This window comes from Taudactylus pleione, unplaced genomic scaffold (genome assembly GCF_031769625.1).
Source record: "Taudactylus pleione unplaced genomic scaffold, aTauple2 ptg000352l, whole genome shotgun sequence".
Taxonomy (NCBI): Eukaryota; Metazoa; Chordata; class Amphibia; order Anura; family Myobatrachidae; genus Taudactylus; species Taudactylus pleione.
Window position 1 is genome coordinate 13,321,432 of NW_028284753.1, and position 144,179 is coordinate 13,465,610.

Consider the following 144,179-nt stretch of genomic DNA (forward strand, 5'->3'; position numbering starts at 1 on the left):
GTATGCAGTGTGAAAGCTACAGCGCTGACAGGTAACGGAACACAGAGGCAGCTGGATGGCAGATCTGTATGCAGCGTGGAAGCTGTGGTGTCGGCAGGTGATGATACTCAGAGCAGATGGTAAATAGTGAGAATCCACAAGTAGCACATAGTCATGGAGGACATGATCACAGGATACAGGAGTAAGCCTAGAGCCTAGAACTATCCTGGGTAGGAACACATTGTTCATGCAATGGGCTGCTCACAGGAACTGGTTTAAATTAGGGGTGAGCGGGTTCGGATTTCTGAAATCCGAACCCCCCCGAGCCCCCCCGATCCGAGTCCGATCCGAGTCAGGCTCGACTTTTCCCGCCTGACTCGGATCTGAAATCGAGGCAAAACGTCATCAACCCGCCTTCCGAGTCTCACGGGTTTTGGATCCTATATAAGGTACCCACGTCGGCGCCATTTTCTCACTCGGCTGTGGACAGTGAAGAGGGAGGGTGGGAGTTAGGGCTGTGTAGTGTAGTGTAGTGTAGTGCTGCTGTTGTCCACTACTTCAAAGTCCATAGGGGCTGGCTGTGTTGTGCTGTGCTGCTGTTGTTAATAGGGGCTGTGTCCACTACTTCAAAGTCCATAGGGGCTGGCTGGACTGTGTTGTGCAGTCAGTTCTCCATAGGGGCTGTGTCCACTCCAAAGTCCTGTGCAGTGTCCCAGTCCTAAAGAGGTGCTGTAGTGTTGTCCAGGGGGTGCTCTGTCCATCAGGGGTGCTCCCACCAAGTGCTAAAAAAATAATATATTTTCTGTGTTTGTGAATTGTGTGCGCAGTAGCCGCACGTGCATCAACAAAGTAGTGCCAAGCGTGCGCCTGTGTCATAAGTAAAGGGCCGGCTGGCTTGACCGTTAAAGGGTGCTGTAACCCCCAAAGTACACTCCAGTCCAAACAAAAAAAAATTATTTTCTGTGTTTGTGAATTGTGTGCGCAGTAGCCGCACGTGCATCAACAAAGTAGTGCCAAGCGTGCGCCTGTGTCATAAGTAAAGGGCCGGCTGGCTTGACCGTTAAAGGGTGCTGTAACCCCCAAAGTACACTCCAGTCCAAACCAAAAAAAAAATTATTTTCTGTGTTTGTGAATTGTGTGCGCAGTAGCCGCATGTGCATCAACAAAGTAGTGCCAAGCGTGCGCCTGTGTCATAAGTAAAGAGCCGGCTGGCTTGACCGTTAAGGGTGCTGTAACCCCCGAAAGTACACTCCAGTCCAAACAAAAAAAAAAATTATTTTCTGTGTTTGTGAATTGTGTGCGCAGTAGCCGCACGTGCATCAACAAAGTAGTGCCAAGTGTGCGCCTGTGTCATAAGTAAAGGGCCGGCTGGCTTGACCGTTAAAGGGTGCTGTAACCCCCGAAAGTACAGTCCAGTCCAAACCAAAAAAAAAAATATTTTCTGTGTTTGTGAATTGTGTGCGCAGTAGCCGCACGTGCATCAACAAAGTAGTGCCAAGCGTGCGCCTGTGTCATAAGTAAAGGGCCGGCTGGCTTGACCGTTAAAGGGTGCTGTAACCCCCGAAAGTACAGTCCAGTCCAAACCAAAAAAAAAAATATTTTCTGTGTTTGTGAATTGTGTGCGCAGTAGCCGCACGTGCATCAACAAAGTAGTGCCAAGTGTGCGCCTGTGTCATAAGTAAAGAGCCGGCTGGCTTGACCGTTAAGGGTGCTGTAACCCCCGAAAGTACACTCCAGTCCAAACAAAAAAAAAAATTATTTTCTGTGTTTGTGAATTGTGTGCGCAGTAGCCGCACGTGCATCAACAAAGTAGTGCCAAGCGTGCGCCTGTGTCATAAGTAAAGGGCCGGCTGGCTTGACCGTTAAAGGGTGCTGTAACCCCCGAAAGTACACTCCAGTCCAAACCAAAAAAAAAATTATTTTCTGTGTTTGTGAATTGTGTGCGCAGTAGCCGCACGTGCATCAACAAAGTAGTGCCAAGCGTGCGCCTGTGTCATAAGTAAAGAGCCGGCTGGCTTGACCGTTAAGGGTGCTGTAACCCCCGAAAGTACACTCCAGTCCAAACCAAAAAAAAAATTATTTTCTGTGTTTGTGAATTGTGTGCGCAGTAGCCGCACGTGCATCAACAAAGTAGTGCCAAGCGTGCGCCTGTGTCATAAGTAAAGGGCCGGCTGGCTTGACCGTTAAGGGTGCTGTAACCCCCGAAAGTACACTCCAGTCCAAACCAAAAAAAAAAATATTTTCTGTGTTTGTGAATTGTGTGCGCAGTAGCCGCACGTGCATCAACAAAGTAGTGCCAAGCGTGCGCCTGTGTCATAAGTAAAGGGCCGGCTGGCTTGACCGTTAAAGGGTGCTGTAACCCCCAAAGTACACTCCAGTCCAAACCAAAAAAAAAATTATTTTCTGTGTTTGTGAATTGTGTGCGCAGTAGCCGCATGTGCATCAACAAAGTAGTGCCAAGCGTGCGCCTGTGTCATAAGTAAAGGGCCGGCTGGCTTGACCGTTAAGGGTGCTGTAACCCCCGAAAGTACACTCAAGTCCAAACCAAAAAAAAAATTATTTTCTGTGTTTGTGAATTGTGTGCGCAGTAGCCGCACGTGCATCAACAAAGTAGTGCCAAGTGTGCGCCTGTGTCATAAGTAAAGGGCCGGCTGGCTTGACCGTTAAAGGGTGCTGTAACCCCCGAAAGTACAGTCCAGTCCAAACCAAAAAAAATAATATTTTCTGTGTTTGTGAATTGTGTGCGCAGTAGCCGCACGTGCATCAACAAAGTAGTGCCAAGCGTGCGCCTGTGTCATAAGTAAAGGGCCGGCTGGCTTGACCGTTAAAGGGTGCTGTAACCCCCGAAAGTACAGTCCAGTCCAAACCAAAAAAAAAATATTTTCTGTGTTTGTGAATTGTGTGCGCAGTAGCCGAACGTGCATCAACAAAGTAGTGCCAAGTGTGCGCCTGTGTCATAAGTAAAGGGCCGGCTGGCTTGACCGTTAAAGGGTGCTGTAACCCACGAAAGTACAGTCCAGTCCAAACCAAAAAAAAAATTATTTTCTGTGTTTGTGAATTGTGTGCGCAGTAGCCGCACGTGCATCAACAAAGTAGTGCCAAGCGTGCGCCTGTGTCATAAGTAAAGGGCCGGCTGGCTTGACCGTTAAGGGTGCTGTAACCCCCAAAGTACACTCCAGTCCAAACCAAAAAAAAAATTATTTTCTGTGTTTGTGAATTGTGTGCGCAGTAGCCGCACGTGCATCAACAAAGTAGTGCCAAGTGTGCGCCTGTGTCATAAGTAAAGGGCCGGCTGGCTTGACCGTTAAAGGGTGCTGTAACCCCCGAAAGTACAGTCCAGTCCAAACCAAAAAAAAAATTATTTTCTGTGTTTGTGAATTGTGTGCGCAGTAGCCGCACGTGCATCAAGAAAGTAGTGCCAAGTGTGCGCCTGTGTCATAAGTAAAGGGCCGGCTGGCTTGACCGTTAAAGGGTGCTGTAACCCCCGAAAGTACAGTCCAGTCCAAACCAAAAAAAAAATTATTTTCTGTGTTTGTGAATTGTGTGCGCAGTAGCCGCACGTGCATCAACAAAGTAGTGCCAAGCGTGCGCCTGTGTCATAAGTAAAGGGCCGGCTGGCTTGACCGTTAAGGGTGCTGTAACCCCCGAAAGTACACTCCAGTCCAAACCAAAAAAAAAATTATTTTCTGTGTTTGTGAATTGTGTGCGCAGTAGCCGCACGTGCATCAACAAAGTAGTGCCAAGCGTGCGCCTGTGTCATAAGTAAAGGGCCGGCTGGCTTGACCGTTAAAGGGTGCTGTAACCCCCGAAAGTACAGTCCAGTCCAAACCAAAAAAAAAAATTTTTTCTGTGTTTGTGAATTGTGTGCGCAGTAGCCGCACGTGCATCAACAAAGTAGTGCCAAGCGTGCGCCTGTGTCATAAGTAAAGGGCCGGCTGGCTTGACCGTTAAGGGTGCTGTAACCCCCGAAAGTACACTCCAGTCCAAACCAAAAAAAAAATTATTTTCTGTGTTTGTGAATTGTGTGCGCAGTAGCCGCACGTGCATCAACAAAGTAGTGCCAAGCGTGCGCCTGTGTCATAAGTAAAGGGCCAGCTGGCTTGACCGTTAAAGGGTGCTGTAACCCCCAAAGTACACTCCAGTCCAAACCAAAAAAAAAATTATTTTCTGTGTTTGTGAATTGTGTGCGCAGTAGCCGCACGTGCATCAACAAAGTAGTGCCAAGCGTGCGCCTGTGTCATAAGTAAAGAGCCGGCTGGCTTGACCGTTAAGGGTGCTGTAACCCCCGAAAGTACACTCCAGTCCAAACCAAAAAAAAAATTATTTTCTGTGTTTGTGAATTGTGTGCGCAGTAGCCGCACGTGCATCAACAAAGTAGTGCCAAGCGTGCGCCTGTGTCATAAGTAAAGGGCCGGCTGGCTTGACCGTTAAGGGTGCTGTAACCCCCGAAAGTACACTCCAGTCCAAACCAAAAAAAAAATTATTTTCTGTGTTTGTGAATTGTGTGCGCAGTAGCCGCACGTGCATCAACAAATTAGTGCCAAGTGTGCGCCTGTGTCATAAGTAAAGGGCCGGCTGGCTTGACCGTTAAAGGGTGCTGTAACCCCCGAAAGTACAGTCCAGTCCAAACCAAAAAAAAAATTATTTTCTGTGTTTAGCCGCACGTATATATCAAATCGATATAACATAAATGGAGGACCAAACTTTCTCCGATAAAAATAAAATAGAGAAAGATCAAGAACCACTTCCTCCTAGTGCTGAAGCTGCTGCCACTAGTCATGACATAGACGATAACATGCCATCAACGTCGTCTGCCAAGGCCGATGCCCAATGTCATAGTAGAGGGCACATACAATCCCAAATGGCAAAGTTCAGGAAAATGACCTTGAAAAAGACATTTAAATCAGCTGAAGAGAAACGTAAACTTGCCAATATGCCATTTACGACACGGAGTGGCAAGGAACAGCTAAGGTCGATCCCTAGTATGTTCATGACTAGTGGTTCAGCTTCACATGACGATGGAAGCCCTCCTCCCACTAAAAAAATCAAAAGAGTTAAGCTGGCAAAAGCACAGCGAAGAACTGTGCTTTCTAAGAAGATATCACAAATCCCCAAGGAGAGTCCAAGTGTGGTGGTGGTTGCGATGCCTGACCTTCCCAGCACTGGACGGGAAGAGGTGGCTCTTTCCACCATTTGCACGCCCCCTGCAAGTGCTGAAAGGAGCACCCACAGTCCACTTGCTGATATGCAAATTGAAGATATCACTGTTGAAGTACAACAGGATGAGGATACTGGTGTAGCTGGCGCTGAGGAGGAAGTTGGCGAGGAGGATTCTGATGGTGATGTGGTTTGTTTAAATCAGGCTCCGGGGGAGACAGTTGTTGTCCGTGGGATGAAAAAGCCCATCACGGTCATGCCTGGGCAGAAGACCAAACATTCCACCTCTTTGGTCTGGCAATATTTCTATCCAAACCCGGACAACAACTGTCTTGCCATATGTACCATATGTAAAGGTGAAATAAGTAGGGGTAGGGACGTCAACCACCTAGGAACATCCTCCCTTATACGGCACCTGCAGCGCGTTCATAAAAAGTTACTGTCAAGTTCAGAAACTTTGGCTAAGACCGTAAGCAGTCCAGGGACACCTAAATCCCGTTGTCCTGTTGTATCCAAGCGCCTGCAAACCACACCGTCAACTCCCTCCTCGTCAATTTCCTCCTTAGTCAGGATCGGAAGTAGTCCTGCAGGCCATGTCACTGGCATGACTGACTCTCCTATCCGGGATTCCTCTGGAGGATCCTGCATTGCTACGCCTACTGCTGCCGCTGCTGCTGTTGCTGCTGCTGGGAGTCGTTCATCATCCCAGAGAGGAAGTAGGAACACCACTACTTTTACTAAACAATTGACCCTCCAACAGTCCTTAGCGAGGAGGATGAAGTACGACAGCAGTCATCCTGAAGCAAAACGTATAACTGAGGCCTTGACTGCTATGTTGGTGTTAGACGTGCGTCCGGTATCCGCCATTAGTGCAGTGGGATTTAGACAATTGATGGAGGTAGTGTGTCCCCGGTTCCAAATCCCGTCTAGATTCCACTTCACTAGGCAGGCGATACCGAGACTGTACAGAAACGTCAGAAAAAGTGTCCTCAGTGTCCTGAAAAATGCCGTTGTACACAATGTCCACTTAACCACGGACATGTGGACAAGTGGAACAGGGCAGACTAAGGACTATATGACTGTGACAGCCCACTGGGTAGATGTATCACCTTACGCAGCAACAGCAGCAGCGTCACCAGTAGCAGCATCTCAGAAATGCCAGCTCGTTACAAGGCAGGCTACGCTGTGTATCACCGGTTTCAGTAAGAGGCACACCGCCGACAACCTCTTAGAGAAACTGAGGGAAATCATCGCCCAGTGGCTTACCCCACTTAGACTCTCCTGGGGATTTGTGATATCTGACAACGCCACCAATATTGTGCGGGCATTACATCTGGGCAAATTCCAGCACGTCCCATGTTTTGCTCACACAATAAACTTGGTGGTGCAGAATTTTCTGAAAAGCGACAGGGGCGTGCAGGAGACGCTTTGGGTGGCCCGAAAAATTTCTGGCCACTTTCGCCATTCAGCGACTGCGTGCCGAAGACTGGAGCGCCAGCAAACACTCTTGAACCTGCCCCGCCATCACCTGAAGCAAGAGGTTGTGACGCGGTGGAACTCAACCCTCTATATGCTTCAGAGGATGGAGGAGCAGCAAAAGGCCATACAAGCCTATACATCCACCTATGACATAGGCAAAGGAGGGGGTATGCACCTGACTCAAGCGCAGTGGAGAATGATTTCCGTGTTGTGCAAGGTTCTCCAGCCCTTCGAACTTGCCACACGTGAAGTCAGTTCAGACACTGCCAGCTTGAGTCAGGTCATTCCCCTCATCAGGCTTTTGCAGAAGCAGCTGGAGAAAGTGAAGGAGGAGCTAAGACGGAGCGATTCCGCTCGGCATGTGGGACTTGTGGATGAAGCCCTTCATTCGCTTTGCCAGGATTCCAGGGTGGTCAATCTGTTGAAATCAGACCACTACGTTTTGGCCACCATGCTCGATCCTAGGTTTAAAGCCTATGTGGTGTCTCTCTTTCCGGCCGACACAAGCCTGCAGAGGTGCAAAGACCTGCTGGTGAACACACTGTCAGCTGAAGCGGAACGTGACACGTCAACGGCTCCTTCTTCATTTTCTCCTGCAACTGGGGCTGCCAGGAAAAAACTTAGGTATCCTAAGCAACCCGCTGGCGGTGATGCAGGGCAGGCAGGACCAAGTTTGGACATCTGGTCCGGACTGAAGGACCTGGCAACAATTTCTGACATGTCTACTGTCACTGCATATGATACTGTCACCATTGACAGAATGGTGGAGGATTACATCGGTGACAGCATCCAAGTAGGCATGGCAGACAGTACATACCTGTACTGGCAGGAAAAAGAGGCAATTTGGAGGCCCCTGTACAAACTGGCTCTATTTTACCTGAGTTGCCCCCCCTCCAGTGTGTACTCCGAAAGAGTGTTTAGTGCAGCCGGGAACCTTGTCAGCGAAAGGCGTAGGAGGTTGCTTCCACAGAATGTGGAGAAGATGATGTTCATCAAAATGAATTATCAGCTCTTCCAGGGAGACCAGCCTCCAGAAGGTACAGAGGGACCTGTGGTGGTGGATTCAAGTGGGGACGAGTTAATACTTTGTGAGGATGAGGATGTACACACTGAAGAGGGTGAGGAATCGGTGGATGAGGAGGATGAGGATGACATCTTGCCTCCATAGAGCCAGTTTGTGCAGGGACACATTAATTGCCAGCTTGTTTTGTGGGGGCCCAAACGAACCAATCATTTCAGCCACAGTTGTGTGGCAGACCCTGGCGCTGAAATGATTGGTTTGTTAAAGTGTGCATGTCCTGTTTATACAACATAAGGGTGGGTGGGAGGGCCCAAGGACAATTCCATCTTGCACCTCTTTTATTTCTTTGCATTATGTACAGTTTGGGGCCTAGTTTTTCAAACTGCCATCCTGTCTGCCACTGCAGTTTCACGCCTAGATGGGTCACGTGTTTGTGCCGCCCACTCGTGTCGCTTAGCATAGTCATCCAGCTACCTCGGTGCAACGTTTTGGACATAAAAACACTATTGTGAGGTGTGAGGTGTTCAGAATAGACTGGAAATGAGTGGAAATTAAGGTTATTGAGGTTAATAATAGCATAGGAGCAGAAAAACCTACAAATTCTGTGATTTTAGCTGTTTTTATGCTTTTTTAAAAAAAATACAGATCCAAAACACAAAACCCAGAACCCAAAACACGGAAGGGTGGTTTTGGCAAAACCAATCCAGATCCAAAACACGAAGAAAGATCCAGATCCAAAACCAAAACACAAAACACGAAAAGTGGCCGGTGCACACCCCTAGTTTAAATAGGAAGTGGTCAATAGCCATTGGTCTAGCTGATCTGGTGAGCACACAGGTGTATTAGTAAATCACAGGAAGGAGTCCCTGTGATGTCATGGAAACTGAAATAAATGAATGTCCTCCTCTACAAGAAATGGTAGGATCCAGATTCGTGACACCCTGGCAGGTTACATTGGTTACAGTGTCACTAATCTGGCATCTCTTTGTGTCTTATTCTCAAAGGGGAGACTGAGTTGCGCTCAGGTATCCCGTTTGGAGCATCCAGTCAATCTACTTTTACAGTCAGCAGATCATCGCTATAACAGTTGAATTGCCACAAGTAATCTGCAAACTTGTCACTTTGGTCTAGGGGCTCTGTATAATTTTCTAAACCCTTCAACTTTTGACAAAGCCGGATTAAAGGGGGGGCATGGGGGTAGGTTCCCTGGGCTTCCCCAGCTTTGATTACAGCTGCAGTGCAAAAGTGCTCTGCAGGCTGCAGAAATTGAAAAGGAGAGGGAGGGTGGATACCGAGCAAGGGGGCGGGGCTAGATGGCACTGTAAAGTCAGTGCCTGCAGCATGGGAGAGAGGATAGGAGGAGAGGAGCCAGGAGCAGCTGCATCGCAGACAGTGTACTAAGTGATGATGTAAGGTAAGAGGGAGGAGGAGGGAACACTATATGGGTAAGCATTCAGCATCCCGGCGTTTGGGATGCCGACGCTTACATTAGTGGCACCAGAATACTGATGAGGGTCAGAATCCTGGTGTATCGGGATTAGGGGGAGTGTTAGGTTTAGGGGTTAGGGTTAGGCACTAGGGGGAGGGTTAGGCGCTAAGGGTGGAGGGTTAGGGTGCAGGGAGGGGTAGGTTAGGTTCAGGATTAGGGTTAGGGTAGGGAGAGGGGGAGGGTTATCATACCGACCAGCAATTGTCGGTATGTTAACCTTATCGGGATCCCGGCATCTGGATTCTGACTGCCAGGATCTCGACTGTCTGTATTTATGTGTATGTGTATAAGTGTGTGACTGTATCTATGAATGTATTGTGGTGAGACGGGTTGTCTCTCATCGGAATTGCCCACATTCTGGTGGGATCAGCTCCTTCCAATGCAGAGGAAAACAAAACCGACACATTCTGCACCTGCAATGAAGTTTGGAATTCCAGGTTTTCTAGGCTGCACAGCTCAAAGTGGAGATATGGAACTCTTTCTTTTCCAGTTCGCCCTGAGCCAGCAGGAAGTCATCAGCACAGGAAGGGTTTAAAACTCTCACACACCTGTTGCTCATTGCCCTGATGTTGACTAGTGGCCAGGTAGTAGCTACAGTGTTGTAGTGCCAGGGTCCAAGGGCTATGTTGGGAGAGCATGGCCAATTGCTGACTGTTAAGAACAAGGATTGCTGGGACATTTACTTTAGTTTGCTTATTTTCTGTTATGTGCCTGTGTGTGTCCAGGCGTATGCTCACGTATGCTAAGGTGCAGTGTCTGCTGCCATTAAAAGACACTGCATTACCAAGTAGCGGCCTGTCTGAATTCATTTCTATACCTCATGTTACATTATATGTTTTTGACTGTGTGTGACAGTATGTATATATGATAATTAGTGTGTGACTGTGTGGGAAAGTATGCATATTAGAGATGTGCGCCGACCCTCATGTTTTGGTTTTGGATCTGGATCTCCCCTGGTTTTGGATCTGAATCTGGTTTTGGATATTTTTCCTTGGTATTTTGTTTTCATGTTTTAGTTTTGGATCTGGATTTTTTTCTTAAAAAATAAAAAAAAACAGCTAAAATCACATAAAATGTGCCTTTTTTTTGTTCCTACAGTATTAATAACTTCAATAATATTTATTTCCACTCGTTTCATGTCAATTTTGGTTACCTCACAGCTCACAATATTGATTTTTTTTCATCTAGTTAAAGGGCCAAAAGGTTGCATCCAGCTTGCTGGCTTAAAACTGATTGATATAATTATTAATAGAGTTGAGGACTATGCGAAGATGATGGTTGGGATACCCTTGAGGATTGAAGGCATGGGCCTTCATAGAGGACAAGGAAGTTGACGGCCTTGCATTATCACGATGACTGCTGGCGGCAGCTACAACATGTGGTTCTTGGCCTTGCTCTCATGTCATGTGACAGCTCTCCATATTTTCTGCAGTCTTGAAGCAGTGTCACAAGCACCAATAGTGTAGCCAAGGTGCGGTTACAAAATTCACACACGTGCAGTCGTGCACACACAGAAAAAAAATATACAAAAGACACTATTTTTTGGGGGGTCTAGAACTTGGGCACAGAGCACAGATTGGTGACGACTGGAGTCGGGCAGCACTAGTTTGCGTTACTGTAGCTTGTGTGGCTAAGCCTAACATGCACACACACACAGAAAATAAATAGACAAAAGACACTATTTTTTGGGGGGGTTTCGGGTCCAGAACTTTGACCCAGAGCACAGATTGATGTTGACTGGAGTCGGGCAGAGCTAGCTTGCAACTTGCGTTGCAGGCTTGATCTTGTGTGGTACTGCGGTTAAGCCTAACACGCACGCGCACACACACACACACACACACACACACACACACACACACACAGAAAAATCTAGAAGACACTTTGATTTTTTTTGTTTTTAGCACGACTGGAGTTGGGCTGGATCTTGTGCGGTACTGCTGTGAAGCCTAACAAGCACACGCACACACACACAGAAAAATATAAAAGACACTTTGATTGATTTTTTTTTTTACTATATGTATATATTAAAAAAAATATATATATATATATATATTTTTTTTTTTGGAGTCCAGAACTTGGGCCCAGATGGACACAGCACAAACCCAGATGTATCTGCAGTTCTGCACCAGCCCAGATGGACACAGCAGACATGGAAAACACCAGCCCAGAATGGATCAGCAGCACCAGTCCAGGACACAGCAGACAGCCAAGATGGATCAGCAGATAGCAGTTACAGTGACAGCACCATGACCAGAGACCATAACGGATCAGCAGTCACCAGCCCAGGATACAGCAGATAGCACCAGCACCTCTCCCAGCCCTACACTACCCACCCTCCCTGTTCAGTCTCCACAGCCGGAGTGAAATGGCGTCCGTCTCGTGGTCCCTTATGTACTACATTGATCATAGAGACAAAAGGCAAGATTGCGAACCGCGAGATTTCGTCTCTATGGTTCTGCTTCGATTTGAGAGATCCGAGTAAAGCGGGAATATCCGAGCCTGCTTGGATCCGACTCGATTATGCTAAATTCGGGTGGGTTCGGATCTCTGTAAACCGAACCCACTCATCTCTAATGTATATATGATTATAAGTATGTGACTGTGTGTGACAGTTTGTATGTGTGTGACTGTAAATATGTATATGTCTGTGACTATGTTTATGACAGTATGTATGTGTATAAGTCTGTGACTGTATGTATGGGTATATCCAGGGCAGTTTCTGGCCAATTTGGCTCCCAGTGCGAGCATTCAAAATGCGCCCCCCCCCCCATTATAATATTTTCACTAAAACCTCTGTTGTGTGATTTTGTCAAAATTGTTGAAAAATAATGTAATAGAATTTGAAATATAGTTTATTCAAAACAGTCAAAAGCCTTTAGTTGCAAATAAAACATTTATAATCTTTATTCAAGTTCACTTGGTATATATTATATAGTTTACCTTTATTAATATATACTTCTTAAATTAAAATAAAAAGTCAACATGTTTCACTTGTATTAAATGCACATTAAGAATTACATTATGCAAGCACCCAGGACAAAATTTGTTCATCTTTTATCATGTTCAAAATTAAATAACTTTATTCACAAAAAAGAGGTCAAGAACCTCTATAGTGCACTATAAGACAAAAAAGTCCACAGACATCACTTGCCCTAAGTGCTCCAAAAAAAACCCTCAGTTCAAAACCAAGATAAATGTTGTAGTACTTAAGAGGTAATTTAAGACAAACACTTTAATCACAAAAAAAGAGGTCAAGAACTTCTATAGTGCACCATAAGACAAAAAGGTCCACAGACATCACTTGCACTAAGTGCTCCAAATAAACCCTCAGTTCAAAACCAAGATAAATGTTGTAGTACTTAAGAGGTAATTTAAGACAAAAACACTAATCCCAAGAAAGAGGTCAAGAACTTCTATAGTGCACCATAAGACAAAAAGGTCCACAGATATCACTTGCACTGAGTGCTCCAAATAAACCCTCAGTTCAAAACCAAGATAAATGTTGTAGTACTTAAGAGGTAATTTAAGACAAAAACACTTTAATCCCAAGAAAGAGGTCAAGAACTTCTATAGTGCACCATAAGACAAAAAGGTCCACAGACATCACTTGCACTAAGTGCTCCAAATAAACCCTCAGTTCAAAACCAAGATAAATGTTGCAGTACTTAAGAGGTAATTTAAGACAAAAACACTAATCACAAGAAAGAGAACTTCTATAGTGCACCATAAGACAAAAAGGTCCACAGACATCACTTGCACTAAGTGCTCCAAATAAACCCTCAGTTCAAAACCAAGATAAATGTTGTAGTACTTAAGAGGTAATTTAAGACAAAAACACTAATCCCAAGAAAGAGGTCAAGAACTTCTATAGTGCACCATAAGACAAAAAGGTCCACAGATATCACTTGCACTAAGTGCTCCAAATAAACCCTCAGTTCAAAACCAAGATAAATGTTGTAGTACGTAAGAGGTAATTTAAGACAAAAACACTTTAATCCCAAGAAAGAGGTCAAGAACTTCTATAGTGCACCATAAGACAAAAAGGTCCACAGACATCACTTGCACTAAGTGTTCCAAATAAACCCTCAGTTCAAAACCAAGATAAATGTTGTAGTACTTAAGAGGTAATTTAAGACAAAAACACTAATCACAAGAAAGAGAACTTCTATAGTGCACCATAAGACAAAAAGGTCCACAGTCATCACTTGCACTAAGTGCTCCAAATAAACCCTCAGTTCAAAACCAAGATAAATGTTGTAGTACTTAAGAGGTAATTTAAGACAAAAACACTTTAATCCCAAGAAAGAGGTCAAGAACTTCTATAGTGCACCATAAGACACAAAGGTCCACAGACATCACTTGCACTAAGTGCTCCAAATAAACCCTCAGTTCAAAACCAAGATAAATGTTGTAGTACTTAAGAGGTAATTTAAGACAAAAACACTAATCCCAAGAAAGAGGTCAAGAACTTCTATATTGAAATCTTAAGACTAAAAAGTTCCAAAGACATCACTTGCACTAAGTGCTCCAAATCTAAAAATGGTCAAAGGGCAATCATTTGGATTGAAATTTAATTTTTTCTTACACAAATGGCACTTTTCTAGACTTTGCAGCTGCAAAACTTTGTATTGCCTTAGTATAATCTATATTATCTACCATGTCGCTCTCAATAGACAATATAGCAAGAGCTGATAGTCTCTCCTCAGACATTGTGGACCGTAAATATGTCTTTATCAATTTTAATTTACTAAAGCTTCTTTCACCACTAGCAACTGTAATTGGAATGGTCAGTAAGATTCTTAGCGCAACCCATACATTTGGAAATAACCCCTGAGTCTCTGTTTGATAAATGTGATGCAGCACTTCAAGAGGTGTGATAGAATTTTGCACAATTGTAGGCTGAATGTGTCTTAGTTCCTCTGACAACTGAAAGCCATCAATATCAGAATCTTGTGTTGAATCATTAATGCTCAACATATGCTCCAAGTGCTTGCACCGTTTAAGCAGCTCTTCCTTTGCAGGTAACATCTTGATGTTGTAGAGAAAGCTCCATGTTTTGTTGTGTTTGGACAGTTGAACAAAACGCCTTTCAAGAGAAGTAGTTATGTTGTCAATCAGTGGGTAAAATACTGTTGATTTGAAATGAGCTTCATCATCTTGAGGAGTCTCATCATGGGCCTCATACTCAAACATTCTTTTCTTTGTTCTCTGTCTTTGTAGCATATTTATCTTTGGCTCAACCCCTAAAACTGTGGCTATTTCTTTTGCAGTAATCATAGCAGATATGTAGCCAGAACTTCTATACTTTTTCACAAAGTTGATGCAGACCTCAAGTAGGTTGTTGCAAAGTGGAAGATCAATAGACTTAGACTGCATGGATTTGCTTACAATGTTTACTTGGAAGAGAAGGTCATACCAAATAATAAGCGTCAGAATAAAACTGAAGTCTTCCAAATGTAAAGCAAGTGACTTGGCCTCTGATGATAATGATGGATCATCAATCTTTTCTTCCATGTTCAAGAGAGCCCCATGTATCTCAGTTAACTGGTACCGGACTGCTTTCAAGCTTTCAATTCTGCATTCCCATCGGGTTTCACATAGTTTTTTCAACGAAATTTTTGTGACGTGTTCCCTCAGAATGTTCCATCGTTTTGTTGATGATGCAAACAAATTAAACAGTCTCTGAAGTACTCCAAAAAGAGAAATGGATTTCACCGAAGATTTTGCAGCATCGCAGATTACCAAATTTAAGCTGTGGCAGCCACATGGGCTAAAAAAAGCTCGAGGATATTGCTCAAGTACTCGCTTTTGGACACCTTTGTTAATTCCAATCATGTTGGCTCCATTGTCATACCCCTGTCCACGGCAATTGTCCATGTCGAGACCACATGCTGAGATTTCACAGTAAAGAAGATCGACAAGTCCTTTGCCAGAAGTGTAATTTGCTGGACAATAAGATAAAAAATGTTCCTTAACAGAGATGTCTTCTCGTGCAATATGTACAAATCGGATGGTGAGTGACAACTGTTCTGTATGGCTAACATCTGGAGTACAATCCAAAATAACTGAAAAATATTTTGCCTCTTTGGCCCTATCAATAATTGCATTTTTCACTTGACTCCCCATTAAATTGATGAGTTCGTTCTGAATGAGATTGCCACAATAATGACTATGGATGTCTTCAGATGTCACTCTGCGTAAATGATCCAACATAACTGGGTCAAATTTACCTAATAATTCTATTAGGCTTAAAAAGTTTCCATTATTGGATGTGAATAATTTATTGGATTTGCCACGAAAAGCCAAATTATTTTTTGCCAGAAATACCACGACTGCCATGATTCTCTCCAGTACAGCCTTCCAGCGACTGGTCTCTGATTGTATTTGAACTTGCATGTCTTTATCTATGCCTTTGTTTCTAGTTAGGTATCTTTCTGCAGAAAGCCACTTTTCACTAGATTGAAAGTGCTCTGGAGATCCTTCATGCATTTTCAAATATGCACCAATATGTTGCCAGTTATTAACCCCATCAATTACAAGTTTGGATTTGGGTTTTGAAACAAACAATTTACAGCAAAAGCAGTATACTTTGTCAGACAATACGGAATATTGAAGCCATCGCCTGGTTACTTTTTCTTTATTTTGTAGTATACGTATTCCATGGGAAGTTGAAAAGTGCCTATTTTTTTTATCCTTAGGATAGCAAAAATTTGAGGATGGAAGAGGTTGTGGTCCTTCCATAACAATGTGGTCACGTATATTACTATCTATTGACTTGGGCCAGAAAGAGATTTCTTTGTACCTATTTACAAATTGGTTATCAATTTTCAAAACCACTTGACTACATGAGACTTGTGGCGCAATCGATACATTCAACACAGCCTCTTCGGTCATATTAGCCACATAATTTTCACCAGATAATTGACTACATGAGACTTGCGGTTCACAGGACATGTTCAATTCATTTTCCATAGAAGTGTCAGCTACATCATCTTCACCAGGAAACGGACTACCCGATACATGTGGCTCATTCACATGCAAGTCAGCTTCATCAGTAATATATGTTGCATCAGCATCCCCAGGTAATCTACTACATGAGACTTGTGGCTCAATCGACACATTCAGCTCTGCTTCCACAGTAGTACAAGCTGCATCATCTTCACCAGAAAACTGACTTCCTGAGACTAGTGGCTTAATCGACACATTCAACACATCTCTCTCAGTAATATCCACTGTAATATCCTCAACAGGTAATTGACTACCTGAGAATTGTGGCTCAATCAACACATGTAAGTCAGCCTCATTAGTAATATCTGCTGCATCATCATCCCCAGGTATTAGTCTACCTGAGACTAGTGGCTCAATCGACACATCCAACACAGCTTTCTCAGTAATATCAGCTGTAATATCCTCAACATGTAATCTACTACTAGGCAAGTCTGCCTCATCAGTAATATCTGCTGCATCAGCATTCCCAGGTAATGTACTACATGAGACTTGTGGCACAATCATCACATGCAAATCAGCTTCCTCAGTAATATCCACTACATCATCTTCACCAGGCGACATTTTCTGCTGTTCGAGTAATTTTGGTGTAATCTTTTTATCCTTCCTTAAGAACAAAGCTATTGTTTTTGAACTTTGAAGGTCCTGGAGCATTTCCTTCTTTTTTCTTTTTTCGATTTTGTGCCCCAGATTTTTTAGGCAACATTTCTAGAGTTTGACACACCTGTTAGAAAGAGACTTATATGAGGATTCTATTCTAAAACAAGCCTCATGCACTTTTAAATATATAGTATCATACTATATAGTATATCAGATCTGTGGATACAATTTTGATTAGACATATCTTTTAATTACTTGATTAGATTACATACTATTAGTATGTAATCTAATCGAGTTATTAAAAGATATGTCTAATCAAAATTGTATCCACAGATCTGATACACTAAAGTACATAAAATAATTATAGAAAGGATTATAATTTCATTATTCCAAATGGTCCCCATCAAATATAAAAAAAGAAAAAAAAAAAGAGACAGTGTGCGGATAGTCAATTTATGCCAATTTTCACACTGATCGTGCCCAAAAAGTCTCACAGGTTTAGCCAAGTAAAACTGCTAAACATAAAGTACTGAGAGCCATTGCAACATGTTCATCCAAACAGGTAGTTTTTAGCACATTTAAGCTGTCAACCCCCAGGGGCTGAGTTAAAATGCCAGCGCCGGCACCTGTTTGTGCCCGACAGTAGCAAAAATTGAATAGCTCAGTCTGCAACAAAGGGGAGTCAGCTGCCAGTGCGAAAAAATAATTTCCGCTTTGTGAAGAAACAATCATCAGATACATACCTAAAGAAAAATTAAAACTGTGTAGACACTGAATGTAAAGAACATAAACTGTGGTGAGTACTCACAGTCTGTGAAATTGGAAACACAATGATTGGATCCTCAAGGCAAACGTCTGTTCTGCTCTGAATGTGCAGACCTTTTGTAACACAGCAAAGAATACAATGCTTAAGCCATTTTAGTGAGGAAAACCACTACTTACTGCATATCTAACATACCAGCATTAAGGTGTCCATCCACTTACAACATCGTAATCATGCAATCACTCAATAATCGTCTGCAAATCAGGTAGTAAAATGTTAAAAACGACCAGCGATGCACATGCCCGCTGGTCATTTTTAACATCTATCATCGCCCGAACATGCTGGACAACCTGACGACCGTCGTCAGGTTGCCGTGTTCGGTGATTATTGATTGTGCATACAGTGAACGTCTGAACATTCAGTGTATGCACATCACCCCGAGTGAGATGACAGCACGATTACGATGTCGTAATCGTGCTATCGTCCCCACATCTAGTAATGGATGGGCACCTTAACATGGCCTTAAAGAATGGTAGATGAAATATGATTTGGTTTGGGGATATATAAGAATACTGGTTTTTACTGACTGGATGTTTGGGGTGATGACAGCCTTGTTGCTGGGTAATTTACTATCAGTGATGAGTGCGGTCAGCTGGTTCAAGGGGCCAATGATATAGTTTGGGGGAGTATTTTGCATGGGATCAGCCTCTTTGCAGGATTTTCGTTACCCACCATCCCTCCCATTATTTTGTTGTGTATTAACCTGTTATTTTTCCCCAATTTAGTGGCTTTATGTGGCGCAAGATAATTTTGTGGGGGCACTTGCCCTCAATGTCTATGGCGATTTTGTCCTGCTCCGTGCAAGGGGGCCCGGGCGCTTTTGTCCGAAGCGCCTCGGATTGGCCCAGGAGGGAAGTGGGACCCTTGTAGCGTTAGTGCGTCTAGAGGGGGGATGTGTTAGTTGTCCCCCGAGTATTTGAGCAAGGTGAAAGCTAGAACTGAGTCTGCAGCATCTCTGCCACCCTGGTTAGGTTAATACATTCAATTATAAATAAAAAGCTGTGACCTTTTAGCCAAGCTCTGGTGTCTGTGTCTTTATTTGTAGTTTAAGTTAAGTAAGCTAATCAAGGTTGTTAAAGGTTTGGAGGTAATAAACCAATGTAGATCTTATTGAGCATATTCCTTTGTGCACTTTACAAATTAGGAATAATATAGCTATATGAGGACAATGGGTATTAACTAATAACAGACAGATGCAGACCATATGCCAAAATCATACATTTCACAGGAGACCCATCTGTTATGCTGGGCATACACTATACAATTATCTGTCAGATATCTGTCCAATCTGAACATATACAGTCAGTAACTCTGGGTGGGGCTACTGGGAGTGGAGCTATAGAAAACAATTATATATATATAATAGATATATACATACACATATAGTATTTAGAAAAGAACACAATCAAAAGAGTCTTTAAAATACAACTTTTCATATGGAAAATACATTTTGGCCCAGTATAGTTAATGAGAGGTTCAGGAACTGAGTTCTGCGGAAAAATAGCACTGTGTCCCCACCTATTTGCTACGTATCCCCCTTCCTTGTCTGTGTGTTCTTATCTAGATGTTTTCCCCTTCATATGCTTTACACCCTATCATAATATGCTCCAGTCCAGACATCCCTCTCCTATCATAATATGCTCCAGACACCCCATCATAATTATATGCTCCAGGCACCCCTAATCTAGTATACTTTAACATCCCCCCTGGTATAAGATGCTCCACATCCCCCTGGCATAGCATGCTCCACACACTCATGGCATAGATAGCATGCACCATTCCCCCCTGACACTGTGACACAGCATGCTGTACACACACCCTGATTGTAATAACATGCTTCACCTCACCCTACTGACATTACACACACATGCTGCAGGCCTGCAGCCTGCCCCCCCAACTATTACACACATGCTGCAGCCTGCCCCCCCCAACTATTACACACATGCTGCAGCCTGCCCCCCCCAACTATTACACACATGCTGCAGACAGCCTGCACCCCCCCAACTGATATTGCGCACCCACATGCTGCAGACAGCCTGCACCCCCCCAACTGATATTGCGCGCACACACGCTGCAGACAGCCTGCACCCCCCCCAACTGATATTGCGCAGTGCGCACACACAAGCAGCCTACACCCCCTCCCCCTTCGCGGAGGTTACCTTACCTGGTGAAGCTGCTTGTCCCAGCCAGTCCGGACTCCGGAGTGCGGCACTGCAGCAGATGGGAGCTGTCGGACAGCTGGGGCCCCTGCTACCACCATGTGACTCACTGTGTAGGGCTGAGACCTGAATGAGGCGGCGGCTGCGCCCGCCGCGGGACACACAATCTGAAGCGGCAGGCGGCAGCAGACGGAGTGGAGGCAGAGGCCAGACAGGGCAGGGAAGTGGGCCCTCCTTCAGGACTCAGAGTCCGGCTGCAACCCGGGGGGAGTGGTGGAGGACGGATGTCTCTCCCTCTTAGCCGGCGCCCAGAGTGTCAGTGCGGCTGCTGTGAATGCCGAGCGGGAAGAGCGGCTTCCTGTCATGTGACAGTGCCACCCATGACGAGATTAGGGAGGCGGTGATTGGACGTTGGGCGCGTATTTTGAGATCAGTGACAGGGTGGAGCACCCCGTGCGATTGCACGGGTCGCCCGCCCCTAGAAACAGCCCTGGGTATATCTTTATGACTGTGTATGACAGTACAGCCATGGCCAAAAGTTTTGAGAATGACACAAGTTTTGGTTTTCATAAAGTTTGGTGCTTCAATGTTTTAGACCTTTTTGTCAGATGTTACTATGGTATACTGAAGTAAAATTACAAGCATTTCATAAGTGTCAAAGGCTTTTATTGACAATTATATTAAGTTTATGCAAAGAATCAATATTTGCAGTGTTGACCCTTCTTTTTCAAGACCTCTGCAATTCTCCCTGGCATGCTGTCAATCAACTTCTGGGCCACATACTGACTGATGGCCGCCCATTCTTACCTAATCTTGCCTGAGTTTGTCAGAATTTGTGAGTTTTTGTTTGTCCACCTGCCTCATGAGGATTGACCACAATGGCATGAAGGTCTGGGGAGTTTCCTGGCCATGGACCCAAAATTCTGATGTTTTGCTCCTCAAGCTACTTCGTTATCACTTTTGCCTTATGGCAAGGTGCTATAGCATCATGGCATTTTCCAGCATCATGCTAGAATAGGCATTGTTTGACACCAAACTGTTCTTGGATGGTTGGGAGAAGTTGCTTTTGGAAGATGTTTTGGTACCATTCTTTATTCATGGCTGTGTTCTGTAAAAGTCAAATAATTGGATATGATCGCTGTACAATTATTATCTGACACACATACACTGACGCACATAACACACATATATACACACAGATGCTCATATGCGTATTCACATACTTACACATAGACGCTCATATGTATATTCACATACATACACATAGACGCACATTTGCTATTTCAATACACAGACGCACATATGCGAATGCATACATATAAAATGGTTCCCACACATTATAGTTAATAACCAGAGTTATTAAAGGTAGTGTTATCTAATAATTATGATGTAATATGTACTTAAAAGAGATCTAAGGTTCAGAATACAGTGGACATGTCATGTTTGGTATCATACTAAATCCCTGTTTATTTGCAGACATCCGTTTCTATCGGCAAAGAAGTCGCATCATGCGTCCGCTAGTTATGGATGATAGGGAGTTATTGAATAGAATGTCATTACATTGTATTCAGTGTTGTAGCCAGTATTAACCAGTTCTTCGGCAGGAAGCTACACAATGTGACTGTTGGAAGACTGAGCCATACCCCTGATGACACCGTATGAACTGACCAATGATCAGATTGATCAGAAGCAAGAACCAAAGAGAACCTGTCAATTTGTCCCTTTGTTAACTCTTTAACCTGTAAGGTATATAGGCTGTGTCCTCACCTCAGTGTACACACATCTTCTTTGCGACTGCAGACATCTGTACTGATGACTGTAGACTGGTACCAGTGCGCACGCATATGTATTGACTATAATATATAATTGCTTTTTACTCTAATTGTTAACTCTTACAACGTGTTACCCCTTTATACATAAATAACATTTTGTGCTTTGGAACCACATGATTGGACTGGAAAGCAATTCTTTGTTAAGCGACTTGCAGTGCTAAATAGCGACTGAACGGTATTCATAGTTCTTAGGCAAAATTGTGAGTGAGCCCACTCCCTTGGTTGAGAAGCAACCCCCACATGAATGGTCTCAGGATGCTTTACTGTTGGCATGACACAAGACTGATGGTAGCGCTCACGTTTCCTTCTCTGGACAAGCATTTTTCCAGATGCCCCAAACAATCTGAAAGGGGATTCATCAGAGAAAATAACTTTACCCCAGTCTTCAGCAGTCCAATCCCTGTACCTTTTGCAGAATATCAGTCTGTCCCTGATGTTTTTCCTAGAAAGAAGTGGCTTCTTTGCTGGCCTTCTTGACACCAGGCCATCCTCCAAAAGTCTTTGCCTCACTGTGCATGAAGATGCACTCACACCTGCCTGCTGACATTCCTGAGCAAGCTCTGTACTGGTGGTGCCCCGATCAGCTGAATCAACTTTATGAGACGGTCGTGGTGCTTGCTGGATGTTCTTGGGTGCCCTGAAGCCTTCTGCACAACTATTGAACCTCTCTCCCTGAAGTTCTTGATGATCCGATAAATGGTTGATTTAGGTGCAATCTTACTAGCAGCAATATCCTGGCCTGTGAAGCCCTTTTTGTGCAAAACAATGATGACTGCATGTGTTTCCTTGCAAGTAACCATGTTTAACAGAGGAAGAACAATGATTTCAAGCTCACCCTCCTTTTAAAGCTTCCAGTCTGTTATTCTAACTCAATCAGCATGACAGAGTGATCTCCAGCCTTGTCCTCATCAACACTCTTACCTGTGTTTAAGAGAGAATCACTGACATGATGTCAGCTGATCCTTTTTGTGGCAGGGCTGAACTGCAGTGGAAATGTTGTTTTGGTGATTAAGGGCCTAATTCAGACCCGCGAGCGAGCGAAGGACGCTTGCAAGCGGGTCGATGGTGCCCGAATGCGCATGCGCACGACGGAGGGAGCTCCGTCATGCGCATGCGCGAGACCCGGCGAGCGCCGAGGAATACGTCGCTCGGGGTCTCGCACCAAAGGGGGCGTGCTGTCGATGGTGACTGACAGCACGCCCTCTTTGGTGGGCATGCCTGCCAGACGGAGGCATTCCCATGGGAACGCCTACCATCTGGGGCCGGCCCCACTGACATCAGTAGTGATGTCAGTGGGAGTGATTTTGGCTCTGATAGAGCCAAAATCACTCCAGGGCTTGCGGCAGCGAGACCCTACCGCAGGGTCTCGTCGCAAGTCCGATGGTCACGATGGTCTTGACCATCGCGACCATCATCATGGATGCTCGCATAAGCTGTGGGTGGTAACCCACAGCTATGTGAGCGCCCAAGAGGCCGCTCCATTTTTAGGGAGGAGGGCCCTGATTCAGAGCGAGCACTCTGGTCAGAGCGTTCGGCTCTGAATCAGGCCCTAAGTTCATTGTCATGGCAAAGAGGAACTTTGAAATTAATTGCAATTCATCTGATCACTCTTCATGATATTCTGGAGTATATGCAAATTGCCATCATAAAACCTGAAGCAGCAGAATTTGTGAAAACCATTACTCATGTAATTCTCAAAACTTTAGGCCATGGCTGTTTGTATATATGTTTATAAGTGTGTGACTATGTGTATTGCTGTATGTATGTGTGTGTCTTTGTGTGACTATGTATACATATTCCCCCCAACATCAGGAGTTTGATGAGACAGTCCTCGTTTTAGGTACTGTCCCACCTGGGTGCTGGAGGGAGGGAATGCTCTCACCTGGAGTGTTCGTGTGGCTGGGAGCAACCCAGCAGCTGTGGAAGAAATGTGCACACCCCCAGCATGAAGTGAAATGGGGGCGTGACATGTGGCCATGTCTCCTGCTCATGTGCATGCCTAAGTATTATACACTATGACTTGATCCCAGTGTCCCAGATGTTGGTCTTTAGGGGCCCCCAGTCTTAAGTGCACTGGGCTCCCCAAAGCCTTAATCTAGCTGTGCATGGTGAGGTGATATTGCGTACTTTGGGCCATGTTTAACAATAGATGCTTGATTGTCAAAAGGTCCTTAATTTCTGCTGCTTTAAGAACATTTCCTTCCTTCCATCCAGTAGTTGCAAACTATTTACAGCAAGCTTCTCTATGTCATATGAAACCTTCCACCACTTTTGGTTAGTATCTAGAACTATACTTCAGAGTAACTGCAAAGCATACCAGGAGTGGTGCTTGAATCGCTGCATAATTAAAACATGCTGTTGTACTCCAAGCAGAGTACGCTCATCCCAGCAGGCTTGTACCTTGTTATCAAAGCCACCCGGCCTCCTTGATGCAATTATGGACTAAAAAATTCTGCAGATGCCTATCAATGTCTGTTAAAATATCATTGAACATTGTAATATTGAAAACACAATCCCTCGAACTTCCGGTTCCAGTTACGATGAAGGAGGACGCAGCGCGTAATGCTTTGCTGCTGACATTCCCATATTGAAAGCCTGCCAGCAGCTGATCTCATGATTGTGACCGCAGAGCCCTACCTAACCGGGGAGAGTAATGAGGTCACGGGGACGTGGCTAATGGAGAGTCCTAGTGATGTCAGTGGGGCCTCCCCCAAACAGCAGGCGTTCCCATGGGAATGCCTCCATTTGGGCTGCCACCCCCCGGCCCGTCTTCCAAACGGGGCGAGCTGTCAATCAATATCGACAGCTCGCCCCCTTTGGAAAGAGACCCGCTACGACCGGCGCTGTTGGTCGTAGCGGGTCTCACGCATGCGCACAAAGGAGCCGGCTCCCTCATGCGCATGCGCACTTGACAAACATCGAGGCGGCAGTGCGGTCGTAGACCGTACGGCCGCCTCTGAATGAAGGCCAGATATGGTAAGTTGGTGAAACTGAAGTTGGTGAAGCTGACTAAGGAAAAGGCAAAGGAAAATTCCTCTTACATAAAGGACATATATGTTGATGTCAACAGAGAACATATGATTAAAACTGAGCCTATATTGAGTCCAGAAGAAATATTTAACTGTTCAAAATTGTTAACTATTCAAAATATATGGAAAAATACCTGGGTATGCCGAGAAAACAACAGAAAGCAAAGGTGAATAAAAATGGAAAACCACAGTGAAATCAAAAATGGAAAATTTAAACTCTACACAGATAGGAGAAAAAATACAAAAAGCAGGGTGAATGGATACTAGAGGTATACCTAGCTCGACTCCTACATCGCTAGAAAGCACAGAGGGCTCTCCGCCATTGGCATATGCAGATATTGTACAGGCAATTAAAGAAACAGTAAGTCCACTTTTACAAGAACTAGCTAAAGAACATAGGCCCTCATTCAGAGCTGCTCGTAAGCGGTCATACGCTCGTAGTCATCCGATGTTGTCAAACCACGCATGTGTCGGTTTAACAGTGCGCATGTGCGTACGGCTGATTGCGTTCATTTTTTCAGTCGCTCGTCGAATAGCGAACAGGAAGTGACATGTCAAATGTGATTGACAGAACTGTCCGTTTTGGGGCGGTGACGGGGGTGGAGATGGGAAAACGCAGGCGCGTCCAGGCGTTTTTTTGGGCGTACATAAATTATCTGATGCGAACGGCCAATGTGAACAGAACAAGTGTTACGTCACTGTCTGATCGACTTTCCATTAAAACTGCTCGCTCAGCTTGTGGTCTGGTATTCTCTACCGCAATGACGATGGTCTCTTTGTTCTTCCCGAGGCTCATCGATGGTTTCCCGATTTATCAATTGAGGCCTCAAAAACAATCAGTTTTGAATTGCAAAAATGCTTGTAAGGTGTTTAGCCAATAGCCTTTTTTTACTAGCAAAAAACCGTACGCAGGTGAACTACTCAGCTGCTAATTTTTGGGTTAGACAATCAATTACCTTACAAATTTATTTTACATTTGCGTGTTTTTGCCAAATTTGTTTTTTTTTATTTTTCCGGGCAACAATATTGTACGCAGGTTTGTTGTTTTTCTTCATTTTTTAGGGCCCAAGAAAACAATCGTCCTTTTGTTTTTTGCTAAGTGTTAATTAAAACTTATAAATTGTTTTTAACCCTTGGTTTATTTTTCCCTAAAAAATGTTTACATTTCCGTGGTATTGTTTGTAATGTTGTTTGCGGGATTACCTTTTAACCAGTTTTTGAATAAATTAACAATAGAATTGTGCAGATTTTCAACAGTAGTTTTTCTTTTTTTTGGTTTATTTCTCAACCAATTTTGGGGCAATAAAAAAAACTTGATAACTTAAAAACAAATAAATGATTTTAAAAACACACAAACAAAATAAGTGGCATTTGAAATCCACAAACAAACACAATTAATAAAAAATTCACAAGAAAGGAGAGGGAGGTTTTGGGCATTAAGGAATATGGGGAAAACACTGAGAAGGATTGTGGGAAAATTAGCCAGTGCTGTCATCGCCTTTTGGCCCATTTGGCTGGGGTAGGGAGGGAGCCTGAACGGGTCCGGGATGTCCTTCTGCTGGCCTGGCCAGAGGCAGATGGACTAGGCATAGGGCTAGGCACATTTGGAGGGATGGCTGTTGTTGTGCCAGCGGTGGAGGGTCCTGATGTTCCGGCAGGAAGGGAGGCCGGCTCCAATATGTGCTGGCGAACGAGCTGCTCCAGGGCATTTGCTATTTGCATGTTGGCCCAAGTATTTTCCGCCAGGGCCTTAGCAATGGTCACATTGGCTGCAGCACTTTGCTCCAGGGCGTCCACCACCCGTAGCAGATTGGCGTCCATCCTCAGCAGAATCTCGGTCTGCTGATCCGTTTTAATATTGAGATCACTGAGGAGGCCCACTGCCTGCGAGGGGGAATGCCCTAGACTGTCTGCCACAGGGTCCACAGCCAGATCTACTGCTTCCTCCCCTGCAGAGCCAGCAGAAATTCTGCGGCCAAAGCTCCCCTCTGGAGCAGACTCATCCGCCTGTGTCTCTGTGAAAAAAAAGAGAAAAGAGTAACATTATAATCTAGATATTGTCCCAAACACATTTCTGAGTTGTTAACATTACAACATTTACCTGGGGCAACATGAGGAGCCACAAAGTCTGGCATGTCGGTATCCATGTTCGACACGCCAAACACCTCCTCATCCTGCACACACCCCTGGGCCAGCTCCTCCAAATCCGTGAGCTCCAGTGACACAGGGGTGGGACCCCCACCTGTCCCCCCTGCATGCCTAGCCCTATCAGCCAGTTTTTGCTTAAGACGATATTTGAAGTCGCTCCATCTGTGGGGTAAAAAGTTGGCATTAGTCCTGCAGTATTTGGACCTGTAAACACTTTTTAATAAAATGTAGTTTTTACGTACTGGCGTTTGACCTCCCGGGTTGAACGTTCACAATCACCCACCCTATTGACACCACTGGCTATGACATCCCACATTTTCCATTTCTGGCTTGCACCCATATTCCTTGGTGCCTGTGGCAGGTTGTCATTGCACATTTGCACCAAAACCTCCATCTCCTTTCTTGTGAATTGTGGCTGCCTTTTTTTTTTGGTTTAGTTGGCCTACTAGGCCCAGCAGCCTCTTCCATGGCATCCTCCACTCCTTTTTTTAAAATAGGATTAAAATTTTAAATGTAAAATTTGTCCAAAATTATTGTTAAACATAATCCTTTAGCCCAAAAAAGAGAAATACTTACCTAGCGCCTCTTGGCCAGTGCTTTGCTGCTCTGTAGTAATTTTGGACTTTCAGGTCTTACTACAGCAGACCGATTTGGCTTTTCAGTGATGTTTTTATACATGCGTCAGCATTATTCGGCCGCATCATTGACTGTGCGCTCCTATTGACCGTCCTTAATTTGAGTGGGAAAATAAAGACTATTTATGGCTTGGTGTGACTGGAGTCGATGTGGCATGTTGTTTGTTGGAGGTTTGGTGTAGGCGTATTTTTGAGGTTTTGCTGTTGACTGAGTAGAAGGAAGAAATTTTGGGTTGTTTTTTTTGGTTTATTACTAGCTCCTTTATTTTCCGTTGCTTATTTTTTTTATTGTTTGGCAATTTTTTGGTGATTTTTTGAGTAAGTATTTTAAAAAACCACCGTCAGAAATAATAGTAAATAGTTTACAAATGTTTGTAATATTTTTTTATTTTGCTTTACAGTTATTTTGGCATTGCCCCAGTGACGTTTTTGAACTTTGGGATATTTGTCTGGTTTTGGTAAGTGTTTTTGTTTTCATGATTTTACAAATTAGATGTGTTGTTCTTAGCATATGTTTCGCAAAGTAATGTTTTTCTTTTTCTGGGAACAATCATGTCTTACCACTAAATGTAGCGTACTATTTAACGCACTAATGTGTCTTGTTTTAACTGTCAAAGTAGCGTACTACTTAACGCACTAATGTGTCTTGTTTTAACTGTCAAAGTAACGTACTATTTAGCAAACTAATGTGTCTTGTTTTAACTGTCAAAGTAGCGTACTATTTAGCAAACTAATGTGTCTTGTTTTAACTGTCAAAGTAGCGTACTATTTAGCGAACTAATGTCCCCTTATTTAGCTGTAAAAAATGCGTACTATTTCGTGCACTGTGTTTTTATTTTTTCAGTGTAAAATCATGTTTTACCACTATATGTAGCGTGCTATTTTCCGAACTAATGTGTGCTCCCTTCTTTTTTTTTACCCTAAAAAATGTGTTAACAATCCAAGTTTTCCCAAAAAAAACTAAAATTATTTTCTACTTTTGAAATGTAGCTTATTCTACTCATGACAAGACCCCGTCCTGTAAGCATCTTTGGATTTCTTAAAAAAGATAAGTATATTTTTCTTTACACATTTGTCTAAAACAATAACTACCTGGCTTACCATTTCAGGTTGATGTTGGTCGTATTATATTGGCCATGGTTCCAGAACCCGACCAACCTCAACTTCGTCCCAGGCGTAGGCCTCATAGGCGTGCAAGGCCCCAGATATATAGAACACATGTCACCCTTTTTGGAACGCCAGATGATGAGGTATTAAGACGATACCGTCTTCCTCCACAAATCATCCTAGACACTCTCTCATTAATAGAGAGTGATCTTGAATGGCAAATTGACAGTCCTACAGCAATACCACCACTTACGCAATTAATGTCGGTGTTACATTTCTGTGCCTCAGGATCCTTTCAAACCACTGTGGGAATAGTTGCCGGAATCTCCCAATCCTCCTTTTCAAGGATCCTGAGGGCAGTGATGGAGGCCATTTTTAAACACCTCCGTCATTTTATTAAAATGCCAGTGGATATGGGTTCCCTTATTGTGGCGAAGGCCAATTTTTACCAAATAGCTGGCTTCCCACACATCATAGGGGTTGTGGATGGCACTCACATATCACTTCAGCCTCCAGCAAGGCTGGAGGCTATTTTTAGGAACTGCAAACACTTTCATTCACTGAATGTAATGGTGGTATGTGATGCCTCCCTCCAGATCCTGTCCCTGAATGCCAAATTCCCCGGGAGTGCACATGATTCCTTCGTCATCCGGCAATCAGGGATTTGGCACAAATTAGACCACCTACAAGCTGGTGATGCGTGGCTTCTGGGTAAGTTGACACCTTCTATTGCAACCACTGCAAAGCTTGTTACACACTGGTCCTGATGTTTGTTTTTGTTTTTTGACAGGAGACAGTGGTTACCCTTGCACGCCCTGGCTGCTCATTCCTTATTTGGCTCCCACACCAGGGCCACAAAGTGAGTATAATTCCACACTTACAGCCACCAGGAAGGTGGTGGAGCGCTGTATCGGCCTTTTAAAAGGCCGATTCAGATGCCTCCACCGCTCTGGTGGCGACCGCATGTATTTGCCGGATATGGTTTCGAAAATTGTGGTCCTGTGTGGGATATTTCACAACATCGCCATAAGGAGTGGTGTCCCAATGCAGCCAGAGGATGCCTTGCCTGAGGATGGCCCCCCCGAGGTTGGTTGGAGGTCAGTATGTGGGGGGGCCATACGCGATGATTGGTGGCCAGATATTTTAGGCAATTATTGTAAAAAATTTAGTTAATTGACACAATGTAGACATGTAAGATTTTACTGGCCAATTTTAATTAGTGTTTTTTTTTTGTGTCTTTTATTCCATAAAATTACCCGAAAAAACGATGCCTACTACCTGATCCCAAAAATTGTCTTCATGTGGCCACATTGGATATAACTTCTGGAACAATTATTTCTTTGCCTCGTTGGTGGATTCATGTTGGCCTGCTACTTCTTCAAACCGTTCTTGATTGTTGTTGTTTTTTTTTTTTTTTTTTGGTGTTGGTTGTTTTTTTGGAGTGTGTTTTCACTGTGTGAATTGATTGTCACAATTCACTTTGTGTTTATTATTTGTGTGGATTAAATTTTTGGTTTATGTTAAAAAGACTTTTCCTTGGTAAATTACAAGCAAGTGTAACCTGGTCCAAAAAAGGCAAACTTTCTTAATGGCTAATCCTGTAATGTGTTAAATTGTAAAGTATTTTACAATGCTTTGTGGCTAAAAACAAACACCAAAGGTATTATGGTGAATCAGTATGTTTTCTAATCTAGGCCTAAGCAGGTTTGATTTAATATTTACATTACCCTCCAAAAAAATAAAAAAAAAATGCTGGTAATTCTACAAACCTATTGGTATTGTTAGGTGTTTAATGTGCCAGCTTACATACTTACTTGAGCTTTCTACAATCAAATTTACATTACTTAAAAAAACATGCTCCAATAGTCGACTTATGTAAGGTTAAACAATCTAATATATACAGACAAGGAATGAGACTTTAATAAATCAAAATATATTTTATTTTTAACAACATTTTTAGGGGGGAAAAAACTAAAAAATTAGTGCCGCAGGACCGCCAACATGTGATCCAGGACCACGAGCATCCCTACGACATGGCCCCTCAACATGTGCAAGCCTTCCTGCATTGCTTGCAAATGCCTCTGGTCCTCTGTGGGTTAAAAAAAAGTGTGGATTACTAAACTGACACCTTAATTTATATGTTACCAAACAACTTAAAATTCAGACTATACTTTAAAAAAAGATCTAAAATTAAAAAAAACCCAAAGTAATGGCAAACACAAAGATTGTATAAATACAAACTATAAAAATGACACATAAAAAGACAACCAAAAAAAGGGCAAAGTACGCAAAAACACTACATTTGTTGGTAACGTAAACTAGAAAGACACAAGTATGAGTGTTTGGACATGTGTGATATGTGTAAGGGGAAAACATCCTAGACATTGTTTTGCAAAGATATATATCCAAAACATTGGAAATACTTAACAAATTGGAAATGCTCAGGCAAAAGGACAACATCACCCAAAAACCAAAAAATGCCAAAGCAACCATAGTTTAAAAGGGAAACATACCGGTCATATTGATGCCTGGTCCTGTAGCCCCGACATCGTCCTCCTCTGAGGTGGGCCAGTGCTGGTCCGATGGAGGAGGGGATATTTGACTAGGTGTGGAGGGGGAGGAAAAGAGAGGGGTGGGTGGAGGGGAGGGTGATGAAAAGAGAGGGGGGGTGGAGGGGAGGGTGAATTTTGAGGGATGGGAATATTAGGAGAGGGAGGGGCCTCACAGACTGGCCGGTCTGGAGTGGAGGGGGAATTTGGGGAAGGTTGGGGAGAGGAGGATTGGGTGGGAGTGGGGGATAGGGGACGAGGCCGACGACGTTGTCGGATTAGACGTCGTAGTCTGCGCTCAGCCCCTAAATGATGGATAAAAAATGTTAAGCTTTTTTTTTCTTTTGGTTTGTTAACAATTTACACACCCCAAAATTTAAAATGACAAAAAAAAAGGAAAACATGCACACGCAGGTATGTCCTAAATAAACAAACAGGGCTAGACGGAAAACATGCACACGCAGGTATGTCCTAAATAAACAAACAGGGCTAGACGGAAAACATGCACACGCAGGTATGCTTACATTTAAAATGTTACAAAAAAACACTTTCGCTAATTTGCACCCGCAAATTCGCCAAAAGGCGTGGGGACCTGTGGTGGAGATCCAACCACCGCCTTTCAAGCTGGCCGATATTGCTGCGGAAGCCCAAATTCCGCAGCTGGCGCCGCAGCTCCGCATAGGCGAGCCGCTTGCGGAGGTTTGTGATGGGGGCCGGATGATCAGTGATTCTACAGTCCATTACATCTGTGAGGACCAGGAGTTCTCTACGTGTAAATGCTGCGGCTCTCATGACGGCAATGATTTTTTCAACAAAAAACAGTTTTAATAAAGGTCCCAGAAAAAATTTGATTGGCTAATGTACTTTGAAAAATAACAGAACGCATTGTATTGGTTATTGTATGAGTCATGTGACCTACACCCTCACAAATATAATGTGAATTATGATAGGCTTGATGCAGTGACATGCGTAAGCTAATTTAAATAATATTAATAAAGATGAAAAATCTGCATATAAACTAACGCAAAACAATAGTAGCATTCAAACAAACTATAAAATTTGAAAATCCATCCCCTTGGTACAAACGTACGTATTCTGCGGAAGGAATGACACACACGAACAATAATAAAGTTTATTGACATTGTTAAAAAAAACAGATTGCAAAGATGTGAATACCAATTAAGCGAATGAATATACTGATTGCTATTAATCGATTCAAGTATGTGGGCAGAATGAAATAGCAGGCAATCGAAAACTGACAAGGCCACTTCCGGAATTGACTTGTGCGAGCGTTCCCTGCAACCAAAGAGGAGACGGACGGTCACTATTTCGAACGTTCGCTAGCTAGAGGAGGGGTTGGGAGACTATGGGGCGGAAGATTAGCTGCGAACGAAAATACGAGCGAGCGGTTTAATTTACATTTTCCCACTCGTACGCTGTACGTGCGAACGGCCACTTGCGTCCGGGTCTGAATCAGGCCCATAATGCAATAGTGCATCAGACTCCTAATGAAATAAAAGATCAAATGCAACAGATGAATCAACGATTATTATTAGTGGAGCAAAGAAATGGAGAAAATTTTCAAGATATTGTGCAAGTAAAAGCAGCAACAGCTAGCTTGCAGAAATCTGAAAAACAATTGTGGTCCAAGCTAGATGATATAGAGAATAGATCGCGGAGAAGCAATTTAAGAATAAAAGGACTGCCAGAGTCAATTAAAGGGCCAGCATAAGAAAGATACACTTCTAGAACTAATAAAACTTCAGGAGAGCTGCGTAGACCTAGTAATAGAAGAGCTCATAGATTGGGACCCCCTGAGGACAAGAAGAAAGGAATCTGAGAGTTGTTCTATTTAAATGTCTTAACTATCTCCACAAAGAAGCAATTTGGAATACATCAAAGAAGATTCGGGACATTATGTGGAACAAAGTAAAGCTGATAATATTACAAGATCTCTCACCAGAACCAAGAAGAACCAGGAAAGTATTTACTCCACTATGTACAAAGCTATTTAAAGCTGGTCACAAATTCCCCTTACTATGGGCCTGATTCACTAAGGATCGCAATTCTGCTTATACGCACGCACCGCAGTTGCTAATATCAGTGGTGATATGTAAATGTTTGTATTCATATTGTGATCACAGACTGACATAAGGACGCTCACTTCCCCTTACTCACATCCGTATACTAGGGAACATAGCAAAACAATCAGTAACATTGAGTAACATCGGACCCATAGGCACACTTGCACATGCCCTGACCTCACTCAGAAAATGCTAACAGCCACGAACGCCATCAGTGCTATGGCTGCTTATGGCACACAGTGGATAATTTATGCACACCCCTGCAACAGCAATGAAACGCACTGGCACGCCTGTCTTCACCCGATCACCCCCTATCACCACCTACAAATGTCACTTCCTGTCAATGACTCTGCTCTGGGTCTGCGTAGCCTCTGCAATCGCAGTTCTGATCACAATTGCTAGTTCGCGCACTAGCACTGCAATGCATATGTACGCAACAATCAACCAATTGCATGCGTTTTAGCAACTGTGTTCCTTGCTTATCAGGCCCTATATCCTGCTCGATTCAGAATGTATGAAGGAGACACCTTTAAAGATTTCTTAACGGTCACAGAGGCAGAAGCATACATAGAAACACACTTAAAATAAAGTTAAAGGAAGGGAAGAGAAGGAAAGGGAAAAGAGGAGAAAGGGGAAGAAGATAGGACATTTTCCCTTTAGAAGAAATGAAGTTATAAAATAATGATGATGTGGTTTTCATCCACCTTTTCTCACTTTAGGGTTAGATAAAAGTTTTGCGTGATACACTGGATGATAATGTTTTTTAATGCCACAATGATACACTTTTTGGGAGAAGGTAATATGTAATAATAAAGGCGTTGGTAGCGGTGATGCGCTATTATGATATAGATATAATATTTTTATGTATTAATTGGAAAGCACTAAACAGATAAATTGTTATGTACAGCACAAGATATAATTATATAATAATGCATGTAATAGATTGATGCGTTGTTTAACGAATATGTTAGGAGTATGAACAACTGGAGAAGGGAATTAAATTAAGGGTTGGATAAAGGTTTTGTGTGACACACTGGATAATTATGTTTTATAATGCCACACTGATACACTTTTTGGGAGAAATGTAATAAGTAATTACAATAGCTTTGGTGCGTTATTATGATTTAGATACAATATTTAGCTTTTTCATTGGAAAACACTAAACAGATAAATCTCTATGTAAAGCACAAGATATAGCTATATAATACTGCACGTAACAGATTGATGCGCTGTTTGAAACTGATATGTTGGGAGAATGAACAATTTGAGAAGGGAATTAATTTAAAATATAAATTGACAGGGCAGGAAAAGGAAAATAATTTGGAGAGAAGGAATCATAACGGTATTAGCACATGAATGTATTTTTTATTAGGAGGGAAAAGGGGAGGAAAGATAAAAGGGAGGTGATAAAATAAAGAGTAACATCTGAAAGAAGAAAAAAATTGCCAAATGGACTGTGATAAGCCGGGAGCTATTAAGTAGAAATAATTAAAAGAATAAAAATATCTAGGAAGTCGATAGATAAGAAGTATTTCCTGGGGCGAGAGCTCTAAGGATAATGTTGGATGGATGGGGGAGGGAGGGAAAATGGGAGGTGTAGAAGATGTGTAATGGGATATGATTGGTGTATCACTTACTTCAATGGAAAATACAAGATCATTAAGTTCCTAAAATGTGTAGATGGTAATAAAGTTGAGAACAGAGGAAATATAAATTAATTAGATTAAGATAGGAACGTGGAATGTAGGGGGAATCAATTTGGTTGAAAGAAAAAAAGGTACTAATATATCTCAAAAGGATGTACCTAGATGTACTATTATTACAAGTGCATTTATTACCTCCAGAAATAGAAAACTTGAATATGATGGGATGGAAAGTGCTGGCATCTGCGCCATTTAATACAAAGTCTAGAGTCCTAATCTTAGCAAAAGAAGATGTATAGATATAAATCTTGTCATCTATAATAGATCCGGGGGGGAGGGGGAGATATATAATAGTGGAAAGCAATATAGAATAGAGTGGCCAAATGCAATGTATATGCTCCCAACCTCTATTCAAAAAAGTTTTTTCAATGAATAATAGTGCAATTATACCCGAATAAGATGATTCCCCAATAGTGGGAGGTGACTTTGATCTAATTGCTAATATATATATATATATATATATATATATATATACACAAACTCTGTGAACAGATCTAGAAGAGTATCGCCCAGATTGGGGATACAACATTCTCAACCATCTTGCTCAGCATGAATACTATATAGCTGATGCTTTACTTACATGCTTTTGGGCTACACTAGACAATTGAATTAATATTGTGTGGCAACTTCAACTGGGGGTTCATACCCCATTATAACTGTGAACCATATTACAGTCATTTTGACAGTAGGAACAGATCTCTGGAATAGATTGTGCACACTGATTAGGTGTGACACATTAAGTTCATTGCTGGTTCACAGCGAGCCTTGTCTCATGAATGTGCTCTTGTTGTAATGTTTTAAAGTGTTGGATGTAGTTTTTTTTGCATCCTGACTATTTTATGTGATTTATTCAGTGTGTATTTTAACACTTTACCTCATGTCAAGGCTATTTTTGCCTTTTCTTTTAATTAATCCATTTTATATACAGTATAGTTATTAAATATATTGTACTACATACAGTGGACTCTTTCATCTTTTTTCTACTTACTATTCCTCCCTATTCTGATTTTATCTTTATTTCTCTTTACTGCTCTTATCCTCTACAAGTGTGCGCCAGTAGTGTAACGCCATAAACAATATGGGACCAATAATGCTTGCAATGGACCCAGTGAAAGTCATAATTTGTGAATGTTTCTCTCTTATTAGGCTACAATGTTTAGGGGTTCTTACAATGTAATGAAGCAAATAGTATTTCAACACATTTGCATTTATTAATTTCACGAAACAACGAGGCACAAACAAAGATACTTGTTTTCCATTAACGTTTAACTTACATTAAATGTATACAATTAGGGTATGTCACAAGTAATTGACCCCAAATAACTACAGTTTTATTTTACAGGAACGATTTCACCTCTGGGCTGTGCATCTGTAGGGTCAAAACACGTTATATCACAGCAGGTAAAACATTTCGAAACACATCAGATTAAATACTAATATAACTAACCAACAATTTATCTATACTTTTTAGACTAATTTACTAAAACAGTTTACACGTTGCTGGCCAGATTCTCTGTAAAGGTGGTGCACACTCGCTTTGATGGGATTTTCTACTTTTACTAGTTCACTGTCCTCTCCTCCATGTTCGACTACACCGTGTGGCAATGCTCACTTCCTATTGCCAATAAGGGAGTAATACTTTGGTATTTTTGTTGAAACTCACAGGAATATATGCTGGTAGTCACAGCTTTTTTCCCTAACTAGGGTTACTTTTCTCTCACAATGTCAAACAGGAGCAGGACTAAGGGCCTCATTCAGAGGTGGTCATAGGATGCAAGCGGTCACTCAGAAACAGGGTGGCCGCTTGCATCCTGAATGGCTGCCTCCCTGTCGGTCATTAGGCTGTGGGTTAACACAAGACCATCGCGACCATCAAGACCATCGCGATCATCTCGTCAACCTTAAGCCCCAGGGAGCTTCCTGCTCTGATCGAGCAGGAAGCTCCCCACTGACATCACTGATGATGTCAGTGGGGCCGCCCCCAAACGGCAAGCGTTCCTACTGGAATGCCTCCATTTGGCCAGGCACGCCCCCGGCCCGCCCAGTAAATGGGGCGAGCTGTCACTCAACATCGACAGCTCGCCCCGTCTACGACAAGACCCCTAATGATGGATCACCCATCGTTAGCCAGGTCTCGCGCATGCGCACGATGGAGCTGGCTATCCTTGAAAAAGGGCCAGGAGCCTGAAACGCGTTGGTTTTAGCGCACATCTGACACACAGCGGAGACATAGTGACGTCATCACACTGCACCTTTGCAGCATCGGGCCGTTTACACGGACGAAGAAGACGATCACCCCGTGCAGGGAACCAGCCGGACGGAGCGGAAGCCGTTAAAGGTAGGCAGATATAGGGAGAGACAGTTAGTTTTTCACGTCTGACTCCAGTATCACACCGCACCGCAAGGCATGTTATCGGAACCCTGATGTCAATTATGGACTTTCCTAAATATTAAAAAAGAGTTTTAAACATCTTTTACTAATCCCCTTTTTTTTTTTACAGGTATTGCGTTACATTCATACATGTTTATTCACAGGAGAATATTATAAGATATTAAAGTATAGAATTAGCAATAAAATGGTAGAAGTATTTACCATTATTGTGACGCAATACATTATACAGAGATAGTTTAATGGTGCTACAATCAGAATTATCACAAAACCAGGCAAGAATTTAGAAATACCAAGTTCATATAGACCAATATCTTTGTTAAATATTGACTATAAAATAATAGCTAACCTGAGTAGATCCATTCCGGTGGTGTTACAGGAGATTATAAAGTTTGGTATTTTTACAGAATTTTAAATAAATATATTAAAATCAGAATTTCTTCCGCTAAGTTAAGTAATTAAGTCCCAATTACGCCTGAAATATTGAAAGAAATAAAACCATTTCAAGTAATATCAAATAAAATAAAATATTTGGGAATATATATCACATACCCAATAAATAGAATATATAGAACTAATTATGGGAGCGTAATTGATAAGATAAAATGAATCTGGAGAGTTGGAAAACATTGCCATTGTCATTACTACTGTAGGTAGAGCAACGGTGATAAAAACTGTAATTTTCCCTAAGTTGGCATATGTTATCCAAATGCTTCCAATGAGAATGACAAAAACAGATGTAAATTATTGTACTAAATTGTACTAAATTGTTTTCAGGTTTCTTATGGAAGGGAAAAAAGTTGCGTATATTCATAGCTAAGATACAGATGAAAATACAGGAGGGTGGCTTGGCATTACTGGATATAATGGCTTTTACTAAGCAGTATATTTTAGGTATTTAGCAGATTGGCTATTAAATAAATCGATATATACAAATCTTAAGGTAGAACAAAAAATTGTAAAACTATATGCACTTAGCATTCTAATTCATACTCCAAGAATGTTACTTCCCATGCATTTAGCGACTAATATATTTAAGGATACACATCAATCATGGGGCCATATTCAATTTGATGACGAAAAGTCAGAGGTCTGACTTTTCGCCATCATCGCCATTCTTTCTGGGATAAAGTATCGGGCGCGTGCCTGCTTTATCCCAGTATTCTATTAGGATCTGGCGAAAACGGGACCTGGCAGAAAGGTAAGTATGGAAAAGTGCAAGGAATTTTCAGGAAATCATTCTGGCACCCCCCTAAAGATGTCCAGACATGGGGGATCACTATGGGTACCCCCTGTTTGCGCTGCTGAACGTAGTCAGGGTTTTTAATAGCCACGGCAGGTGCATAAATGTGGCTTTAGAAGAAGGGGTGAGGAATAGCACTTAGGTTTTTTGGGGGGGAAAAATAACTTGTCCCATCAAATTTGGGGTACATGAAAATGGGTGCAAGCATATTTTTACGTCCCTAAACTAATTTTTTAAAATTCCTCAAAAATGTACCTGCAGCTACCAGTCGTATTCTTGAAAACACCTGCCACATACTTGGGAACGCCTCAGGAATCAATTTCACTAGGTTAGAAGTTTGTCCCCCATTTTTTTTGTAAGCCTAAAATTCAACTACCTTTTTTGGGATATACTGAGGTTATTTTTAAATTTTTTATGTTTTTTAATATATGTTTTATTATTCGGATTGTTTTTTTATTTATATGTTTATGCATATATGTATGTATGTGTGTGTATGTGCATATATATATATATATATATGTGTATGTTTATTATTATTATTTTTTAGTTATTATGTTTGATAAATGTTATTATTATATTTGTGTGCCTATTTTTACATTTAAATTTGAGTACTCTAGCCAATTGATAATATAGTGTATGTGTATTTTATTATTAACAAAACAAACCAAGAAGTATTGATTCTTATATGAGTAATGTGACAGCTATGTTTTTGATTTAGGGTTGATAATTGACTAATCATGTCAAGCTGGACATGGAAGTCTACCATTGGTAGCTGTGGATTTTTAATCCCTTCCTTGGAAAGGGGGAACTTATTCTGCCTTTTGAAAAAACCTCACTAAGTGAGGAGAAACGCGTCAAGAAACAGATCCTTCTATTTTGAACTGCTGTTGATGGTGAGCCAAGCAGTCGATTGCCGCTGATAGGAGGAACAACACCGGAGTGTGTATCACCCATTCTAAACCTTAGCGGATCCTGCTGCTTCACCTAATACTTTGCCGCTGACTGATTCCATTTGATCCCAGACCATAGTGGATCCTGCTGCCCTGCTGACCACTCTGCCACTGACTGATCCCAATTTGATCTCAGGTGACGGGGTCAACTGCCATACGCAGCTTTGCTGCATCCCATTGTGGAATCAGCTTGTAATCAGAGATTCTGTGAACGGAAAGGCTGTCACCCGTGGCCGGCTGTGCTCCGGCGATACATATCCCTGGCTGGGTTGATTGCCCACTTGCATCCCCATTTACCGATCCCTGACCTGCTCTGGATTCCACGACGGTGGTGAGTGGCAGTCTATAACAGAGGAGATACGAATATCCAAAGTAAGGGGAAATAGCCATTTGCTATCCATTGAATTATCCTTGATTACCAGCTTTTTGAAGGAGCTATACCATTGATAAAGGAACATATATTTTCATCAGTGACTGTATTGTGTAGGTCATTTGGACTTCATATGGCCTCATGCCCTTACTAATGTGCGGTTACATTCTGTTTTATTGTTCTTATTGTATGGGTAAATCATTGTATGTGAACTGCAGTTCTATAGGCACATTGTTGCTATTTTAATAAATATATTATGTGATTAAATTTTTTGGTTTGTTTTGATAGAGCAGTGATCCTCGGCGCAGACACATTTTTTTGTTTGTATAGGTTGATCTGGGGATTTTCAGGCAGCTATCCCCTAGTGTCAGCTGCCGACAATTCACTGATAATCTCTGTTGCAATAACAGCGCTACACTATTTTTCTACTGATTTGTTTTTTCTGCCTAGTAGTAGCTGCTTTTTATTTCTACAGTGATTTTTTCATATATATATATATTTTTAGATTTGTAAATTTGGTTGGAGTACTCAGTATGTCTCTTAATTGTTGTAATGAAAGAATCAGAAGGAGACAAGATTATTTTAATGATCCGGGCTCTAGCACTGCAGCTAATGAGAATGAAGATCTTTTTAGGTCCTTCTTTAAATTGGAAGACCTATTGAAAACTGAAACAAGGCACTGGCTAGATATGTGCATGTTGGAGAAATATATCTCCAACAATATCATACCTAGAGGATTGAGAGTATTTAAATGATCATCTTTTCAGGATGATCCTGAATTTGGAGAGAAATGGGATCAGATATTAGATCTTTGTTCTATATCCTTGATGAAATTATTGGTAAAATATAGGGAACAAAAAGTAAAGGAAACAGTAGTGGAAATAGAAAAAGAAAGAGCTATAGTAGAAGCTCAGAAAGATCACCCACTCTTTTTAGAAAGGGATATATTAGTTAATCAAAGAGTGGAAAAATTTGAAAAAGATATTATTGATAGAAAAAATGGCAAGTATTTAAGAGATCAGAAAGACTATTTGAATGGGAAAGTGAGAACCTATAATAAGAATGATTTTAATCAATGGAAGAGAGACAAAAGTCGTGTTTTTAGGGATAGGACTTATTCTTTTAGGAAACATATGGAAGTTGCTCATTTGCCTAATAATGGAAACACTTCAAGCAAGGGTGAGGAACCCAGTAGAGGGAACTTTTCCAATACTCCACCCATAGGTGGGGATTCTGTGAGACCTAAACTATTCAAACAGTCTAGAGGGAAACCACAGTTTTTTCAGTACAACAGGGGGAGGGATCTGAATTATCCATCAGTTCACAAAACATCGATACAGAACCGATTCAATGTTTTAAGAACAGATACTCCAAAAAGAAGAAGTTCAGAACTAGAGGTGTCCGAGGAGGACGAGTGGTTTCAAAGAGGAAAAAATCCCAGAAACAAACCAGTTTAACTGGTGTTAATGGTCTCTTTAATTTGTCATCTAAAGAATTGACTGATGATCAAAAGAGATTACTTATGAGAGGTTTAAATTTTGCCCCCTCCTCAAAACCCAATTTTTTTGATCTTTTTGTTGAGTTGAATCGGTTCATTCGCAATCTCTGTCGCAAAAGATATTTTGCTATGAAAAAGTTAAAGAGATCTAAGTTAGTAGCTTCTCCTATTATACTGGATAGTGGGGATGAATTAGCTTTATCTGTTTTGGAGTCTCTGTGTGGTGAAGGGTCTCCTACTGACACTCATGGGAAAATTTATGATGTAAAGCAATCAAGTTCCTTCTCGAAATTCACAAAAAAGTCTCAATTTTATCCAGTGCAGTATAAAAATTCGTGTATTGACACATTTTATAGGTCGACTCTTGATGAATTCAGAGTGATGTGTGAAAAGGAGCAGGATATCTTTCGTTATAAAAATAACCTTTCTATTAATGAAAGAAGGGCAATCAAGGAGTTGACTGGAGATCCTGAAGTCATCATAAAGATGACAGATAAGGGAGGTGCAGTGGTTATTCAGAATACAGATGAATATCTGAGAGAAGCTATGCGGCAACTCTCTGATACATCTTTTTATATTATTCTCGGATCAGATCCAACTAAACATTTCCAGGAGGAATTAAAGATACTTTTGGATGATGCCCTTGAAAATGGAGTCATCTCCAGGAGGGAATTTGATTTTTTGTTCCCTACACACCCAGTCACTCCCGCATATTATCATTTACCTAAAATTCACAAAACTTTGCACAATCCACCGGGACGTCCTATCATTTCTGGTGTAGGTTCTCTCACTGCTAATCTTTCTTTTTATGTTGATCACTTTTTACAGCCACAAGTTGTTTTGCTCAAGTCACATTTAAAAGATACTATGGATTTTTTGAATTTTATTTCCACTATTAAATGGTTACCACATTATAAATTTTTGACGTGTGACGTCAGTTCATTATACACTAATATCCCTCATTTGAAAGGTATTGAAGTGGTAGAATAATTTTTGGCTTTGGACGATACTATCGATAGTTTACAATGTAAGTTCATATCAGATTGTATTCACTTTATACTCACTCACAATAATTTTATTTTTAATCGGGTTCACTATCTACAGCGCACTGGCACAGCTATGGGGACCCGATTCGCGCCGAGTTTCGCGAACCTCTATATGGGCCACTTAGAGGAGCAGCTCATTTGGGGTGGTAAATTCGGCGCGAATCTGGTCCTCTACAAGCGGTTTATAGATGATTTATTTTTCATATGGGATGGGGATGAGCACTCTATTTTAAGTTTTTTGGATCACTTAAATCGGAACGATTATAATTTAACTTTCACGAACACTGTTCATTCTTCAACTATTACTTTTCTGGATGTTAGACTCAATGTTGCCGGGGACATTATACAAACAAGTACCTTTCATAAAGAGGTTGACACAAATAATTATATAGATTTTACTAGCAATCACCATCGGAACTGGCTTGAGAATATTCCATCGGGCCAGTTCAGAAGATTGCGACGGAATTGTTCATCGAGAGACGTATTCACCACACAGGCATCTAAACTGATGGAAGTATTTAAAAATAAAAATTACCCTGAACCTTTATTAAAGGAAGCTTTAAGAGCTGTGGAAGAAATAGATCGTGATACCTTGTTAAAACCCTCTATAAAAAAGACATCAAGGTTTCCGGTAGATAAGTCGAGTCTCTTTATTTCTAAACATAATAGTTGCTCATTTCAGATACGTAAGATTTTTACTAAAAATTATAATATGCTTCTTCATGATCCACTTTTGAGGAATGAATTGGAATCCAAACCCACTATAGTTTTCAAGAAAGCCGATAATTTAAAAAGGCTATTGGCCCCTAGTTTTTTTCGAAATGGGAACAGGATTTCTAGTTCATTATCTGTAACTTCTAGGTGGCCGATGAAAACTATGGGGTGTTTCAAATGTGGTAATATGCGTTGCATTACATGTAAGCATATAGAACATATGAGTACTTCTTTTTCCTCGTTATTTTCTGCTATAGAATACCCGATTAGGTCATTCATTAATTGTAAAAACACATATGTCATATATATGCTTCAATGCCCGTGTCGGCTGAGTTACGTAGGGAGAACTACTAGATCTCTTCAGACTAGATTTATGGAACACCGTAGAAACATTGTTAAGGGCTTCAGAAATTATAGTGTCTCAAGACATTTTACATTGCAACATTCTGGAGACCCAAGTGTTCTGACAGTGGTAGGCATTGAACATATTCCCCCCACCGATAGAGGAGGAGACAGGTTCCGCAGATTGTGTATACGTGAGGCATATTGGATACACACTTTGCGGACCCTTACTCCGGATGGATTGAATGAAACGGTGGATATAGATTTTTAGGGGGATTTTTTTTTTTGGTTTTTTTTGTGTTTTTGTTCCCCATTTTGATTGTGGATTTTATTTTTTATGCAATATCTTTGCTAGATCCTCTTTCAGCTATGGGGATTCATTATTTATTGTTTATTCTATATCACATTATTATTATTTTTTGTTTCTCTTGATTCATTTATATTTACTTTGTCCAATTAATTAATTTATATATATATATTTTTTATTAGTATTAAAAATAAATTTTTATGTTTTTTAATATATGTTTTATTATTCGGATTGTTTTTTTATATATATGTATATGCATATATGTATGTATGTGTGTGTATGTGCATATATATATATATATATATATGTGTATGTTTATTATTATTATTTTTTAGTTATTATGTTTGATAAATGTTATTATTATATTTGTGAGCCTATTTTTACATTTAAATTTGAGTACTCTAGCCAATTGATAATATAGTGTATGTGTATTTTATTATTAACAAAACAAACCAAGAAGTATTGATTCTTATATGGGTAATGTGACAGCTATGTTTTTGATTTAGGGTTGATAATTGACTAATCATGTCAAGCTGGACATGGAAGTCTACCATTGGTAGCTGTGGATTTTTAATCCCTTCCTTGGAAAGGGGGGATTTATTCTACCTTTTGAAAAAACCTCACTAAGTGAGGAGAAACACGTCAAGGAACAGATCCTTCTATTTTGAACTGCTGTTGATGGTGAGCCAAGCAGTCGATTGCCGCTGATAGGAGGAACAACACACCGGAGTGTGTATCACCCATTCTAAACCTTAGCGGATCCTGCTGCTTCACCTAATACTTTGCCGCTGACTGATTCCATTTGATCCCAGACCATAGTGGATCCTGCTGCCCTGCTGACCACTCTGCCGCTGACTGATCCCAATTTGATCTCAGGTGACGGGGTCTACTGCCATACGCAGCTTTGCTGCATCCCATTGTGGAATCAGCTTGTAATCAGAGATTCTGTGAACGGAAAGGCTGTCACCCGTGGCCGGCTGTGCTCCGGCGATACATATCCCTGGCTGGGTTGATTGCCCACTTGCATCCCCATTTACCGATCCCTGACCTGCTCTGGATTCCACGACGGTGGTGAGTGGCAGTCTATAACAGAGGAGATACGAATATCCAAAGTAAGGGGAAATAGCCATTTGCTATCCATTGAATTATCCTTGATTACCAGCTTTTTGAAGGAGCTATACCATTGATAAAGGAACATATATTTTCATCAGTGACTGTATTGTGTAGGTCATTTGGACTTCATATGGCCTCATGCCCTTACTAATGTGCGGTTACATTCTGTTTTATTGTTCTTATTGTATGGGTAAATCATTGTATGTGAACTGCAGTTCTATAGGCACATTGTTGCTATTTTAATAAATATATTATGTGATTCAATTTTGTGGTTTGTTTTGATAGAGCAGTGATCCTCGGCGCAGACACATTTTTTTGTTTGTATAGGTTGATCTGGGGATTTTCAGGCAGCTATCCCCTAGTGTCAGCTGCCGACAATTCACTGATAATCTCTGTTGCAGTAACAGCGCTACACTATTTTTCTTCTATTTTTAAAAAATGTTTGACACAGATTACTGCTAGAGGACACTCCCAGGGCTGCAGGCTATTTTTTTTAAGGCTGCACGCCTAAAATTCCAATTCTGTACTTTTTTTCGCCATGTATTACATGGTGAAAACTTATCCCCAATTTTTAACAGGTGCGAAAAGTCTTTGAAATTGAATACGGGGATAATGGAAACAGGCGAAAACTGACTTTTCGCCTCATGGTGGGATATAAATAAACAGGTACAGGGAAACACTAAACTCACTAAGTATATGGGGATTTGGGGAAATCCATGTGTAGCCCTAGTATACTGTGGGCTAAAAATCTTAGATAAAAGAAGGAAGTTCATGGTTACTTAGTAATTAATAGCTATTTAACCACTTGCCTGGCATGGTCATATAAGATACGACCATACCAGACTGGGCTTTCCATGACATGGCCATATCTGATACGACCAGTCAGAAAAGCTCAGTGGGCGGCTGCTGGAAGATGATCTTCTAGCAGCCGCCTAACTAGGAGGGACCTCCCGGTCCCTCCGCACTTTTCAATAATCCCCGTGTGCCTCCTCTCCCTACCCCAGTCCTGCTAGAGCCCGGCGCCCGCAACTCCAACACCCTAACAGCACGCTTTCAGTGCTGTCATAGTCTCCCTCCCCCTGCCCTGCTGCGAGCGGCAGCACAGCGGGACTCCCCACACCCGGCGGCTGCAAAGATCAGAGCAGCCGCTGACAAAATAAAGAAGAGCACTCGGCGCTGTCAGGCTCCCTCCCTCCCCCTGCCCTGCTATGAGCGGCAGCCCGGCAGAACTCCCCACACCCGACGGCTGTTGCCCTTCTGCTCCACGGGAGGTTTCTGTCCTCCCTGAGCTCGGAAAAATAAATAACACAGCGCTCAGCGCTGACAGGCTCCCTCCCTCCCCCTGCCCTGCTGCGAGCAGCAGCATGATGGCACCCCCCCCCCACACTGCAAGGATCAGCCACGGTCCTCCAGTCCTCTCCCTCCCCCAGCCCTGCTAGAGTGAGGTGGAACAGAAGCAAGCTCCACCCCTAATACAATACTGTGCCTTAAAAAAAAAAAAATAATATATATATATGTATATATATATATATCTATATATAGGTTTTTATATATAAATATATATATATTATATATATAAATAGGTGTATATATATATATCTATATATATAAATATATATCTATATGTAAATATATATACACACACATATATATATATATATATATATATATATATATGATTCATATATGTATGTGTGTACTGTATAAGTTTGTATATATGTCTAATATATATATATATATATATATATACACACACATACACGTATATAGATGGCAGCCCCCAAACCGATGTTAAACATCGGCAGCTGTGGTATCAATTGATGTTACCATTGATTGTTTCTATCGATGGCCATCACTACTATATACCATAAAAATTGCCATTTACATGGTACACGGCGTTTAAAAAAAAGATTTTTTTTTTTTACAAAATAGTGTTGGATAAGTTTTAGATAAGTGTTGGATAAGGTAACATACACAGTATGTGTTTAAAAAAAATGTGCTAATATAGGAATTGTTATTGTAGGTAACTACAGTACTATGCATGTAATTGAAATGAGGTATTGTAATGGCTGGGCAGATGTTAATGCAGGGGGGCTGGAGCATGCAGGGTAATGTAGGGGTTAAACTGTAGGAGGGAGGCATGCAGCAATCAAGGGATATATAAGCCAGGGTTGTTAGTTGTGCAGCCAGTGAGCGGTTCCCCCATTCAGAGCACACCAAGCTGGCTTGCCGGCGTTGCTTAGATAGAGATGTAATCAGCGGCATCAGGGAGCCAGGCAGCGTGAGGCCAGCAAGGGGTTTGTAGCAGTGCCAGGGTGCTCCATCAGCATTTAGGCAATGCTGATCGGGAGGTGCCGGTGAATTAGAAAAATTGGTTCCCACTAGTGGTGTCTATACTAGGGTGCCAAGGAGGAGCCTGCTTATAATAAACCTCTGGGGCACTGTATTGCCGGGGAAAGGAGAGCCACTCGTTGCTTTAGACAAATATCGCTACTGGATGAGGGGTGTGGCTAATTTGATACCACCGAGTCCAGCCATCGGGTAACAGCAGCAGCGCTGTTACCCCTTGTGAGCAGTGTTAAGCAAATTACCCCTTCACCGCATCACTACTGCTCTATCAGTACAGGGATAATTTCAGTTACCCAGGCATACTAGACACTAGCATATAATATTTACTAAGATACCTACCTAGCCTGTGGAAACATAAATACAGGAGAGCAGAGTACTTCAGCCTATTAGTGCATATGTATATGTTTATATATTTATTGGAAAGGCAGGGGTGTAGGGAGGGCGGTTCCAGTGGAGCGCAAGCTCCAGGCACCGAAGGTGTCCGGAGATGCCGCCCGCTGTGTACCCGGTGGCCCCCGGGCCACAGCTGCCGCATGCGGGCCGTGGGCAGTCTGTGTCTCTGTGACACAGCTGCACCGCGCGTGTAGCGCTGACCAGACGGAGTTCGGTCAGCATTACACAGTGACTGACAAACACACAGCCGCCGGCAGCTGTGTTTGTTTTAATTAGCAGCCAATGAGTGTCTGTCAGACTCTCATTGACTGCTGCTGCACCCACTGCAGGAGCCGCTCCATCTTCTGGCTCCTGCAGTGGGTAATGGGAGAGACGTCATGACATCATGACGTCTCTCCCATAATGCAGAGCAGGCCGGCCCGGGAGGACGGACAGAGCAGCGAATGGCGGTGGAGGGAGCGGGGTAAGAGGTAAGTGGTTTTTTATTATTATTATTATTACGTGTGACTACTGGTGGCACTACAAGGGGGTGACCACTACTGGGGGCCCTACAAGGTGGATGACTACTACTGGGGGCACTACAAGGGGGGGAATACTACTGGGGGCACTACAAGGGGGGACTACTACTAGGGGCACTATAAGGGGGGACTACTACTGGGGCAATACAAGGGGGGCTACTACTAGGGGCACTACAAGGGGAGGGGACTACTACTAGGGGCACTACAAGGGGAGGGGACTACTACTAGTGGCACTACAAGGGGAGGGGACTACTACTAGGGGCACTGCATAGGGAGGAGGGGACTACCACTGGGGGCACTGCATCGGGGGACCAATACTGGGGGCTCTATATAAAGGGAAATACTGGGGGTACTGCATAGGGGGGACTACAACTGGGGCCACTATTTAATGGGCACTCCGGAAGGGTTACCACTAATGGGGGCACTGCAAGGGGGGGACTGCTACTGGGGGCACTATATAAGGGGCACTGCATAGGGGGTACCACTACTGGGGGTACTGCACAGGGGAGACCACTACTGGGGGCACTGCATAAGGGGCACTGCATAGGGGGGATCACTACTGGTGGCACTACTGGAGGCCTGCATAAGGGGGTCCTCTCTTGGGGCACAGGGGGCACTGCATAGGGGCACCACTACAGGGGGATGCCCCTAATCTTTATTTTTACTTTACATTAATCCCATATGGACCCGCCTCCTCTCTGGAACACTTGAGGGAGGGGGGCGCCATAGCACGCATGTGCTCCGGGCATCCTGGCTACACGCTACTCCTCTGTGGAAAGGTATCTGCAAGTGGCTGTAGTAAGAGACCTCACCTGAAGAAACTAATTTATCGAGAGAGGAGGAAAGTTTCTAAAAATCCCTGTGTTCCAGGACTCCATTATTATATACTCAGGATTGTTAAAGAAACTAAGGATCTAATGCACATGGAGGGTAATTTATCGACTAAACCATCTACTTCAGCATCGATGTGTCGTAGGAAACGAAGAGAGGGTTTGGATATTACACTCATATTGTTATTTGTAATATGTGCTACTGTGTTATCTACTCAGGAGAGTAAATGTTAAAAGGACATATTATTTATATTACTAGATAAGTACATAGTGTAATAATTCAGATGGTAAACACTGATATTGTAAAATATAATATACCTTGTAAAGTTACATGTATTCCATATTCATAAAGTATATGAGAAAGTTAAATTGTGTAAAAACATTACTTACCTGCAAAGTATCCGTTATCCCATTCATTCTGGACCTAAGGTGAAAGTAGAAATATATTGTTAGAGAATACCTTATATGTGATGCAGTTTAATATATGAAAGTGACACCAATACTATTATCATAGTTAATACATTCTTATACATATAAATCTATAGGCTTTCCCAAGCTAGCCTATTAATCATATTGCTATTGCATTAAGCTTGGGTGGAGGCACAATATATTAAAATTAATAACCGAAAATTTCATGTTTGAGAAACGGAGAACTAAGGGAATTAGTAAAATCAGGGATGTTTTTGCCCCAGGCAGGAAATGTAATTCCAAGAGTTAGTGAATAAAAAAGGAATAGAGAATAAGCTATTTTATACTTACAATATACTTATATGTACTTATAAGTACGATGTTATATCCAATCAATGGTAAATATAAGAGATATAATGAAAGAATTTGATCCAGTGTTGAGTATACTTTCAATAGAATCTTTTTTACGCTTAACTACAAGAGATCCATATTCGGACAATACATAGAGCATACAGTATATAGCACAGGGGCAGCGTAAGCATATGATAATAGAAGATAAAGGGATAAAACCTAAATGTCGAGCACAAAATGCAATATTTATCCATCATTTTTGGTATTGCCCTAAAATTCAACAGTTTTGGAATAAATTAATGGGATTTGTGAATACAATTTTTAAGCTGAGTTTGAACTTGGACCCTGTAGCGCTATTGTTTGCAAATTTCACATAATGGCAACTACAATTAGGGAATAAACATTTTGAACCAATATTGACAGTCATTGTGATTGGCAATAAAGTGATATCATCAAAGTGGATTGAGAGGAAGCCTCCAATGATAGAACATGTGACATCTGCACTTGTACAAATGTTATATTTAAAAAGACAGATAATGGTAATGGATCCAGAATTAGGGGAAGAAAGGTTCTATGAGAAATGGGAACCTTATATAAGCACGTTATAATTGGCAACTGAGGAAAATTATTGAGATTTTTGAATCTACATACTGGTATGCATATTGCAGATTGGAAAGTTAGAAGATGTTAGGAAGAGATATAAATTTGATGTAAATTATAGAAAATATGAATATGAAAGAATGGAAGATAAAATTAATGAGGGGAAGAAGTAGGGTAAGAATGGGAATATTAAATGTGTGTATTTTATATGGAATGGAATCATATTTGTATAATAAATTTACATGTGTATTAAACGTATGTAATATTAAGTTATAATAAATAAATATATATATTTGAAATGTCTCTATACACCAGGTGAGGCCCCATATGGTGCTGCAGTCTCCTGGACAGCTGGAGAGTGGAAAATAAGCAGAGACTCCGGTGCATACTGTATGGCACAGGTTATTTCTGTTACTGTATCAGGCAGTCCAAGAACCATCACAAGCTCTTTTAGTACTGTGGCAGGGTTGTTGGGATCCTCAAGGCTGGGCACACTCAGGGGGTTTACCACACACCACATACAAACTACTATACCTCAAGCAGTCTTTGTTCATTTTCTTTGATTCTCTTCACTCCTTTACCCACATGGTAGGGACTGAGGGCCTGATTCAGACCAGGTCGCAAGGCTGCGTTCGAACGCAGCCGGCCGATGATTGCAATTTGCGCATGCGTACAAGACGCAGTGCATGTGCGCGAACCAGTCTCTGCGAATGAGAAGCATTTGCAGCCAGTACACAGATTCTCCGCAGGCATGAGTAACAGGACGTGCCGTTTGTGGTAACGGGGGTGTGGTGGTGCGAACGCAGGTGTGTCTGTGCATTGGAACACCATTTCAGGGGCGTGCATAATTAAGACACATCATCAGCATACACGTCACATGGCTGAATTAAACACAGCAGCACTCGCAGTGCTTGCGGTTGAGTATGGTCAAGCACAAGTGGTGCATATGGGTCCGATGTCAGCCGATGTTACTGATTGTTTAATACACTTCCTGGAGATGATGTCTGTTACTAAGGGAAAGTGGGCGTCTTGTGTCAGGCTGGTGGCCATCTAATTTCATACCACGATTGCACGGCAAATCATAGTGGGCATGCTAATGTCTTGCTAGCGATCGCGGGATTTGCATACTTTGACTGCCGACAGCTGCATGCGAACGCAGTTTTGCGACCAAGTCTGAATCAGGCCCTGAGCTCAATGTCTTCCCACTTGTGGCTATATACAGTAGCAAAGTCCAAAAAGACTTCACAAACCACTTGTGGCTGAACCTTTGCCACCCGCTGACTAGTTCAACTGAAGTCATAACCTTGCACCAGCAACTTCCAGGAGATAAAGACCCTCTCTGTCCTGTATCTGTAACTTTTTAAACACCTCTCACATTCCCATGGTGGGTGACTTCAGATGGTTATCACACCAGGAAGGGGAGATGCCCTTGAGCCACCCCCAATCCTCAACTCACTTTGAGGAACCCTGAAGTGTATGGTTTAAGCCTGTCTGCGAAAGGAGGATTCTACTCACTGTGATGCCTGTTGCTTGTGCATTGGATCAATGGCTAGAAGACATACTACACAATTAACAGTGTAGTCAGAAAGCTGAATTGTGTAGATAGACACCTAGGGGTAAGTTTGTTAAGAATCGAGTTTGGTCAAGTTTTTTGTTTTTAAATCTCGATTTGCATCGCCGAAACTCGGGCTGGTTTTTCTTTTTTGGTTCTGCAAATTTACTAAGAAGCGAGTTTAGGTGAAAGTCAGTTTTCCGATGGTGAAGCAAATCGAGATTTCTCGGGTTTGCTTTATATATCTCTTATGTTTGAAATGTGTTTTTGGCAGATTTTTTTTCTGCTTTCGGTCAGTTGCTTCTAATTAAGTGTAATTACTCGCCCGAGAACACCAGATACCTTTTAAAACCGCCTTTCATATTAGTTTTGATTGGTGGAAGTGGTCACATGCTTTGGAATGTTCAGACAGAATATAAATACACCCTGTGACGTCCGGACCTTGTGAGTTTGTGGCAGGAGTTAGAGAAGAGAGGGACAGTGAGGAGTTGGTGGTATATTGTTAGTAATTTCGATTGTTGATTGGTGAGTGAAATTTGTTTTGTGTCTGTTTGTAGTCTAGTTAATTTTTTTGTAAGTGTCTATATTTTTGTCTATTGTCATTTTATGTTCGTCCTGTCAGTGGTCATCTCTGTGTGTGTGTGTGTATGTGTGTGTGTGTGATATAGAGGTAGTGGTGGTTCTTGAGGTGTCATCTGCCCAGCCTGATGTTTATTCCAGTGAGGAGAGTGAGGTTGAGGCACGGCGCAGGGGAAAGACAAAATCAGGCAGGAATATCAAATGTACATTTGATCAGAATATGGCACTTGTCACTGAGCTTCTTAAGCACCAGCACTTGCTGTATGGTAGACTGGCAGTCCGCACATCTGCACGCCATAAAGCTGGTATTTGGGCCGGAGTGGTGAATGCTGTCAATGCAGTGGAGCCCACTAAACGTGATGCCAACCACTGCAAAAAGCGTTATTCTGATATAAAGCGCAATGTTAAGGCCAAAATGGTGGATGAGCTGAGGTATGCCAGTGGTACTGGCGGAGGATCCCCGTATCATGCAATTTATTTAGATTATGAGGAACCTGTCAAGCAGATCACCCCTCCTGAGGTTGTCCGTAAAACATATGTCCGTGACACCGATGCCGCGAAGCAGACCTGTGAGTAGTTTTTTTTAATTTGTTAATTTCAACATGTAAAAAGTTTTTGTTTTCACTTAATGGTCCAGTGTCATTGTTTTTTCTGTTAAAGTTTGTTTACAAAGAATTTACTAATTTGAGTGTGGTAACCAACAGCAACCATTATTGCAGAAAGTATTTGGACCCTACAATCACATGCATTGTGTTCGTTGTTTTCACCCAGCTTGCAGTGTATTTTGCAGTTGGCTGGCTCAAACATGTTTGTCATTTCCTCCAGGATTTGTTCTTGGAACACGCTTTAAAAAACCAAGCACTAAATAAGTCAAACACACATGTTTATTTAGATAATTGAGTTAACAACATAATTATTTTATGTAATAAATGGTCCAAAGTACAATTAATTTAAACAAATGTAAAGGAAATACCCCTGCAACACACATAATGCAACTTGTTTAATTTCGTTAAGGCCCTTTGTCATTAATGTGGCAGCACTAATTTTTGTTGTATGGTACCTTGTTAGCACATACAAATGTCATGCATTTTTGTCTTTTTTGTTTTTATTTTTGTTTAAAACAAATAGCCAAGAAAAAGAGTAAAAAAACACTCCCCCAAAGGGAGCAGCAAACACCCCAGCAACAGCAGAAGCAACAAGACCAGAACCTCCAAATAACATAACAGCATGAAGAGGCCAAGGAGGCTGGTGAGTTGTGGAGCTGGAGTTGTGTGTAGACCCACAGTACTGTAAATGAGACCATGACGATGTTAATGTTGTTCTGTAGGATCATCAAATCTGCCCCCCAAAAAGAGGCGACTGACCCCCCAGTTTTTGCAGCACCAATCAACAACTCCAATATGTGATGAAGTTGCCATGTTTTCTGGTGGCCCCTCTTCACCTCTTCTGGATGGTGAGTTGTTGTGGATCTGTTTTGGATAAAGATATGCATAATTTTTATTAGTCGTGATATAATTTTTTGACTCAAACTTTTTCAAGGTTGACATTGTTAGCTTAAGGTCTAATTTTTTGGGGGTGTTTTCTTGTTTTTTTGTTTGGATGTTTGAAAAAAAAAAAAACAGTTTTAAGGATTTTAGTGTTGTACTTTGAATTCGGCCCATGGAAACACACTGGCGAGGTTTGTTGTGCCTTTCATTTGTAGTATTGTGTTGGTTTCTCAACTTAGTTAGGTACTGAAATGTTAGATCATTCCTGTGATTTTGCATTTTAAAGAGGATAACTTTGTTTTTTTACTTAAAGTTACCCTGTTCATATAATATATTGTCTTTGTCGGTATTTTTATGTAAATTTGGATATGCGTTGGTTTGTTTTATGAGCCATCCACATGTATGCTACAAACATACTTTATGCATTTGTAAAATGTCCGAACCTTAATTGCTGACTTTAGTCCAAACAAAAAAAGGTGATTTTGTAACCTTTCTTTATATACACCTATATTTTGTAGCCTTCTTTTTTACATAATTTTGCTTTGTATGTTGTGTAACCTACATCATCTTTTTGAGGTTTTGTGGCATTGTGTATGTCATGTTGCACCTGTTGTTATTTTGTGTTCTAATTTTTTGCCCATGCTAGGGGCAAATTTACTACAATGAGAGTTTTTTGAAGTGAGTTTTATAAGTGATGTTGCCCATAGCAACCATTCAGATTTTTGCTATTATCTTCTTGAAGGTGCAAGTTAATTGTTATAGAGAATCTGATTGTTTGCTATGGGCAACCTCACTTTTAAAACTCAATAATAAAAACTCTCACTTTAGTAATTTTACCCCCTAGTTTGGTGTTATTTACCAAAACATTAATTTGGTTTGTAATGAAACCCAACATTCTCCTTAATTTGTCATTTTAATGTGTGTAAACCAAGATAATGTGGATCATTATTTAGGTTTGTAGGACAATACCTACTAAAACGGTATTCTTGTGGGTAAAATAGTAGAAATGTGAAGGTGAACTTACACCTTATCGACTGAAGATGGACTTTCTGACCCTGAAAACACAATTACATTAAACATCATACCTCCAACACCAATGATGCCAGCATCAAATTTTAGTCCCTCCACTCCCTCAATTTTTTGGGGTCACCACAAGCTCAACCAGCATCTCAACCTCCACCACCACAGCCAGAAACCACATACTGGCAACAAATGTATGTTTGTCAACAACAACAAATTGACTTATTGCGACAACACATTTCACAAAATCAGACCATAAACAAAATTGGTCATAGGCATATCAAAATCCATATGGCTCAGAGGGTGGAGCTTACACGAATGGCCAACTCTTTAGAACAAATAAGACAGAGCGTTGTGAGATTTGAGGGAGCACAGGTACAACAATCTGAGTTTTCTACTAGGCAAACTACTAATTGCAATACCATCATTGCAAACCAAACCACTGCCTTTTGTGAGTTTGGTGCTTTTTGCAAAATTTAGGCACACAAATGTTAGGTCGCTTACCTGAAACAACACCAAGCCTGACCTCGAGCAGCACTTCACTGGCACCAACACCAATTTACACACCACCTAGATGCACACTGCGAACCAGAGGTGGCAGCAAACCAAGTCAAGGTGGCAGGGGTCACTCTAACTGATTTCTAGACCAAAACACAGATGTAAAAAATATTGTTAATAAACAATTTAAATTTTATGCTTACATACAATTGTAAAGATTTGTTTTTTTTTATTCTTGCTTAAAATTTGGAGATGTTAAGCTACCTCCAAACATCAAAAGGGGATGGTCCTGTTTTGGGTGTTGTGTGTGTTTCAAGTGTATTTTAATACACTTATTCACCCATTTTTGTTGCAAATATGTGTTTGTTTATTTAACAAAGATGTTGTGTAATATTTTTGTACCAAAATACAAGCCAATTGTTTTGTATGAAATGAAACATTTCAAATAAACATATAGGTTATGTTGGTTGCTTTTGACAACCGGAAATTAGAATAAAACTCCAAAATAAAAACTATTTTTGGAATGCCAAAGTCCAGACTTTTTTTTTCTTAGATATCACAAAATGGGTGTAATGACGTGGTGAATATGTATTAAGCTTTGGTTAAAGATGAGAAAGGTACAGATTCCATCAATGGTTGAGCAACAAAACTGAATAACAAATAACAGTAAAAGCAGCAATGATGGCTCAATTATGTGGGAGTAACACACAGACACAACAAATTCATGGGACCAAAACAGCAGGTTAGAAACATACCTTAAAAACCAGCTAGCATAAAACTCTATGGATAAAACATATTGACCAAATATGCAAAATCCGAATTAAATACATAAAAATGTAAAAATTAGGTATTAGAAAAAGGGACAAAAACTTGGACAGCAAAAAAGCGCTTTAAAAAGAGAAAAAACACAATTTGTAACCCTAAAACATAGGAGACATTTAATAAACCAGGTGAGGAATGATACTTACCAGTAAAATGCTCCTCAATCAGATTCTGCCTCACCTGTCTTCCATTTTCTGTGCTCACACTGTCACCTGATGTGTCCAAAAAGCCAGCCTGCTGGATGTCCTCCACATAATCAGCGGTTAAAGGCTGCGGCAAACACATATTATGCAAAAGACAGCAGCAGAGCACAATATCTGACACTTTATTGGGCGCATACAATAAAATTCCACCAGATTTATCTAGACAACGGAATCTAGACTTTAACAGGCCAAATGTATGTTCTATCACACATCTGGTGGACTTATGTGCATCATTATACTTATGCTCATCTGGCGAATTTGGTAGCGACAGTGGAGCCATTAACCAAGAAAAACACCCATAGCCAGAGTCACCTATTGGTCAGAAGAGAGAAATTAGATTTAGAACAATGTGTGTATTTCTAGGTAACTTAGACAAAAACAAAAAATAAAATACTTACCCAGCAGCCATCCTTCCGGCATTTGACCAGCCTCAAATTTGTCATGGAGGGATGACTGACTGAGGACAAAGGAATCATGACATGAGCCAGGGTAGCCGACTACAACACTCATAATTTTGAGTTTTGCATCACAAACCACCTGCACGTTGGTCGAATGGGCATGGTGCCTATTCAAAAACACATGGGCCCTAGCCCGAGGTGGTCTCAGCTCAATGTGTGTGCAGTCTATTGCGCCAAGGACATTTGGCATGCCTGCAATGCCATAAAAAGCTACCTTGACTGCATGCCAGTGTGACTCTTGGTTAGGGAAGCAGATTGAGGCTTGGAGCAGAGGCTGAAATGAGGCCATGACCTGGGTTAAATACCTTGAAAATGTGGCCTGGGAAATTCCAATGACCCTACCAGTGACAGACTGGAAGTTTCCTGTAGCCAAAAAGTGCAACACACTCAAAACTTTGTGCAGTCCTGAGACAGCACATGAGCGACCTGTCTCAGAGTCTAGGTACAGTTTGACAAGATCATACAGATGGAATAAGTTGGCTCTATTGAGCCTGAACATCTGTATGACCTCGGCATCGGCCAATGCGTTCAGGTTCAAACGCCCCCTAAAAAAACACTGCCTGCGCAGCCACCGTTGTACCTGCACAACCTCTTCAGCCTGCTCGGTTTCAAGCTCCAAATCCCCACCAGCCTGGTGGTAGAGCCTCTGGTATCCCAGCCACATACCCGACACACCAGCATTCATAAAAAACACCATAATCACTCACTACAACACTAACCAAAAAACTGGCTCTTTTTATAGTCTGCCTGGGAGTGTCCTCATTACTGGGAGTACAAACACATGCAAAATTGAAAAAAACAGGTGCGAGTTTTGCGTAAAGTTGACATTTTCCCCTAAATTTACAGTGGTCTCGCAAGAACCCGCAGCTCACAGGCACGTCTGTTGGAATCGGGAAATCTCGCGTGAGATAATCAATTTCACGGGCGAGTTTACAAACTCATTTTTTGGTAAATTTGCGGAAAGTATTTCTGACATGTTAAAAAGTACCGATGTTTGCGGAAAGCGAGGTAAGGCGAGATTTAAATCTCGGGCGAGAAAACAGAATCAAACTCAATACAAAAACCAGCACGAGTTTTCCTTCAGTAAATTTGCGAGATGGAAAACATGCCTAAAAACAGGCGAGATTGCAATCTTGACAAAACTCGAATCTTAGTGAATTTACCCCCTAGTCTGGTTCTGATGTTGCTGTGAATGGGACCACATTCACCCTGCAATTATCTCCACTACTGGTTCACAGGGCTATAACAAGGGTGGTGCGGCCGGCGCTGTTGGACAGAGTGCTGAATGCCGTGGGCGGAACTGGCCACCACCACCACCTGTATTTGCCGGGAGCCCTGCTGCAATTTATGTTATGCAGTGGTGCGCCGAGGCGGCCCCTTCTCACACTCCAGAGCTCCGCTTGTCCTGGCTCCTGCACTGTGTGTGGGGAGAGAAGTCATGGTATCTCTCCGCACACTGCCTCCTCTTCTCCATACTGCCTCCTGCTCCATTCTCCTCTCCGTGAAGTCTGTGCTGCCCCCTGCCTCCCTGTGCCTTGTGGCAGCTTGCCTGGGGTAAGCTGGGATTATGCCCCCTGGGCCGGACCTGCATGATTCAGTGCCATTCTCATAATGTAGCCTGAGCTTTCTTAGGATGCTGGCCACTGCTGCCTAGCTCACACAAGCGCACAGGATCTGCTGCCATCTGTAATGCTGGATGGGAAGATAGCAAGTGCAAAGCGAAGAGAGAGAGGAGGCCTCTTAACTGAGGAGGGTACAGTGCTATTTATTTATGAGTGTTAGTCATTAAATATAACAAGTTTGGGAAAAAAATTTGTATTGTGGAAGATAGTCATTTATTTTAATGCATATAAGGACATGGGCTGGTGGCTTGCCCCGGATGCAGACATGGAGGTGTGGGTGCTGGGGATGCAGACATGGAGGTGTAGTTGCTGGGGATGCATACATGGAGGTGTGGGTGCTGGGGATGCATACATGGAGGTGTGGGTGCTGGGGATGCAGACATGGCAGTGTGGTGCCTGGGGATGCATACATGGAGGTGTGGGTGCTGGGGATGCAGACATGGAGGTGTAGTTGCTGGGGATGCAGACATGAGGGTGTGGGTGCTGGGGATGCATACATGGCGGTGTGGGTGCTAAGGATGCATACATGGCGGTGTGGGTGCTGGGGATGCATACATGGAGGTGTGGGTGCTGAGGATGCAGACATGGCGGTGTGGGTGCTGGGGATGCATACATGGAGGTGTGGGTGCTGAGGATGCAGACGTGGAGGTGTGAGTGCTGGGGATGCAGACATGGAGGTGTGGGTGCTGGGGATGCATACATGGTGGTGTAGTTGCTGTGGATGCAGACATGGAGGTGTGGGTGCTGGGGATGCAGACATGGAGGTGTGTGTGCTGGGGATGCATACATGGAGGTGTGGGTGCTGGGGATGCAGACATGGTGGTGTAGTTGCTGTGGATGCAGACATGGAGGTGTGGGTGCTGGGGATGCAGACATGGAGGTGTAGTTGCTGTGGATGCAGACATGGAGGTGTGGGTGCTGGGGATGCATACATGGCGGTGTGGGTGCTGGGGATGCATACATGGAGGTGTGGGTGCTGGGGATGCATATATGGCGGTGTGGGTGCTGGGGATGCATACATTGGAGGTGTGGGTGCTGGGGATGCAGACGTGGAGGTGTGAGTGCTGGGGATGCAGACATGGAGGTGTGGGTGCTGGGGATGCAGACATGGAGGTGTGGGTGCTGGGGATGCAGACATGGAGGTGTAGTTGCTGTGGATGCAGACATGGAGGTGTGGGTGCTGGGGATGCATACATGGAGGTGTGGGTGCTGGGGATGCAGACATGGAGGTGTGAGTGCTGGGGATGCAGACATGGAGGTGTGGGTGCTGAGGATGCAGACGTGGAGGTGTGAGTGCTGGGGATGCAGACATGGAGGTGTGTGTGCTGGGGATGCAGACATGGAGGTTTAGTTGCTGTGGATGCAGACATGGAGGTGTGGGTGCTGGGGATGCAGACATGGAGGTGTAGTTGCTGTGGATGCAGACATGGAGGTGTGGGTGCTGGGGATGCATACATGGAGGTGTGGGTGCTGGGGATGCAGACATGGAGGTGTAAGTGCTGGGGATACAGACATGGAGGTGTGGGTGCTGGGGATGCATACATGGAGGTGTGTGTGCTGGGGATGCAGACATGGAGGTGTGGGTGCTGGGGATGCATACATGGCGGTGTGGGTGCTGGGGATGCATGCATGGAGGTGTGGTGGCTGGGGATGCATACATGGAGGTGTGGGTGCTGGGGATGCAGACATGGAGGTGTGGGTGCTGGGGATGCAGACATGGAGGTGTGTGTGCTGGGGATGCAGACATGGAGGTGTAGGTGCTGGGGATGCAGACATGGAGGTGTAGGTGCTGGGGATACAGACATGGAGGTGTGGGTGCTGGGGATGCAGACATGGAGGTGTGTGTGCTGGGGATGCAGACATGGAGGTGTGGGTGCTGGGGATGCAGACATGGAGGTGTAGTTGCTGGGGATGCAGACATGGAGGTGTAGTTGCTGGGGATACAGACATGGAGGTGTGGGTGCTGAGGATGCAGACGTGGAGGTGTGAGTGCTGGGGATGCAGACATGGAGGTGTGTGTCCTGGGGATGCAGACATGGAGGTTTAGTTGCTGTGGATGCAGACATGGAGGTGTGGGTGCTGGGGATGCAGACATGGAGGTGTAGTTGCTGTGGATGCAGACATGGAGGTGTGGGTGCTGGGGATGCATACATGGAGGTGTAGTTGCTGGGGATGCAGACATGGAGGTGTAGGTGCTGGGGATACAGACATGGAGGTGTAGGTGCTGGGGATGCAGACATGGAGGTGTAGGTGCTGGGGATACAGACATGGAGGTGTGGGTGCTGGGGATGCAGACATGGAGGTGTGTGTGCTGGGGATGCAGACATGGAGGTGTGGGTGCTGGGGATGCAGACATGGAGGTGTAGTTGCTGGGGATGCAGACATGGAGGTGTAGTTGCTGGGGATACAGACATGGAGGTGTGGGTGCTGTGGATGCAGGCATGGAGGTGTAGGTGCTGGGGATACAGACATGGAGGTGTAGTTGCTGGGGATGCAGACATGGAGGTGTGGGTGCTGCGGATGCATACATGAAGGTGTACTTGCTGGGGATGCAGATATGAGGGTTCTGGGGATACAGTCATAATGGTCAAAGGGACAAATGTTGGTGTTTCAATGTGAATAATATTGGCAGATGAGGTTTTCTGGGGTAATGTCTGGTTTCTTGTTTGGTATGCATTACAGGGGAGTGCCGCAAGACCATGCTCTTTGAAGAATGATGGGAGGGTGCCAATGATCTTTCTTCCACAGGGCACCAAAATGTCTAGTTATGTCTCTGCTGGGTCACCAAGAGAAGCCTGTGCAATATGCCCTCAACCCAACCCCTTTCATTACCCCTGGAACTGTTTATTCAGTTTATTATGTAAGTTAGAATAAGAGAGGATGACAGATTCCAGGTAAACTGGCTTTTGGGGTGAAGGTAAAAAATGCACTTCACCTTATTACATACTGCAGATTCACTGCACTTTTTAAAATTGCATTGTTACATAAAATATAGTAGAATAAGAACAGTCAGCAATAGTGACTATTTTCAGTGTATGGAAATAAACGCAAATTTATGCCTGTATTCAAAACCAGTAGCATCTATACAAGTGCACCACCATCCATCTGCTGACAGTTGCTATCATCATTAGCAGCACACATTTGCCCCAGCCCTATCCTTGGTGCATGAGATCAGACAAATATCTATTTATACTCCTTCCATCTACTGTACATGCCAACAGCACACTTATCCTATGTGTGAATAACGCATTGCAACCGAGCTACACCCACTAAGCCACAATTGTCAGAGCCAGATTAAGGTCTGTGGGGGCCTCTGGGCAACAAACTTTTGGGGGCCCCTATCAGTGATCCAAGTATAATATATATGTATTATATATATTATATCCCTATAGATTGTAAGCTTGCGAGCAGGGCCCTCTTACCTTTATGTATGTAGTTTATGTATGTATGTCTTTTACAACCCAGTAAAATGTTAATGTTGATTCAAATTGTAAAGCGCAACGGAATTTGCTGCACTATATAAGAATTTGTTAATAAATAAATAAATAATAAATATATGCATACATACACACACAGATATATATATATACATACATATATATATATTAGGGGTGAGCGGATTCGGTTCTACTCGGTTCCGTTAGTTTTTTTAAACTGAATCTTATTGGCTAACCGCTGTCACGAGTTTTGGATAGCCAATAAGATTTGGTTAAAAAAAACTAACGGAACCGAGTAGAACCGAATCAGCTCACCTATAATATATATATATATATATATACACACAGTGGGCCTGATTCAGAGCCGGACGCTCTGAATCAGGGCGTTTTTTTGTTTTTGTGGGTGTATTGCAAGTGGCCAGGTGATGGTCGCGATGGTCAAGACCATCACGACCATCGGGCTTGCGACGAGACCCTTGGGGTAGGGTCTCGTTGCCGCAAGCCCCAGTCCACTTCCTGCTCTAATAGAGCAGGAAGTCCACCTACTGACATCACGAGTGATGTCAGTAGGGCCGCCCGCAAATGGCAGGCCTTCCTGCAGGAACGCCTCCATTTGCCCAGCCACCCTCCCGCCCCACCTTCCAAATGGATCGAGCTGTCGATCAACATCGGCAGCCGCCCCTTTTGGATGCGAGCACCGGAGCGAGTGATTTTTGAACTTGCTCCGGGGCTCACACGTGCGCACTGCCTAACAATCGACCCGCTTGCGAGCATATAGTGGGTCTGAATCAGGCCCAGTGTGTGTATAATATATATATATATATATATTTAATTTAATAGTGAGCCCCCCCAACCCCACAACCAGCCCACCAGCAGCACCACACGCAAAGAAAAAAAAACATTCATTGACTCCAGGCCAAGGCAATCTCACAGCAGCAGTGTCCCGAGGCAGCAGCTGCAGCTCCTGTTTTCTATTCACCTCCGTGGGCTTCAGACACGGCCGTTGAGGGGGTGGGCTGGCGTGGGGCAGCGCAGCGTGACCTATGATGTCACGCCTGCATTGCCATATAGCCCCACTGCACATCCTGTCCACCGGCCGGAGCAGTGCTGCACTCTGAGCCCAAGTGCTCAGCGAGTGCTGCGCGGCTGCAGTCGCCACAGAAACTATGGTGACGGCCGAGGAGGACCACAGTGGAGACAGCTAAATGCTGTACTCCATCAGTCTTAGTAGTAGTGACAGGGGACAGGGAGTGGGGGCCCCCTATGTGTGGGGGCCCCCTGACGACCTCCCCTGTCGCTCTGCCTATAATCCAGCCCTGACAATTGGAGATACGACCGAGATCCGTATGACTCTGAATCGCCCATAATTGCTCTAAGTTGCGTATGCAGACTCCAACCCATGAGCAGTTTGGAAAAAATTGTGAGATTTGTATGTAGACGAAATTGAGTTGAACTCTGAATCAGGTACAGTGTGATTATTACCCAACAAAACCACTAATATTACTGGACACTTTGCTTGTCTCATCTCTGTTGAGTGTTTATATCCAGTTGCTGACTAGGGAGCAAGAGGCATTTGGAAATTGGTACAGCTGTCCCCCCAGGATTGTGGCATAGCTACTAATCTGCAACAAAAACCTCTTCTGTGGCTCAATCCCTAAATTCCCTGACTCTAGTTCCCACACACTATTAGCTCACATGTTAAATAAATCACGCAGGTAGACACAATTACTTTGTATCCAGCCATTTTTACTCTGATTTCCTAATTTGTGGTATACACAGTTAGTAAATAGTAGATACAGCAGAAAGTATTGTTGTAGACACACCAGCCAGATAGACATAACCAGGAGCTTGGGTTTATAGCAGAGAAAAGGATTTGTATGCACATACTCACATTTACACAGACAAGTAGCAGAGATAGAGCGGAGCATAAAATGGACCATCCGGTCATGCATGTAGGTGGGTATTGCAGGATATTGCAGGGTCCCACATGGAGCTGAGTACTACAAACCTGTGTAGTACTGCGGTGCTCAAATACAGTGCCAAGATGGCACTGCGCATTCTGAAACTAGCTAACGGTGGTCATCTTGGTAAAGGACAGATAGAACATGTAATAGTTATCATGGAGGTAGTACTCCCTATACCAAAGCTCCTCACTGCAAGTTCTCTAAATATTATAAAAACATATAACTTTCCATAACATATCAACATTTCAAAGTATATTCAGTCCACATTTCTTTAGAAAGAAGACCAGTGACTGTGACATAATCCCTTTTGTAAGCATATCAGCAGGATGCTTCTCATTTGCTATATGGACCACAGCAACCGTTCCAAATAAAGTGGTGTTTGATTTCATTGTGCTTGGTGCTATAGGACAGATCAATTGCACCTCTATTGTCACATTCCATGCTGATGGTGTCATCCTTCACAGTACCTAATTCACATAAAGTCTCTTTAAGGTGTAATGCTTCCTTCGCCGGTTCTATTAGTGTCATATATTTTTCACTCCGTAGTAATAAGGACTACAAGTGGATTGTTTCCTACTTGACAAGCTTGTTGCTGCGCATGCCAGTAAAAAATAGATATCCCATATAAGAATGATGATCATCATCATCTGTTCCCCAATCTGCATCACAGAATGATTTCAGTGTAGAATTTCCAGACTTGGTAAATTCCAACTCCACGGAAGATGAGCCTTGTAAATATCTTAAGATTCTCTTAATTGCTTTCCAGTGCTGTCTCCCAGGATTAATGGCAAATTGACTTATTCTGATTACTGAATGCATTATGTCAGGGCAAGTTCCAACATTTGCATATAATAAATACCATCTAGCCTTCTTATAAGGAACCTATTGCATGCACTCTGTTTCCTCTTTGCTCATTGATGACATTGCTTTAGTTAGTTTGACGTCTTTGTCACCAGGAGTGCTTATTAGTTTAGCATCTGACATATCATACTTTGCAAGTATATTTTCAATGTTGGTTTGCTGATCAATGGATATGATTCCTTTTTCTAAATCTTAGGTTATTCTCAGACCTTATATTTGGCAATCAGTATTTATAACAAGTGTTGACAAATAACCACATGACTGTGCATTTTTCCACAAATTGTCTTTGTATTTGCCAATTTAGGCTATATTTTCTGAGCGAAGAGATATATACTATATAGGCTAGAGTTATCTGGCCCCCTTTTTCTTATATTTTATATTTGAAATTAATAAAAGTTAAGTTTTATATTTACTATACTGTACATTTGTCTATATAACTTTTTGAAGTCTGTGCCCCCACACAGGGTTTTTTCTTTCTTGCTGCTCCCATAGACTCTTCTCTTAGATCCCTGTTGGGAATATATACTGTATTTTCCATGTGTTAGTCTCAGACCTAGCAAGTAGCATGTGGGACCTACAGTAGATCCTTCATTTTGAACTTTTATCCTAACAGCTGCTTGATATCTGTGATGTGCTGTTCTTGGCCTGATAGAAATAAATCATCCACAAACAACAATTACAACACGTTTCTCTTCTATGTGTTTGTGGTAGAGGCAATAAGTATTTTAATGCACAAAGTCCATTTCTTGTAGTACAAAATCTAGTTTGATGTGCCAACAATGACTGCTCTGTTTTAGACCACACAAAGCTTTCTTTAAGAGACTGACTTCTCCCACTTGGTACATATTTTCCCAGTAATGCTCTGGAAGTTCCATGTATATCTCTTCTGTTAATTCTCAATTTAAGAATCAAAGTCTAATTGGTAGAACAGCATATTGTTCAAGATAGATATAGCAATGACCAAACTTGGTGTACTGTACCTTGCTACAGGAGAGTAAGTTTCCCCGTAGGCAACAAGACGAGCTTTGTAATAGACAATAGTCCCATCTACATTTATCTGTTTGCAGAAAATCCACTTGCTCTTGACTATTTTGCAGTGACTTGGTTTCTCAACTACTGTCCATGTATTGTTGTCATTGAGTGATGTCATCTCCTTGTCTATTGCAGATTTCCACTCACACCAATCGTTACTTCACTTTACTTCCTGGATATTTTGGGGTTCACAGAATGTGATATTTGCAAACTTCCAATAATTACACTGGAGAGCAAAAAAATATATATTTTTTCTTGCCATGGATTTAAGATCGGTGTGAGAGTACTCGCAGGTCCTATTTTTGCATTAGATCTTTGCAAAAGCTGAATTGGCTCCAGTTTTCAAATTAATGAAAAATATAAAATTCAATTATTTTCTTCATTTGAAGTACCTTACTAGTCTAGGCCTGCTTTACTTAACAGAATCAACTTAGTTTTGCTTTTTTAACAACTACCCTCTTTCAACAATAACAAGAATTTGTTTTATTTGTGATAACGTAGCTGGTAGCCACGTTTGAGATACATAACACATTCAATTCTCCTCACTATCACTGGGACGAGGCGTGGAGGTGCACTGCTGAGCCTGCTGGGACATCCTCAGACCACAGCCACGCCTCCTCCCACCATACAGAGAGGAGTAACACATAACACATTCAAATCTCCTCACTAATGCTGGGAGGAGGTGTGGCAGTGCACTGCTGAGCCTGCTGGGACATCCTCAGACCACAGCCACGCCTCCTCCCACCATACAGAGAGGAGTAACACATAACACATTCAAATCTCCTCACTAATGCTGGGAGGAGGTGTGGCAGTGAACTGCTGAGCCTGCTGGGACATCCTCAGACCACAGCCACACCTCCTCCCACCATACAGAGAGGAGTAACACATAACACATTCAAATCTCCTCACTAATGCTGGGAGGAGGTGTGGCAGTGCACTGCTGAGCCTGCTGGGACATCCTCAGACCACAGCCACGCTCCTACCAGCATACAGAGAGGAGTAACACATAACACATTCATATCTCCTCACTAATGCTGGGAGGAGGCGTGGCAGTGCACTGCTGAGCCTGCTGGGACATCCTCAGACCACAGCCACGCCTCCTCCCAGCATACAGAGAGGAGTAACACATAACACATTCAAATCTCCTCACTAATGCTGGGAGGAGGCATGGCAGTGCACTGCTGAGCCTGCTGGGACATCCTCAGACCACAGCCACGCCTCCTCCCAGTGTGAGCGGGGTCACCAGGGTAGGGGCTGGTCCGGCCCGAAGTCCAGTGACCGCTGGACAAACAGGCGGCGGCGGTTCGGGCAGCGCGGTGCGGTGGCGGGAGACGGGGCTGGACGAGCTTGCATCTGAAAAGATTGAAGCTCGTCCAACCACCAGCGCGGATTTTGAATTTGGCGCCGCTGGCGAGCCAGTAATGGCTCGCGGGCGGACAGCCAATCAGAGTCTGGCACGGCGAGCCAATCGTGGCTCGCCGTGTCATGGCTCCGCCCCCTCGCGGCTCCATATATTAGGCGCCGCTGAGCAGGGCGAGTCAGTCCGTCGGCGGAGAGCAAGCCAGGAAGATCGTCTGCGGAGGAGAAGAGTTCCAGAGGCGCCGGAAGACGCCGTGCTCAACCCCTGATGACGGAGGCGCTGTTGCTGGAGCAGGAAGACGGCGACGGGCGGCGGTCAGCGGAGCTGAAGCTGAGGACCGGAGAGCTCTGCAGTGGAGGGAAGTCAAAGAGCTTATCGAAGTTCCCCACTGCAGGCTCTCCCAACGGACAGGGTAGGAGGCCGTGGGCCACCTTTACTTATATTTAAAGTCAAATCAATAATTTGTTGTCGGGCATAAGGCCCGTGAGTATAAGCAGGCACTAGGCCTGTGGCCACGTAGGAGGGTCACAAGGCCCCGGGGATCGCAGATGGCATTAGGCCCTGAAGGGATTTTTTTAGGTTCTACAGTCAGCAACCTGGGCATTAGGCCCAGGTTGTTCGGGCGCAAGTCAGAGGCAGCCCTGCATATAAGGTGGCCTGGGCATTAGGCCCAGGTCACTAAAACGACCCTTAGAGGCAGCCCTGCATAAAAGGTGGTCTGGGCATTAGGCCCAGGTCACTAAAACGACCCTCAGAGGCAGCCCTGCATATAAGGTGGTCTGGGCATTAGGCCCAGTTCACTAAAACGACCCTTAGAGGCAGCCCTGCATAAAATGTGGTCTGGGCATTAGGCCCAGGTCACTAAAACGACCCTCAGAGGCAGCCCTGCATATAAGGTGGTCTGAGCATTAGGCCCAGTCCACTAAAACATCTCAGGGGCGGCGGACGACTCGTCAAGGTGACAAGGGGTCTAGTGTGAGTATCTCTCAGTGTCTGTGTCTTTCATTGGGGTGTTCAATAGGGGATCTCTCACAACGGTGAGAGATCCGAACAGTCTGTACTTTCTCTTCCTCTGTCTGTTCTTCCCTTAAACACCGGTTAGGGGATCTCGCACAACAGTGTGAGATCCAAATTACACCTGAGTGTGTGAGCACTGTATAGGTGAAAACTGGGTAGCAGAGGCCCCGTGCCAATGATGACCATTCACCCAACCGGTAAAGGTCGCGTGCATCCCTAGCGGTTATTGTATCACCAAGCATAGGAGGATCGTTACTGAATATACCCTTCTTTTACAACCTCAGGCTGGTTTAAACCTGATACTAAAACGGTGAAGAGGATCCGGATCGTAGATCAGTTGGTAATTTGGGAACGAAGGCTCTAGGACTCTGCCGCGGAAGAAACTGGTGAGTGTTGGCTAACGAGTTTTCGCTAGGGTTTTACACTTGGCGTAGTCGGCAGGATGTCAGACGATGAAGAGAATAGGGGGGCAACTGGACGGGTCAACATAGGCCCTGCCCTCGCTCATTTGCCTCGGTACGATGGCCGCAATTTACAGTTGGAGGATTGGAAATCGCGGCTCGAATTAATTGCCCTCCTATATAAGGTGTCTCCGGAGTCAAAACTCCAATTAGCTCTGAACTCTCTCGAAGGGGAAGCCAGACGTACTATCCTTTTGAGACCGGAAGAGGATCGTGATTTCCTGAAAAAGGTGCTGAAGATTCTGTGGGATCTCTATGGGAATACATCATCGGCTGGTACCCTACGACAACGGTTGTTTGCCCGGTTCCAGAGAGAGGATGAGTCCATTCCTCAGTTTGCTAACGCACTTCAAGAATTGATGGGCGAAATTAGAAGGCGCGATCCGGATGGGATGGGTGCACTTCCAAATAGCAGCCAGATGTTGCGGGACCAATTTGCAATGGGGTTGAGGAATATCCCACTGCGACAGATTTTGTTGGATAAAATCACGCAAGACGACAAACTGACTTTTCACCAGATACAGATAGACGCCGTGTCCCGGGACCGAGATGCAAATTTTGGTCCATATGCTGTCACTCCACAGTGGGTACACCCAACGTCTGCTCCCGTGATGGGCCGGGAGGCCAACCCTTTGGAATCATGTGTTCAAGACCTTAAAGCAGCATTTTCTAAGGCAACCCAGGAAATGAAAGAAGAGGTTTCCCGGCTAAGAGAGGAAGTATACCGGCAACGAGGCCGCAAAGCTGAAGAAGAGTACCGACTCAGAGAGTCAGACGGATCCAGAGGAAGAGGTGTTGGAGTTAGACAGGGAGGAACTAGGGGCCCCCGATGCTACCGTTGCAATCGGCTTGGACACATTGCCCGGAATTGTACCGAGGCAATTTCTGAGCCTCAGTTAAACTAGAATCCCTCGCGGTAAGGGGACCACCCGCGGGGGAGTTACGTGGAGTGATAGCCATTGTCAACTCGGCTGAATTGGTAGGGGAGTGTCCCATTGTTGTTGGATGCCTAGGGGGAAAAAATCAGCAATGTTTGTTGGATACAGGATCTCAGGTGACCACCATGTCCGAGGACTGTTTCTTGAAACATTATTCTCACCTGAAGAAATCTGTTTTGGAGAGTTGGGTCACTCTCACCGCAGCTAACAACCTCCCCATTCCGGTGGTAGGGGTTGTCTGGATGGAAATAGAAGTTTGTGGCCGAAAGTTGGGGAAGAAAGGTATCCTTGTGGTCAGTAGCGCAGGTTTGAGTCATGGACCGGTGATCCTTGGTATGAACGTATTGAAAGACCTGGATCAAATTTTGTTTCAAGAGAATGGTCCTCGGTACTGGAGACATTTGGGGGTCCAACGACCGGTTCAACAAGCCTTTCAACAGGTGGGACAGCGATGTGGGGCCCAGGGAAAAGGAAAGGAATCTTTGGGCCTCATTAAAACCAGCCATCGGCAACGAATAGATCTACCCCCTCGTCAGGAGATAGTACTCCCCCTGGAGGTGCATACCCATCAGCGATTGGATGGGTTCGAGGTAATGATAGAACCCACAGGCTTCTTCGGAATAGAGTCCGGAATAGTTCTGGCTAGAACTTTGTCAGTAGTCAAGGAAGGGAAGGTGTTTGTCTGAATTTGTAACTTAGGGGAGCAAAGTCAGCGTGTCCCAGCAGGAGCTATAATTGCCCGGGTGGTAGCTATAGATGGTGATGGTGTTCGCAGAGGCCAAAGTATTTTGCTTCAGTCAGAAGCCACGGAATCATGGACCATGTCGGTACAGGTCGAGCAAGAGGAAGAACCAAGTATAGAGTGGAACGGAGGGATAATAAGGGAGCAGATGGATGTCTCGCTAGCTGACTGTGACTCCGATACTGTGCAGAAATTGGACCAGATGCTGTGGAGACGTCGGAAAGCTTTTTCGAGACATGAGGAAGATTTTGGCTACACGGACGATTTACAACATGAGATTCGTACTGGAGACACTTTACCCATTCGCGAAAGATACCGGCCTATTCCCGCAAAGCTTTATCAGGAGGTCAAGACAATGCTTCGACAGATGCTGGATAACGAAGTGATTCAGGAGAGTAAGAGTCCATGGGCCGCCCCCATAGTGTTGGTTAGGAAGAAGGATGGGAGCATCCGTTTTTGTGTGGACTACCGGAGGCTGAACAGTTGCACCGTACGGGTTGCCTACCCTCTACCGCGGATTGAGGAGTCCCTGGCGGCGTTAGGCGAAGCCAAGTTTTTTTCCACCTTAGACTTGGCCAGCGGATACTGGCAAGTACCGGTTGCCACACAAGATCAAGAAAAGACTGCGTTCATTACGCCCATGGGACTTTTTGAGTTTTGCCGCATGCCATTCGGGCTCACCAACGCCCCGGCAACGTTTCAGAGGATGATGGAGCGGTGTCTGGGAGATTTGAATTTCGAAACCCTCCTGATTTATCTAGACTACATTATTGTGTATTCCGCCACTGTGGATGAACATTTAGCTCGTTTGGAGGTGGTCCTGCAGCGCCTGGAGGGATATGGGTTGAAGGTCAAACCTCGGAAATGTCACCTACTAAAGACTAGTTTGGAGTATTTAGGGCATGTGGTGTCGCATGATGGGGTGCATCCCACACCAAGTAAAATTGCAGCTGTGCAAGAATGGAAGACACCCCGTACAGTGACCGAGTTACGAGCATTCCTAGGGTTGGTTGGTTATTACCGCCGTTTTATCAAGGATTTTGCTAAGATTGCTGAGCCACTCCACGCCCTATTGCGAGGGGTGGCCACAACTCAGAAAACTCAAGCGGTGGCGTGGGGCATTTCCCAAGAAGCGGCTTTTGCGTGCTTAAAGCAGGCTCTCACAGAAGCCCCCGTATTGGCCTATGCCAATTTTGAGACACCATTTGTTTTGTATACTGATGGGAGCTTGCAAGGCCTAGGGGCTGTACTTGCTCAGGTTCAGGATGGCCAGGAGCGAGTGATTGCCTACGGGAGTCGTAGTTTGAGAGAGACAGAGAGAAACCCAGACAACTACAGTTCCTTCAAGTTGGAATTATTGGCCGTAGTCTGGGCTGTGACCGAAAAATTTGCTGAATATCTGACAGCCACCCATGTAGATATCTTTACCGATAATAACCCCCTTGCCTATTTGGGGACTGCCAAGCTTGGGGCCCTGGAGCAATGCTGGGTAGCCCGGTTAGCAAAGTTTTCCTATACCATTCGCTACCGGCCAGGAAAAAATAACGGAAATTCTGATGCTTTATCTCGGTTTCCTGTAGAAGTCTCTGGGACCCAGGGGGATGAAGACTGGGAAGAGGTAGAAGTCCCCGATCTGACACGTGTGAGGAAATCAGGGACGAAGGGTGATCGGAATGTCAAGCAGAGTGCCACGATACTCCGGAATACCGAACAAAACTGGGCGCGTGAACAGCAGGAAGACCCCGGTTTCAGAGCTATTATGCAGTGGAAGGAAGATGGTCACTGGCCTAGCAAATGGGAAAGGAGTAGGCTTACTACTTTCTGTCAGAAGCTGCTGCGTAAGTGGGACCGACTCAAGGTTTGTGCAGGTACTCTTCGGCATCGCACCTACCTTAGTTCGGAGCTTCGGTTTGTAGAGCAGATAGTGGTACCAGAAGCGGTGGTCCGACCACTGATTGAGAATGCACACCAAGAAGGAGCGCACTTGGGCAGTGATAAGACCTATCAATGGTTGCGACGTCAGTATTTTGCACCTCAAATGCAGAACATGGTCGTTCGGGTCTGTCGGGAGTGTAGACGCTGTGGAGTGGTCAAACCTTCGGAACAACATGCGCCTATTCAGACCATCTGTACAGATCGACCATTAGAGTTATTAATGATAGATTATGTGCTGATTGGAGAGTCTGTTAGTGGTCACCAGTACGCTTTGGTAATGACGGACCACTTCACAAAGTTTACTGTGGTAGTGCCAACCCGTGACCAGACGGCTGAGTCGGCTACAAAAGCGATTGTGGAAAATTTTATACGGCAATATGGGTGTCCCGAAAGGATACATTCAGATCAGGGAGCCTGTTTCCAAGGGCGGCTAATGGAACGTCTGTGCCAACTGTACGGGCTACAAAAGTCCCGTACAACTCCATACCACCCTCAGGGTAATGGGGCATGTGAAAGGTTCAACCGGACCTTGCTACAGATGCTCCGCACCCTGGAAGAAACAAAAAAACGGAGGTGGCCTGAACATGTGCAAGAATTGGTTTGGGCCTACAATAATAGGGTGCATAGTACTACCGGGTTTTCTCCTTTCTTTTTGTTGTTCGGTCGGCCAGGCCGGGAAGTTCAGGATTTAGTACTAACCGAGTCCGATGGTAGGGAGGGATCGCTTCCTACATGTTGGGTGGAGGAACATCGGCGGCGTCTGAAAATTGCTCATGATTTGACGGAAAATATGGTAGCCGATCATAGACGTACCCCGGCTGGGGCGTGAGGGGTTGAACCGTTTTCCGTAGGGCAACGGGTCCTGGTCCGCATGACTCGTCCGGGGGGTAAATTGTCTGAGCGTTGGGAAGTCTTACCTTATGTGATCAGATGTCGTTTGTCAGCGGAAGGACCGGTCTATCAGGTGGAATCCACTGATGGTCTGGGGCGATTGCGGACTCTTCATCGAGACCTGTTACGTCCCTGCCTTTTCCCAACTTCAGCAGAAAGGGACCCTATACCTGACGTCGTTCAGAATGACTCGCGTAATGAGGAAATCGCGTTGTCCACTCCGGCCAGAATGGGTAACCTTGAAGAAGAATGGTGGACACCCGCAGGAATTCCTACTGTGAATGAAGTCGACGATGTTCCAGAGGTGGCGGGTGTGACACCTTTACCTAGACGTTCCCAACGATTCAATCGTGGCGTGCCTGGGCCTCGATATGCTGACCCCGACTTTGTCTGGTCTCAGACCTCCTTTGTAGGGACTACAAAGGACACAGGGGGTGGAAATGTGAGCGGGGTCACCAGGGTAGGGGCTGGTCCATCCCGAAGTCCAGTGACCGCTGGACAAACAGGCGGCGGCGGTTCGGGTAGCGCGGTGCGGCGGCGGGAGACAGGGCTGGACGAGCTTGCATCTGAAAAGATTCAAGCTCGTCCAACCACCAGCGCGGATTTTGAATTTGGCGCCGCTGGCGAGCTAGTAATGGCTCGCGGGCGGACAGCCAATCAGAGTCTGGCACGGCGAGCCAATCGTGGCTCGCCGCGTCATGGCACCGCCCCCTCGCGGCTCCATATATTAGGCGCCGCTGAGCGGGGCGAGTCAGTCCGTCGGCAGAGAGCAAGCCAGGAAGATCGTCTGCGGAGGAGAAGAGTTCCAGAGGCGCCGGAAAACGCCGGAAGACGCCGTGCTCAACCCCTGAAGACGGAGGCGCTGTTGCTGGAGCAGGAAGACGGCGACGGGCGGCGGTCAGCGGAGCTGAAGCTGAGGACCGGAGAGCTCTGCAGTGGAGGGAAGTCAAAGAGCTTATCGAAGTTCCCCACTGCAGGCTCTCCCAACGGACAGGGTAGGAGGCCGTGGGCCACCTTTACTTATATTTAAAGTTAAATCAATAATTTGTTGTCGGGCATAAGGCCCGTGGGTATAAGCAGGCACTAGGCCTGTGGCCACGTAGGAGGGGCACAAGGCCCCGGGGATCGCAGGGGGCATTAGGCCCTGAAGGGATTTTTTTAGGTTCTACAGTCAGCAACCTGGGCATTAGGCCCAGGTTGTTCGGGCGCAAGTCAGAGGCAGCCCTGCATATAAGGTGGCCTGGGCATTAGGCCCAGGTCACTAAAACGACCCTTAGAGGCAGCCCTGCATAAAAGGTGGTCTGGGCATTAGGCCCAGGTCACTAAAACGACCTTCAGAGGCAGCCCTGCTTATAAGGTGGTCTGGGCATTAGGCCCAGTTCACTAAAACGACCCTTAGAGGCAGCCCTGCATAAAAGGTGGTCTGGGCATTAGGCCCAGTCCACTAAAACATCCCTCAGAGGCAGCCCTGCATATAAGGTGGTCTGGGCATTGAACCCAGTCCACTAAAACATCACTAGATTTACCAGAGGGCCCAGCTTAAAAGTGATCTGGGCAACCCGGCAGAAAACCGAAGTGATCATTCACAGGTCGGCGGACCTGTGCAGCAGAGTGACCGACGCTGGAGGTTGGTATCACTGAGTACAGAGTGCTGGTAGGTGGTTCGAGGAATAAAGTAATCCGAGTAATAGACCCGGATCACCCGATTTAGCCCCAGCTGGGTAAGGTTGAGTACTGGGCATAGGATTTTGGGTGAGCCCTCTTGGGAGTCAGTGCAAGGGGCTGTGCGGCTCTGGTGCTGAACCCCTGAGGGGGGAATCCTGAAGATTCAGCCTAGTAGATCAAGGCAGCGGTGTGTTCATAGAAGGGCACAGACAGGGCCGGCCGGGAAGAGAAAGGGAGGGACAGCTGAACCGAGAGTGTTTCCGCTAGAGGCGTATTGTTCCCAAGCCTAGTTAATATAATGTGTAAGTTGATGTTTATTTGTTGTTTGCCCTGAATCTTCTCGTTGTTATAGCAGAGAGTTTATGGAGGAAGTTTCTGGAAGTGAAGTTCAAGCTTCCAGGCATACCAAGAGGTAACCCAGTTGGTACAGCATTATTTGCGTGTTTGTCTAGGAGAGAAGGGGGATTGTTTTGTTTAATTCTCAGGGGCGGCGGACGACTCGTCAAGGTGACAAGGGGTCTAGTGTGAGTATCTCTCAGTGTCTGTGTCTTTCATTGGGGCGTTCGATAGGGGATCTCTCACAACGGTGAGAGATCCGAACAGTCTGTACTTTCTCTTCCTCTGTCTGTTCTTCCCTTAAACACCGGTTAGGGGATCTCGCACAACGGTGTGAGATCCAAATTACACCTGAGTGTGTGAGCACTGTATAGGTGAAAACTGGGTAGCTGAGGCCCCGTGTCAATGATGACCATTCACCCAACCGGTGAAGGTCGCGTGCATCCCTAGCGGTTATTGTATCACCAAGCATAGGAGGATCGTTACTGAATATACCCTTCTTTTACAACCTCAGGCTGGTTTAAACCTGATACTAAAACGGTGAAGAGGATCCGGATCGTAGATCAGTTGGTAATTTGGGAACGAAGGCTCTAGGACTCTGCCGCGGAAGAAACTGGTGAGTGTTGGCTAACGAGTTTTCGCTAGGGTTTTACACTAGCATACAGAGAAGAGCAACGGAGAGGACAGTGATGCAGTTAGCACACCTCCTGTTTCTTTGTTCGACCCTCTCTCTGTCCCACCACAACCAAGATCCCATCGTTTGGGCTTGTTTTATTCAGCATGTCCTCGGCTTTTGTTGGGAGTTAGCACTGAATGTGTGAAACAAATCGTTTTTGCCGTTAAAATGAGTTCTTCTCGGAGACGGTGTACTAAGAACACTGATGTTTTTTGTTATATTTGTGACAAATATAGTGTTGCAAAAGAAATAAAAAATATAACTGTATTCATAAAACAAGTGTATCAGGCTTATTTGGACTTCACATAAACCAGCAAGGCAAGATTTGGGTGTCTCACAAAGTTTGTGAAACCTGCGTGGAATCACTCCACAATTGGACTAAAGGTGATCGAAAAGGACTTAATTTCAGTATACCTATAATGTGATCACATGAGTGACTGCTATTTTTGTGCTGTAAATGTGAAGGGTATGAATCGATTTAAGAAATGCAAAAAGGAGCTTTTAGCATCCAGACTTCAAGAAAAGCCGGATGTTACTATAACGTCGTATCGAAATAGAGAGCAAGTCATACTGCTGTTCTTTAGCCAAGATAACAATCTTGTGTATTGCAACAATATTCTGAATCTTCTCCAGATGATGGGTTTACCAGAATATCGAACAGAAGATTGGCGGCTCTTTTTGGATAGTTCTAAAAGGAGCTTAAAATGCATAATGCTGTACAATGGGAATACATTTGTGTCGATTTCTATCGTTCATTCAACAAAACTTAAAGCACAGTATGAATATATCAAGTTAGTCTTAGAAAAAATTGCTTATTCTCAGCTTCAGTGGTCTGTTTGTGTCGATTTAAAAATGGTAAACTTTCTTCTTGGGCAGCAAAGTGGATAGACTTTTCCCCAGTGTTATCTTTAGGTGGTTTTCCACTATCTGGTATTACAGAAGATAACTTACTGTGGTTGGATGTCCAAGCTGGTAGTTTCTGGTTCAGACACGCCTCCCGCTACTGGCAAATTCAATGTCACATACTTGTTCTCAACTCCAATTTTGTCTTTGTTTTAAGTGGTACTGTTGCTTGGAATATAACAACTCTTGATTTTATAAGCTTTCTCCTTTCAGGATTCCAGAGTCTGTATCCTTTCCACTATTGACAGTATCAAAGCATAATACATTTCACAAATTTGGGATCTAACTTATGTATTTTCTCCATGGGAATATTTATAAACGCAATGCACCCAAAGACTCAGAGATGATGAATGCTTGGTTCTCTTCCAGACAATGCCTCCACGCCTTCCAGACTAACTGTCGGTGCACACTTCTTTAGATACACTGCTGTAGATACTGCTTCTGCTCAAAAGCACTTGTTCAGGCCAGAATCTTTTATCATAGATTAAGGTTTCTCCACTATAGTGCGATTTGCACGCTGACTTACACCATTCTGCTCTGGCATATATGCAATGTTTAGTTGACCATTGGTCAATGCCATGCTTCTTTAGGAAGATTTCGATATCTCTGTTTAGATATTTTCCTTCATTGTCAGACTTCAAGACTTTTAATTTGTGACCAGTTTGAGTTCCTACTGATCACTTGTAGTCTGCAATTTTGATCATCACTTCATTCTTTTCTTTGATGAAATAAATGTGCGTCATTCTAGTGAAATCATCAATATATTTTATGAAATTTCTGTATCCAATGATCAATTTCATTTCCATTGGACCACACACATCTGTATGCACCAATTCCATTTGTGCCTCAGCTCTACTTGCCAATTTTGGGAAAAGGCAATGGCGTTGCTTGCCTGTTATACAGCTCTCACACACTGGCCTTTCAGTGTTACTCACAGAAATTCCTTTACCTGTAACTACATCAAGTAGTTTTTGACACTGTCATATTCAAGATGCTCTAGCCTTCTGTGCCAGAGTTCCATAGTCTTTGAGTCAGAAGTCATCATCACATAAAACTCCTCTGTGTCAAGGACATATAGTTGTCGACATCAAGTACCTGTTGCTATTACAGTCCCTCTTTTGTTTTGCATGACATTGGCCCTCATTCAGACCCACTCGCAAGCGGGCGCACATACGTTAGGCGTACGTACAAAAATATTTAAATTCAATGGCTCGCTCGTATTTTCGTTCGCATCTAAAATTCCTCCCTAAACTCTGACGACCCCTCCTCTAACTAACGAGCGTACGAAATAGCGAGCGTACATCCCCGAAATGGCTTGAAAGGAACGCACGCACAAGTATAAACAGGAAGTGGCCTTGTCAGATGTCGATTACCTGCTCCTTTATTCTGCCTACCTCCATCAATCGTATCATGCCAATCAATGTATCAATTAGCTTAATTGTTTGTTTTTTTTCAACACAATGCAAGAAACTTTACTCTTGTCAGTGTTTGTGTTTACCCGCAGAATACGTACGGATGAAACATTCGCTTTTATTGTTCAAAAAACATGTGAACCACAATTAAACAATTGTTCTATTGCTGTGGATCCCCGCATATTTCCCTGGGTTCATTTCTTTATTTAAATTTGCTTACGCATGTCACTGCATCAAGCCTATCATAACTCTCCAGAGATTTCTGGCCCTGTCGAACACATGACTCATACACTAACCAATAAAATTGCTCCTGTTAATTTCCAAAATACATTAGCCAATCAGAAAATTTTTACACACTTTATCAAAAATGATTTTTAAGAAAAACACCATTGTCATCATGAGAGCCTCCGCATTCACCAGGCGCGAGCTGCTGGTGCTTACGGAGGTCATGGATCGCCGGATCACCAGCCAGCCTCCACCCATCAGCAACCGGCAGAAGCGCTCCGCGTATGCGGAGGCACGGTCCCGCCTGCGGTCCTTCGGCTCACGCCGCAACATCGGGCAGCTGGAGCGCAGGTGGTCCGACCTGCAAAGGCGAACGCCCCGCTTGCTGGCATGCTTTCGCATGCAGATACTGGAAAGTAAGTGTTATGTATTGTGGTTTTCATGTTTGTGTTTGTGGGGCAAACTGCGTGTGCATGTTTTCCTGTCTGTCCTATTTATTATTTGTACTCATATCTGCGTGTGCATGTTTTCCTGTCTGTCCTATTTATTATTTGTACTCATATCTGCGTGTGCATGTTTTCCTGTCTGTCCTATTTATTATTTGTACTCATATCTGCGTGTGCATGTTTTCCTGTCTGTCCTATTTATTATTTGTACTCATATCTGCGTGTGCATGTTTTCCTGTCTGTCCTATTTATTATTTGTACTCATATCTGCGTGTGCATGTTTTCCTGTCTGTCCTATTTATTATTTGTACTCATATCTGCGTGTGCATGTTTTCCCTCTATTTCTGATTTATTAATTCTACTCCTATTTGGCTTCTTTTTTGGGTTGTGTTTTTTTTTTAGTTTTGGTCCCCGGATTTGTCCATAAACTAACCGCAATTTCTTTGACATATTTTAGGGGGACAGCCAAGACTCCGCCGTCACCGTCCGTCCAGACGGCGTTCCCGGCCACTATCCCCAACCCCCAGCCAACACTCCACCCCAAATCTTTCCCCTATTCCCCACTCCTCCCCATCCTTCCCAGACCCTCTCCCGGAAATGTCGGGCCTCCTTCCCCTCCGTCCCACTTCCCCCTCTCCTCCACCCACCCCTCTTCCAATTACCCCCTCCCCGGAGTCCATCATAACTCCTCCCCATTCTTTGGGGAATGACGGATCCTCCGAGGAGGATCATGGAGGCATTTCCGGAGCTCCCGTTTTGGCTCCCGGTATGTTTTTATTTTGTTTTTTTTTAAAGCACAAACTGTTTGTATGTAATCATGTGTCGTGCCTTTCTTTGTGTTTTTGTGGCTTGACTTTTGGTGATTTCGCAGTTTGCCTTTACCTCTTCCTGGTGATTTCAACATACACATATCACACCTGTGGGAATTTGTACATAGGCCTTGTATTTTTGGCAGCACCCCCTTTTTTAATTTTTTTTTAGGTTTAGGAGTGATTTCGTTGTGTTTTTGTTTTTTTAATGTGGATTCCCTATTGTTGTATTAACCCACACACTTTTCTCACCCACAGAGGAACAGAGGCGTCGGCAAGAGGTGGCGGATAGTGTTGGCCAGATGCACCAACATGTAATTGGCATTCTTGTGGCCCTCGACCGGCTGTCTGGCCTCCTTCGCCAGTAGTTTTTTTAGTTTTGTTAACTTTTCAAAATACATTTTTTCATACAAATATACGTTCTGGCTCATTTTTTAAATCCAAAACCAAGATAGTTTAGCCTGACATAAGTAGACTGTTCCTTCAAGGATTTCCCTTTTTTAAAAGTTAGATTGGGTTTTGTCTTTGTATGTCAAACAGACACAAGAAACACATAACAGTAACAATGTCATTTCCCTTTTTGGGTGTAGTGTCAATTACATATTTCTACATTTTACAGGTTCCTAGTTGGTGCGCAAGCTGCTTAGGCCAATCTTACAAATCCAAAGGTTGGGCCAGGCTTCCTTTTGGTGTGGGTTGGGAAGCTGAAAACATTTCAGTTTAGCTCAACTGGCGTCAGTACTGGATTACCCCTTAGTCAAATGTAACTTGTGTTAACCTGGTTACACTTGCTGTTAACGTCCCAAAAAGGAAGACCATTTCACTCTCCAAACATTTATTCACAACATAACAGAGAAAACAAAGTGGTCACTCCCAAAAAAAGAACACAGTGATAAATTCAAATACAACACATACCCAGAAATAATTAAATAAAAACAAAAAATCAAGAACTGGTTGACGAAGGACCATGCCAACATGATTCCACAAACATGGCGTTGCGATATGGGTTCCAGAATATATGCCCAAAAGGACCAGATCCAGGTTTGGTAAGGGTAGCAGGAAGTAGTGAGCGTTGGAGTGCCAAAGATTATGTGAACAAACAGAAGATGGTGAGAAAAAAAACACAAAATTAGATGTTCGCAAACAAACACAAACACATTAGGTATAAACACTGTAGTTTTGTTACAACTTACCTAAAAAATCTGGCAACAACATCATCGCGTATGGCCCCCCCACATACTGACCTCCGACCAACCTCGGGGGGGCCATCCTCAGGTAAGGCATCCTCTGGCTGCATTGGGACACCACTCCTTATGGCAATGTTGTGAAATATCCCACACAGGACCACAATTTTAGACACCATATCCGGCACATACATGAGCTCGCCACCAGAGCGGTGGAGGCATCTGAATCGGCCTTTTAAAAGGCCGATACAGCGCTCCACCACTTGCCTGGTGGCTGTAAGTGCGGAATTATACGCACTTTGTGGCCCTGGTGTGGGAGCCAAATAAGGAGTGAGCAGCCAGGACATGCAAGGGTATCCACTGTCTCCTGTGAAAAAAAATAGACAACATCAGGAACACTGTGTATCAAGCTTAACATTGTTATGTACTAAAGGTCTCCACTTACCCAAAAGCCACGCATCACCAGCTTGTAGGTTGGTTAATTTCTGCCATATCCCTGATTGCCGGATGACGAAGGAGTCATGAGCACTTCCTGGTAATTTAGCATTCAGGGACAGGATCTGGAGGGAGGCATCACATACCACCATTACATTCAGGGAGTGATAGTGTTTACGGTTTCTAAATATTGCCTCCAGCCGTGCTGGAGGCTGAAGTGGTATGTGAGTACCATCCACAAACCCTATGATGTGTGGGAAGCCAGCTATTTGGTAAAAATTGGCCTTGCCCACACTAAGGGCACCCATATCCAAAGGCATTTTAATAAAATGATGGAGGTGCTTGAAAAGTGATCCGGGAAAAGGAGGATTGGGAGATGCCCGCCACTATTCCCACCGTTGTTTGAAACGATCCTGAGGCACAGAAATGTAACACCGCCATAAATTGCGTCAGTGGTGGTATTGCTGTTGGACTGTCAATTTGCCGCTCAAGATCACTTTCTATTAATGAGAGAGTGTCTATGATGATTTTGGGAGGTAGACGGTAGCGTCTTAAAACCTCATCATCGGGCATTCCAAAAAGGGTGACACGTGTTCGAAATATCTGGGGCCTTGCATGCCTACGATGCCTACGCCTGGGACGAGTTTGAGGTTGGTCGTCTTCCGGGAGCAGGGCCAGAACAATTCGCCCCAGATCTACCTGAAATTCAAAGTTTACAATGTAAGGCTTTTAAGCCACCCCAAAAGTAACATAAAACAACTTAGCTTTATGATACCATCCATAGCTGCTTACATGCCGGGGTATTGTCATGATATGTATAAACTGTAAAAAAGCCAAAAATGAGACATCAAAAATTTAGAGGGTGATTTTATGTTTGTCAAAGTGGTGCAAGCCAACACATAAAATAGGCGAAACACACATTTGGCCATCGATGAAAACGACATTGCACACCGTACGTCAAATAGGGGTCAAATGGACCCCAAAAATGGAAAAGGGAAAAGCAAAACTGGTTTACATGATGAATAAGCCTCGAAAAATGCGTTAATTAGTTCGCAAATGCAAGTCACTACACCAACAGTCCAAAATGCGTTAATTAGTTCGCAAATGCAAGTCACTACACCAACAGTCCAAAATGCGTTAATTAGTTCGCAAATGCAAGTCACTACACCAACAGTCCAAAATGCGTTAATTAGTTCGCAAATGCAAGTCACTACACCAACAGTCAAAAATGCGTTAATTAGTTCGCAAATGCAAGTCACTACACCAACAGTCAAAAATGCGTTAATTAGTTCGCAAATGCAAGAAAAATAACGGACTTACCAAAATCGAATATATAAGATTTCCCTCAAAAAGGTCTTTGGGTCCGAAAGCCAAAACAAACTAAAATAGATGAAATTAGTGTTAAAAAAAAAATATCAAACAAAAAACCAGAAGTAGACACCAATTGGCCACAAATTAGACTGCACAAAACTTACCAAATCAGGAAACGATGGCAAAAAATAAACCAAAAAAATGCGAACGGAAAACCAAAACAACTGTAGCAAACCAAAAAAAAACCAAACACCGCCAAATCCTCCAACCGCAAACAACAAAATCCAACCAACTTAACCGCCAACAATCCAACAACGCAACCTCGACTCCACACACACCAAGCCATAAATAGTGTTTATTTTCCCGCACAAATTAAGGAGGAATCATAGGGACGCACAATCAATGATGCGGCCGCAAACTAAGGACGCATGTATAAATTAGGGATGTGCAGGCTCGGTTCTACTCGGTTCCGTTCGGTTCTTTTTACCGAATCTTATTGGCTATCCAAAACTCGTGACAGCTGAAACCCAATAAGATCCGGTAAAAAGAACCGAACGGAACCGAGTAGAACCGAGCCTGCACATCCCTAGTATAAATACGACACGAAATCACATTTAATTTCTGGTTGATTTCATTCTGGAAGCAGAGACATGGCTTCAGACCAGGGAAACAATGGCCAAAATTCCGGCGGTAAGGCCTTCATGCATTTTGTCTCAATGATTCTTTTAAAACATAATATTGTGCAAGTTGTGAAGTGGCTAAATCTGCATATTTACCCAAATAGGTGAGGAGGATGACATGGAAGAGACTGCTGGCCCCAGTCAACCCGCCAAAGCTGCCAAAAAAAAAAGGCAGCCACATTTCACAAGCAAGGAGATGGAGGTTTTGATCCAGAAGTGCGTTGACATCCTGCCCCAGGCAGCCAGGAATATGAGCCAAAGCCAGAAGTGGAGAATGTGGGAGGAGGTCGCCGTTGCTGTCAATAGGGTGGGTGATTATGTCCGTCTAGCCCAGGATGTCAAACGGCGGTAAGTAAACACTTTCCCATCCTATAAACAAACCCCATTGTAAAAAAAAGGATAATGGTTCCAATTTCATTCCACAGATGGGCAGACTTCAAATATCGTCTCAAGCAAAAACTTGCCGACAGGGCTAGGCATGCAAGGGGGACAGGTGGGGGTCCCACCCCTGTGTCATTGGAGTTGACAGACTTAGAAGAGCTGGCACAGGGGTGTGTGCAGGCTGTGGAGGTGTTTGGCGTGTCCAACATGGATACGGACATGCCGGACTTTGCGGCTTCTCATGTTGGCCAAGGTAAGTCTTGTGATGTCACCAACTCTGAAATGCTATTGTGCCAATATGTAGATTCTAATGTGAGTCTTTTTGCATTTTTCCTAACAGAGACAGAGGCGGATGAGTCTGCTCCAGAGGGGAGCCTTGGCCGCAGAATTTCTGCTGGCTCTGCAGGGGAGGAACCAGTACATCCGGCTGAGGACCCTGCAGAAGCCAGTCCAGGGCGTGCCCCCTCGCAGGCAGTGGGCCTCCTCACAGAACTCAATTTTAAATCGGATTTCCATACGGAGATTCTGCAGAGGATGGACGCCAGTCTGATACGGGTGGCTGAGGCCCTGGAGCAAAATGCTGCGGCCAACGTGACCATTGCTCAGGCCCTGGCGGAAAATACCAGGGCCAACATCCGCATCGCCGATGCCCTGGAGCAGCTCGTTCGCCAGCACATGGTGGAGCCGACCTCCCTTCCTGCCGGAACATCCGGATCCCCCACCTCTGGCACAACATCAGCCAATCCTCCAAATGTGCCTAGCCCTGTGCCTAGTCCAGAGGCCACAACATCTGCCTCTGGACAGGCCAGCCCGATGGCATCCCGGACCCGGTCTGGCGCCGACCCTCACCCAGCCAAACGGGCGAGAAAACGGTGACAGCAATGGCGACTTTTCCCACACTCCTTCTGTGCTTGGCTCATATTCCTTTCTGGTCAAAACTTCCCTCTCCTTTCTTGTGAAATGTTTTTAATTTTGGTATTTACGTTTATGTTACCAGTTATGGCTTTTTTTTTTTTTTTAACAAATATCTTTGCCACAAAAAAAAGGCAACAAAATATTAGGCCAATTTGTTTGTGTTTAAACAATAAATTTAAAACAAAAAACTGACATTGTATTGTGACATTATTGTCCAAATGGGTTACATTTAATCCTGGCCCTAAAGGCAAAAACTGACCCTCTTAAAAAAAAAAAAAGGCCTCTTTAAGGAACGTTTAAAAAATCACATAGCGATGCAAATTCCACAGTAAACCAAAAAAAAGGGGAGCTAATTAAAACATGATGACATTATTGTTACAATAGGCCATAACCAACAAATTGTGGCCAAAATAAAACACCAAAAATGTACGCTAATTGATTGTGTAATCATGACATTAGCAGCTCTGATTTCCACCTGCGTACGCTTTTGTGCTATCCCAATAAACTGCTTTCCAAACACATACCAAGCCGGTTTTCAATCCAACACTAATTACTTTACTGACCAGCCGCGATTAATCGCAGCACCATCGTTGAGTCCCGGGACGGAGGAGAAGGCCATCGCCAATGTGGTCGAGTAATCCTGACCCTAAGCTGTGCGAGCATTTTGAAGGGAAAGCGGATGTTCCAGTGACGTATGAGACGGTCCGAACACATTTGACGTTCGCATCTGCTAATGTATGTACGCCCCAAAAACGCCTCGCCACGCCTGCGTTTTTTCATCTCCACCCCCGTCAACACCCAAAAACGCCCTGTTCTGTCAATCACATTTGACATGTCACTTCCTGTACGCTATTTTAGGAACGAGAGAAAAAAAGCTCGCAATCTGCCGTACGCACATGCGCAGTGTAACACCGACGCATGCGCGGTTAGTCAACATCGGAACGCAACGAGCGTACTGTTGTTAACGTGCGGCTCTGAATGAGGGCCATTGTTCTTCTGCAAACTGGAATTTAAATCCTTTCCACTCCAGGACAATTCTAGCTATGAGGTTTTTTCCCCGTATATGGTACGTATAATACATGTTGGATTTCTGTGACTTTGGTTTCACCTCCTATTTTCAGCTAGGTTGTGACTGTCCCAACTTGTGTAGCTTTAAGTACTTTATCTTCTGTTCCTCTGACTGTTATAGGATCACACATGCTTAATGTAGTAAACCAGTCTTGATTTGCAACTGAAATGTCTTGTGGCACCTGAGTCAATATACCAGCAATCTCTTCTATGACTGTCTGTGACACTTAACGATGACATTTTTGTGCTTAAACTTCTTTTTCTGTGTAGCTTTCACATTTTTCAGTTGGCATTTAGATGCTTTCTGTTTTGTCTTATGACATACAGTACAGTACATAGCACTTGTGTTATGTGTTGCTGTGTTATTGTCTCAGAATCCATTCCAGATTCTGTTGTTGTGTCTCTGTGTATTTGAGGTTGCTAAGCAAACATGCTCACTTTGCTTTCTGAATGGCAAACCAGGATTTCACATTTGCAGCTGCTTTCTCAGCTCCTGCAAGACTCATCACTATTCCTTACCTAGAAGCAGATCAGTCAACACTCTTTGCTCACATGGTTTCTACCCAGCAAATGATTGGACAGGACCTACATTAACATACTCATTGGCATTATTGCCTTGAGGGTGTTAGGTCTATCTAAACTTCTGTACCATTGTTCCTGAAAGTTTGGTATACTTTCTACTACTGTAGTCAGTGTGTGTGTCCTTGGCTACATTCACTGGACCTTGCTTTGGATCTCTTCCTGTCCTTGAACTCTCTGCTGGTTAATTGTTCCATATCTGCGAGTCTCCTTGACTCTACTTCACTCTCAGCTTTTAACAATTATACACTACTGCAGTGGTTCCCAAACTTTCTTGGTTCATGGCACACTTAGGGCCTTAAGGGGGCAGAGCAGGTAAGTGCCTGGTAACCGTTCTTGGAAACTGAAGCATGTCACCTCTATTTTCCAGGAGGGACAAGGGCAGGGTCTGCGTCAGCGGACACAGATTCCTGGCCTCTTATGTGACCAGTCACTGGCCAGGCTGCAGTAAGCTTAAGCTCCTGCAGCCTGACCAAAGGCGCATCCATCGCAACCATCAGTCACAGTGCTGGGATTCCAAATGCATCAAGGAGGTGTCTGACACCTCCTTCTGCATTTGCATCAGAGATGGACTGATTTGCACACATGCTTGAGTACGGCTCTGCAAATGTGTTGTGCTCTGAATCAGGCACACAATGTCTCAGATGTTTTTTGCTGCACCCCTAGGCGCCAGCTGGGCCAAACTTCAAAAAGCAAAGCTTGGTACACAACGGTCAGACCATAGTCCTCATTGATAATAATAATGGGGACTGCAGTCTATATGGCCTTCCACAGGAGATTTCTGTGAACTCCCCTGCATTAGGCTGTTAGCACATAGCAAAAATTTATAAAATTATGCAGAAACTGATATTTCTACATAATGTTATGAAAAAAAAAATGCTTGATACAAAGGACCCTAAATCCGAAGTAAAACCTTTAAGGTGCGTACACACAATGATTTTTTGAATGATTTAACTATAGCGATGTCGTTATCATTAAATCGTTTAAAATTTTTTAATTTTTTTGGGGTGAACGATGAACGATAATCGTCCAAGCGTGCTCCCGTTTGTAGTTTGTAGTTCATCGTCCATTCTGACTGTCCAATATGACGATTTTCGTTCAGAAAAATAAAAAAATCGTTCATCGTTCATGAAAATCGATGACAAAATCATTCATTAATTTACAAACGATTTTTGTAAACGATTTTCATGCACTTTTTCAAGGGAAAATCTGAACGAAAATCGTTTACGAAAATCGTTGGCTACTAAAATCGTCATGTGTGTACGCACCTTAAGTGTTAGTGTTACTCAGGTATGAAAGTTAAAAGACAAGAAGATTGTACTTACCTGCCATCCTCAGGTTTCTCTGTGTCACTTCTGATCAGTTGGCAGCATGACCCAATTGCTTTCAGCAGAAGAAGAGGAGGAAGGTAAATGGCAAAGAGGGTAGAAGTTGAAGAAGAAAAGGGGTGCCAGGAAAAAGTGCAGAGCCAGAGGTGGTTTGTGAATAGCACAGGGGGAAGTATGGTGGTGGGGGGTAAATGGTAGAAATAGGTGGAGGGACAGATATATTAGGAGGAGCGCTTATAAATATGCAGTGATAAGGATAATTTGCTATCACTATAATATATCTTCTTATCAAAATATTTTTGGGGTGGCTGAGCGATACCCAGCAGACCAGAGTGATAAGGGTTAATTATTGCTTCATCCTGATAGCCAGCCAGTTCACATATGTGCAGTGGAACCAGGGCCGGCTTAAGCGGGGGCGACAGGGGCGGTCATCCCGGGGCCCCCACACACAGAGGGGCCCCCACCTCTAGAGCATGCATAGGGGGTATTCTGAGTAGCTAGAAACCCCCCCTGATGGACCAATTCCTGCTACCATGGCAGGAAGGGGAGGAGCCAATACATCAAGCCTCGTCCCCAAATGTCCAGCGAATCGCTGCATTATGGCGTGAGGTGGCGGAGCCTAAGGATGTGACCAGCAGCTGCATAAAAAGTAAGTGTGTATACTGTATGTACTGTTTAATTGTGTATATATGTGTATGTATGTGTTAATGTGTATATATGTGTAAGTGTGTTAGTGTGTATGTATGTGTTTATGTGTGTGTATACTGTATATGTGTGTATGTATGTGTTTATGTGTGTGTATACTATATATGTGTGTAAATACTGTATATGTGTGTACGTATGTGTATACTGCATATGTGTCTATGTATGTGTATACTGTATATGTGTGAATTTATGTGTTTATGCGTGTGTATACTGTATATGTGTGTGTTTACTGTATATGTGTTAATGTGTATGTATGTGTATACTGTATATGTGTGTGTATGTATGTGTTTATGTGTGTGTATACTGTATATGTGTGTATGTATGTGTTTATGTGTGTGTATACTGTATATGTGTGTATTTATGTGTGTGTATACTATATATGTGTGTGCTTACTGTATATGTGTGTATATGTGTTAGTGTATATGTATGTGTTTATGTGTGTGTATACTGTATATGTGTGTATGTATGTGTTTATGTGTGTGTATACTGTATATGTGTGTATTTATGTGTGTGTATACTGTATATGTGTGTGCTTACTGTATATGTGTGTATATGTGTTAGTGTGTATGTATGTGTTTATGTGTGTGTATACTGTATATGTGTGTATTTATGTGTTTATGTGTGTGTATACTGTATATGTGTGTGTCTACTGTATATGTGTTAGTGTGTATATATGTGTCTATGTATGTGTATACTGTATATGTGTGTATGTGTTTATATATATTGTATATGTGTGTATTTTATATATATATTATTAGGGGTGAGCGGGTTCGGATTTCTGAAATCCGAGCCCCCCCGATCCGAGTCCGATCCGAGTCAGGCTCGACTTTTCCCGCCTGACTCGGATCTGACATCGAGGCAAAACGTCATCATCCCGCCTTCCGAGTCTCGCGGGTTTTGGATCCTATATAAGGTACCCGCGTCGGCGCCATTTTCTCACTCGGCTGTGGACAGTGAAGAGGGAGGGTGGGAGTTAGTGCTGTGTAGTGTAGTGTAGTGTAGTGCTGCTGTTGTCCACTACTTCAAAGTCCATAGGGGCTGGCTGTGTTGTGCTGTGCTGCTGTTGTTAATAGGGGCTGTGTCCACTACTTCAAAGTCCATAGGGGCTGGCTGGACTGTGTTGTGCAGTCAGTTCCAAAGTCCTGTGCAGTGTCCCAGTCCTAAAGGGGTGCTGTAGTGTTGTCCAGGGGGTGCTCTGTCCATCAGGGGTGCTCCCCCCAAGTGCTAAAAAAATAATATATTTTCTGTGTTTGTGAATTGTGTGCGCAGTAGCCGCACGTGCATCAACAAAGTAGTGCCAAGCGTGCGCCTGTGTAATAAGTAAAGGGCCGGCTGGCTTGACCGTTAAGGGTGCTGTAACCCCCGAAAGTACACTCCAGTCCAAACCAAAAAAAAAATTATTTTCTGTGTTTGTGAATTGTGTGCGCAGTAGCCGCACGTGCATCAACAAAGTAGTGCCAAGCGTGCGCCTGTGTCATAAGTAAAGGGCCGTCTGGCTTGACCGTTAAGGGTGCTGTAACCCCCGAAAGTACACTCCAGTCCAAACCTAAAAAAAAATTATTTTCTGTGTTTGTGAATTGTGTGCGCAGTAGCCGCACGTGCATCAACAAAGTAGTGCCAAGCGTGCGCCTGTGTCATAAGTAAAGGGCCGGCTGGCTTGACCGTTAAAGGGTGCTGTAACCCCCGAAAGTACACTCCAGTCCAAACCAAAAAAAAATTATTTTCTGTGTTTGTGAATTGTGTGCGCAGTAGCCGCACGTGCATCAACAAAGTAGTGCCAAGCGTGCGCCTGTGTCATAAGTAAAGGGCCAGCTGGCTTGACCGTTAAGGGTGCTGTAACCCCCGAAAGTACACTCCAGTCCAAACCTAAAAAAAAATTATTTTCTGTGTTTGTGAATTGTGTGCGCAGTAGCCGCACGTGCATCAACAAAGTAGTGCCAAGAGTGCCCCTGTGTCATAAGTAAAGGGCCGGCTGGCTTGACCGTTAAAGGGTGCTGTAACCCCTGAAAGTACACTCCAGTCCAAACCAAAAAAAAATTATTTTCTGTGTTTGTGAATTGTGTGCGCAGTAGCCGCACGTGCATCAACAAAGTAGTGTCAAGCGTTCGCCTGTGTCATAAGTAAAGGGCCGGCTGGCTTGACCGTTAAGGGTGCTGTAACCCCCGAAAGTACACTCCAGTCCAAACCAAAAAAAAAATTATTTTCTGTGTTTGTGAATTGTGTGCGCAGTAGCCGCACGTGCATCAACAAAGTAGTGCCAAGCGTGCGCCTGTGTCATAAGTAAAGGGCCGGCTGGCTTGACCGTTAAGGGTGCTGTAACCCCCGAAAGTACACTCCAGTCCAAACCAAAAAAAAAATTATTTTCTGTGTTTGTGAATTGTGTGCGCAGTAGCCGCACGTGCATCAACAAAGTAGTGCCAAGCGTGCGCCTGTGTCATAAGTAAAGGGCCGGCTGGCTTGACCGTTAAGGGTGCTGTAACCCCCGAAAGTACACTCCAGTCCAAACCTAAAAAAAAATTATTTTCTGTGTTTGTGAATTGTGTGCGCAGTAGCCGCACGTGCATCAACAAAGTAGTGCCAAGCGTGCGCCTGTGTCATAAGTAAAGGGCCGGCTGGCTTGACCGTTAAAGGGTGCTGTAACCCCCGAAAGTACACTCCAGTCCAAACCAAAAAAAAATTATTTTCTGTGTTTGTGAATTGTGTGCGCAGTAGCCGCACGTGCATCAACAAAGTAGTGCCAAGCGTGCGCCTGTGTCATAAGTAAAGGGCCGGCTGGCTTGACCGTTAAGGGTGCTGTAACCCCCGAAAGTACACTCCAGTCCAAACCTAAAAAAAAATTATTTTCTGTGTTTGTGAATTGTGTGCGCAGTAGCCGCACGTGCATCAACAAAGTAGTGCCAAGCGTGCGCCTGTGTCATAAGTAAAGGGCCGGCTGGCTTGACCGTTAAAGGGTGCTGTAACCCCCGAAAGTACACTCCAGTCCAAACCAAAAAAAAATTATTTTCTGTGTTTGTGAATTGTGTGCGCAGTAGCCGCACGTGCATCAACAAAGTAGTGCCAAGCGTGCGCCTGTGTCATAAGTAAAGGGCCGGCTGGCTTGACCGTTAAGGGTGCTGTAACCCCCGAAAGTACACTCCAGTCCAAACCTAAAAAAAAATTATTTTCTGTGTTTGTGAATTGTGTGCGCAGTAGCCGCACGTGCATCAACAAAGTAGTGCCAAGAGTGCGCCTGTGTCATAAGTAAAGGGCCGGCTGGCTTGACCGTTAAAGGGTGCTGTAACCCCCGAAAGTACACTCCAGTCCAAACCAAAAAAAAATTATTTTCTGTGTTTGTGAATTGTGTGCGCAGTAGCCGCACGTGCATCAACAAAGTAGTGCCAAGCGTGCGCCTGTGTCATAAGTAAAGGGCCGGCTGGCTTGACCGTTAAAGGGTGCTGTAACCCCTGAAAGTACACTCCAGTCCAAACCAAAAAAAAATTATTTTCTGTGTTTGTGAATTGTGTGCGCAGTAGCCGCACGTGCATCAACAAAGTAGTGCCAAGCGTGCGCCTGTGTCATAAGTAAAGGGCCGGCTGGCTTGACCGTTAAGGGTGCTGTAACTCCCGAAAGTACACTCCAGTCCAAACCAAAAAAATAATTATTTTCTGTGTTTGTGAATTGTGTGCGCAGTAGCCGCACGTGCATCAACAAAGTAGTGCCAAGCGTGCGCCTGTGTCATAAGTAAAGGGCCGGCTGGCTTGACCGTTAAGGGTGCTGTAACCCCCGAAAGTACACTCCAGTCCAAACCAAAAAAAAAATTATTTTCTGTGTTTGTGAATTGTGTGCGCAGTAGCCGCACGTGCATCAACAAAGTAGTGCCAAGCGTGCGCCTGTGTCATAAGTAAAGGGCCGGCTGGCTTGACCGTTAAGGGTGCTGTAACCCCCGAAAGTACACTCCAGTCCAAACCTAAAAAAAAATTATTTTCTGTGTTTGTGAATTGTGTGCGCAGTAGCCGCACGTGCATCAACAAAGTAGTGCCAAGCGTGCGCCTGTGTCATAAGTAAAGGGCCGGCTGGCTTGACCGTTAAAGGGTGCTGTAACCCCCGAAAGTACACTCCAGTCCAAACCAAAAAAAAATTATTTTCTGTGTTTGTGAATTGTGTGCGCAGTAGCCGCACGTGCATCAACAAAGTAGTGCCAAGCGTGCGCCTGTGTCATAAGTAAAGGGCCGGCTGGCTTGACCGTTAAAGGGTGCTGTAACCCCCAAAGTACACTCCAGTCCAAACCAAAAAAAAATTATTTTCTGTGTTTGTGAATTGTGTGCGCAGTAGCCGCACGTGCATCAACAAAGTAGTGCCAAGAGTGCGCCTGTGTCATAAGTAAAGGGCCGGCTGGCTTGACCGTTAAAGGGTGCTGTAACCCACAAAGTACACTCCAGTCCGAACCAAAAAAAAATTTATTTTCTGTGTTTAGCCGCACGTATATATCAAATCGATATAACATAAATGGAGGACCAAACTTTCTCCGATAAAAATAAAATAGAGAAAGATCAAGAACCACTTCCTCCTAGTGCTGAAGCTGCTGCCACTAGTCATGACATAGACGATAACATGCCATCAACGTCGTCTGCCAAGGCCGATGCCCAATGTCATAGTAGAGGGCACATACAATCCCAAATGGCAAAGTTCAGGAAAATGACCTTGAAAAAGACATTTAAATCAGCTGAAGAGAAACGTAAACTTGCCAATATGCCATTTACGACACGGAGTGGCAAGGAACGGCTAAGGTCGATCCCTAGTATGTTCATGACTAGTGGTTCAGCTTCACATGACGATGGAAGCACTCCTCCCACTAAAAAAATCAAAAGAGTTAAGCTGGCAAAAGCACAGCTTAGAACTGTGCTTTCTAAGAAGATATCACAAATCCCCAAAGAGAGTCCAAGTGTGGTGGTGGTTGCGATGCCTGACCTTCCCAGCACTGGACGGGAAGAGGTGGCTCTTTCCACCATTTGCACGCCCCCTGCAAGTGCTGAAAGGAGCACCCACAGTCCACTTGCTGATATGCAAATTGAAGATGTCACTGTTGAAGTACAACAGGATGAGGATACTGGTGTAGCTGGCGCTGAGGAGGAAGTTGGCGAGGAGGATTCTGATGGTGATGTGGTTTGTTTAAATCAGGCTCCGGGGGAGACAGTTGTTGTCCGTGGGATGAAAAAGCCCATCACGGTCATGCCTGGGCAGAAGACCAAACATTCCACCTCTTTGGTCTGGCAATATTTCTATCCAAATCCGGACAACAACTGTCTTGCCATATGTACCATATGTAAAGGTGAAATAAGTAGGGGTAGGGACGTCAACCACCTAGGAACATCCTCCCTTATACGGCACCTGCAGCGCGTTCATAAAAAGTTACTGTCAAGTTCAGAAACTTTGGCTCAGACCGTAAGCAGTCCAGGGACACCTAAATCCCGTTGTCCTGTTGTATCCAAGCGCCTGCAAACCACACCGTCAACTCCCTCCTCGTCAATTTCCTCCTTAGTCAGGATCGGAAGTAGTCCTGCAGGCCATATCACTGGCATGACTGACTCTCCTATCCGGGATTCCTCCGGAGGATCCTGCATTGCTACGCCTACTGCTGCCGCTGCTGCTGTTGCTGCTGCTGCTGGGAGTCGTTCATCATCCCAGAGAGGAAGTAGGAACACCACTACTTTTACTAAACAATTGACCCTCCAACAGTCCTTAGCGAGGAGGATGAAGTACGACAGCAGTCATCCTGAAGCAAAACGTATAACTGAGGCCTTGACTGCTATGTTGGTGTTAGACGTGCGTCCGGTATCCGCCATTAGTGCAGTGGGATTTAGACAATTGATGGAGGTAGTGTGTCCCCGGTTCCAAATCCCGTCTAGATTCCACTTCACTAGGCAGGCGATACCGAGACTGTACAGAAACGTCAGAAAAAGTGTCCTCAGTGTCCTGAAAAATGCCGTTGTACACAATGTCCACTTAACCACGGACATGTGGACAAGTGGAACAGGGCAGACTAAGGACTATATGACTGTGACAGCCCACTGGGTAGATGTATCACCTTACGCAGCAACAGCAGCAGCGTCACCAGTAGCAGCATCTCAGAAACGCCAGCTCGTTACAAGGCAGGCTACGCTGTGTATCACCGGTTTCAGTAAGAGGCACACCGCCGACAACCTCTTAGAGAAACTGAGGGAAATCATCGCCCAGTGGCTTACCCCACTTAGACTCTCCTGGGGATTTGTGATATCTGACAACGCCACCAATATTGTGCGGGCATTACATCTGGGCAAATTCCAGCACGTCCCATGTTTTGCTCACACAATAAACTTGGTGGTGCAGAATTTTCTGAAAAGCGACAGGGGCGTGCAGGAGACGCTTTGGGTGGCCCGAAAAATTTCTGGCCACTTTCGCCATTCAGCGACTGCGTGCCGAAGACTGGAGCGCCAGCAAACACTCTTGAACCTGCCCCGCCATCACCTGAAGCAAGAGGTTGTGACGCGGTGGAACTCAACCCTCTATATGCTTCAGAGGATGGAGGAGCAGCAAAAGGCCATACAAGCCTATACATCCACCTATGACATAGGCAAAGGAGGGGGTATGCACCTGACTCAAGCGCAGTGGAGAATGATTTCCGTGTTGTGCAAGGTTCTTCAGCCCTTCGAACTTGCCACACGTGAAGTCAGTTCAGACACTGCCAGCTTGAGTCAGGTCATTCCCCTCATCAGGCTTTTGCAGAAGCAGCTGGAGAAAGTGAAGGAGGAGCTAAGACGGAGCGATTCCGCTCGGCATGTGGGACTTGTGGATGAAGCCCTTCATTCGCTTTGCCAGGATTCCAGGGTGGTCAATCTGTTGAAATCAGACCACTACATTTTGGCCACCGTGCTCGATCCTAGGTTTAAAGCCTATGTGGTGTCTCTCTTTCCGGCCGACACAAGCCTGCAGAGGTGCAAAGACCTGCTGGTGAACACACTGTCAGCTGAAGCGGAACGTGACACGTCAACGGCTCCTTCTTCATTTTCTCCCGCAACTGGGGCTGCCAGGAAAAAACTTAGGTATCCTAAGCAACCCGCTGGCGGTGATGCAGGGCAGGCAGGACCAAGTTTGGACATCTGGTCCGGACTGAAGGACCTGGCAACAATTTCTGACATGTCTACTGTCACTGCATATGATACTGTCACCATTGACAGAATGGTGGAGGATTACATCGGTGACAGCATCCAAGTAGGCATGTCAGACAGTCCATACCTGTACTGGCAGGAAAAAGAGGCAATTTGGAGGCCCCTGTACAAACTGGCTCTATTTTACCTGAGTTGCCCCCCCTCCAGTGTGTACTCCGAAAGAGTGTTTAGTGCAGCCGGGAACCTTGTCAGCGAAAGGCGTAGGAGGTTGCTTCCACAGAATGTGGAGAAGATGATGTTCATCAAAATGAATTATCAGCTCTTCCAGGGAGACCAGCCTCCAGAAGGTACAGAGGGACCTGTGGTGGTGGATTCAAGTGGGGACGAGTTAATACTTTGTGAGGATGAGGATGTACACACTGAAGAGGGTGAGGAATCGGTGGATGAGGAGGATGAGGATGACATCTTGCCTCCGTAGAGCCAGTTTGTGCAGGGACACATTAATTGCCAGCTTGTTTTGTGGGGGCCCAAACGAACCAATCATTTCAGCCACAGTTGTGTGGCAGACCCTGGCGCTGAAATGATTGATTTGTTAAAGTGTGCATGTCCTGTTTATACAACATAAGGGTGGGTGGGAGGGCCCAAGGACAATTCCATCTTGCACCTCTTTTTTTCTTTGCATTATGTACAGTTTGGGGCCTAGTTTTTCTAACTGCCATCCTGCCTGCCACTGCAGTGTCACTCCTAGATGGGTCACGTGTTTGTGCCGCCCACTCGTGTCGCTTAGCATAGTCATCCAGCTACCTCGGTGCAACCTTTTACATAAAAACACTATTGTGAGGTGTGAGGTGTTCAGAATAGACTGGAAATGAGTGGAAATTAAGGTTATTGAGGTTAATAATAGCATAGGAGCAGAAAAACCTACAAATTCTGTGATTTTAGCTGTTTTTATGCTTTTTTTCAAAAAAATACAGATCCAAAACACAAAACCCAGAACCCAAAACACGGAAGGGTGGTTTTGGCAAAACCAATCCAGATCCAAAACACGAAGAAAGATCCAGATCCAAAACCAAAACACAAAATACGAAAAGTGGCCGGTGCACACCCCTATATATTATATACATTTGCTACATATAATATATATATATACTGTATGTGTGCGCGTGTTTAATACACACGTGCATAAATAAACAATAATAATAAAATATATATATATAATGTATGTTAACTCCCCCAGAAAATCCTGTATTTGCCCCTGCCCACACAGCGTCGGGGTGACCCTGCAGAGAGCAGGTGTCCAATGGACCCTGTTCCCGGATGGGGGCTGAGCTGCCGCTGATCTGTGTTCTGAATGCACAGTCAGTGCTGCCGCATAGAGCGCAGAGCAGGTCCCAAGTCCCCTCATCAGCATCACCTGACACATCATGTATGTGGCGCTGATCACTGATGTCGGACCTCAGTAGCCACTCTGCGCTCTATGCAGCAGCACTGACTGTGCTGCTGCATTCACAACACAGAGCCAGAAGGTAAGTAATCAGGGATGGTGGGGCTAGGCACCGTGTGGTGGGGGAGGGAGGGTAGGCACTGTGTGGTGGGGGAGGGAGGGTAGGCTTTGTGTGGCTTGGTGGAGGCCCCCACAATTTAGTTGCCCCACGGCCCCCACAAGCCTTAATCCGGCCCTGAGTGAAACTGAAAGCTTGGATTTCCAATAAGAAAAGTGGATTTGTAATAAATGAAATAAATAAAATGTCTATTCAAAAAAAAAATTATTGTATTAATTGATTGCCTTAAATTTCTGCCAACCTGTGACGTACTGCAATAATGCTTGTAGGGACTGTGGTAAAGGAATAGTGAAGTTACAATGACAATAAAAGTAAATATATAACTTTTCAGAACAGAGAGAGGTTTTACACTGTGAGGATTTCACATAGCCATACATCATAGGAAGTGACACAATACTCGACTTTGGCAACAACACACATTATCCACATATTCTGTTGACTCACGCACAATGGAACTAGAATTGGCTGCATTACGCAGAGAACATTGTGTGGCACGTTTATTTTTAAACACAACACACCTCATTAAGTAAATATACTTCTCAGAGAGCAACGCAGTTACTTATGTGAGAGGAAACTTCCCAGATAGCAGAGACCGTTTCTATGTTATACAGAGGGAGGTAACTGGCAACATGAAAACATTCTTCCTGACTTACAGTAGCTGTCTCATACTAAGGATTTCATCATTAATATGTACATAACGAATAAGAATAAATGAATGAGATACAATAGCTACTTAGAAGCTATTTACAAGTTGGCTGATTGACACCAAACTGGTTGAGGTGTGTGTGGGGGAAGTCTGTCACTATCAAATGTAAATGATTGAAATTTGTTGGGATTTGCAATAAAATATGCAGCTTACTTACTTACACCCCTGAAATGTTTGGGAGACTCCTGAGTTTCAGGGGGCTCTCCCAGAGTCCTGAGGTCAGTCTTCTGCAAGTCACCCACTTCCATAGTAGACGGTGGTCCGGAGGTTTAGTAACATGATTTGTGTTGACTCTTGTCATGTGACCCCACCCTCCTCTTTACAATGCCGTGAATTGCGGCTTAGCATAGCACAGGTTGGGGCCATGATTATTCAATTGCAGCCCTACACGTGACCACACCTCCCACCTGATTGCCCCCTCCTGGAGGTGGTAGCCGAAATGCCAGCAAGTATGAGGTGACTGATGACCGCTATTGTGGTAACCCAAATAAATGTATTAATGATGTTATCGCAGATTGGATTTTCACAGGCCCTAATGTTACTTGTCAGCAGAATGTCAGCAGGGACAGACTTTTAACTGCAATTTCCCTCTTCAGCAGCACTCTTAGTGGCCCATTTATCAATAATCATATTCTCAATGCGATCTGGGCATGATATTATACATTGTATAATATAATTGTTGTATGTGATAATACCACCCAAAGTATCAAATAGCACAAATTATGTTTGCGTACAAGGGCCAAATTCAATTAGTTGTGAAAAGTGCCGTTTGGAGAAAAGTTTTCACCGATGTGCGCTTTTCACCTGTTTTCAAAGTATCTCCATAAGCAATTCCCCGGAATTCTTGCCTCCGCAAAACTCCATAGGCGAAAACGCTTCTCCAGCAAAAGGCAGGAGAGAGGAAGTGCAAAATCCATATTTACGGGTACAAATGTGGGAACTTGGTTCAGAACCCTTTGGCCCCCCCCCCCCCCTAATGAATAAATAGGCAAAAAAATAAAAAAATAATTTACTTCACTCAAAAAAATGTTTGGGGTGAAAAAAATTAAAGGTGTTGGAAAATGGGAAAAAAGTGGGGGTCCTGGTACTTTGGGGGGCTGTATGGTTGGGACAGGTGTTGTTGGGATTGCAGGAGGCTGCAGCCGGTGTATTTGTGTGATTTTTAAATCTTCATTTTAGAGACATCAAAATATACTAGTGCCCATTTTCAGGTACCCAAATTTAACCTCGGTACTTTTTTGCATGGAGAAAACATTGCGTCAAAACAGGCGAATGAGGCGAATGAAATCCACTTTTTTAGCCAAATGGCACTTGTCGCGGATAATTGAATTCAACCCCAAGTCTGAATCAGGCCCTACAAGTCTCAGCTTCTTCCAATGCTTGCATTGGGTCTCTGTTAGTGACAACAGACTGTGTAGCTTTCACGGCAACACTTGTCCCTATGATTCAGACCTCACAACAGGAATACTCTCTCCCGCCAATGGACATTATCATCTGGCACTTCTGGACTCCTGGCTCCACCTCTCTCCAGCACACGGCTCTGTGGCGTCCTGTCTGCAGACTGCCAACTCACCAGATAAAAGACTCTGGGCCTGATTCAGAGGTGCACGCTGCTGCGACTGCTGGGGCATCTGTTGCCGGAGTCACCACTGCAATAAAATGCAAATGCAAGTATCAGCCTTTCCCCGAATTGAAGTGACAACTCCCTGGTACTGAATACCCTGGTACACTGGGAAGTCATGGTGTATGGTGGACACAATGCTTACTCTCTTACTGGTCATGGGTGTGGCAGTGGGTCCCTGAATACTTGGGTGCTTAACACAGGATGTGGTGTGGTGGAGTGGGCATAGGTTACAAGTACCAGTGCAATGCATGCAGATAAATTGGGCGCCAAGCCAACTCATGGTGATACAAGTTCTAAAAATTATTACATAGAAGCACAGTGTGAACTTCAATGAATAAAACTCCTGTTTACATTCAGTGTCGGATTTTACCTAGGGACTGCAGAGCTGCAGCTGCCCCAGTAAAATGCACCTCTACTCCCCAGTAAACCCCCGGTCCCCTAGTCCAGACTCCGTGCACTGGCAGCGGCAGGCCTTCACATTGGAAGCGCTTTCTGTTAGTTGCATACTGGACTCAGACTGACACTCTTGTAAGCAGAAGGCACTTCCAATGGGAAGCAACCACTGCGTTTAGTACATCAGCACTATCTGGCTAATAGGAGCTGCAGCTGATGCAGTCCCTAGAAGCCAGGTTTTGTGCGCATGTGCTTTTTCTCCACACCTTCCCTAGTAGTTTATTTGCACATACACAATGGACGTACCAGACCTGATAGCCGCGCCGCCCAAAATGAATAGCAGCTGGACAGCCCCCCTCTCTCCATAATGTAGGAGCCGCCACTGGTTATACTGTAGGTTGTATTAAAATTTGCCAACTCTTCCTGTGCAGTAATCGTGATGGTTACATAAAGCTACCAGCAGGGCACTCCAACTTCCATCAGCACCATGCTTCATTATAGTGTAAATACAAGCAGCAGAACATACCCACACATTCTGTGTCAGTAGTGCCCCAGCATCACAGGTTGCAGTCTCTAACACACAGGAGCACGCAGTAGACTGTCAAGTGCGGTTTCCACATAACATCCCATCTAACAGGGACTCTCTCTGTGGGTACTATCTTCTTCTCGCTAGGGAACCTTAAAGCCTCCACACTGCTGTTTCCAGACATTACACCTGACTCACATGGGCATAGGACCACAACATAAAAAAAATATGCATGACATGTCAAAAACATATAAGCAAAGGAGCATGTAATACATGACATGTCACAGCTGCATCAGATGAAATTTGAGAACATTACCAGAACTACAAACTATGTCCTACTCCCCTCTTACGTAAATCACAGGTGTCCTTCCTTGCCGAAACTGCTAGGTTGCTCCAAATGCATTGCATCTAGTCAAACATACAGAACCAGTGATACACCGAAGAGTTGATCCACCATTCTGTATAATGGACCGTGCATTATTGGGTTCTGCCCGTGGTGGCGCTGTGGAGAGCAGGAAAGACGCTTAGGAAAGGGACAGTGCATTGTTTGTTCTGACATGTGCAGAGGAGTCTGGAGAACCTCGTTAGGCAGAGGCAGGAGTGTTGCTGAGGATCTCTCAGGAGGACGCTGTGTCAGACGGGAAGAGACCAGGGTGTTTGGAGATAGATACAGTGCCCTGTCCAGCTACAAAGATTAAATGGAGACATCCCGCAGTAAGGGCCTGATTCAGAGGTGCACGCTAATGCAGCTGTGGCAGCATCTTTTTGCAGCGCGACTGCACCTTCCTGCTAATGCCACATCTGATGGGATTCATACAGAGACGCCCTCCAGCTTCTGCACTAATCCACCACTTTGCGTATGAAGATGCACCATGGGCTGCACATTAGTCGCACCATCGAACATTGCACCAGCCCTATGAAGACACAGAATGTCTATCTGAACATGGCTGCAGTCACTGACTACGACACGTATGCGTCTTGTTAGTCACCACCCAGAAACACCCACTGAAATTGCCTCTCTCTGTATCCATATTCATTCTGCATCTTCCGACGGTAACTATCAGGATGCAGGTGCAGTGTAACATGGTCATATGTGCAGACTGAAAACATTGGTGGCTTGCGTGCGGTATCGACAAATCATGAGGAATCAGTCTGTACATCACCTTCATATCTGTATAGTTAAAGAGGACTAAGCTTTATAAAACAGGACTCAGCTTCCTGAAATGGTCAGTGCTGGAGATATGGGTGCACTCAGGACTGAGAGATACAAGTGACAGAGCCTGATTCAGAGATTGACCAAATGCTGATGTTTACGCAGTTGAGTTTTGCTGCTGAGCATGCGGGAAAAGTCCAGGAATCCTTTACAGCACACACGTGAGCCCAAGTGTATTATGCTGCGCACATTTGTGTACAGCATCGCTAGCACTTGAGAAGGAGATTGCAAGGTGGAGACTGGGAGATGACCTAATGATCGCAAAAAAGGAGCTGTTTCATGGGTGTGTTTTGGGAGTGTCATGGGCGTGTGTATGGGAACTCTGCTGCATTCCCAATGGCAAAATCCACACCTTCAGAGGCCATGTTTAGTTGGATTTGAGGAGAGTAGCTAGAGTAGACCCTAGGCTCCTGAAAATGTTGATAGTGCGGCCAATATTGCATTGATGTTGGAGTGTTTGCAATCTCCAACGCAAATGCGCAGACCACAAACAGTGAAAGTGGGCGTCTGAATACTCATACACTCCATCGCACTGTGGAGCACAAAGGCCAGGCTGAGATTAGCATTTGCATATTCTCGCAACTTCTATTGAGAGAGCGTCTGCGAGCACGGCTACATTACCAACCATCTCTGAAGTAGGCCTAGAATGATGACGATTCCATTTCTGTGTGTGCATGACATCATCATTAGATGTTTACAAATGCATGCGTTATAGGACAGTGACTACCTATCAAGAAAGTTCTCCAGGTTTGCTTAGCCTGGGTAAATTACTGAGCATCCCATGATAGGGCTGAGCATCCCTGTGAAGAAATTGCAGTTTGCGGTGAAACAAGTATGTGAAAACGTGAGGTACTGTGTGTACTTACAATATAACAATAGTGTTAGAAGTTTGGATACTGCACATAATGGAGTGGTTCCCAAACTTTCTTCAATCACGGCGCCTTTATAGAGTATCAGTGGTTTTTCCATTTCACCCCTAAGTCAAAAGTGTAATGATTAAATTAAGTACATTTTGCTTACCTATCATCATTAGGTTCATTGATGTGGTAATAGACAGGGTTGCGTTGCTCTTTTTCAACATATTTTATGAATGGCGATGACCAGCACTGGTTTTGAGTAACACATTGACCAAAAATAAATGTAGTTGGTACTGGACCACGAAACCGTGACACCCTTGCAAGTACCCTGCGGCAACCCAGGGTGCCACTGTGCCAGGCTTAAATTATCATCCCTTTAATTCAGGACACATGTGAATTACTGTGGCTGATTAAAACCAAGTAAAATGTAGACTTGAAGTCAGCCAGCCACAGAATCTGTGTAATTCATGTGTCCCAAAGTAAAGGGATGATATGGCAACCCTACACAGGGCCAGTGCAAGATCTCTCTGCACCGCAGGCAAAGCTACAGCCTGCACCCTCCCCTTCCACCCACACACTCGGAGGGGGATACAAGCGGCCAGGGCCGCCATCAGGGGGGACTGCCGGGCCTCCAGTCCCGGGCCCGGACAGAGAGGGTGGCAGTGGCGGACACAGGCGACAGGTACTGGCACAGGCAGGGAGAAGGAGCAGTAAGCACCGGGTGCAGCGCGGCAGTGTCATCAGAAATATGGAGCCGGCCGCGAGCCACTCACCCCTAGTCCAGCCAGCCTGTCTTCCCTGCCCTACCACAGTCCAAACTGTCTTCTCTGCCCTACCCTTCCCTAGTCCAGCCTGTCTTCCCTGTCCTGCACCAGTCCAGCCTGCCTGTCTTCCCTGCCCTGTTCCAGTATAGCCTGTCTTCCCTGCCCTGGCCTAGCCAGCCTTATCTGTGCCATCCCTAGTCCAGCCAACTTGCCTATCCTGCCCCTCACCCAGTGTAGCCTTCTCTAACAACTGCCCCCACAGCCCAAACTTTGAGAATTTTTAAACTGGTTTATGCACCAATTGATGCCCCACCCCCAAAATAGCTCCACCCACATTATCTACGGCTCGGACCACCTCTGCCGCATACCTCCGGGCGGAGGGGTGGCCCTACCTAATTTATCAGTACCGGGCCCCACAATTTCTGATGGCAGCCCTGCAAGTGGCCACTAGATGGGTTGGGGATATATATATATATATATATATATATACTGTATATATATTTAAAAGATAGGACCCCAATTTTTCTTAATGACCACATCCCTACTTCTTATTAATATTGAATGTCTGAGCTCCCCTCTCCCTTTTTATTTTTACCTGCTCCTTGCTGCTTCTTTCTGTCCTCTTCTTTTATTCTGCATCTGCTGAAATACTTCTGTCTTTACTGTTAGTTTCTCTGGTCTGGGGCTGGTCTCTGACTGGCCTGATGCAGTCCCTTTGATTGGTAGAAAGTGTCAGTGTGGGACTGACATGCCTGAGCCATATATAAACGCCCCAAACCCCCTGAACCTAGTGGGTTTACTGAGAGGAGTAGGGAGAAGTGTGTGGTTAGTAGATTTGTGCAGGTGAGTAGTGGTATTTGCGAGTGCTGTATTGTGTCTGAAAGTTGTCTTATCTCTTTTGTTGTGCTGTTAGTTTAAAGTCTGTTTCAGTTTTTTGTTTTTGCCTGTTTTTACTTAAGTCTGTTGTCATTATTTGTGTGTGTGTGAGTGTGAGGGTGGTGTGTGTGGTGGTAGTGTAAGAGTCTGTTTGTCTTTATTTTTAAGTGTTATTTGTTTAGTGTAGAATGTCAGGGGCAGATGGTAGTGAGGTGAAGGAGGTGGCAGCCTAGGATCGGCACTCTTCTGAGGCAGAGAGTGAAGTGCAGGACAGGCCCTGCACCAGGACCAGGATGGGCCGCAATGTGAAGTTTTCTTTTGCGGAAAATATGGCCCTGGTTATGGAGGTCATGAACCACCACCAGCAGCTGTGGATGTGAGGCTGCACATGTCACCACTAGTCGCAAAAATAACACATGTGAGAAGGTTGTGGAGTTCGTCAATGCCGATGGACCTGTGCGCTGAACAGTGGATATATGCAAGAAGCGGCTGTCCGACATAAAACGCCGGGTCAAGGAAAAGATTTGGAAGGAGGCAAATTCAGCAGCTGGGACAGGTGGAGGATCCCCCTATATTATCACCTTCCTTAACTATGGGGAGCCGCTGAAGTTATTGATCCCGTCTGAGGTTATGCGTTGGACACATGTGTGGGACACTGATGAGCATAGGCGGTCTAGTAATGTACCCTTTTTTTAATTTCCTCGCTTAAGGTGCCTACACGCTATGCGATATATTTACACAATTCTGCCGATTTCAACGCCTTGGAACGGCAAATCGTGTAAAATATGTCCAAATAGTGAGTGTCCTCTCACGATCATTATTCCAATACGTGTACCTGCTGGTCATACATCGCACCTTCAGATCTTCCCTACTGCATGAAAGATTTGCCAATCTCGGACACGATGTGGTGCGGATCATACGTGTGTTTGTACTCACGATCCATCACGCGATCTATCGTCCATTCCGTCACTTGACTGACATACCCCTGTGCACACCCAGTCTCCATTTTGTGCAGCATCATGACTTCAAGGAAGACAGACGTGATTGACGGATTCAGCACACCTGATCGCACAACCTGCTATTATTTGGTGAGTAATTGACACTAGTGCTGCTGAGCAGTAATGTATATGCAGACCCTGACCACCAATGAATATTTAGAGCTCCAATTAAAATTCTCAATATATATTTAATAAAACAAAATTCCTTTGAAATATATTTTAGACTCTCAAACAATATAAATACATGGATGAAACGCACAAACAATATTCAATAACAGACCTTGAAAAAGCTGCCAATCCAGCAGGGAAACTCGTTGGTTGACACCCTGACTCAGGCACTAGCACCTTACCTTCTATTGTGGAGTTTTTACCATTGTGGTTGGCACTACCAGAGTGTGGAGATGGTCATTGGTCCTGGTTCTAAAATCCTCCTTTTACCAGTCTAGGACCTAGAGAGCTTCATCCCCAAGACCCGGTTCAGCATCAGCTAACCGAGGAGTATCTATTGGGAACTACACCCACAGTGACTGGCGGAGAGATTCTCATATCCATGGGGGACTCAAGTTTCGAAACCACTGGCCCCAGTACTACAGAATATACTCCAGTACAACGGGTCCTTGATAGATATCAGACCAACACCATTTACGAATCCACACCGGAGACCACAACGAGCTGGTAATGTTACCAAAACTCTTATACAGAAACCACAATTATCATTGAACTCTGCTTGATGCATACTTCATTGTGCCTCTTAAGGGTGATCTTTTCTATTTCAAGAGAATTTAATTTTGACATGCATGTATGTTATTGAATATTGTTTGTGCTTTTTATCCATGTATTTATATTGTTTGAGAGTCTATAATATATTTTAAAGGAATTTTTTTAAATTAAATATATATTGAGAATTTTAATTGGAGCGCTGCTTTAATTGTTGTTCTAGGAGACTTACTATCTCCTTTTTGAGCAGCTGCTTGGTCAAACCACTCCTATCAGTGCCTTATTATTTCTATTTTTTTTCCACCAATGAATATGCCTTACCCACTGTCCACCAATGTGACCCACCTACTGACCACCTATGTGTATAATGCATCACCCACTGACCACCATGTGTATAATGCATCAAACACTGACCACCTATGTGTATAATGCATTGCCCACCCACCCACTGTCCACCTATGTGTATAATGCCTTGCCCACCCACCTACTCACCACCATGTGTATAACGTAGGGGTGAGCGGGTTCGGATTTCTGAAATCCGAACCCCCCCCGAGCCCCCCCGATCCGAGGCCGCCTTCCCACCTGACTCGGATCTGAAATCGAGGCAAAACGTCATCATCCCGCCTTCCGGGTCTCGCGGGTTTTGGATTCTATATAAGGTACCCGCGTCGGTGCCATTTTCTCACTCGGCTGTGGACAGTGATAAGGCAGGGTGGGAGTTAGGGCTGGCTGGGCTGTGTAGTGTAGTGTAGTGTAGTGTAGTGTAGTTTGGTGTAGTGTTGTGCTGTGCTGTGCTGCGCTGTGCTGCTGTTGTCCATAGGGGCTGTGTCCACTCCTCCAAAGTCCATAGGGGCTGGCTGGACTGTGTTGTGCAGTCAGTTGTCCATAGGGGCTGTGTCCACTCCAAAGTCCTGTGCAGTGTCCCAGTCCTAAAGGGGTGCTGTAGTGTTGTCCAAGGGGGTGCTCTGTCCATCAGGGGTGCTCCCCCCAAGTGCAAAAAAAATTATATTTTTTCTGTGTTTGTGAATTGTGTGCACAGTAGCCGCACGTGCATCAACAAAGTAGTGCCAAGCGTGCGCCTGTGTCATTAGTAAAGGGCCTTCTGGCTTGACCGTTAAAGGGTGCTGTAACCCCCAAAGTGCACTCCAAACAAAATAAAAAATATTTTCTGTGTTTGTGAATTGTGTGCACTGTGGCTGCACGTGCATCAACAAAGGAGCAGCGCCAAGCGTGAGCCTGTGTCCCATTAGTAAAGGGCCGGCTGGCTTGTCCGTTAAAGGGTGCTGTTACACCCAAAGTACACTCCAAACAAAAAATATATATATTTTCTGTGTTTGTGAATTGTGTGCACTGTAGCCGCACGTGCATCAACAAAGTAGTGCCAAGCGTGCGCCTGTGTCATATGTAAAGGGCCATCTGGCTTGACCATTAAAGGGTGCTGTAACCCCCAAAGTGCACTTCAAACAAAATAAAAAATATTTTCTGTGTTTGTGAATTGTGTGCACTGTGGCTGCATGTGCATCAACAAAGGAGCAGCGCCAAGCGTGCGCCTGTGTCCCATTAGTAACCTGTGTCATAAGTAAAGGGCCATCTGGCTTGACCGTTAAAGGGTGCTGTAACCCCCAAAGTGCACTCCAAACAAAATAAAAAATATTTTCTGTGTTTGTGAATTGTGTGCACTGTGGCTGCACGTGCATCAACAAAGGAGCAGCGCCAAGTGTGCGCCTGTGTCCCATTAGTAAAGGGCCAGCTGGCTTGTCGGTTAAAGGGTGCTGTAACCCCCAAAGTACACGCCAAACAAAATAAAAAAATATTTTCTGTGTTTGTGAATTGTGTGCACTGTGGCTGCACGTGCATCAACAAAGGAACAGCACCAAGCGTGCGCCTGTGTCCCAGAAGTAAAGGGCCGGCTGGCGCATTTCTTAAAGGGTGGTGTAACCCACAAAGTGCACTACTCTCCAGCAAAAATATAAAAATATTTTCTGTGTTTGTGTGCGCCTTAGCCGCATAATGGAGGACCAAACTTTCTCCGATAAAAATAAAATAGGGAAAGATCAAGAACCACTTCCTCCTAGTGCTGTTGCTGCTGCTGGGAGTTGTTCATCATCCCAGAGAGGAAGTAGGAACACCACTACTTTTACTAAACAATTGACCCTACAACAGTCCCTAGCGAGGAGGATGAAGTACGACAGCAGTCATCCTGAAGCAAAACGTATAACTGAGACCTTGACTGCTATGTTGGTGTTAGACGTGCATCCGGTATCCGCCATTAGTGCAGTGGGATTTAGACAATTGATGGAGGTAGTGTGTCCACGGTTCCAAATCCCGTCTAGATTCCACCTGCATCCTCAAAGCAGCAGCGACAAGTGTGCGTCTGTCGGTTAAAGGGTGGTGTAACCCTCAAATTGCACTCCACAAACAATAAAAAATTATTCTTTTTTTTTCTGTCTTTGGGAATTGTTTGGGCTGTAGCCGCACCTGCATCCTCAAAGCAGCAGCGACAAGCGTGCGTCTGTCTGTTAAAGGGTGGTGTAACCCTCAAAGTGCGCTCCACAAACAATAAAAAAATTATTCTTTTTTGTTCTGTCTTTGTGAATTGTGTGGGCTGTAGCTGCACCTGCATCCTCAAAGCAGCAGCGACAAGCGTGCGTCTGTCTGTTAAAGGATGGTGTTACCCCCAAAGTGCGCTCCAACCAAAATAAAATAATCTTCTTTTTTTCTGTGTTTGTGTGTGAAATGTGTGCACAGTAGCCGTACCTGCATCCTCAAAGCAGCAGTGACAAGCGTGCGTCTGTCTGTTAAAGGGTGGTGTAACCCTCAAAGTGCGCTCCACAAAAAATAAAAAATAAAATTTTTTCCTGTCTTTGTGAATTGTGTGGGCTGTAGCCACACCTGCATCCTCAAAGCAGCAGCGACAAGCGTGCATCTGTCTGTTAAAGGATTACATCGGTGATAGCATCCAAGTAGGCATGTCAGACAGTCCGTACATGTACTGGCAGGAAAAAGAGTCAATTTGGGGGCCCCTGTACAAACTGGCTCTATTTTACCTGAGTTGCCCCCCCTCCAGTGTGCACTCCGAAAGAGTGTTTAGTGCAGCCGGGAACCTTGTCAGCAAAAGGCGTAGGAGGTTGCTTCCACAAAATGTGGAGAAGATGATGTTCATAAAAATTAATTATCAACTCTTCCAGGGAGACCAGCCTCCAGAACATACAGAGGGACCTGTGGTGGTGGATTCCAGTGGGGACGAATTAATACTCTGTGAGGATGAGGATGTACACAACACTGAAGAGGGTGAGGAATCGGTGAATGAGGAGGATGAGGACGACATCTTGCCTCCGTAGAGCCAGTTTGTGCAGGGCCAGATTAATTGCCAGCTTGTGGGGGCCCAAACAAACCAATCATTTCAGCCACAGTCGTGTGGCAGACCCTGGCGCTGAAATTATTGGTTTGTGTGTGTGCATGTCCTGTTTCTACAAAATAAGGGTGGGTGGGAGAGCCCAAGGACAATTCTATCTTGCACCTCTTTTTTTTCTTTGCATTATGTACTGTATGGGGCCTAGTTTTTCAAACTGCCATCCTGTCTGCCACTGCAGTGTCACTCCTAGATGGGCCACATGTTTGCGCCGCCCACTCGTGTCGCTTAGCATAGTCATCCATCTACCTCGGTGCAACCTTTTGGACATAAATACACTATTGTGAGGTGTGAGGTGTTCAAAATAGACTGGAAATGAGTGGAAATTATGGTTATTGAGGTTAATAATAGCATAGGAGCAGAAAAATCAACACATTCTGTGATTTTAGCTGTTTTTATGCTTTTTTAAAAAAAAATACAGATCCAAAACACAAAACCCAGAACCCAAAACACCGAAGGGTGGTTTTGGCAAAACCAATCCAGATCCAAAACACCAAGAAAGATCCAGATCCAAAACCAAAACACAAAACACGAAAAGTGGCCGGTGCACACCCCTAGTATAATGCATCACCCCCTGACCACAATGTGTATAATGCATCACCCACTGACCATCTTTGTGTATAATGCATCGCCCACTGACCACCATGTATATAATGCATCCCCCACTGACCACCTATGTGTATAATGCATCACCCACCCATCCACTGACCACCTACGTGTATAATGCATCGCCCACCCACCTACTGACCACCAAGTGTATAATGCATCACCCACCCACCTACTGACCACCAAGTGTATAATGCATCACCCCCTGACCACCATGTGTATAATGCATCACCGACTGACCATCTATGTGTATAATACATCCCCCACTGACCACCTATGTGTAAAATGCATCACCCACCCATCCACTGACCACCTATGTGTATAATGCATCGCCCACCCACCCACTGACCTCCTATGTGTGTAATGCATCGCCCACCCACCTATGTGTATGGCATCACCCACTGACCAAGTGTATAATGCATCACCCACTGACCGCCTATGTGTATAATGCATGGCTCACCCACCCACTGACCACCTATGTGTATAATGCATCAACTGCCACTATTGTGTAATGTTTCTATATATTATATATTTAAATCATATTTGGAACAGAATAAAATAAATGACTGAATTTTTTTCATTTATTGTCAAATGCAATCTGGATTAAAAATAAATAAAACACGATAAGAACAGAATCAAACCATAAACAACTTTTAAAAATGTACAGTAAAACTATACACAACATTACTAAACAACCAAACATATCAACATTAAAAATACTTTAAACTTAACCAAACTATTAAAAATTATGAGAACATTGTATGTGTCCATATTTTTAGATTTTTTTATTTTTTTGCCACCAGCAATGTCTTTGGATAAGGACCATGAGTTTATCACCAGGTTCCTGGAGCATTTGGAGGCAAAGGAGTGTCTATAGAGGGTTAGCTGTCGCGACTATTCCAATAAGTCCAAAAAACTATTGGCATTAGAGGAATTGGTGGAATACAGCCGACAATACTGTACTGATGCATCTGTGAAATGGGTGTGCACCAAAATCCCAAATCTCTGTACAGTGTTTGTCAAAGAACGAAAGAAGGTGGAGGAGTCAAAATGTTCTGGAGCGTCCGCTGATGATGTGTATCGGCGCACCCTATGGTGCTATCCTCTAATGTCATTCATCATGGAACAAGAACCACAGCATCAATCTCTTGTCCTTATGGCTGAGCGAGAGGGAGAAGAGGAGACGGCTGAAGGTCATAGTGGACAATCCCAGGCAGGTTTGATAAGTAGAGACAGTGCATACACTCCATGTTTTTTTTTATTATTATTTAAAAAACACTTGTTTAATGTTCCACAAATGTCCACTTAATTGGCAATTATCTGAGACAGTCCTCCTGCCAAGTTGAGGGTATTGGAGGTGAGCCTCTTGTAGAATGCTGTCTGTTTGAACGACCCACCATCCAAAGCACGGCCATTCTTGCCAACATCCACAAAGACAAACTCATAATTTGCATTCACCACTGCCATGAAAACGATGCTGAAGTACCCCTTGTAGTTATAATAGTCTGATCCACTGTTGGCAGGTGGGGTGATACGGATATGTTTCCCATCGATGGCTCCCAAGCAGTTAGGGAAATTCCAATGCTGTTCAAAGCCTTCAGCGATGCTTTTCCACTTATCAACAGTATTAGGAAACTAAAATAATAATTAAAAAAATTGGTTAAAACATGAACATTATTTTTTTATCTTTTCTTTCAATGCAGACTCTGACACAAGAACTGGAATTGGCGTCTACACCTGATGAAGCAGCATTGCTGACAGTGAGGGGGATGTGTCGATATCTCCATGCCCACTGCCAACCACACCACCCTCAGCACCTACCTCACCTCAGCAAAAGAGAAAGTGCCATGGGAAAAAAAACGCAAAGCAGGGAGCCAGCAGACACATATTTAGAGCAGGCAGAAGAGCTTTTAAAAAGGTCCCCAGACCAGTGGCAAATGCAGGGGGGTTTCCAAATGCTTGCTATTAGAGCGAGTGTGGCCAGTCCATGAAGAGGGCAGAATTAGTACTTAACCATCTTTAATATGCATCATACAAAGTCTATTGTGTGTCATAATTCCAGAATATACAGGACCGGTGATCACAGTAAGCCATTAGATGCAGCAGTAGGGCATCCTGCCTGAGCTGAATGTATTTATTTTAGAAGTGGGCACCATTCCAGAGTATTAGAGCAAGTCCAGGGGCCATGAGGAGCTGCAGAAGAATCTAGCACTGCTCTGGACATATATGTATATATTGGGTTCTATAGCAGTGTATCCCTAACAGTACATGTTTTCCAGATCTCCTAGTTGATGCACAGGTTATTTATCACTGGCTGATACATGTTAAAAGATCCACAGGTGGTGCTAATTATTTCATTCGCAGCCTACTCCCCCACCAACTAACCCTCCCACCGCAAGCCAGGCTATACATAATGCCCTTTTAGATGCAGAGGAGGATATTCCAAGGTTTTACGAAATCTAAACTTTTATTGTTGTTGTTGCCTGCAGTATCCCCAAATTTGATCACTCCCAATACCTCCCCTATGTTATACGGTGGTAATGACGCTGATTAGACACGGTCAATAGAATACACACATGGTGCAAGGACAGATTGTTGGAAGCCGGGGTCACAATCTGTCCTTGCACCATGTGAGTATTGGCCTATTCAATCCGGCATCTGACCCACAGTATATCATAGAACAGGCAAAGCATTGAGTCTGATAAAATTTGGTTATAATGCAGTTTGACATTATAAATATATATAGGTTATTTAAAATACAAAATTGCAAAGTTATTTATTCCATGTTTGGAATGCAAATGTTTATACTGTTGTCATAAAGTCTAGTACAACACAGGAAACAGCCACACCAGTTGCAGATCCTGCCTCTCTTAAATATACCAAAATTTATCATCACATTCAGCATGTTATAGAGAGGTGCAGCTCACTGTAGTCGAACAGCAGTATTAACAAAAAGATAACAGTGTTTTGAGCGCACTGGTCTGAGATATTAAAATATAACTTTTAATTAATTGATTAAAATATTTTGTGTATAAACGGTGAAATATTTAAAATCCACTACTTTAGTAAGTAGAAAGGATCTTTATTTGTCCTCTACTGTTTCAATTAATTTAAGCACTTCCCTATACAGATCTGTAATATTGTGGTCAAAACATTCCACTATGTCTTCTGTGTGTGTTATTCAGATTGTAGCATTGGATAAGGGACCTCATTCAGAGGCGTTCGTTAGATGCAAGCGGTCGCTCTGAATGAGGGCGGCCGCTTGCATTTGTAGTGCCACCTCTTGGTTGATCGCTAAGCTGTGGGTTACCACCCACAGCTCTAGCGACCGACCAGGGTGATGGTCGCGATGGTCAAGACTAGGGGTGAGCGGGTTCGGATTTCTGAAATCCGAACCCCCCCGAGCCCCCCCGATCCGAGTCCGATCCGAGTCAGGCTCGACTTTTCCCGCCTGACTCGGATCTGACATCGAGGCAAAACGTCATCATCCCGCCTTCCGAGTCTCGCGGGTTTTGGATCCTATATAAGGTACCCGCGTCGGCGCCATTTTCTCACTCGGCTGTGGACAGTGAAGAGGGAGGGTGGGAGTTAGTGCTGTGTAGTGTAGTGTAGTGTAGTGCTGCTGTTGTCCACTACTTCAAAGTCCATAGGGGCTGGCTGTGTTGTGCTGTGCTGCTGTTGTTAATAGGGGCTGTGTCCACTACTTCAAAGTCCATAGGGGCTGGCTGGACTGTGTTGTGCAGTCAGTTCTCCATAGGGGCTGTGTCCACTCCAAAGTCCTGTGCAGTGTCCCAGTCCTAAAGGGGTGCTGTAGTGTTGTCCAGGGGGTGCTCTGTCCATCAGGGGTGCTCCCCCCAAGTGCTAAAAAAATAATATATTTTCTGTGTTTGTGAATTGTGTGCGCAGTAGCCGCACGTGCATCAACAAAGTAGTGCCAAGCGTGCGCCTGTGTCATAAGTAAAGGGCCGGCTGGCTTGACCGTTAAAGGGTGCTGTAACCCCCGAAAGTACACTCCAGTCCAAACCAAAAAAAAATTATTTTCTGTGTTTGTGAATTGTGTGCGCAGTAGCCGCACGTGCATCAACAAAGTAGTGCCAAGCGTGCGCCTGTGTCATAAGTAAAGGGCCGGCTGGCTTGATCGTTAAGGGTGCTGTAACCCCCGAAAGTACACTCCAGTCCAAACCAAAAAAAAAAATATTTTCTGTGTTTGTGAATTGTGTGCGCAGTAGCCGCACGTGCATCAACAAAGTAGTGCCAAGCGTGCGCCTGTGTCATAAGTAAAGGGCCAGCTGGCTTGACCGTTAAAGGGTGCTGTAACCCCCGAAAGTACACTCCAGTCCAAACCTAAAAAAAAATTATTTTCTGTGTTTGTGAATTGTGTGCGCAGTAGCCGCACGTGCATCAACAAAGTAGTGCCAAGAGTGCGCCTGTGTCATAAGTAAAGGGCCGGCTGGCTTGACCGTTAAAGGGTGCTGTAACCCCCGAAAGTACACTCCAGTCCAAACCAAAAAAAAATTATTTTCTGTGTTTGTGAATTGTGTGCGCAGTAGCCGCACGTGCATCAACAAAGTAGTGCCAAGCGTGCGCCTGTGTCATAAGTAAAGGGCCGGCTGGCTTGACCGTTAAAGGGTGCTGTAACCCCCGAAAGTACACTCCAGTCCAAACCAAAAAAAAATTATTTTCTGTGTTTGTGAATTGTGTGCGCAGTAGCCGCACGTGCATCAACAAAGTAGTGCCAAGAGTGCGCCTGTGTCATAAGTAAAGGGCCGGCTGGCTTGACCGTTAAAGGGTGCTGTAACCCCCGAAAGTACACTCCAGTCCAAACCAAAAAAAAATTATTTTCTGTGTTTGTGAATTGTGTGCGCAGTAGCCGCACGTGCATCAACAAAGTAGTGCCAAGCGTGCGCCTGTGTCATAAGTAAAGGGCCGGCTGGCTTGACCGTTAAAGGGTGCTGTAACCCCCGAAAGTACACTCCAGTCCAAACCAAAAAAAAATTATTTTCTGTGTTTGTGAATTGTGTGCGCAGTAGCCGCACGTGCATCAACAAAGTAGTGCCAAGCGTGCGCCTGTGTCATAAGTAAAGGGCCGGCTGGCTTGACCGTTAAAGGGTGCTGTAACCCCCAAAGTACACTCCAGTCCAAACCAAAAAAAAATTATTTTCTGTGTTTGTGAATTGTGTGCGCAGTAGCCGCACGTGCATCAACAAAGTAGTGCCAAGAGTGCGCCTGTGTCATAAGTAAAGGGCCGGCTGGCTTGACCGTTAAAGGGTGCTGTAACCCCCAAAGTACACTCCAGTCCAAACCAAAAAAAAAATTATTTTCTGTGTTTAGCCGCACGTATATATCAAATCGATATAACATAAATGGAGGACCAAACTTTCTCCGATAAAAATAAAATAGAGAAAGATCAAGAACCACTTCCTCCTAGTGCTGAAGCTGCTGCCACTAGTCATGACATAGACGATAACATGCCATCAACGTCGTCTGCCAAGGCCGATGCCCAATGTCATAGTAGAGGGCACATACAATCCCAAATGGCAAAGTTCAGGAAAATGACCTTGAAAAAGACATTTAAATCAGCTGAAGAGAAACGTAAACTTGCCAATATGCCATTTACGACACGGAGTGGCAAGGAACGGCTAAGGTCGATCCCTAGTATGTTCATGACTAGTGGTTCAGCTTCACATGACGATGGAAGCACTCCTCCCACTAAAAAAATCAAAAGAGTTAAGCTGGCAAAAGCACAGCGAAGAACTGTGCTTTCTAAGAAGATATCACAAATCCCCAAGGAGAGTCCAAGTGTGGTGGTGGTTGCGATGCCTGACCTTCCCAGCACTGGACGGGAAGAGGTGGCTCTTTCCACCATTTGCACGCCCCCTGCAAGTGCTGAAAGGAGCACCCACAGTCCACTTGCTGATATGCAAATTGAAGATGTCACTGTTGAAGTACAACAGGATGAGGATACTGGTGTAGCTGGCGCTGAGGAGGAAGTTGGCGAGGAGGATTCTGATGGTGATGTGGTTTGTTTAAATCAGGCTCCGGGGGAGACAGTTGTTGTCCGTGGGATGAAAAAGCCCATCACGGTCATGCCTGGGCAGAAGACCAAACATTCCACCTCTTTGGTCTGGCAATATTTCTATCCAAATCCGGACAACAACTGTCTTGCCATATGTACCATATGTAAAGGTGAAATAAGTAGGGGTAGGGACGTCAACCACCTAGGAACATCCTCCCTTATACGGCACCTGCAGCGCGTTCATAAAAAGTTACTGTCAAGTTCAGAAACTTTGGCTCAGACCGTAAGCAGTCCAGGGACACCTAAATCCCGTTGTCCTGTTGTATCCAAGCACCTGCAAACCACACCGTCAACTCCCTCCTCGTCAATTTCCTCCTTAGTCAGGATCGGAAGTAGTCCTGCAGGCCATATCACTGGCATGACTGACTCTCCTATCCGGGATTCCTCCGGAGGATCCTGCATTGCTACGCCTACTGCTGCCGCTGCTGCTGTTGCTGCTGCTGCTGGGAGTCGTTCATCATCCCAGAGAGGAAGTAGGAACACCACTACTTTTACTAAACAATTGACCCTCCAACAGTCCTTAGCGAGGAGGATGAAGTACGACAGCAGTCATCCTGAAGCAAAACGTATAACTGAGGCCTTGACTGCTATGTTGGTGTTAGACGTGCGTCCGGTATCCGCCATTAGTGCAGTGGGATTTAGACAATTGATGGAGGTAGTGTGTCCCCGGTTCCAAATCCCGTCTAGATTCCACTTCACTAGGCAGGCGATACCGAGACTGTACAGAAACGTCAGAAAAAGTGTCCTCAGTGTCCTGAAAAATGCCGTTGTACACAATGTCCACTTAACCACGGACATGTGGACAAGTGGAACAGGGCAGACTAAGGACTATATGACTGTGACAGCCCACTGGGTAGATGTATCACCTTACGCAGCAACAGCAGCAGCGTCACCAGTAGCAGCATCTCAGAAACGCCAGCTTGTTACAAGGCAGGCTACGCTGTGTATCACCGGTTTCAGTAAGAGGCACACCGCCGACAACCTCTTAGAGAAACTGAGGGAAATCATCGCCCAGTGGCTTACCCCACTTAGACTCTCCTGGGGATTTGTGATATCTGACAACGCCACCAATATTGTGCGGGCATTACATCTGGGCAAATTCCAGCACGTCCCATGTTTTGCTCACACAATAAACTTGGTGGTGCAGAATTTTCTGAAAAGCGACAGGGGCGTGCAGGAGACGCTTTGGGTGGCCCGAAAAATTTCTGGCCACTTTCGCCATTCAGCGACTGCGTGCCGAAGACTGGAGCGCCAGCAAACACTCTTGAACCTGCCCCGCCATCACCTGAAGCAAGAGGTTGTGACGCGGTGGAACTCAACCCTCTATATGCTTCAGAGGATGGAGGAGCAGCAAAAGGCCATACAAGCCTATACATCCACCTATGACATAGGCAAAGGAGGGGGTATGCACCTGACTCAAGCGCAGTGGAGAATGATTTCCGTGTTGTGCAAGGTTCTTCAGCCCTTCGAACTTGCCACACGTGAAGTCAGTTCAGACACTGCCAGCTTGAGTCAGGTCATTCCCCTCATCAGGCTTTTGCAGAAGCAGCTGGAGAAAGTGAAGGAGGAGCTAAGACGGAGCGATTCCGCTCGGCATGTGGGACTTGTGGATGAAGCCCTTCATTCGCTTTGCCAGGATTCCAGGGTGGTCAATCTGTTGAAATCAGACCACTACATTTTGGCCACCGTGCTCGATCCTAGGTTTAAAGCCTATGTGGTGTCTCTCTTTCCGGCCGACACAAGCCTGCAGAGGTGCAAAGACCTGCTGGTGAACACACTGTCAGCTGAAGCGGAACGTGACACGTCAACGGCTCCTTCTTCATTTTCTCCCGCAACTGGGGCTGCCAGGAAAAAACTTAGGTATCCTAAGCAACCCGCTGGCGGTGATGCAGGGCAGGCAGGACCAAGTTTGGACATCTGGTCCGGACTGAAGGACCTGGCAACAATTTCTGACATGTCTACTGTCACTGCATATGATACTGTCACCATTGACAGAATGGTGGAGGATTACATCGGTGACAGCATCCAAGTAGGCATGTCAGACAGTCCATACCTGTACTGGCAGGAAAAAGAGGCAATTTGGAGGCCCCTGTACAAACTGGCTCTATTTTACCTGAGTTGCCCCCCCTCCAGTGTGTACTCCGAAAGAGTGTTTAGTGCAGCCGGGAACCTTGTCAGCGAAAGGCGTAGGAGGTTGCTTCCACAGAATGTGGAGAAGATGATGTTCATCAAAATGAATTATCAGCTCTTCCAGGGAGACCAGCCTCCAGAAGGTACAGAGGGACCTGTGGTGGTGGATTCAAGTGGGGACGAGTTAATACTTTGTGAGGATGAGGATGTACACACTGAAGAGGGTGAGGAATCGGTGGATGAGGAGGATGAGGATGACATCTTGCCTCCGTAGAGCCAGTTTGTGCAGGGACACATTAATTGCCAGCTTGTTTTGTGGGGGCCCAAACGAACCAATCATTTCAGCCACAGTTGTGTGGCAGACCCTGGCGCTGAAATGATTGATTTGTTAAAGTGTGCATGTCCTGTTTATACAACATAAGGGTGGGTGGGAGGGCCCAAGGACAATTCCATCTTGCACCTCTTTTTTTCTTTGCATTATGTACAGTTTGGGGCCTAGTTTTTCTAACTGCCATCCTGTCTGCCACTGCAGTGTCACTCCTAGATGGGTCACGTGTTTGTGCCGCCCACTCGTGTCGCTTAGCATAGTCATCCAGCTACCTCGGTGCAACCTTTTGGACATAAAAACACTATTGTGAGGTGTGAGGTGTTCAGAATAGACTGGAAATGAGTGGAAATTAAGGTTATTGAGGTTAATAATAGCATAGGAGCAGAAAAACCTACAAATTCTGTGATTTTAGCTGTTTTTATGCTTTTTTTCAAAAAAATACAGATCCAAAACACAAAACCCAGAACCCAAAACACGGAAGGGTGGTTTTGGCAAAACCAATCCAGATCCAAAACACGAAGAAAGATCCAGATCCAAAACCAAAACACAAAACACGAAAAGTGGCCGGTGCACACCCCTAGTCAAGACCATCGCGACCATCGGGGCTTGCAACAAGACCCTAAGGTTGGGTCTCAGCACTCGCAAGCCCCAGGGAGCTTCCTGCTCTGATCGAGCCGGAAGCTCCCCACTGACATCATTGCTGATGTCAGTGGGGCCGCCCCCAAACGGCAAGCGTTCCTTCGGAAACGCCTCCGTTTGGCCAGCCAAGCTCCCTGCCCGCCTCCCAAACGGGGCGAGCTGTCACTCACCATCGACAGTTCGCTCCCTTTGGGGCGAGACCCCTAGCGACGGAGCACCCGTCGCTAGCCAGGTCTCGTACATGCACACGTCGGAGCCAGTGGGGGAACATCGACCCGGTTGCAAGCGCTCAGCGCTTGCGACCGGGTCTGAATGACCCCCAAGATCCCTTAAGTATAGGTATTGATAGTCAGCTAGACACCCTTTACTTGCAAGAGCACTGGCAGTTCAGTTCACGAGTGTTAGTTCTAATTAAAATCAGTTTCAGGCGTCGGCCATTTCTGGGGTGGATGGGGATGGTAAACCAGCCCGGGAAATTTTTGAAAGCAGCCCTAATGGGGGTGGGCTCTGTTGAAAGGGTGGGGTCTGTTGATGGAATGGGATACTCCCTCCTTATAAGGCCTGATTCTAATTGGATGCAGTCACGGCTACTTCTAACCCCTTGCATGGTGCACAGCAAATATGGGAAAACAAACAGCGAGAATTGGTAAAAATTATAGAAGTGTATCACAAAAAGTAGGGAAAGTGTGATTAAAAACCATGTATCTGCCTCTATCACGTCACAATAAAGATGGTTGGATGTTTTTAATTTGTATTTATTCACTAATAATAACCAAACAGTGGATGTATTGGAGTTGTTGTGTTGATAATATAAACCCAGAATATGCTGCTTTATACTAAAAGGGTCATTCTATCATGAGCATCTCACAAAACCCTTGGATATGACTAAGCCAGAAAACCTTGAATAATAGTCCTACAATATAGTAGTACTGGAGAATGTTATTTACACAAATCAGTCAGAATTAAATCTGCTCTTATTACATCCAGTATGAGAAGTCCAACAGGAAGTGATTTTCTCAATTGATTGGTATAATTAGGGTGAGATAAATTACTGCTGGTAATAATTTATTAAACACCTTTTACAGTACTTTCATTCCTCAAAGGAAATGTCCGAACAGAAATTGTCTCTATTCATATTGTAATACATCTCAAAATGATACTTAAGTAGAGCTCATCAGCTTGCAGCAAATGATTCTGGGAAATATGTAAATATCACATTCAGCACAAGCATTAGTGACACTCCATGCTCATCATTGTGGTTATGCACAGTGTTTGCCCTTATCCGGTACTTTTCGCACACAAACAGACAACACATGTCATTTTTCATATAGAGGATACGAGGTCAGATTTAACATGCGCTGCTACCGACGTGGCGTTTCGCTCACTGGCTTTGTTAAGGCAAGCCGATTCTAACATCAGGGTATCATTATATACCTGGATGTCTAGTCCTTAACCAATCATGGGAAGTCCTGGTCCGAGGTAACCATTCATGATACGCTGTGTCATAACGGCGCTGCCTATTGCCCTGTGACTGACAGTCAGGGTTTCCTAATGAAACCTATAGTGCCTATTCAGGATGGTTAAATCAAGTCAGGAACTGATAGATGCTAGCCAGACTCAATTATGAAAGTGCCGATTCGTATGTAAAAGAAATGTAATAAACAGGATTTAGATTCCAAATTGCCCCTGAACATCTCGTTCTCCATTGTTAATAACTAAAGGGGGCATCCTGTATGTGTTCAATACATTAACTAGTCATTTGGAGAATATATATTCATGTTTAATAATTATGGTCATGGCAATGGATGTATCACCCATAGATTGGTCCAGAAATAATACAGAAGAATCTAATCAGTTACTAATCCATGGATCTATAATAATCCCAGGTCATAAATCTCTTCTATATTATAATTACATATTGAATAATGAGCCTAATCTCTCATGAGGGGTTACATATAATATCAAAATAGGGTTATGGATACATAAAAAACATTGATATAGCTTCCACAAATTAATCAAAGAATAATCAATAATATGTAAAAACCGATTATATACATCTAAATAAATCCCTATTATATTTCTATGGAAAAACACTGTACATTACATGTGTAAAGTGAACAAATTAATGTGTATGAACACACATACACATTACAAATCTATATTTGTGTGAACTAAAATTATGAATGAGATAATTAATAGATATAAATATATATATCACTTACTTCACTTGTTGCCTCAATATTATGTGCTCTATGATCAGACAAAAGTGATAATAATGTGTGAATTAAATATAAGTGATATTAATGTGTGCCCATCATCTAAATCTCCAATATTGAAATGAGTGAACAAACGTGTCATAAAAATAAATATAATGTGTGTGGTGAGAAAAACTGAACAAAACAAAATCAGCAAGATCCTCAATATAACATGTAAATTAACTCCTGTCTATTGTGAAACATAACTACATAATATTAATATAGCTCATATAATTGGCTCTACTTATTCCCTATAACTGTGATAATGTGAAAATATAAAGAGGTCATAATACCCCTATATTGAGATTTATAGAAATTCCCATGTTCAAGTAGGGATTGGTTGGGTGATCCCCTAACAGTTTGGTCCAGATTCCTGAATATTATACCCAATGAAGAGGATAATAAATAGACATTACTCAAGAAAAAGAAGGAGGATGGTATTTGAGTGATGTTCTTTTCTTAATTCACTCACTGCACGTACATTATTATATTATTATTTTAAAAAAGCTGTATAATTGTTTTCTTCATTCAAGCCTTTAGGCGTTAGGGTGTCCATAAGGAAAATGAGCTTGGTTTCTTGCTTAAGGAGTTCACAGTCAATGTCTCCCCCCATAATGTTAGTCCGTATTTTCCTCATTCCATATGCTTTCAAACCTGTCGGATTTCCTTCATGGAATCTCAAAAAGTGTCTTGCTATTGATGTCAATGGTTTAAATAGTGATTGATCTCGTTTGGCATTTTTAATATTGCCTAGATGTTCAAGGATCCTTTTTTTAAGAGGTCTAATAGTTTTCCCAAGGTACTTTTTGTCACAAGGGCATTGTAGGTTATATACAACCGCCGTTGTATTGCAGTCTATATGATCTTTAATCTGCCAAGTCCTATTGAATCTTGCTATATAGGTTTCAGTAGTGGTCATTGTCCAGCAAGCTTTACAGGTTCTGCATTCTGTGGAACCTCTTCTAAAATATAGAGGCTTTTAGGTGTTTCAAGATGACTCTGGACTAGAATGTCCTTAAGATTTTTGGACCATCTCCAACTCATTTGGATCCTATCCCCAAGTATTTCCATAAGATCTTGATCCGTTTGTAGTACATTGAGATGTTTTTCTAGGATGCCTCGTATCTGTTTCCATTCATGACAAAATTCTTAACCCTCCTGCTCCTTCCTTCTAGTTTTTGATGTTAATAATTGATCTCTGGTATAATTGATGGTGTCATCACAAGCTTTTTTTATACTTTTAATGCTGTACCCTCGAGATTTCAATCTTCCACTCAATTGCTAAGATCGCTTCTGAAATGTGTGGTCTTCTGAGCAATTACTCTTCATACTAAGAAATTCACCCTTGGGTAGCCCCTTCAAAACTGGAGGAAAGTGAGAACTTTTATTATGTAAAATTCTATTGATGGCTGTCTTTTTACGAAAAAGGTCTGATGATATATGACCATCATCTTCAATAGTAAGGGAGATATCTAAGAAGTTGATACTTTTTTTACTCGCCTCATGTGTTAATTTCAAATTGAGACTATTCGTGTTCAATTTTTTCAGAAATTCCTCAAATTGTTTCACTTCCCCTTCCCAAATTATCAAGAGATCGTCGATATATCTGAGCCACAGAATGATGTGTTTGGTGTAGATGTCATTTTCCTCATTAAAGACAAACTCCCTCTCCCACCACCCCAGGTAGAGGTTCACATATGTGGGGGCACAAGTGGTCCCCATTGAAGTACCTCTCATCTGGAGGTAGAAATTGTTGTTACATACGAAGTAGTTCTTAGTGAGTACAAATCGTAGTAGTGAGATGAGGAAGTTGTTAAAATCCATATTTAGATCCATATTTAAAAAGTACTGTATTGCTTGGATCCCATAGTCATAGCTGATACTTGTGTAGAGACTTTCTACATCACAAGTTATCAGCCATGTGTCATCATTGAGAATAACAATCTGGATTTTATGCAGTACATCAGATCTTGAGTGAATGATGGTAGTCCTAGAACGTAATCTCTTAGGTGAGAATCCAGAAATTTACTGGCATTCTCAGTAAGACTGCCCATACCAGAGACAATTGGTCTTCCGGGTGGATCTTTCTCATTTTTATGGATCTTAGGCAGTAAGTACAATGTGGGTATCCTTGGATACTCTGTCTTGAGGAAATCACAATCTTTTTTTGTTATAACACCCTCATTCTTGGCTCTTAAGATGATCTTATTATACAATTCTAAGAAATCATTAGTGGGATTGAAAGTTAAACGTTTATAACATGAATCATCTCCCAACTATCAATTCAATTCCTTCACAAATTGCTCCCAGGACCACAAAACAACATGGCCACCTTTATCAGATGGTTTGATTATAGTGTCTTCCCATGTCTTCATTTCTCTTAAGGCTTGTCTCTCTTTTCTGTTTAAATTATAGTTATTTTCCATGATTCTTTTTCTATTTTCCAAAGAATCAAATTCCTTACTAACTAAGTCAGCAAACACTTTGACTTGGGGACATATCGATGGATCAGGACAAAAGTGGATTTTCTTTTCAATGGAATCTTTTGGACTCAGAAATGTCTTCTAGGTTTTGTGTCTCCATTGGTCCCAATGTTGACTCTATCTCTCCTAATTCTTCTAGGATTGAGACAGCTATCATATCTTGCTGTGAGAGACCTCTGGGAATGAGAGTTGTCATATCACATCCTTCTTTATTTCTAAAAAATTTCTTCAAAAGAAGCTTCCTTACAAAGAGATTCAAGTCCTTCTCACATTCGAATCTATAGAATGATTGTGTAGGTGAGAAGGACAACCCTTTGCCAAGAAATTCTATTGGAGATGGTGTGAGTGTCCTATCTGTTAAATTGACAATCCTCAGGGAATCTATTTAATTTGTTTCCTGTGTCTTCGGTAATCCCTGGATTCTTCCCTCCAATCACTCAAAACCCGCTTTCCTCTTCTTTCGCCTTCTGGTCCTTTTGAAAATTGTCCTGTATTTTCCCTGATGTCTCTGGGAGTCACCCCTAAAAAATCCCTTTGTTGCTGGTGAAGTGGTGTTCGTTCCCTTGTGAGTTCATTATCGGATGAGTCTATGTCAGAGGTGGTGTAATTTAAACAACCATTGAATGTTCTCTTACTCATATAGTTCCATCTGTATACTTTGTTAGAAGCAAAGTCATTTCTATCTCTTTGCAACTTACCCCGCTTTCTGCTAATGACTTCTTTTTCAATCTCTTCCACTTCACTTTTATATTTGTCATATGTTTTTTGTAATTTCTCGATGCCTTCAAAATTTTTTAGTTTATTACCCAAAATAGAGATTTCCTGTGAGTATTTATTTAGCAATACCTCATCATGTTTAATCAGCACAGAGATCAAATTCAGTGAACATGTTGTAAGGATTTTCTCCCATTCAATTTTCAGGGTATCAGTGGCCAATTCAAAAGATGGAAATACTCATGGTCATAGGCCTCTGGGTGTAATGGACTGTTTCATATAATTCTCAAACGTGATCTTAATCCAAAACATTTTAGTCTGTTTAATAAGTAATTGTTCCAGCTGGTAAAGATCATTCATCCAATCTCCATGTATCATTGTCAAATACAGTATCTGTACAGTTCTTAAGTCTCGTTTGTCTATCATTCAATCCTCGGCTTAGACTAAAATTCTGTTCTTGGTAGGGGTGTGCACCGGCCACTTTTCGTGTTTTGTGTTTTGGTTTTGGATCTAGATCTTTCTTCGTGTTTTGGATCTGGATTGGTTTTGCCAAAACCACCCTTCCGTGTTTTGGGTTCTGGGTTTTGTGTTTTGGATCTGTATTTTTTTTAAAAAAAGCATAAAAACAGCTAAAATTACAGAATGTGTTGGTTTTTCTGCTCAAACACTTGACCCATCTAGGAGTGGGCGGCACAAACACTTGACCCATCTAGGAGTGATACTGCAGTGGCATACAGGATGGCAGTTTGAAAAACTAGGCCCCAAACTGTACACAATGCAATGAAAAAAAAGAGGTGCAAGATGGAATTGTCCTTGGGCCCTCCCACCCACCCTTATGTTGTATAAACAGGACATGCACACTTTAACAATGCAATCATTTCAGCGCCAGGGTCTGCCCCACAACTGTGGCTGAAATGATTGGTTTGTTTGGGCCCCCACAAAACAAGCTGGCAATTAATCTGTCCCTGCACAAACTGGCTCTACGGAGGCAATATGTCGTCCTCATCCTCCTCATCCACCGATTCCTCACCCTCTTCAGTCTTGTGTACATCCTCATCCTCACAGAGTATTAACTCGTCCACACTGGAATCCACCACCACAGGTCCCTCTGTACGTTCAGGAGGCTGGTCTCCCTGGAAGAGTTGATAATTAATTTTTATGAACATCATCTTCTCCACATTTTGTGGAAGCAACCTCCTACGCCTTTCGCTGACAAGGTTCCCGGCTGCACTAAACACTCTTTCGGAGTACACACTGGAGGGGGGGCAACTCAGGTAAAATAGAGCCAGTTTGTACAGGGGCCTCCAAATTGCCTCTTTTTCCTGCCAGTACAGGTATGGACTGTCTGACATGCCTACTTGGATGCTGTCACCAATGTAATCCTCCACCATTCTGTCAAGGGTGACAGTATCATATGTAGTGACAGTAGACATGTCAGAAATTGTTGCCAGGTCCTTCAGTCCGGACCAGATGTCCAAACTTGGTCCTGCCTGCCCTGCATCACCGCCAGCGGGTTGCTTAGGATAACTAAGTTTTTTCCTGGCAGCCCCAGTTGCGGGAGAAAATGAAGAAGGAGCTGTTGACGTGTCATGTTCCACTTCAGCTGACAGTGTGTTCACCAGCAGGTCTTTGCACCTCTGCAGGCTTGTGTCAGCTGGAAAGAGATACACCACATAGGCTTTAAACCTAGGATCGAGCACGGTGGCCAAAATGTAGTGGTCTGATTTCAACAGATTGACCACCCTGGAATCCTGGCAAAGCGAATGAAGGGCTTCATCCACAAGTCCCACATGCTGAGCGGAATCACTCCGTCTTAGCTCCTCCTTCACTTTCTCCAGCTGCTTCTGCAAAAAGCCTGATGAGGGGAATGACCTGACTCAAGCTGGCAGTGTCTGAACTGACTTCACGTGTGGCAAGTTCGAAGGGCTGGAGAACCTTGCATAACACGAAAATCATTCTCCACTGCACTTGAGTCAGGTGCATACCCCCTCCTTTGCCTATGTCATAGGTGGACGTATAGGCTTCAATGGCCTTTTGCTGCTCCTCCATCCTCTGAAGCATATAGAGGGTTGAGTTCCACCGTGTCACAACATCTTGCTTCAGGTGATGGCGGGGTAGGTTCAAGAGTGTTTGCTGGTGCTCCAGTCTTCTGCACGCAGTCGCTGAATGGCGAAAATGGGCAGAAATTTTTCGGGCCACCCAAAGCATCTCCTGCAGTGGGGTAAGCCACTGGGCAATGATTTCCCTCAGTTTCTCTAAGAGGTTGTCAGCGGTGTGCCTCTTAATGAAACCAGTGATACACAGCGTAGCCTGCCTTGGAACAAGCTGGCATTTCTGAGATGCTGCTACTGGTGATGCTGCTGCTGTTGCTGCGTAAGGTGATACATCTACCCAGTGGGCTGTCACAGTCATATAGTCCTTAGTCTGCCCTGTTCCACTTGTCCACATGTCCGTGGTTAAGTGGACATTGGGTACAACGGCATTTTTCAGGATACTGAGGACACTTTTTTTGACGTTTCCGTACAGTCTCGGTATCGCCTGCCTAGTGAAGTGGAACCTAGACGGGATTTGGAACCGGGGACACACTACCTCCATCAATTGTCTAAATCCCACTGCACTAATGGCGGAGACCGGATGCACGTCTAACACCAACATAGCAGTCAAGGCCTCAGTTATACGTTTTGCTTCAGGATGACTGCTGTCGTACTTCATCCTCCTCGCTAAGGACTGTTGGAGGGTCAATTGTTTAGTAAAAGTAGTGGTGTTCCTACTTCCTCTCTGGGATGATGAATGACTCCCAGCAGCAGCAACAGCAGCAGTGGCAGCAGGAGGCTTAGCAATGCAGGATCCTCCGGAGGAATCCCGGATAGGAGAGTCAGTCATGCCAGTAACATGGCCTGCAGACTACTTCTGATCCTGACTAAGGAGGAAATTGACGAGGAGGGAGTTGATGGTGTGGTTTGCAGGCGCTTGGATACAACAGGACAACGGGATTTAGGTGTCCCTGCTTACGGTCTTAGCCAAAGTTTCTGAACTTGACAGTAACTTTTTATGAACGCGCTGCAGGTGCCGTATAAGGGAGGATGTTCCTAGGTGGTTAACGTCCCTACCCCTACTTATTTCACCTTTACATATGGTACATATGGCAAGACAGTTGTTGTCCGGATTTGGATAGAAATATTGCCAGACCAAAGAGGTGGAATGTTTGGTCTTCTGCCCAGGCATGACCGTGATGGGCTTTTTCATCCCACGGACAACAACTGTCTCCCCCGGAGCCTGATTTAAACAAACCACATCACCATCAGAATCCTCCTCGCCAACTTCCTCCTCAGCGCCAGCTACACCAGTATCCTCATCCTGTTGTACTTCAACAGTGACATCTTCAATTTGCATATCAGCAAGTGGACTGTGGGTGCTCCTTTCTGCACTTGCAGGGGGCTTGCAAATGGTGGAAAGAGCCACCTCTTCCCATCCAGTGCTGGGAAGGTCAGGCATCGCAACCACCACCACACTTGGACTCTCCTTGGGGATTTGTGATATCTTCTTAGAACGCACAGTTCTTCGCTGTGCTTTTGCCAGCTTAACTCTTTTGATTTTTTTAGTGGGAGGAGGGCTTCCATCCTCATGTGAAGCTGAACCACTAGTCATGAACATAGGGAAAGACCTTAGCCATTCCTTGCCACTCCGTGTCGTAAATGGCATATTGGCAAGTTTACGTTTCTCTTCAGATGATTTAAATGTTTTTTTCAAGGTCATTTTCCTGAACTTTGCCATTTGGGATTGTATGTGCCCTCTACTATGACATTGGGCATCGGCCTTGGCAGACGACGTTGATGGCATGTTATCGTCTATGTCATGACTAGTAGCAGCAGCTTCAGCACTAGGAGGAAGTGGTTCTTGATCTTTCTCTATTTTATTTTTATCGGAGAAAGTTTGGTCCTCCATTTATGTTATATCGATTTGATATATACGTGCGGCTAAGGCGCACACAAACGCAGAAAATATTTTTTTATTTTTGCTGGAGAGTAGTGCACTTTGTGGGTTGCACCACCCTTTAAGAAATGAGCCAGCCGGCTCTTTACCTATGGGACACAGGTGCACGCTTGGCGCTGCTCCTTTGTTGATACACGTGCAGCCACAGTGCACACAATTCACAAACACAGAAAATATTTTTTTATTTTGTTTGGAGTGTACTTTGGGGGTTACAGCACCCTTTAATGGTCAAGCCAGCCGGCCCTTTACTTATGACACAGGCGCACGCTTGGCACTACTTTGTTGATGCACGTGCAGCTACTGCGCACACAATTCACAAACACAGAAAATATTTTTTTATTTGGTTTGGAGTGTACTTTGGGGGTTACAGCCCCCTTTAATGGACAAGCCAGCCGGCCTTTTACTTATGGGACACAGGCGCACGCTTGGCGCTGCTCCTTCATTGATGCACGTGCAGCCACAGTGCACACAATTCACAAACACAGAAAACATTTTTTTATTTTGTTTGGAGTGCCCTTTGGGGGTTACAGCACCCTTTAGCGGTCAATCCAGCTGGCCCTTTATTTATGGGACACAGGCGCACGCTTGGCACTACTTTGTTGATGCACGTGCGGCTACTGCGCACACAATTCACAAACACAAAAAAATATATTTTTTTATTTTGTTTGGAGTGCACTTTGGGGGTTACAGCACCCTTTAACGGACTAGCCAGCTGGCCTTTTACTTATGGGACACAGGCGCACGCTTGGCACTACTTTGTTGTTGCATGTGCGGCTACTGCGCACACAATTCACAAACACAAAAAAATATATTTTTTTAGTTTGTTTGGAGTGCCCTTTGGGGGTTACAGCACACTTTAGCGGTCAATCCAGCTGGCCCTTTATTTATGGGACACAGGCGCACGCTTGGCACTACTTTGTTGATGCACATGCGGCTACTGCGCACACAATTCACAAACACAAAAAAATATATTTTTTAATTTTGTTTGGAGTGCCCTTTGGGGGTTACAGCACCCTTTAACGGACTAGCCAGCTGGCCTTTTACTTATGGGACACAGGCGCACGCTTGGCACTACTTTGTTGATGCATGTGCGGCTACTGCGCACACAATTCACAAACACAAAAAATATATTTTTTTAGTTTGTTTGGAGTGCCCTTTGGGGGTTACAGCACACTTTAGCGGTCTATCCAGCTGGCCCTTTATTTATGGGACACAGGCGCACGCTTGGCACTACTTTGTTGATGCACGTGTGGCTACTGCGTACACAATTCACAAACACAAAAAAATATATTTTTTATTTTGTTTGGAGTGCCCTTTGGGAGTTACAGCACCATTTAACGGACAAGCCCCGGCCTTTTACTTATGGGACACATGCGCACGCTTATATATAGGATCCAAAACCCGCGAGACCCGGAAGGCGGGATGATGAAGTTTTGCCTCGATTTCAGATCCGAGTCAGGCGGGAAAAGTCGAGCCTGACTCGGATCGGCCTCGGATCGGGGGGGCTTGGGGGGGGTTCGGATTTCAGAAATCCGAACCCGCTCACCCCTAGTTCTTGGATACTTTATGTTGATGTCTGTGGTAGCACCCTCTTTTGCATTATTTAACTCTTCAAAGTACATTATAGGAGGGCCTATATTTCTCTAATTTTTGAGAAGTAGTCCAAATGTTCTTGTGCGACTGTTGATCCCTTTTTTGATCAGAATGTGCAAGGACTGAGACAACTACGTTTAGCATCTATAGATGCCGCAATACCGCTTGGTGCACTTTTAGATGCCTCCATCGGTTGCACCAGCAATATACAAGTTGCATTTCATCCATCCGTATGGCCTGAATGTGTATGCAACTACTTCAGCAAACACTTGCAACCTTCCAATAACATGCCCATACTACGCTACATCTACATCTGATTAGCAACCACCTGTAACCTCCCAGGATCGCCCAACACATTTGCAGAAATAAATAATTGAACAGCACCTTTTTTTATCATAGGGCCTGAGTAGGATGCTGCAGCGTCCATCTGTGCGTCCTTTGTCGCAGTCACATCTGCAACCTTATGCTAATGTTGCTGCAAACTCCTTGCATGGTGCACAGCCATTCATCTGAATGTGCAAGGACTAAGACCAGAGCCGTAACTAGATATTTTGGTGCCCTGTGCCAGAAACAGCATTGGTGCCCCCCCTCCCCCATAGTCTAAACAGGGACAGTGTGCACCTCAGGCGTGCGGTTCAAAAAAGGTTGTGGTCTTGTAGGGGAAGGTCATGGCCACACTATAGTACCCCCAATTCACATTACGAGACATAGTAATAATGCTTCTTACACATTATGACCACACAGTAGTAGTGCCCCTTACACATTACGCCACACAGGGGAACCTCTGAAGAAATTGATTCTCCTTTGGCAGACACTATTAATGTAGGAATCCCATTTACCCGAAGATTCCTGTTTGTGTAGGAATATAACCAATGTCATTATCATGCAACAGAGTTTCAACCAATCTCGTGCCTCATGTCCTCTCCAGCCTCCTACCTGTGTTGTCACTCCAGCCTCCTGCTCTGTGTCCAATTCATCCATGTGTCTTTCAAGCTACATGCCCTGTGTCTCTCAAGTCTTGTGCCCCGTGTCGCCTCCCTGTGTTACCTCCTACTCCAAGTCCCCACCAACCTCCTCTCTCCCCAACCTCCTGCCCAATGTTACCTCCAGCTGCCTGTGTCATCTCCAACCTCCTGATCTCTGTATCATGTCCTGCCCCATAAACCCCCCCCAGCCTCCTGCTCCAAGTTCCCACCAACCTTTTGTGTCTCCCCAACCTCCTGCCCAATGTGGCCTCCAGCTCCCTATGTCATCTCCAACCTGCCCCATGTCCCTTCCAGCTTCTTGTGTCATCTCCAGCCTCCTGCTCTCTGTGTCATGTCCTGCCCCATGACCCCCCAGCCTCCTACTCCATATTGCCTCAAGCTCACTGTGACATTCCAGCCTCCTACTCCATATCATTCCAACCTCCTGCTCCCTGTGTCACCTCCTGTCCCATGTCCCATGTCATCTCCAGCCTCCTGCTCTCTGTATCATGTCCTGCCCCATGACCCCCCCCAGGCCTCCTACTCCATTTTGCCTCAAGCTCACTGTGACATTCCTGCCTCCTACTCCATATCATTCCAGCCTCCTGCTCCCTGTGTCACCTCCTGCCCCATGTCACTTGAGCTTCCTGTCCCACTGTCTTTCCTTCCTCTGCTACCTGTCTTTCAAGACTCCTGCTTCCCTCTGTAATTTCAAGACCAGCCCCCACTGTCTTTCCAGCCCCTGCCACCTGTCTTGCAAGCTTCTGTCCCATTTTTCAAGCAGTCTGTCTCCCCTCTGTATTTCCAGCCTCCTGTCCCTCTGTATCTCCAGCCTCTCCTGTGTATTTCCAGCCTCCTGTGTCCCCTCCGTATATCCAGCTGCCTGCCCCCTCCGTATATCCAACCTCCTGCCCTCTCCTCGTATTTCCAGCCTCCTGTCTCCCCTCCATATATCCAACCTCCTGCCCCCTCCGTATATCCAACCTCCTGCCCCCTCCGTATATCCAGCCTCCTATCTCCCCTCCGTATATACAACCTCCTGCCCCCTTCCATATATCCAGCCTCCTGCCCCCTCTGTATTTCCAGCCTCCTGCTCCCTCTGTATCTCCAGCCTCCTGCCCCCTCCGTATATCCAGCCTCCTATCTCCCCTCCGTATATACAACCTCCTGCCCCCTTCCATATATCCAGCCTCCTGCCCCCTCTGTATTTCCAGCCTCCTGCTCCCTCTGTATCTCCAGCCTCCTGCTCCCTCTGTATCTCCAGCCTCTCCTGTGTATTTCCAGCCTCCTGTGTCCCCTCTGTATATCTAGCCACCTGCCCCCTCCATATATCCAGCCACCTGCCCCCTCCGTATATCCAACCTCCTGCCCCCTCCGTATTTCCAGCCTCCTGCCCCCTCTGTATTTCCAGCCTCCTGTCTCCCCTCCATATATCCAACCTCCTGCCCCCTCCGTATATCCAGCCTCCTGCCCCCTCCGTTTATCCAGCCTCCTATCTCCCCTCTGTATATCCAACCTCCTGCCCCCTTCCATATATCCAGTCTCCTGCCCCCTCCGTATATCCAGCCTCCTATCTCCCCTCCGTATATCCAACCTCCTGCCCCCTTCCATATATCCCATCTCCTGCCCCCCGTATATCCAGCCTCCTGCCCCCTCCGTATATCCAGCCTCCTGCCCCCTCCGTATATCCAACCTCCTGCCCCCTCCATATATCCAGTCTCCTGCCCCCTCCGTATATCCAGCCGCCTGCCCCCTCCATATATCCAGCCTCCTGCCCCCTCCATATATCCAGCCTCCTGCCCCCTCCGTATATCCAGCCACCTGCCCCCTCCGTATATCCAGCCTCTTGCCCCCTCTGTATATCCAACCTCTTGCCCACTCTGTACATCCAGCCTCTTGCCCCCTCTGTATATCCAGCATCTTGCCCCCTCTGTATCCCCCACCCCACCGGGCGCTATCTTACCGGCTTGCTCCGTCTGCAGCCTGCATGGTCCTCCTCTTTGTGTGGTGATGTAGCGCTCCGGCTCCCAGCAGTCCTGGAGATAGAGGAGCTGACACGCTGCCGAGGACCATAGTATTGCTTGGTGGCGCAGGGCACTGTGGGCCAGGATGGGAGAGACTTCCGTTATGATGTCTCTCCCAGTTCCTGAAGAACTAAGAAGATGGGCCAAAGAGGGGGTGGAGCACATGGGAGAGACAGCTGCAGCGCTCCCCAGTGCCGGCCATTTACATAAGGTGAATAAGCTTCTGCGCATGCGCAGGAGTTGTAACACTGCCGATCACGGCAGCAGTTGTTGGCCTGGCTGATTATAGAGGTGGTGGGTAATGGAACCGCGCCAGACAGCGGCCAGCCCCTAAAGGTATATAAACGGACAGGCCCAGTGGGAAACGGTCAGCAGCCCAATCCGCCCCTGGGCCATTTGATTGGCAACAAATACTTTTTCAAAGACACAAACCCATCTGTTCATTATTAAATTCCCCTTGCATTTTGGGCATACATTAAGCCCTCCAATTATATAGCAGACAGGGGTTACACACACATGGTGTATTAGTATAGGAGCATAGAAGAAATGCTAACAGTGAGGCATCCCTCACAGATTCCAATTAAATGATTAAAATATTCTGTGTATAAACGGTGAAATATTTAAAATCAACAACTTTAGTAAATAGAAGGGATCTTTATTTGGTCCTCTACTGTTTCAATTAATTTAAGCACTTTATTTCTTATACAGACCTATAATATTGTGGTCAAAACATTCCACTATGTCTTCTGTGTGTGTTGTTCAGATTGTAACATTGGATAAGATCCCTTGTAAGTAAAGGTTTTGATAGTCAGTTATAAGAGTATTGCTCATTAATGTAATAGTTTAAATGTAACATAATAGGATTGGAGATGTACACACTTTTACAATCTGCTGCTAGACATCCTTTACTTGCAGGAGCACTAGCAGTTCAGTTCACAAGTGTTAGTTCTACTTCTAATTAATATCAGTTTCAGATGTCAACCTTTTAATTGGCAACAAATACTTTTTCAGAGGCACACAGAGGAAGAGGAAGAGTCGGCAGAGCACATCTTTTGTCACCTGCTGATTGGTGCGGTAGCGGTGGTCAGAGTCAGTGATAATCTCTATTCAGGACAGGGACATGATGTTGAAAGAGGAAGAGTCGACACAGCACATCTTTTGTTACCTGCTGATTGGTGCGGTAGCGGTGGTCAGAGTCAGTGATAATCTCTATTCAGGACAGGGACATGACATTGGAAGAGGAAGAGTCGGCACAGCACATCTTTTGTCACCTGCTGATTGGTGCGGTAGCGGTGGTCAGAGTCAGTGATAATCTCTATTCAGGACAGGGACATGACATTGGAAGAGGAAGAGTCGGCACAGCACATATTTTGTCACCTGCTGATTGGTGCGGTAGCGGTGGTCAGAGTCTCATGAGACTCACAAGGTCTTAAGCAGGCAAAAACCATTCCACACCCGGACCGTGGCCAGACTGTGTATATTTAAATCACAGACATGAATCACCCGGGGATTAACACCCGGCTGGCCTACAGACTGCCTGGTGTATTTCCGGATTGTCCGGTCTAAAACATACTGTAAGTGAGTGACGGTCCAGTAACTCGATGGTGCGATTTGCAGTGAATTGAGTCATCATGACACCATGCCATAAAAGCCTGCAATGATGCAAACAGAATAGCAGGCTCTCAAGGACAATGACAGGATGCAAAATGTGAGAGATCACAATCGATGCATTCTGCACACTTTTTTTGCTCTTGGATTTGTCAACTGGCTTGGAACTGCCACCAAATCAAACAATGGACATTTGTATTTACATCGTGTTAGGGATGGGAGCCGGCAATCGGGATACCGTCTGTCAAAAGACCGACAGTGACATCCCAATGCTGAGAATCCTGACAGGGGACACGTAAGTAGCCTAACCTTTCCTCCTTCACCACCTAACCCTAACCCTCATTTTCTGCACCCTTTTCTCCCCTTAGTGCCTAAACCTAACCATCCCCTCATAGTGCCTATCCCTAACCCCCCTGTCCGTAGCCTAACCTTAATCTCCCCCCTCATGCAGCCTATCGCTAAACCCCCTAAATGCCTAAACCTAACCCTTCCCTCCTTCTGCAGCTAACGAACCTCAATCACAGTTATGCTTCTACATAAGTGTCAAATGTAGGGGGGAAGGGGGGCAGGAGGGTATCTCAAACACTAAGCTTTCAATAATTGATCACAATTCACATAATCATAATCCAAAATGACACAAATACTAATTTTCAGGTTATGAAAAGGTACCAAGGTGTACCAGAAGAAAGAAAAACTCTTTTTTGGGGGCACACTTAATTAATTAATTAAATACATAACTTTTAATTATTAATTCTTAAAAAATATTTAAAAGCACATACAACAAACACACAAACAACACCTCAATGTGAATCTGAAATTGTACCTCACAAAAAACCCCACTAAGCCGTGTATCCACTAAACAATACAAATGAAAAATTGTTCATTAATCGTGCAGTGGATATGCCGGCAGTGACCAGCAATGTATGCTCCCGCTGGTCGTTGAAGGCATCTGTCATCGCCTAAACCTGCTGACCAACTTGACAATATTATTCAGTGTGGGCACAAATCCACTGCACAGTATAATGAACGATAACGAGGTCATTATCGTTCAATTGTTCATTAGTCGTGTAGTGGATACGCGGCATAAGAATAGATAAGTGTGTAAGGTTGCAGAACTTCACACACATGACAGTTTGTTTAATCTGTCACTGTTACAAGTCGTGGTCATGACTTGACCCTTTCTGACAGCTTTCCCAGGCAGGACGGGGTTATTCCTGTTGCTAGGCGATCGGCACACCCCAGGAAGTGATGTCTCATCCACAGGTGCAGCTTGATTAAGTGCTGCAGCCTATTTATACCCACTGAATTATTGCACCTGTGCCGACTATAGCGTATATGTGGATTTAATCAGCTTCGCTGCATGGGCAGCTTTTGTTCTCTCCATGATATTTATTCCATTCGGCTTCCCAGCCAACACCAAGTAGCTCCCAGGCTTCCATTGTCCTCCAAGCGGCTTCCTAGCCGCATCTAGCAGCTCCCATGCTGCCAACGTTCACCATACGGCTTCCTAGCCGCACCAAGTAGCTCCCGTGCTACCACCAATCTCCAAACGGCTTCCTCGCCATATCTAGCAGCTCCTGTGCTGCCAACATTCACCAAACGGCTTCCTAGCTGCACCAAGTAGTTCCCGTGCTACCAACATTCTTCATTTGGCTTCTTAGCTGCTCCAAGCAGCTCCCGTGCCGCAACATCGGCACACTTTCCAAACCATCAGCTCTCAAAGCCATTTTCATACCCTAGACTGTTTATCTACAGCATTTGCCGCAACATCGGCACCATCGCAGCAACATCGGCACACTTGCCGCACCATCGGTTCTTAAAGCCATTTGCTAACCCTAGATGTTTATCTACAGCTATTGCCTCAACATCAGCACCATTGCCGCATCATTGGCACCATCACTGCAACATCGGCACCATCACTGCAACATCGACACACTTGCCGCACCATCGGCTCTCCAAGCCATTTGCTAACCCTAGACTGTTTATCAATGGCTATTGCCGCAACATCGGCACCATCGCCGCAACATTGGCACAATTGCCGCACCTTCGGCACAGTTGCCACACCATCAGTATCATTGCCATATCATCGATGCAATTGCCAACTCATCAGAACCATTACCTGTATCAGCTCTGAACACAGAAAAAAAGAGAGATTTGCCCCCAAGCACACTGCAGGTAGAGGTATTAGTTATACACATTTGCAAATATATGAATAAGCGCCAGGCCAATCGTCAAGGCTCCTCTATACTGGCGTCCCTAGCATTAAGGGGTTCACGTCCGAGGAGCAAGGCACCCCAAAAAATTTCCAACCAACGGCCATCCCCAGGGCATCACACGAAAAAGGGGAAAAAGGTGATAGTGAAGTATAAAGAAAAGATGTGTAAAGATAAATCTATAAGTGTTAATAAAATGCCTGTATCAGCTCTAACTGTACACTTCATCTCTTGAATTCCCTTGTACCCTCTACTGTGTGAGCCTCTACTACCCTAAGTGTAAGTCCAGGTGGCCGCCTAAGTATTGGTGAACGCATCATAGTTCTAAGGGAACAACAGGCGGTTGTTATTGTGAAGATCTCGCTAGCCAGATTCTAGGGGTCTCACATGGAGCAGAAAGTGGGATTCATAACAGTCACTGGTGAGCTGTACATACAGTATATACATAGCTCCACAGAGTATGCAATGTGAACTGAGCCCAGAGGTGTAGCTAGGAGCCATTGTGCCCGGAGCAAGAGTATGTTGTGGTGCCCCCCCTCACCTGTACTGAATTGGGGACGTGGCCAACATGTGGGGGCATGTGAGCAATTGAAAGGAAGAAAAAAAAATCCCAACAGAGCTGTTTACGTCACTATGGGGAGTGCCCAGGCTCTCCGTACGCCGGTGAACAGATGCTGTGCTGTGCGCATGCTCCCGCAACTCCCCCCCCACTGTGGGACACTGCGGCCCGTGGGTGGGACAGCGGGACAGTCCCAGAAATATGGGACTGTCCTGATGAATGCATGTAAATATATATATATATATATAAATGTAAATATATATATATATATATATATATATATATACACAGTGCTAGAAGTGGGAATTTTGAAGTGGGGTTAGGGAATTTTAATTGAACCGCCCCTCCCCAAGCTTTAAGGATTTTGATAAGATTCAGCCTTAGCTTCTATCTCAACTCCTGCACTGCTCACTGTGTACTACCCTCTCCAACACCCTGCACCTCACACTATCTACTCCCCACTCCCACATCCTGCACCCAACACTACCTACTCCCCACTCCCACATCCTGCACCCCTCTCTCACACCCTCACCTAGAATTGCCTACTTCCCTCTTCCTCCCCCTGCATCTCACACTGCCTTATTCCTTCTCTTACCCCCTGTACCTCATTTCCAAGTCCGGAGTCGGCGCTGTCAGAGTCCGGCTTCTCCTCCCTGTACCCCGGCTGGCAGTGGGCTCTCACAGGTGGTGCATCATCAGGTATGGACAGTGACTGCTTTGATTAGTGCCTGGATGGTGTGTCGGGAAAGTTTATTTGGCTGCTAGTCTGTGATTGGTTCCCAACTGGGGCCAGGGTTGTATACTGCCGCCAGCGCTGCATCTGTCCAACCATCGGCAAACCTTGACCTGTCACCGGATGCTCAGCGCTGCTTAGAGATGTGTCCCAGCAGAGCAAGATAGAGGAAGAGAGAGAAAGAGAGAAGGAGAAGGACAGAGAGGGGGTGAGAGCGAGAGAGAGGAAACTTAAGGACAGAGGGGCCGATTCAGACCCGGACACTAAGCCACGAATGCTCCCCATGGTGATTGTCACCCGGCTGCGCATGCGTATGCGTCGCAGTGCATGTGCGCAAGCCAGTCATTGCGATCAGGAATCATGCGCTCGTTGTACACAGACTGAGCGCTACTTTGAGTGACAGATCATGCCGTTTGTGGGTGGTAACAGGGGAAAGTGCTTGTGAACGGGGGAGTGGTGCTGCGAACACAGGCGTCTCGGAGTCAAAACTGAGTTTTATGGGTGTGCATAATTAGCATGGAAGCATCATTGTACACGTCACTTGGTCGTATTTCAGCCTACAGTGATCACAGCGCTGCTTAGCGTCCGGGTCTGAATCGTCCCCAGAGTGCACACACACTTCCTACCTGTTGCAGTTGCAGGATCAGGCACACCACTTCGGATCGGGGCGGACACTTCACAGTATTAGGCTCCTCCCCCTACCGATTCACCAGTGGATCGCTGCAATCAGGGGGCGGGGCTTCCAATGTCAGCCACACGGGGAAACTGACTGAGTGTGCCTGTCACTGCTGTGCTGTCAGTTCTGCTGCAGAGAGCCAGCCAGAGAGCAGTGTGGGGGCCCCCAATGTGTGGGGGGCTTCTGGGCAACCACCACATCTATAATCTGGTCCTGTGTGAGTTGGGCAGTATCTGGTACTGGTATTGCTGTGAGAGGGGCAGTAAGTATTGCTGTAAGGGGGCTGTATGTGGTGTTGTGAGAGGGCAGTATGTGGTGCTATGAGGGGGGAAATATATGGTGCTGTGAGGGGGAAATGAAGGGGGGCAGTATGTGCTGTGAAGGGAGTGGTATGTGCTTTCAGGTGGGCAGTGAATGAGGATTATGTGGTTCTGTGAAGAGGGTCAGTGTGTGCTGTGGGGGGGGACAATTTCTGAACTATGAGGGGTTGTAGTTTTTAAATGGTGTAGTCGGTGGTCAGTGAGTGCTGTAAGGTGGGGAGTGGAAGGGTCACTGTGTGCACTGTGAGGGGCTAAGTGTGCAGTGGGGGGTAAAGAATAAGCTGGGAGGCAGGTCAGTGTGCTGGAAGAGGGGCAGTGCGTGCTGTGAGAGGGCAGTGAGACGCATTTCATCACTAGGGGGGCTGTGGGGGGTGCTGGCCACACCTGGTGACACCATCTGATCTGCTATTTTGGTGTAACCCCCTTGAATGGTGTCACTGAGCAGTGCTGCAGCTGTGATGGATGATGCGCTCATATCCATGTCATCCACTGTGCCAAGAGAGGCTGGGGACTGGCCAGCAGCTACCAAAGCGCTGGTCAAGCCTTCAGTCTGAAGAGAGTGGGGGTGTGACATCAGGGGGCGGCTTCGCGGGCACGAGGCCATGCAAAGCAGTAGTCCCTAGGTACCGCACAATGGATGGCACCACGGGAGAGAGAGTCAACGTGTGCAGTGAGGGGGCCAGTGAGAGCTGTGAGGGGGTCAGTATGATATGGAGTAAGGGAGCAATGAGATAGCTGTGGAGGGGGGCCCAAGGGCAATCAGGGAAATATACAGGGAGGTTTTGAAGAGACAACTATGGAGGAGGAAATCAGAAAGAAATGCAGGGTCATGGAAAAACAATGGAGGGGGAAATCAGAGCAATATGGAAGGAGGAGGCAATGAGACGGGAAGCAGTCAGGAAGCCGATGGACGGAATCCCGACCGTCGGCTTCCCGACTGTCTAATCCCAGCAAGGTTTAAATGACAGGCGTCGAAATCCCGACGCCTGTCATTTTCCCTTTGCCGGGTGCCTGACACCCGACTTACCGATCGAAGGTAAGCCGGGCGCAGGGCGCGGACAGCCTCGGAGGGGGAGGGTTAGGTTTAGGGTTCCCAGGGGCGGAATTAGGGTTAGGCACCCCTCCCGGCAGGTTAGGTTTAGGCTAGGGGAAGGGAGGGTTAGTGTAAGGCACCCCGGGGGGAGGTTAGGGTTAGGCATCCCCCGGGGGACTTAGGTTTAGGCGGCGGGGAAGGGGGGATTAGGGTTAGGCACTTGGGGAGGAGGTTAGGGTTAGGCACCCCTAAGGGAGGGTTAGGGTTAGGGGGGGAATTAGGTTAGTGAATACTTACCCACGACCAGTGGCGGGCTGGGCCGGGGGGCAGGGTGCCATGTGCCCCCCGGGCCGCAGTGTCATGCCGGCACCGGCAGCTGCCGGCACCGGCAGCTGTGTGTTTGTTTTGATCAGCAGCCAATGAGAGTCTGTCAGACTCTCATTATCTGCTGCTGCGCCCACTGCAGGATCTGCTCCATCTTCCAGCTCCTGCAGTGGGCAATGGGAGAGGCGTCATGATGTCATGACGTCTCTCCCATAATGCAGAGTGGCCCAGCCCGGGAAGGACAGATGGAGGAGCGGATGGCGATGGCGGGAGCAGGGATTCAGGTAAGTGGTTTTTTTTTTATTACGTGTGTCTACTGGGGGAGGGGCGGGTACTACAAGGGGGAGACCGCTACTAGGGGCACTACAAGGGGGGGACTACTACTACTGGGGGCACTACAAGGGGGGAACCACTACTGGAGGCACTGCAAGGGGGGGGCTACTACTACTGGGGGCAATACAAGGGGGGAACCACTACTGGAGGCACTGCAAGGGGGGGCTACTACTACTGGGGGCACTACAAGGGGGGAACCACTACTGGAGGCACTGCAAGGGGGGGCTACTACTACTGGGGGCAATACAAGGGGGGGACTACTACTACTGGGGGCAATACAAGGGGGAACTACTACTACTGGAGGCACTACAAGGGGGGGACTACTACTACTGGGGGCACTACAAAGGGGGAACCACTACTGGGGGCACTACAAGAGGGAGGGACTACTACTGGGGGCACTACAAGAGGGAGACCACTACTGGGGGCACTACAAGTGGGAGATCACTACTGGGGGGGGCGACTACAGGGGGGCACTACAAGGACCATGACCCTTGCATTTCTTTCTACAAGGGGGGACCACTACTGGCGGCACTGCAAGGTGGAGACCACTACTGGGGACTATTACTGGGGGCACTTCAAGGGGGGGACTACAACTGGGGGGACTACTACTGGGGGCACTACAAGGGGGGGACTACTACTACAAGGGGGGACTTCTACTGGGGGCACTACAAATGGGGAGACTACTACTACAAGGGGGGACTACTACTGGGGGCACTACAAGTGGGGGACTACTACTACTAGGGGCACTATGAGGGGGGCTACTATTACTAGGGGCACTACAAGGGGAGGGGACAACTACTAGGGGCACTGCATAGGGGGGAGGGGACTACTACTAGGGGCACTGCATAGGGGGGAGGGGACTACTACTAGGGGCACTACATAGGGGGGAGGGGACTACCACTGGGGGCACTGCATCGAGGGACCACTGCTGGGGGCTCTATAAAAAGGGCAATACTGGGGGTACTGCATAGGGGGGAGAATACAACTGGGGCCACTATTTAAGGGGCACTGCATAAGGGTTACCACTATTGGGGGCACTGCATGGGGGGTGGACTGCTACTGGGTGCACTATATAAGGGGCACTGCATAGGGGGTACCACTACTGGGGGGACTATATAAGGGGCTTACTACTGGGGGCACAAGGGGCACTGCACAGGGGGGACCACTACTGGGGGCACTGTATAAAGGGCACTGCATAGGGGGGATCACTACTGGGGGCACTACTGGAGGCCTGCATAAGGTGGTCCTCTCCTGGGGCACAGGGGGGCACTGCATATGGGCACCACAACGGGGCTGCCCCATATCTTTATTTTTACTTTACATTAATCCCATATGGACCCGCCTCCTCCCTGGAACACTTGAGGGGGGGGGGGGTGGCGCCATAGCACGCACGTTCTTCGGGCACCCTGGCTACACGCTACTCCTCTGCCAGGGCCGCCTGCATGCATTTGCCCCCAAGGCTAAAAGTTGCCAGCCAGCCCCTGTCCACGATGATCGGGATTTTCATCCTTGTCGGGCTGCCGCTGTTGGGATTTGAACACTGAATCCAATGAGACAGCTATGGAATTGACAATGAGACACAGCTAAAAGGGCAGTGAGAGATATTCATGGAGGTGGCAATGAGAGAGATCCATGCATTCTAATATTTCAAGTTGGCTGGCAGTTGCAAATTTATGGGAAGGGATCTAAATCAATTTAACTTGCAGGTATTTATTCTCTATTTCTTTTCTAAGATTTAGACAAGCACCAATGGAGCTTAGAACACCAGCTGGCAGCTGCAGTAAGTTGTCAAGGTTGCAAGTGCAGGTAGGACATACTTATTCTTGCCCCTTTTCCAGGGGCAGGTGCGCCACTAGCGCATACAATGGTCCCTAACACCGCTAACCCCCTTTCCCTATCCTGTGCCCCCCTGTCATTATCTTCTGGATCTGCCCTTTTGAGGGGCACCAGCTAAAATTATGCCTAGGGCAGGGGCGTCTTAAGAGAGGAGGGGGCCCATGTGCACTCACCGTGCGGGGCCCCCTCCTCTCTCCCTGGTGGCTGGCAGCTGACTGACGTGGCCCACCAGCCACCGGAGCCTTAGTAGACTAGACTAGAGCGTGCCCGGAGTCTACTGCGCATGCGCAGAACTCCGGTAAATGGCCATGGCGGCCATTTTCCGGTGTTTGCACATGCGCAGTAGATTCATGGCACTCTAGTGCCCGTAGTCTACTGCGCATGCGCAGAACACCCAGAAAATGGCCGCAGCTGAGCAGCACTAAGACCCGACGCGGGACCACAGACAGGTAAGTTTAAAAAAAAAATGGGTGCAGTGTGTGCGGAGCGGGGCTCCCCTGGACCCGGGGGCCCGTTGTGCCCCGCACACACTGCACCCATTATAGATACACCACTGACCTAGGGCACCAAATTGGTTAGAGCTGGTTCTACCTGCATGTCTCCAATGCTGCTTCTCTGTAGCCAATTACTTTTCCTGACCCAGTGGCATCACAATGGAGATGAGGGGGGTGCTCTGAAGGGGTGACACTAAAATGCTGGCTCCTCCGCAGTGAATGGGAGACAACGCTGCACTGTGACATTAGTGTGCACGGGCCAACTCCCAATGAGGAGGAACCAGCAGTTCGGGGAATGTCTCTGGGGCAACCTAGCATCTCTGGGAGTGCTGGGACCAGAGTGATGAAACAAGGGTGTTCCACAAAGCCACGCCTCTTTTTAGCTGCATGCGCAGGGGGTTTACTTGCCGCACTGGGTGTTACCTACCCCAGTGATGCCAATGTCCTGACCACTGTATGTTTAGTACAGCCTTTCTCTCAACATTTACTTCAGTGTTCTCCCCAGGCTGTTTTTTGCGGGCGCAAAGCATACCGCACTGCAACAGCGTACCGCATGGCACTTCCCCTTGCCCCAATGCGCTGCATCCCCGATCACCCTCAATGCGACCTTGTTGACACACACTTTGAGAGTGGAACCAATGTGCCGCTTCCGGGGAACCTGCTGGCAGTTACACCGTCCCCACATGCAGCAGGGTCTGGCTCTGCTTGCTGCGGGAACTTCCTGTGGTTACCCTTCCTGCTGGAACTTCCTGTGGTTACCCCAGTGCTGCTGCCCAAGTGAAGCTGGCACAATCAGCTGTCAGGTAACAAGTTGCTGCTGCGCTGTGTTACACACAGTCACCTGTAGCCCCGGGTGCCAGTGTGAGCGGCATAATGCGGGGACACCGGACTGTACTATGCCGGAAGCAGTAGCATAGTTTGATGTTATTTCCACTCTAGTATTACTCCTGATGCCCATGGGGTATTCAGTATGTGCACTAACTAGCTACACAACTTACTGTACGTTCTCTGTTCCTGTACACACTAGTGCTGTCTCGTTTCAGATAGATGCATTAAATTGCCCAAAGCTCTTGTATACAGCTAATACATACGTGTTTTTTCGTATATGCATAATGTGCTGTAAAACCATTGAGTTCTGGTGTAATCACTTTAGTGTTAATGAGGAAAACTTCATAAGGAATAATGACTTGGGGGAGACAGGGGCATATTTCTACCGGCCCTTGTGTTCACTTTTCCACTGTATCCCCCCCAAAAATCTGTGGGGACAGTATTTGGGAGCCTGAAAGTGGGGCCAGTATCTATTGAGCTATATAAA

General features: G+C 44.9%; 1 protein-coding gene across 7 annotated transcripts; it reads right to left on the reverse strand.

Annotated features, from left to right (window-relative positions):
- Positions 1-12,071: 12,071 nt before the first annotated feature.
- LOC148508670 (zinc finger MYM-type protein 1-like) lies at positions 12,072-97,873 on the reverse strand. Of its 7 annotated transcripts, none has more exons than XR_015869570.1 (4): positions 97,711-97,873; positions 49,252-49,285; positions 30,977-31,317; positions 30,429-30,552 (listed from the first exon to the last, which is right to left on the reverse strand). XR_015869570.1 is itself a non-coding variant. In XM_088444286.1 (3 exons), the coding sequence occupies exon 3, from the start codon at positions 16,782-16,784 to the stop codon at positions 13,707-13,709; it is 3,078 nt and encodes a 1,025-aa protein (XP_088300412.1). In that variant the 5' UTR covers positions 16,785-16,854; positions 49,252-49,285; positions 97,711-97,873; the 3' UTR covers positions 12,072-13,706. The 7 variants fall into 7 exon arrangements, 3 of the variants coding, with proteins under 3 accessions (XP_088300412.1, XP_088300411.1, XP_088300413.1); XR_015869568.1 differs by having other exon boundaries at positions 97,707-97,873; XM_088444286.1 differs by lacking the exons at positions 30,429-30,552; positions 30,977-31,317 and adding an exon at positions 12,072-16,854.
- Between the last annotated feature and the right edge of the window lie 46,306 nt (positions 97,874-144,179).

Coding starts and splice junctions, on each gene's coding strand:
- LOC148508670 (XM_088444286.1), bottom strand. CDS start 16,784: ATGCTCCAGGACCTTCAAAGTTCAAAAACAATAGCTTTGTTCTTAAGG.